Source organism: Rhea pennata, chromosome 5 (genome assembly GCF_028389875.1).
Source record: "Rhea pennata isolate bPtePen1 chromosome 5, bPtePen1.pri, whole genome shotgun sequence".
In the NCBI taxonomy this organism is placed as follows: domain Eukaryota; kingdom Metazoa; phylum Chordata; class Aves; order Rheiformes; family Rheidae; genus Rhea; species Rhea pennata.
In genome coordinates, this window is record NC_084667.1 from 12,804,168 (window position 1) to 12,922,576 (window position 118,409).

General features: G+C 44.5%; 4 protein-coding genes across 7 annotated transcripts; 2 read left to right on the forward strand and 2 right to left on the reverse strand.

Annotated features, from left to right (window-relative positions):
• Nucleotides 1-6,818: 6,818 nt before the first annotated feature.
• ERH (ERH mRNA splicing and mitosis factor) lies at nucleotides 6,819-15,400 on the reverse strand. Of its 2 annotated transcripts, XM_062576925.1 has the most exons (5): nucleotides 15,272-15,400; nucleotides 11,062-11,149; nucleotides 9,772-9,892; nucleotides 8,617-8,704; nucleotides 7,191-7,279 (listed from the first exon to the last, which is right to left on the reverse strand). In XM_062576925.1, the coding sequence occupies exons 1-5, from the start codon at nucleotides 15,272-15,274 to the stop codon at nucleotides 7,268-7,270; spliced, it is 312 nt and encodes a 103-aa protein (XP_062432909.1). In that variant the 5' UTR covers nucleotides 15,275-15,400; the 3' UTR covers nucleotides 7,191-7,267. The 2 variants fall into 2 exon arrangements, with proteins under 2 accessions (XP_062432908.1, XP_062432909.1); XM_062576924.1 differs by lacking the exon at nucleotides 8,617-8,704 and having other exon boundaries at nucleotides 6,819-7,279; nucleotides 15,272-15,379.
• Nucleotides 15,401-15,638: 238 nt separating this feature from the next.
• On the forward strand, nucleotides 15,639-44,116 carry SLC39A9 (solute carrier family 39 member 9). Of its 3 annotated transcripts, XR_009958586.1 has the most exons (8): nucleotides 15,639-16,234; nucleotides 21,630-21,738; nucleotides 27,820-28,008; nucleotides 30,528-30,596; nucleotides 31,902-31,987; nucleotides 33,819-33,953; nucleotides 35,750-40,572; nucleotides 44,033-44,116. XR_009958586.1 is itself a non-coding variant. In XM_062577431.1 (7 exons), the coding sequence occupies exons 1-7, from the start codon at nucleotides 16,139-16,141 to the stop codon at nucleotides 35,978-35,980; spliced, it is 915 nt and encodes a 304-aa protein (XP_062433415.1). In that variant the 5' UTR covers nucleotides 15,639-16,138; the 3' UTR covers nucleotides 35,981-41,077. The 3 variants fall into 3 exon arrangements, 2 of the variants coding, with proteins under 2 accessions (XP_062433415.1, XP_062433416.1); XM_062577431.1 differs by lacking the exon at nucleotides 44,033-44,116 and having other exon boundaries at nucleotides 35,750-41,077; XM_062577432.1 differs by lacking the exon at nucleotides 44,033-44,116 and having other exon boundaries at nucleotides 35,755-35,830.
• Nucleotides 44,117-50,660: 6,544 nt separating this feature from the next.
• On the forward strand, nucleotides 50,661-77,539 carry PLEKHD1 (pleckstrin homology and coiled-coil domain containing D1). The gene is made up of 13 exons (XM_062577345.1): nucleotides 50,661-50,809; nucleotides 59,621-59,714; nucleotides 60,427-60,516; nucleotides 61,030-61,106; nucleotides 64,460-64,551; nucleotides 67,975-68,027; nucleotides 70,029-70,123; nucleotides 70,910-71,003; nucleotides 71,944-72,122; nucleotides 72,883-73,015; nucleotides 74,329-74,473; nucleotides 76,406-76,555; nucleotides 77,166-77,539. Exons 1-13 carry the CDS (start codon nucleotides 50,661-50,663, stop codon nucleotides 77,324-77,326), a joined length of 1,512 nt encoding a protein of 503 aa, XP_062433329.1. The 3' UTR covers nucleotides 77,327-77,539.
• Nucleotides 77,540-103,901: 26,362 nt separating this feature from the next.
• CCDC177 (coiled-coil domain containing 177) lies at nucleotides 103,902-105,842 on the reverse strand. The gene has a single exon (XM_062577848.1). It carries the CDS (start codon nucleotides 105,825-105,827, stop codon nucleotides 103,920-103,922), a length of 1,908 nt encoding a protein of 635 aa, XP_062433832.1. The 5' UTR covers nucleotides 105,828-105,842; the 3' UTR covers nucleotides 103,902-103,919.
• Nucleotides 105,843-118,409: the final 12,567 nt, after the last annotated feature.

Genomic DNA, 118,409 nt, shown 5'->3' on the forward strand with positions numbered 1-118,409 from the left:
CCTTTCTCACAAGAACCAGAGCCACATGGGAGGTTTGTGGCTAATGCAGTCTGTGTTCTGCTCATTTCAGACAGGCCCTGAGCTCTCTGACGTGTCCCAGGTGAGTGTCCTAATTAGGACTAACTGCTTGGTTATTCTCATATGGCTCTTTCTCAGTCTTTCTGGCAGAAGTTGCATCTTTGTGGATGAACAACAGCAGCTTTTAATTGGCAATAATGGAGGAAAAGGATACAGGTTGTACTGAGTTATCATTGAATGTTGTGTGTTGCAAGTTGTGTGTTGCAAATGTGAAAATAACATATACAATTCTATGAGGTATTAAATTATTTATTATTGGTAGACATAAGAGATATCATTACCACAGTGTGGAAGATTGGTAAGCTCCATTCAGAGCTGTAGATGCTGAGAATGATAACTACATTCAGTCAAACACAAATTTAAACAGGAGATGATGCAGAGAACTACTAGGAAGAATGGGAGGAAAAGCAACCTATTGTTTGAGAAGAAACTACCAGTCATGATATGCTAATCTAGTGAAGAGAAAGAGGCTAGAAGATGTGACTGGCACAAAGGAAATCAGTAAAAAATGGTCATAAACTCAGGCTAGAAACTAGAAGGATGCTAACGAGCTGAGAAGTGTGATCTGGAATAGCCTTACAAAGCAAGTGGCAGGGAAGGCAAGCTGCATTGGTTGTTTGGCACTGGCTAAACTTCTGGAGAGGATGTGGGATGCAACAGAAACAACATTGGATTTGAGAAGTGCATTTCTTGTTCTAAGAGACAGTGACAGCTCTGCTTACTTCCCTCTAGTTGCATCTCTCTGCCTCTGCTGGGTTCCAGTGTCACCATGGAACAGATACAGGAACTAAGAAATCCCTCAAAAAGTATGTTAATATATTGAGAGAAGACTCTAACATACCTGTCGTCTTTTATTTCCTTCCTTCTCTGTGCGTGAGAGTGGCCATAGCTAAAAATGGTATGTGGAGCAAGGTTTCTATCTAGCCTCTAACGATGTTGACTTTCTTCTCCCCTAGCTTGTACAGCGTTAGTGGATACTGAGTTAGGATGCCTTTGCCGCCCAATGAGACAAGCATTTGTTGGCAGGGAGGATGATATGGCTACTTCTCTCTACCGTTACGTGTGTTACGTGTTTCTTACCTTCTCCTGGCATTTTGCAATGTTCTTGAGTTTCCCCTCTGGGTATGCTACAGTTCTTTGAGGCCTTTTCTCTCTTACACAGAAATTTTTAAATTTGCTGAGTGCTGGAAAGGCTTGGGTTGTGTGTGTGTAGGGCAGAGGTCTGGGTGGAAGTTCTGATGACCTCTCCAGGCCAAACTTTTGTGACAAGGCTCTATTGCCAGCGTTCTGGGTCAAATCCTGTTCACTCCAAGAACATCAAAGCAGAACCAAATCTGATTGTTCTGTATCATATCTTTGTCATTCAGTTCTAGTTGTATTTTCTCTAGTCCAGTGAATACTGTCATTTGTTTGTGTTAGTCAAACCCACCTGAGTACTCAACAGCCTGCCATTTGCAGCACCTTCCTAAGGAGATAGGCATTTGAGCTCAGCATTTCCCTGCTTGAAAATGGTCAGAGGGCACATTCAAAGCTTAATTTCCTGTACTCCAGGATATGGGATGCTCCGGTAATGAGCCTAACAGACTCAGGAGAATTTAGGTTAGAAGGAAACTCCAGAACTAATCATCTAGTCCAACCCTGCTCAGAGTAGGCCTAATCAAATCAGGTTGCTTAGGGACATGTCCGGTCAAGTCTTGAGCATCTCCAAGGATGTAGATTTCCCAGCTTCTCTGGGTCACAGATATATGTTGTGGGTGTGGAAATAATATCGTAGTCTACGTAGCTAACAAGCTCATACTTCAAATTTAGGAGCCTGTTTCCCGCATAGCCAATGGAGCAATGCAGAAGTTGTCAGAATAGGAAATACACTAGATGGAAGCACTGATATGTCGTTAAGTGACCTGGGTCATCCACATATCTTTCTTAGCTAGTGGGCTGAATCCAGAAACACAGCCCCTAAGCACACAGACTACTAGTTCTTTAGGTTTTACTGACGTACGTGGCGCGAGCACAAGGCGTACAGCAGCTGCGCGGTTACAAAAGCTGTGCGTGTTCGTCACTGCCTGTTGAAGTGAAGACGGTGGTACATAATAGCAGGTTTAGTCGGAAAGCCTATGGAGATACGGCAGGGGCTGCACCACAAGATTGACTAGCGCGTGCACAAACCTAAAATTATTAGCAAAGCACCTGCTAATACGCCGCAAGTGATAGCACTGAGCTGGTGTACGCAGCATGGTTTGTTTTACTTGCATGTGCCATGTACAAGCTAAGCACGAATAGGAGGAAGAAAACCTATAAATCGGAGTTGTGCCCAGACTCAGCCAGAACCTGTCCGTACAGGCGTAGTTCACGTTACAGTAATGAGACGACTAGTTGCTAGCATCCCATGTTTTCCTGTAACAAGTCTGGACAGGCCTTTCTTTAACTTCAGAGCTTTTCAGACATAGTGAAGATGAAGTGTTTATTAATGGGTCGGAATAAAGAACTATCTTGTAATAATAAAAAACCCCAAACAAACAGTATATTTAAGTGGCAAATACATTCCTCTGGTATTTCAGTGAATAGAACATTATATTCAGTCAACTTTAAATAGCATGATAGCATATAAGACACTATGGAAAAAAAGTTGGAGAATTATTTTAAAGCTCTGCCGAAACAGTCAATTTTCTATTTCAACTGATTTGCTCTTATAGTGTGTATACATACATACATATTTATATTATATAGCTAGTACAAATATCGTAACATTTTATTTTGAGACAACACTTGCAAACTTGTGTTTTGCCTAACACCGAAGTCAGTGGTTCAAATACTCAGCAAAGCTGAGATCCTCAGCTCAGTGACCAGCCTCAGTCGTCACCTGGCTCTTGCTGAAGAATTGCTATTACGGTTCCCTTTCCTCCCCCTCCCCAGCAGACTTATGAAAATAGGAAGACTGAGAATTTATAACTTCCTTTTATTTTCATGCTTGCCAGACACAGTGAACAGATGCCACAAAGTTCCAGCAGATGCACAATTTCACAGTGGCTGAAAAACAAGAGCCTGAGATTACTTTACACTTGCAGTCCAGCAACTGTTGATTTTTCACTGTTTATTAGTGTTCTTGATGGTTGTTTGATTGCATGTTTTGCAACGTAGCTCGGTTTCAGTACAATCAGGTTATGACTCAGTGTAAATTGTGAATGTACTTTACTCTTTATATATTCTAAAGTAAAGTAGCCGACCATTTCCCTCCTTCCTTAGAGTAAGTCATCTCAAGAAGCTTCCATGTTTTCAGTGCATCACAAACTATCATATTTGTTTACCACATGGTAGTGAGATCGTAACAGCAACTCTGAAAACTTCCTTACCTCTTCTTAATGCAAAAGTAGAACATCTGATTCTTCTTCCAATCTAAAAAAAATGTCATATTTTTAAGAGGAGTTTTAAGAGGAGGCTTAGCAGTTTGGGGGTTATTCTGTTCTGGTTTTTTTGTTTGGTTGTTTTTTTTTTAAGCATGGGTATTACAAATATAACAAGGTCATCTTCACTACTGTTCTTTTTTTCTCAATGTACATGTCAGCAGTGTTAAGCATGAGAACAGACCAGCATAATGATGGAAATGCTGCTTTCCTGCTCTGCTTAGGATGTACTGTGGTGGATGTCATGATTTCAGTCTATTTTAAAAGAATGTGATATCCGAAGAGACTGTAATACACCCAGAAATATTTTAACTATTTAGCCTACAGAAATACAAACTCAATTTTGCTTTTTTACAAGCCCCTCTTAACTGGCTCCAGCACACTGAAGGAGGCTGGAGAGTGGCAATCCTTCATAAGGAAGTGATCCTGTTATTGCTGTGATGTCAAATATAACTCACAGTCTAATCCTAGTTCAGGTATGGCCTCTTTCCTTGAATTCTCTGCAAGATTTTGGTCTTTACCAGAGGTTTTATTAAAGCAAGCACAAGAAGCGTCAGGAAGTGCTGCAACTTGAGAAAGTTCTAAATACACTATCATCCTTCACTGAAAAGGAGCTAGTAAAAAAAAAAGGGGGGGGGGCACTTCCAGTATCTCCGGATCTCGGAAGTCCATTGCTCAAGGCCAAGAAAAGAAACCCCTGAAGTTCAAGCTTTGACCATAAGAGTTATTCTAGTACTTATAGGTTGGCTGAAAGACCTCTCCAACACAGTAGTACTGGCAGTTATGGGACAAGTCCTGCGTAGTGCAGCTGTTGGGGACAGTGCTGTACCGCCTGGCGGTGTTTTAGCTGTTTGAGATCCATGCTGTAAGGTCCAGGCAGCATTAGAATGCAAAAGAGAGGTTTAAGAAAGGAGGTAAAGCTTTAACAAAATACTCGCCTCTCAGATTTTTCTGTCATGAAGCAAACCTAGGACTAACTTTTCACTTGGCCTCTTAAAGCAGACTACATTTCTCAAGTACCAGTAGAATTTATACTAAGATGTTTTATGTTTCCAAACGCTCACAACTGTCTTTGCTGTAGTTTTGAAGGCAGTGATTAGCTGGAGACAGCTAATTCTTTCTTGCCTGTTACATATCAGGATATACTACAGCATATATATACTTTTTTCTTTCAAGTGTATTCACAGTCAGCTGCTCAGTTAAGCAACAGATCTGTTGCTTCATGAATAGTTAATCGAGTAAAAGGCAACACAGCAACTCAAGAACTGAACTTCGGAGTTTAAAATAGCATTTCATTTTCAGGGGAAAAAAAAGACTATTGTACCTGGAGGGAGGGAACAGAGAAGACCCAAGTCCTTTCTCTTAAAACCCTATCAGCAGTTCACTGACGTTGGCTCCAGGATGGAAGTTTTTACTTGTATCTTCCATTAAGACTTTAATTGCTGAGATAACCACAGAAGCCTAGGGTTTAAAAAAAAGGTTCATGTGAACTAGCCTTGGTAAGTCAGAGCTTGTTTACCTTACAATTTCAAAAAATCATCACACCATCATGATGTGACTTTTACAAAGAACTACTTATTACTTACTACCTTGTTTAAAGCATCTTCTGCTCTGGCATGAGAAATTCATGTTCTGTACCAGTTTGCCAGTCTTAAAGGTTGTAGTTATACCAGAGCCAAGGCCAAGGAGAAATTTTTTAATCAGAATAAATTTTGTGTTACTTTTGAAGAAAGCGATGTGCTATGATCTGAGGATCACTATTGGTCCAGCATGCCCCTTGCATTTTTTCATAATCAATGAACTCTGCGACCATTTTCTTAAATTTAGAACAAGCTCACATGAAGGAAATGCTAAAATACTATTTTTAACGCATTGGGAAATGAGAAGGGATGTTTATTTAGCTTCATTTTTAAGACTGCAAAACTGCATCATAGCATCTTAAATGATTCACCGTGAGAATACTGGAATTTCAACAAAATTACTAGTAGTAAAAAAATATTTTTGAAAAGAACGTGTGCTATTTTACTACTTGCTATCCAAGAGGATAAATTTGAATGCCATCACATAGGACAATGGTTATTGAATTTTAGTAAGTTATGCTCTTTGTGCCAAGATGCATTCAGATGTAAGAAATAAAACTTCCATACAGAATTATTTACAATTTTAAGTAACCTTAAGTACAGCAAGACACTTCTGATCTAGTACATTTTGAAAATCATAATTTACTCAAAACCAAGTTAACATGTTTTGAAGTTAATGAATCAAACTGATTCCTGGACACAGTAACTGCAGAACTGCTACCTCTAATCTCCAATTTATATTCATGTTGAAGAAAAGCTTAATCCCTATCCCTATGACTCCTAGTTACTTAAAACTGCTAGATTGAAACTGCTAGAAGTTGAGAACAGGACATTGTATGTAGATGGGTTACATTCTAACGTTGTTTTGATTTTAGATGTCTAATAATTTCCATCTCTTCAATGATTTGATTCCAAGTCTTTAGCAGAAATTACTTACCACTTAAGTGAAGCTATTTTCATTAAAGCTTTAATATGCACTGCCAATTTGAAATTGGATTCTGCTAAGCCAATGTATTTGCTGTGAGGCTCATCAAAAACAATTAATGGCTTTCAGAGAGCTACTTTCCTCCTTTATTCCTAGAATTGCTTCTGGTCAAGCATATCTGCGAAGTCCAAGACTCGGACCTGTATCTACAGAAGACAAACTTCAGACTAAGGCAAAGGCACAAACCACTTTGCTCCTCTATTCACCAGCTTTGTTGGTCTAGTATTTTCCCTCAAGCTTTTTTTTTTTTTTCCTCCCTCCAGTAAAGACAACTTGCAAGGAGCACTGTTTAATATATCCAGATGCAGGTGTCATTCTACAGCGCAGGCAAGCAGGTACGTCCTCATCCCTTCTAAAGAGAAGGCACAGTTTGGGGCAGGTTCCTATCAAAATAATTCACATTGCTTACCATTCTCAGCAGAAGCTTGAAAGTTGTGATCTAGAGGCAGCAATGATCTGATGCATTCAGCCTGCTCATAGACAGCATCTTCCCAGAGAATAGACACTTACCTGAACAGAAATGCCTTGCAAGAAGATCAAGTTTACAGTGCAAGGGCAGGAGGGTTGCTATGTTTCCCAGGAATCCCCAGTAAAGACAGTAGCCAAAACCAGGCCAAAGAAGTTAACCTGGTAGGACAGAATTTGAGCTGTCCTGTAATACAGCAAAGGACTGCCATTCAATCCACACAACCCCACCAAGCCCCATTCTTCAGCAAACCGGCAAGAAAGATTTAATTTATTCTTTGGCAAAAAAGACAAAATTCATCAAACAAGTTTAACTAAAGGATATTTTTTTATTCCCCATTAAGACAATCTGAAGGACATAACTAAATATTGGAAACTCCACAGAAGGGCACATACAGTGAATGTGAAGTAATAATGTGAACAGCCCCAGGGGTTTGAATAAGGTAGGATCATCAGCTAACCAAGATGTTGCACCTTCTTCTCCATTTACACTGAAAAGTTTCAAATCCAACAAAATCCTTGCATCTCTAACAATACATTCAGTCCTGGCTAAAGAATTTAACAAGATGGCAACAGGACGACTATAATACAAAACTTTCACTACTACGCTCTGTACACGCCTGTTGTCCAAGCCCTCCCCCAAACCCATGTAATGATGGTGCAGCCATTATTTGCTTGCTTGCTGGGCCTGCCTGCGGAGGAGGACGTAGATCTTCTCCTTTATCCAGTCTTTATTGTACGGCTGGTATGTCTGAGTGTCAGCACGGTAACTAGGGAAAAGAAAAGAGTTAATGTAATATTAGTCTTGTAGTGTAAGAACCCAAAACAGAACTTGATGCTGTAAGGACTATTAAGCGACTGTAAAACAGTGTATTTGCATTTAAATTCATGAATAATTATTTACAGAGAAAGCAAACAGAGCCCTTTAATATTCTAGAGCTCAGAATTAAGAAGGGTGCCATTAGGAAACATCATCTAATTTGTCTTAATGAGACAAACGCTCAGTTTAACTGACTCAAGCAAGTGTTCAGCATTTGAAGTGCTACACCTATGTCTGGAATCTTTATAGGACCCTACAGCCTAATTCTCATCGCTAACCAGGGATAGGTGATCAAATTAGTCCACTAGCAAGATTTCATGTCAGGCTCAGAAAACTCAGCTATTCAAGACACTGAGGTAGATTTAAATGGAAAATTGAAAGCCAAGTGCATCAAGTTATCTGTTAAAACTCATTCCCTTTCTTCCCCTTTTTGTCCTTAAAGCTGGATGAACTTTTTGATGAAGGTAGTACTTTAGGTGAGTGCTTCAAAAGCTACTGAAGGCCTATCCAGGTTCTAAATCTTGGAACACACTTTTCTAACCAGATGAAGAGAGTGGTAGTTATTGGTAAGAAGCTAAGTATAAATCTGAAGTTGTTTAACTCAATCCAGAATAATTCACAGTGTTATTACATAAAACCCCCCTACTAAACATAGTGCACTACTAAGGTAGCAAAAATACCTGCTTAAGTATTGATAATAGTGAAATGCTTTCTATGGCCCTGAACTAGAACAGAGGCCTTATTATTTAAGATCCAGTATGTTGTTTCAAGGCTACAGAAAAGGTTTCATTACTATCAATACTTCAGTAGTTTCACTGCAGTATAAGAAATATTTTTTTCCAGAATGGTTAATCATTTGTTAATCCAGTTATAATGTTACACTGCAAGACCAGAGAACAAGTATTTTAGGATCTTCATGACCCTAGTATACCATGTACTATGTATGCCATCTGGTGGAAAACTATAAGCTGAGGTAGAATTTGGCACAACACTAAGTTTATAAGCCTAATTACGAAAGCCACAAGAGCGTAGTAGAAAACGGTTGCTACTTCAAAAAGCAAGTACTTAGCTACAGTCTGTTAGATAAGAAACTAAAACAAGAAAAGTCATCTTAACTGTATCAGGCCAGCGCTATGACATTTGACAATCAAACAGGGCAGAATGTCTAGCAAAAGGTAAGCCTACAGAAACTGTGATAACGGTTTATTTACTCTATTGACAACTTTGGTTAACAGACTTTGTAGCAAGTTGTAAATAAGTTCTATATGTAAATTAGCATTTACATACAGGCAACGGTGGTTCACTGTGCAGCTGCACAAATACTGGCACTGGGATTTTAGACACAGCAGTACAACAGCAGGAATATCCACACAGACTTAAAAAAAAAAAAAAAAAGAAAGAAAGAAAGAAAATCCTGGAATTTATGAGCTCAGCAGGCCAAATAATGTTTCTTCTGATATTTGAGTATCAGATTTGCATCCTTATTCCTACATAACTTCTGTGAAGTTTCATACTAATGTCATCTCAAATCATATTTGTGGTATGAAAATTAGCATGATCTGGACTAAGTGATTTAATTACAATGTTAGTTATAAATTAAGTACCAGAATTTAATATTCGATTTTGCAGTGCAGTCAGAACAAAGTATACAAGACCATCTTTGCCAACAGTTTTATTACACAGATGAGAACCAGAAACGATTCACAAGAGCATCCAAATAATTAGCTAGCGCTCTCTGAAAGATTGCTATGTTCCTCAATCACTTAATTAGGACTTATAAAATCTTGCTGTGTCTTGATAGAAGTAAACAGTTGGCTGTGCTGTACTTCTACAGATCTCTACCATATTGCTAGTACAGTCATGAAGCTGCATAAAATTTGTTAGTCTTTTTGCCTCCTTAAAAAATTGGACTAATTTCACAGATGCAGCTCTAACACTGATTTTAAAATAGATTCTAGCCAGTCTTAATTAAAATATGGAATTGCATTAAACTGTTGGACTTCCATATTTGAAATGTTAGGAGCCTCAACATGATTAAAATTCAAATGGAATTGCTAGTTTCTAAGCTTAAGAGACACTTCATTCTGATGCAGTCTATATTGGTGGATTATATGGCATGCCAGCTGCAGTACTGCTGCCTTACTAAAACAGTTACTGAAAAAACAGAATTTTACCAGATTCCACATAAAACATTTAAGAGTTTATATGCAAGACTTCTGATGGGCAGAAGTAGGGAGACTAGTGATCTTCTCTATTCTGAAGTTTTAAAAAGTCTGAGGCACATCATGTAGGAATTCTGTACAAGCCTGAAGCTAGAAAATAATACAGTGAAATTATACTCACTACACACTATGCACCCTAACACCTCCCCCCCCCCCAAAAAAAAAAATCTCCATCTAGAAAAGAGAGAATTTGTCTTTCTCCTCCCACAGCTGAACTTACACCAGACAGCTGAGGTCTGCCAAGTCATCAATAAAGTCAAACAACTGGCTGATATCGTATGTAATGGATGGACTGTTGGGATTCATTCTCTTCAGATGCTCTTCATACATTTTACAAACTCCTACAGAAAGAGAAAAGATTGAAGTAATTTGCAGCAAATAAAGTTTCAATATTACATTATCAGACCAGAGGTGACAGGAAAGTTTAGAGATTACTGCCATTAAAATACAGATATGAATTACTTATTCAGATTTTTCAGAATTGAAACACTTTTTGAACTAGTTATCTGAACTGAAACAAAACACTACAAAACTCGTTAAGATGCATATAAAGAAGCATTGTTATGATCTAGTAGAAAAAGCTTTAGTTTTCACTTCAAAGGTATAACTTTCCAAGCAGACAGTGATAATAGAAATCTAAAATTCTTTCTAACTGTTTTAAAGACAGAAGATGCAACATATATTCCTACTGTATAAGCATCTGAGAAAAATTAGCACCAAAGCTATTGCTCACCTCTCATGACAGGGGTCATTCTTTATTAAAGGGTCAAACAGGGCAACCGATTATCTAAAAGCTAATACTGCCAGCACAAGTCTGTATATGAAATCAGATTAGTTTTGTTTAACACTTATTTGATACACTTGAGAAGAATAAAATATTAATGTGAGTGCTGAATTTTTATGTAGTCTTTATTCCAACTTTGTTTGCCTCACAAAACATCTTGGAAGTAGAATTTTTAATGTTAGGTGAACTTCCACATTTAAATCATATAGCTGTAGTACGTTTATCATCTTTCCAAGCTCATTATCTGTGTCTTAAGGTCACATAGAATTTTTGTCTGGATCACCTGTTTTTAGTTTGTAAAATAAGTGTAAATTATGTATATTTATATGTTATTTCCAATAGCAATCTTTCCTTTACAAGACTAGCCAAAAAATAAGGAAAAAAGAGAGAAAGTTAAGATCCAATCCTGCAATGAAATGCATTTGAACAGATCTACTGCAGGGCCACCAAGAGGGTGGTATCACCTAATCTCATGAAGTGACATGCTTTCTATACTAAAAATCTCATTTTGACTTAGACTGAACCAAGTTCAAGAAACTAAGGATAACTATTTTTAGAGTACAAAAACATTACTGAACTGAAAGAATGAGACATTTTTGTAATTTTTGTGACTTCTCTTGGAAAAAGCAACTTGTTTACTTACCAAGCAAGCTTTGGGAATATGTCAGAAACAAGGTTTTAACAACAATTGCCCATTATCTTGAGTACAGAAGCAATGATACCCACCTTCCATGCACTCATTCACTGATTCATAATCAGCGTATGTTCTGCCTTCTGGCCTCTTGGTGGGCTGAACAAGTAGAATTGTGTGAGACTGAAAAGAAAGAGGAAAAAAAAAGCACTGAGTTGCTTCCAAAATTATAAATATTTGAATAAAGTGTGAAAAGATTAAGCTACAGATTTTTTTTGCCACCAGATCATTAGACAAACTGGGTCGCACTAAATGTATCTGTCCTCAGTGTTACTTCACGACACCTATCACAGAACTTTGGCACACAGGATAAATACGAGGACCAAGATGGCAAAGTATTGCACAGCTATTACTTAACTCTAAAAACAATCATTGTATTGTAACACTGATCTAGTGATTGATGAGACAGTTTTTTCTCCAAATGGCACTTACTTTTCCTATATGCTGTGTTAACAATTTTTGTTTCCAATCAGTTCTATCGATCCTTAGAGTGTTTTTTAAAATGCGTAAAAACACTAGTAAAGCACCTATTGTGTTGAAGAAACACCATGAAAATAGTATTTTCTACTGAAACACAAAACTAAATCAATAAAAGTCAATGTATAATAGCTATCCAATTAGCATATTCACTTATTTCATTTTAAATGCAAACTGTTAGTACGATTTAAATACTCTCAGCAGGGATCAAAGAGAGAGTCCAGCTTAACCATCAGTCTCACCTCAAAGATCTTAATGCAACAAGTGGAGTTATTCATTCAATTTCAAAGGAACACAAATTACACACGAAAACTGCATTTAGTGTTCAAGGCTATTTTTGGAAAACAGATGCACTGAATCTTAATACTTCAGCGACTCTACTGAACAGTAATTATGACACAGATAACTGTTCCAAGTGTCACAGCCTACAAATTTGTTCTTCTGCAGAAAAGGCTTAGGATGTTGCACGCTATATGGCGTACGTTACTTCTATAGAATTTTTCACTGGGTTAGAGAAAATAATTTGAACAAGTAACACGTGAAATTTTTGAAGTATACACAGCTGTGACCTAATGAAGAGGTTACAGATCATGTAAAGTTTGTAAGCACATTAGAAAAAAAACCATTTCCATCAGTGTTAATTGAATCGAACATTTTCAATGCTAATAAATGAAGTGAGCTGATAGCATGTAATATTCATGTAGGCAACTATGAAGTAAGTACACTGAAAATATAAATACTAAAGTATATTATTGGGTTTAAATTGATTAAGTGCTGAGAGAAAACTCCTGATCCATGCTTTGGACAGATCAGTTAAGATAAAGGTTCTGTACTCAAATGCAGAAAAAAAAAAGCAAATAAGTTATTACAATCTAAAAAGAACATACAAGAAAGCAGTAAAGATTTCTCTACGATTATTAACAGTATTCCCATTCCTGGAATTAGTTTTCAGTTCTTGAAGTGCTGTCTCAAATATCATGGTAGAAAGAGACTGAGAGGAGCACAGAAAAAAGTGATGCAAAGAAACAGAAGAGCTCAAAGCTTCTCTCCAATTAGAAACAGAACAAAAGTGGAATTCAGAGCTATACACAAAAAGTCCGACTAGGGACTAGACCATCTAAGTTTACTTTCATGTAGGCCACAGGACACTTAATTTGAATGGAATTCCTCACGGGGGGAGGGGGGGAGTAATCTGGCTGCTTCGAAGCCCACCATACTTAACAGGCTTGTGGCACCAGGGTGTCTGAACGACTCTGCCCAACTTTGAACGAGTACTTTTACCAGCAAAATCATATTTGTTTGCTGGTCACTGATGACAAGGCTTAGTTCTAAGACTTGCAACTCTAACATCCTGGGAGCATCTGAGCACTAAGGATTCCCTATTAGCAGTAATAAATGAGGTGCATCAGCCAGTTTAGGCAATGTGCTCTAAAAAAAGCTATTTTAGCATCAGAATGTCTTGTGAAATGTTTGATTGAGATAGAGTTGGAGTATCTGTCTTTTCTGACCAGACTCAAAATTAAAAAATATGTTGGGTTTATTTGACAAAACCTAAGAGTGCAGATAAAACACAACTGGCTAACAGTTAAAGAACGATATCATAATTGACTGAGTTATGTATCCTGTCTCTTCGTGGGGAATAACTTTATGCTGTCTGGCATATAAATACGCAGGCTATTCTTCCTTTTCCTTAAGTATTAAATCAATGTGTATGACCTGACATTATTCTAATAATGAGATTGCAAAAACAAGTATCAGTGAGCCAAACATCTGAGCCTATTCTTTTAAAACTGCAAAATAGAAATTATTTGGGCCTCTTACTTTAAATCATTCATCATTTAAGAAACTCTTCAATATCCGTATCAGATACTAACCTAAAAATTATTATTCATGCTCTAAAAAAAGCACATCTTTCAGCTTTTCTAAGTGTAAAATAGCAATACATATTGAAGACTAATTTCTGCAAGCCACTAACAATAATTCTATTACACCTATCAAGAAACAAACCTAAATTATTGCTGGTATTTTTTGATTCTGTTACTGCTGACTTAACTCTTGTGCTGTCACTGGGCACCACTGAAAAGAGTCCAGCCCCACCCTCCCTTAAGGTATTTATACACATTGATAAGATCCCCCCTCAGGCTTCTCTTCCCCAGGCTGAAGAGGCCCAGCTCTCGCAGCCGTTCCTCATAGGGCAGATGCTCCAGCCCTCTGATCTTCATAGCCCTACACTGGACTCTCTCCAGCAGCTCCATGTCTTTCTTGTACTGCGGAGCCCAGAACTGGACACAGATGAGATGAGGCCTCAGCAGGGCTGGGTAGAGGGGCAGGATCGTCTCCCTCGACCTGCTGGCAACACTCTTCCTAATGCACCCCAGGAGACCATTGGCCTTCTTGGCCACAACAGCACATTGGTGGTTTGTGGTCATCTTGCTGTCCACCAAAGCTCCCAAGTGAACTAAAATTAATTTCACTGGAATCAACTGTATTGTAGAATTAATGCATTATACCTCAAACATTTAAGAACTTCTCACTATTTTACCTTAAAAAAAAAAGCTTTTTAATGATTTAATAAAATTGCTCCTCCTCTCCCTCCACAGAAGGGCCAAAGAACAACCAACTCAGAAGTTCAAGAGATGTTTACTAAAACTGCCCGAGTAAAGCTGCCCTCCTGAACACCCACTTAAGTGACAGAGGCCAAAACCAAATGTGCTTAAGAACTATTATGCTTTCCTGTAGGTATAAATCCTGTTAGGAAAAAAACAAAATACAAAATAATGGATGACACAGAAATTCTTGTGCAATAGGACTAGGATATCAAGAACAGCCCAATAACGACTCTTATTGTTCTGCTGCATACTGCAGGTTTTCTTGCACTTTCCTTTAAAGTGTAATCATGCTGCCTGCTGTTCAGGGAGACAGTAGACTAGATATCACAGTGGTTTATACTACGAATTTTAAACTTCTTGAGAGCTCTTTAGAAAGTGCTTTACGTACATTAATGAAGACATAATCCTAAAAAAAAACACTTAAGGCAGCGCTGACAGCCAAACAACAGGGCTAAGAGCTACTCAACATCTGTCCAAAGGGGTTTCTAGTAAGTGTAGGGGCTACTCAACAACAAAGCAAAAACTGGAAAAGCAAGAAAAGGCAACATTGTGAGAACAAACAAAGATGTAAAGGAAATACAGGCCGTATGCCACGAACACCCGAAGGACTTCCAGGTATTGCTGCTGACCAGAAGTAGCAGTTTAAGCAGCTTCCATCTTTTCACTTCGGACAACAGGGCAGGGCTTGCGGCCGACAGTCCCAGCGGGAACCAGCTGGGCGAGCGCTGCCCAGGCGGGCGCGGGCTTCTCCTGCCACCCCGAAGGCACTCTGCACCACGGCCTGCGCGGCCTCTCGCTCCACCGCGCGCGGCTGCACCAGGCGACGGCGACGAGCTCCCGCCACCGGCGGGCCTGGCTCTTCCGCACGGCCGCCCCCGCTCCTGTCGGCCGCGGGGCAGCGGCCGGCGGGGGAGACCCGAGCGGGGCGAGCGGCGCCTCCCGCAGCGCGGCGCGGCGCAGGGCCCCGCCAAGGGCCGCGCCCGCCCTTTGTGCGCGCCGCCCGCCAGCACGTGCTGCCGCCCGCCCGCCCGCCCAGCGCCGCCGCCGCCCGCCCGCCCAGCGCCGCCCCTCCGCGGCTCGGCTCGGCTCGGCGCGGCGCTGCCCTCCGGCGCGGCGCGGCCCGGCCCGGCCCGGCGCGGCCTCCCCGCGGCGCGCTCACCATGGCGGCTCCCGCTCCGCAGCTCCGCCGCGACCAAGAGGCGCCCAACGATTCCCCCACAAGCCCCCGCGCCGGCCGGAAACGCCTTGCTAACGGCCGACCATAGGCGACGAGAGGCTACGCCGCCGCGCAGGCGCACGGCGCGCGCGAGCGCGCTGCCACACGGCACGGCGCGGGGGCTGCCGGGAGCGCGCGCCCGCCCGCCCGCGCGCGCCATGCTGGGCTGGGCGGGGCGGGGCTCCGCGGGAGCGGGGCGCCATCTTTGGTGGGGGAGAGCTGCCCGCCTTCCCGCCTCGGCTCGCGCGGGCCGCCGGGTCCGCGGCCTCGCCCACCATCTTGAGGTCGGGAAGCGCGCGGGATGACGTGTGGGCGCGCCCCGGAAGGGGAAGTGCTGTGCCGCGGAGGTGGCATTTGGCCTCCGAGGTAGCGGCGGGGGCTGGCGGCCGCAGGGAGCCCGCGGACCGGCGCGGCCTCCCGTCCCGTCCCGTCCCGTCCCAGCGTGGCGCGGCTCCTCGCCTCTGCCCTCCCCGCGGTCCCGGCCCGCTGTGCGGAGCGGCCGCGGTGCCCAGCGCTTCTCCCCCCCGTACCGCGGGCAGGGTCCAGCCGCCTCAGGTGAGGGCTGAGCCCGCCCTGGGCTGGGCCACCGCCGCCTTCCCCCGGCCGCGCCGGGCAGAGCCGCGGCTTCTGCACACCCGACCCAGAGCGGGCCGCCGCTGGGGGCTGAGCCGGCCGGAGCTGCCGGGCAGGACAGACATGGCTGAAGGCCTCTCCTGGGACCTCGGTGTCTGCACGGGTTAAGGCGTGCGGGGCGAGGTGGAAAAGTTGCTGTTGAATTTCACTTTAAAGGACTGGACAGAAAGCAGCGAAATGGATGATTTCCGCTCCATCTGCCTGCTATCTCTGGCTATGCTGGTTGCCTGTTATGTGGCAGGGATTATCCCTCTGGCAGTTAATTTTTCAGAGGTAAGACAGCTTCACCAAACTGCTCGTTGGTTGCTAAGGAAGAAAAGCAGGAAGTAGATGCAAAATCTACCAAGGCATATCAGTGCTGTCCCCTTTCAGCTGTGACTATGCTGTTGTAGGCGCTCTTGTAATTTAAAAAGCTTTCTAAGGAAAACATAAGTGGATGATAACCTTCACTGAAAATCACTACCTGAAATAATGTTTGCTCAAAAAAAAAAAAAAAAAAGTATCTAAAATCACTAAAGTATATCAAAATCTGTCCAGGTCTCTCAGCTGAAGGTATAACAAAGCCTCAGCCTGTGGTTGAAGAACAAGAGGGTGGCTGTTATTTATGTAGGAAGTTTGTGTCAGAAGCTTCTGAAGTTAGAAGATAACTTTTATTATGTGTCCATAGACTCTTTGAGTCTGGGGTTCTAAACCAATTCTTAAAATCTTCTTAGAAAAATGGTTTTGGTTAACTATTTTGCTCACACTTTATACTACCCACAAGATAACAATTAGCTCTTTGATGATTGCAAGAAAACTTCAAGTCGTGTTAATATTCTGGACAAATGAAAGTGGTCTTTTTGAAAAACATCTATGATAAAAAAGATACTGTTAAAAGAAAGGGAAACTTATGAATCAAATGTGGGCCCAAGCAGTGTGGGAATTGAGAAGCAAATATATTTGGGCTTTTCTAAGAGATGGCATTATAATTGTCACAGTCTCTGGAAGTCTCATGATGTCCTCTGAGGCCTGTGTGCTTTTATTTTATTTTTTTGAAATACTGATTGTTGCAGTAGATGTGTAGTAGTGTTGTGAAAGTTTAGTTCTTATAAAGTAGTAAGAGCCTCGTTTCTCATTTGTGCTGGATACAACACTGTTCTTGGAAGGGGAGGTGATGGAAAACAAATGTGACCTGTATCCCCATCACGTCATACCTTGAATCTGTCCTTTAGTCTCGTAACAGGTGTACTGGAGGCTTTGGGAGCAGTACATTATGAACAGCACAGAAAGAAATGCAATTCCCTTTTGTTACAGTACAGTTCAACTGAATGAATCAAAACATGAGATTACATCGTGAGATCTTTATGTAAAAATTAGTTCAGTTCTGTATTACCAGTGCTTCATCTGATGCTTTGATAGGTCTTTCCTTAAATATGTTCAAGGCTATGTTTGTTTTCTCTCTCTTTAAAACTTGCTTTTGCCCTGATGCCTCAAAAGGTCTTTTTTTTGCAAATTTGCTGAGACCGCTACCTAGCATATTAATTAATATTATCTCAAAGTGGTTGTGTTTTTTTTTTCAAAAATAATCATGAGGAAAAGTTTTTTAAAATTCACCTTTATATTTGGTTGTAAGTTGTTTGGAGGTGGTGTTGAAGTGTTTATGTGGTTTATATAAATCTGTACAGTTGGGTCAGGGGATGCATGCGTAACTAGGAGCTCCGGACTGCTTCAGGAATACAAATCCATTATAAAAAATCTTGTGGAAGCAAAAATATAGTGCTCTGCATAAACAGTAATCAAATTTTATTAACCTGCTCTTACTTCTGCAATGTTTGTAAATGTGTATAGAGTTTGTAAAGTAACTTTATTGGAGTATCTTAAACTCTCAGAATTTCTTGATTCAGTTTTGCACTTAAATTAGATTTTCTAAGGACCCATATGCTGTGCTGATTTAAAAGAGGGGCTGAATCTCTCCACATATGGTTGTTGTGCAAATATTATCTAATTCTGGAAATACCTAATTAGCAGTTAGAATTATTTTGTTTAAAATAATTGACTAAGCATTTGCAATGTGGATCATTTTAAACTGAAATGATAGTTTGGTCTACATATTCTCTTGTTGGCAAAACATCTTATAGCCTCAATGAGGGGGAAAAAAAAAGCCTTGTAAAGGCATTGCTTTTAAGGGTCCAAGTAGGAAATAAAAATGAATGATTCATGTGATGCACCCCAAATGCTGGAGAACAATAAAATTATTTACTAATGTTAAGGCATTTCTTCAGAAGACCTTTTTGCAGTGAAACCTGTTGTTTTTGTTCTGATTTTGGTCTTACTTTCTGTCCTTTCAATTAGATTTGAATATTCTTGAAAGTATGAAACTCCAGTACAACCAAGTATCTATTCTAAGAAGGTACAGACTGGGCAGAGCTTCACTTTATGTACGCAGATATGAATCCAGTCATCTTGGTCCTAATTTGCAGTACTCTTTCAGGGGCTAGCATTTAGTACTGTTTTGGGCCAGAAATCAGACCATGCCAGTTCTTGAGGCTGCCTCTTAAGTTGTAACTGAAAAGTTGAAAATTAATTAAAAAAAGATAGTAGTTTGGATCCTTTGAGTGCCTAATAAACACACACACAGTGTTGACTGAAGTGGGACTATTTGCTGCTGAAAGTAGGTGAAAGTTTCTCCTGATGGATTTCAGAGTTTAAAGCTGTGCAGATTTAAAGCAAGGAACTGACATAATTCCTGGCACCACTGAACATCTTGCTAATTTGAGAGTCTGGGTTTTCTTTTGGAATAGAAATTTAAGTTGCTTTCCTGTGATGTTTTTAACACTATTTACTCTGCTTTTTTCTTTTTCCTTTTTGAGACACATAAGTGTTTGGGAACTAAATGATTTATTTTGAAAAGATTCGATTTCTTGGACCAAACTAGATGACTTTTGCCCATCTGGGTAGAGTGCAATTATTAGATTGCTGTATTCATTATCTCTAAGCATACTGACTTTTCTTGAAATAGTAATTTGTTAGTGTGTGTTATTTTTGTGCTTTTTAAAAAAATCACAGATGTCCAAATTAAAGCAAGCAATATTTTCAGTCATAATAAAACAGTACTACTTGTGACGCTTTTGGCAGTCTGCGTGTGTATAATATATGTATATAGTATAGAATTATAGTGCTGCAGCATAAATACCATCTTATTGTTCCTTTGAAATGTCATATTTTGGCAAAACTGCTTTAAAAAATGTTGATGTGGAAGATCAGCTCTTTATGTAGATTCCCACTGTATAACAATTTATGAAGTGTAGTTGTCCTACATGTGACTATGCAGAGCCTGTTGGTAGACAATTTACAAATGTTTTCATTTCCTGCATATTACTACTTGAATTTTCCCCAGTCAAGTTCTAACCGTTCCCTTATGTCATGTTTGGCATACATTTAGAAAGCTAGTTACAAGTCCCTCCAGAGCATGTATTTCTTCTATGCAATTCTTACCTATTTAGGTGAGATTTATTCAACTTGCATCATTACAGTGCATTGGAGGAGAAGGGGGGTCAGGATAAGGATATGCTACGAGTGCTTTCCTGTTACTCAGACTCTGGTCTCCAGGTCCTCGGTAGTTAAAGCTGGCGTTTGGGTAGCACACAGACATCTCATTGTGCATTCAAGATGATGTTTCTGCCCCAAAGGAGGTGATGCACAGTTGATATCAAAGTCTGAACTTCAGTAGTTAGGAGGTGTGGTGTGATAAGGGCTATTGCAGGGTTGGGTCTCTGGAAGGGAGAGAAACTTGCCATAGAAAGCAAGTCATTGTACTTTAGGTGCCATTAGATGTTTATGTAATAGAATTTTCAGCGCATGGCTTTGGCTTTAGCCTATCAATATTGTAGTCATAAGCAAACAAAAGTTAATAGTAGATTGTCCTTACGTAGGAAAAATAGAATTCAGTCAAGAGGTACTACAGTTGAGGGAGTAGTGATGTCTCTGTAGGCTTTTTGTCCAAAATTAGAATCTTTCTAGAAAATAATCCTAATTATTAGTAGCAATTGCTTAGAAAATCTTTACCTGCTTTTGTTGTTGCTTGTTTAAGCTTGTGGCAGAAACCTGATTTTCCAGGAATATGAATTAGTCTATTTTTCTTTATTATACTATAAAAATATTAGATTTATATGAAGTTGTTTAATTACAAATTTGCAACAATTTGCTAAAACTGATTATCGTTTACAAAATCTATTTTTGCAGGGGGGAAAAGGGAGTGCCATGATCTGTAACTACTTAGAGAGTAAAATATCTTCTTGTATTGCCCTAAAATGTGATACTTTTGCATAGTCTTTAACTCCTTTAAAAATGCTTCTGGGAGGCTTAAAAGTGTTAGTAAAGACAATAAGCACTATACTGCATTCATGCCTCTCTTTAAATTAAGAAGACTGCCATAAAGTTATGCATTAACTGCATAAATAAACTACATTAGTCAAAATGATAATGCTGCCAATACATTCTCTCATTCAAACTCTCATTTAAAGAAGCCCTTTAAATGATTTGTATAATTCTGGTTTGGAACCTATCTTTGGGATTAAGTCTGTCTGTCGTATCTTGTAGCTTTCTGACACTTTGAAATTATTATAGTGCGTATTGTAGTTCTGCATATTCAGTGGACAACTTAAGCATTTGGTTGTTTTTGAATACATGGAAAACATTGAATACATTATCAGAACTTTCAAGTAAAGTTGCTCTGAAGTTTATTTGATTTGCAATTTTATATTTTGAAATAAAATCTGTTCTTCCATTCTACACTATTAAATAAAATTCCATGTGATTGGAGGGCAAGCTTCTGCACACAGGTTCTACATTCAATGGAAACTGAGAGGTACTTCATCTGTCATGTGACAGTAACAGTCTTAATAGTTTAACATCATTTCTCAAGGCTCTCCAAGTCTTTAGGTGAAGGCAGCATTCGTCTTGCATTTTTTCTTATGGAATCTTTTCTTTGTTCCTGTAGTCCTACAGCTTCTTTCTTAGCCTTTCCCTATATTAAATAAGTATAGCTGACTTAGCAGTTTAAGCTTGTGCTCAACCAATGTATTATAGGTGCATTTTTATTATTGGTTCTCTTATCTTTCTGTATTTCCTTTGATTTATCTTTCTTGTATATTCCTTGGATATATAGACTGGAATTTTGGGGGAGCAGGCGATTTCTCTTGTGCTCTGTCATGCCTAGCAGAAGTTTTAGGAAACTGGCATGTTTATGTATAATTTCTAGTAGGAAGGATATATTTGATCACAAACCTGGAAGGAAAACCAAATATAGAATTAAAAACATGCTACAAAATTCAGATGCTCTCAATCTTTCTTCATTTCTGTAGGCATTGCAGTTGGAGTGCTACCCAAAACTCAGTAATCGCAAGTATTATAATCCTTGTTGTTTTCACATATGCCATGTATCGTTTCTTATCTGATGATAACAATCAACAAGTCATTTTCATTTTCAACTTTGATTGCATCAGATACTGTGGACATGTTCACATTAGAAATTTAATCATTAGAATTAAAGGACTATGAAAATGGAGCTCCTGAATAAAAACTATGCAGAGATATTGCCCCCCCCTTTTATTTAAGGTCTAGTAATGAGGGAGAGTAGAGGAGGATTTTTCATTCCTAAATATTATGCTTATTTTATGCTTGCTTGCAGGAGAGGTTAAAGTTGGTGACTGTTTTGGGCGCTGGGCTGCTGTGTGGAACTGCCTTGGCTGTCATTGTGCCAGAAGGAGTACATGCACTTTATGAAGACATTTTGGAGGGTAAGAACCAAAACCATATCCATAGATGCTCTTGTTCAAGATAACTTAGATTGTGGTGTGATGATATGCTAGACCATGTTTCTGGGTCATTTAGCATGAGATGGGGAAGTGGAGGATCACAGCAGCATGATGGAAAGCCAACATAAAATCACAAAATTTTTGTAAGCACAATACTGTGTGTTAATGGTGATATGACAAAGAAATGTGGTCAGGCTGTCGATCATCTTGCTCTTCCTCAGTGATCCAGTCATTTGCAGGTCCTGTGTACTGTTCTTTTCATGGCCTTTTATGCCCTGTGGTGTAGTGCTCCATATTCTGAGGAGAGTTAAAGGTTAACTCACTGGAACCTCAAACAAGAGGCATAAAGATGCCTTTGGGAGAGAATGATCTTGTGGATTATTTGCTGTTGCTTTCTGTGGTTTAGGTCACTTCTGATCAAAGCAACAACTGAGTAATCATGGAAGTGTTCTGTAGATCTATGTGTACTTGTAAGAGAGCCTTCCTTTGAAACTGAAGCACTTGTTGAAGCATGGTTAGTTTCTTAGAGCCCTAGAGAATGAACACTGAATGACTGATGCCCTTGCTGCCGACTGCAATCTGTTGGCTTTTCTGATGGACCTTGCTGGCCCAAGGCAGAAATGTTTGATGTCTTCCTGAATCACTTGAAACACCAGTTCTCAGCTATTCAAGCGGTTCCGTAGCAGTCCAAGTTCTTACTTCTCGGCTTTAGTTTTTCTACTAGTTAATATATTGAAATAGCTCAATGACAAGACTGATGAGTGTTGATACAAAAAAAGGGGTAGGAACGTATGACTGATGTTAAGTCGGAAAGGTGAAACTGCAGCAACTAGTAGTCCGGTGACATTAGGCAGCCGTTGAATCTCAGTTTAAAATGGACTGACGTTATAATTAAGTTCCGTTAATACACTTGGCTGAAAACTGTGGTTACGTAGGGCTAATTCACCAAGTAGGAGGCGTTCCTGTTTTGAGTGGCAGCTTCCATCTTAAGTAGATGCCAGCAGTATGTGTGAGGTGCCAGTTTCATCTATCCAGTTCTAGTCTGCTGCTCCAGTCTTTCAGGTAACTTCACCTCTACCAAATAGCTTAAAGCTAATGGAGATGATAAGATGTTCTGTAGGGGCATCAGCATGAAACACATCTTATACCTAGAAATCTTGAAAAAACCTCAGTTTGAGATTACACCCTTACTTTTAATAGCCTAGGGCTCATTACCTCTCTTTGCTGGAGTGCACTTTAATTTTTGCTTGAGCTTGGAGTGTTTGTGCTGTTACGTTACCATTACATGTGTAAGATTTTTCAGCATGCTGAAAATTTATTCAGAAATTTATCTGCAAGTAAACTGCAACAACTTAGTCTCAGGGGAAAGACCTATAAAGTTGAGGCTGTAGAGAACTTGCAAATGTGTCTGATGTACCGTTTTTCTAATCTTTAATTAAAAAGTCATAATCCTCTAAGTTATTTGGCTGTTTTTTTTTCTTTCTACATCTTTTTATATAATTTTTTTTTTTATTTCCAGAAAGAAATACAGTTTCTTTTTAGTAGTAGCCTTTTGGTAAAGTCTCCTGTCTTTCCAATCTCCTGTCTCCAATGGTAGCAGTCTTTTAGCCTGCTGTACTTTCTACTAATTTTATATTGTTCTAGTTTCATTTAAAGTAAACAGAAGATAATATATTAAGTCATCCATGATTAAGAAGTGAAAGAATCTATGATTATGCTTTTATACTGTATTGTAATTTGTGCACTGTAATGTAGGATCTCTCTAATGAGCTGTAGTTGTGGGTTTGCTCTTTATTCCATTTTAATTCTAAGTAGACTAAATTTTCTTCTAATGATATGGCTAGCAGTAAATACAATTACTGAAAACTGTATTTTCTTACTAAATGTGGTATATTGTTCATGTGTTGTGTCTACATCCAGATTAAGAACTATTAAACGATAATTTATATAGCATTTATATTTGGAGAAAAAAGGTATTTCCCATTAGTGCAGTAGTAAAGTCAGATATAAATACCTAGGAAAACCTCATTTGTCCTGAGAGCAGCTTCAGACTCATTTCATAAGTCTCTTGACTAAAGCTGGTCTGTCTATAAACAAAGGTTTAAGTAATATTGAAACGATCTCTTTCAGGTAATTGCTTTCTGATGCCTTACCTGATGTCCTACCTGAAGTTTAATTTCCTGTAGTACATTGCATTTGCAAATCAAATCCTGAGTTGTTGTCTTCCTCTGAAGACAAGAGAGAACTAGACTTCTTGCATTGCAGAGAGATGAAATTCAGTTATTGAATACTTTCTTTCTGCAAGAAAGACATTTAAGTAATTTTTGTAGTTAAATCTCCAAAGTTAAGCTTAGGGCTCCGAACTTCACAGCTTTTGGTATGTTTGCAACTTCACACATTCATGTAAATTAAATCTAGAAAGTTCTCTAAGGAGACATTGAGGTTTAAGCTTGAATACAATTATTCTTTTGTACACACACACACAGAGGTCCTGTTTTTTTTCCAGTTCTAAGCATGATTTTGTTCTGAGGTTGGTTGCTTGTAATAAAAACAGGTTTGTCACTGATTTAAAAAAATGTCATTTACTATTACTTCTATATCTTACCTTTGCTATCCTATGGTAGTTTGCTAAAATGACCGATTATAAGGGGATGTTGCTACAGTACTGCATACTTTGGAATGACTTCATCTTGTCTTTGTAAAGTCTGCGTTAACAAGGTTTTGATTTATTTTAAGATATAGGTAAAACATTAAAACACAATCACTGCTTGCTTTCCAAAAGTCTTATTTACCAAAGCAGAGCAGAAAAAAATTTATTGGAAGTTCTGCACCTTCAGTTTTTGGAAAAGCAAGAGCACTGTGGCAGGAGAGTCCTTGATTTTCGTCTAAGTGATTAGAAGATGACCTTTGAGGCAATGATTATTTTTTGACCATAAACCAAAGTAGACTTCCTTGGTGACTTCACTACTTTGCTTTAATGGATGAACTAGGTATTTACTAACAAAAAGATTGCCTCAAGAATTTTCAATGGTAATCAATGCTGTTCCATATAGTACTGTAATTGAAGTATTGCTGTTTGTAAAATAGTAAGAAATACAAAGATAAATGAAGCAAGGATTTGTGTGAGTTATTGTTTCAAGTCCTTTTGAAGAAGTGTTTTCTAAAAAAGATTTTAAAAAACGATCAGTTCAGTTGGTAGATATGATCAAGCAAGGATACTGCTTCAAACTTAAGAGTATAAAAGGGATAGATAGGAACAAATGATTAATACGTAAGAAGTGCTAAGATTATGTGGTCTGATTAAAGGTAGCAGAGAGGAAAGTGTTGGATGAGATGAAAAATGCCAGTAAACTGAGTGGCTTTCTCTTAAAACAAACAAACAAATTCTGCATGAGGCATGACTGAACGCATATGCATAGTGTGGTCTCTCTCTCCTTCCACGAGTGACTTGTTGAAAGATCTGTTCAAGTAAGAGAAATGTTGAGGCATCTGTGTCTTGCTAGGGATGTCCAGATGACTTTTGTGGAGATCACTGATCTCAAGGGGCTGTTCATATTTAGTCCAGTCAGATTTTAAGAACAGAGAAAGTAGTTTTTGAGCATTTGAACAACAGTCTTCTGTGTTTACAGATCATATTACGCTGCTAAATGGTATTTTGTGAGGGAGGTAGAAACTAATGTGGCAGCTGCTTTCTTATAATGGACTGAGATGTCAGTATTCTGCAGGGCATTGGAGCTTTGCAAAATGCCATCCCCATTTTTGATTTCTTATTTTAAACCATTTTTTTAAGAGTTTCCATGGAGATGCAAAAGGGTTGCTTCTGTGACCTACCATATTCTCTAAGTGTAGAGGAAAGACAGGAGACTTTACCAAAATAATTATAATTAAAGACTGTGATTTGGTCTAGCAGAAAAAAAAAAAAAAAAAAAAAAAAAAAAAAAAAAACAGAACCTTTTTTTCTTAGGGCTTTAAAGAGATTTATGTATAGAACCTACCGAACATATATTGTAAGCGTCGTCCCTGTTCTGGAATGGAGGCAACTTGCACTGAATGGTAGTTCATAGAATCAGTAAGGTTGGAAGGGACCTCTGGGGATCATCTAGTCCAATCTCCCCGCTCAGCAGGGTCACCTACAGCATGGTAGACAGGGTTGCATCCAGGCAGGCCTTGAAGATCTCCAGAGAAGGAGACTCCACAACCTCTCTGGGCAACCTGGTCCAGTGCTCTGTCACTCTCACGGGGAAGAAATTCCCCCTCACTTTCAGGTGGAACTTCCTGCCCGTTGCCTCTTGTCCTGTCACATGGGACAACTGAAAAGAGTTTGTCCCTGTCCCCTTGACACCCTCCCTTCAGGTACTTGTACACACTGATCAGATCCCCCCTCAGTCTTCTCTTCCCCAGGCTGAAGAGGCCCAGCTCTCGCAGCTGTTCCTCACAGGGCAGGTGCTCCAGCCCTCTGAGCATCCTCACAGCCCTGTGCTGGATTCTCTGCAGTAGCTCCATGTCTGTCTTGTACTGGGGAGCCCAGAACTGGACACAGTACTCGAGATGAGGCCTCCCCAGGGCTGAGTAGAGGAGCAGGATCACCTCCCTCGACCTGCTGGCAACACTCTTCCTAATGCAGCCGAGGATACCATTGGCTTCTCTGCAGAGCTGCTCTCCAGCAGGTTAGCCCCCAGCTTGTCCTGATGCCTAGGGTTATTTTTCCCTAGAGTGCAGGACTCGGCACTTGCCCTTGTTGAACCTCAGGAGGTTCCTCTCCGCCCAACTCTCCAGCCTGTCCAGATGTCTCTGAAGGTCAGCACAGCCCTCAGGTGTGTCAGCCGCTCCTCCCAGCGTGATATCATCAGCAAACTTGGTGAGGAGGCACTCTGTCCCCTCAGCCAGGTCATAATTCAGGGCCTCAGTGCAGTATGCATCTCAGTATACATCTGATTTAGCTTGGAGTATCACATAAAGAAATAAATGGACTGTGTGTGTTTTCCCGTTGATAACACTTAAATAATACTTATCCTGTATAAAGGGCCTTAGCTGCCACGGAAGTACAACTGTTACTTCTTATTATAGCAGTTATATTTGTATAGTATGCTGAGGAGCATAAAAATATCTCCTCTGAATCAGCCAAAGGACTGTCTAGCCTAAGTTCTTGTCTCTGTCAGGGCTCTAACAGAATAGGAAGAGCATAAGATTCAGGTGAGCACAGTGTGTGAAACTATGATGCAGAATGTGCACTGTGTGCTAAGTGGTGGTTACAGACTTAATTCAAAGCTCCTTATGCCTGATCTGTGCTAGTGCCTCACACAAGTCCTTCTCAAAGTGTGTTTCTCTATCTTGCTGGCAGAATAAAAGCTTAGATAAGATTCTTGTATCAGCTGGAAACTACCCCAACTTTGCTATTTTTTTTCAAATCTTTCACACGAATATACTAAGGCAGCTCTGCCCAGTCTTTGACCAGTACTGAAAAAGCTGTGTTCTTGTAGACGTTGTTTGCCCTGTGTGTCAGACTGGATTGCAGAAGCAGTAGTTTCCCATGATCATGAGCAAGTCTGGAGGATTTTGAAGATGCTGCTTCGGAGCCATTAGGTGGAAGACGACCAGGAATGTTAAATACACCATTCCTCTTCCTCTTTAAACTCATAAACACTCATGAATGAGCATTGAAATTGGAAATTTTACACAGTGAGCATTTTCCTTCTGATGGTTCATGACTAAAGGTATAAAGATCACACTAGGGCAACTGATAACCTGTAAAAGTTAGTAAAATTACATTACATCTCTACTTTCTGAAAGTCATTTAGGTAGAGACATTTGTCAGTATTACTAACCTATGAAATACTTGAAAAGAAATTTTGTTTGCTGAAGATGTGTGGGAAGGGAGGACAAAAGGAGGTCAACCAAGCAAATGCATGCTGCCCTAAGAAACTGAGCTAAGAAAGACTGTACATGATGACTTCTGCATGTTGACCAGGAGTGAATGAGGGACACTTCTGGCAAAGGACAAAGAAAAGCAAGCATGCTGTATATAGGCCCCTACTTCCTAATTTGTGTGTTTGCTTGCCACAGGGAAACATCACCCAGCGAGTGAGGTGCAGCATGTGATGGAGTCTGAGAAGGCAGAAATCCCGGTTGTGCATGAGTATGGCCATGACCATTCCAGGTTGCATGCCTACATTGGTGTTTCCCTTGTCCTTGGCTTTGTCTTCATGCTGCTGGTGGACCAGATAGGCAGCTCTCATGTGCACTCTACAGATGGTAAGTAAAGATTCACTTTAATTATACGTGCTGATTATTTACTTTGTCTTTATTAACAAGGTGCAATTTTTCTGAATGCTACTGGGATTTAATTTGACCAGTCACGTTGAGAGTTTCTGTTAAGAGAGGAGCTGAGTTTCAGTAGGTGCTGCACAAGCATGAAGCAGGGTCCACATGAAATGCTTGTGCTGGAATATCTGTCCTGGAATCCAGCAGAATTTGAGAGTTTGCTTTGCTAATATGAAATATTAGAGCATACACAGTGTGGGGATGGAGGGTGACTTGATGCTTGTTGTTGTCTGTTTTACAGCATCACCCATAGGGGATTTCTTTGGCTTTCCAAAAAAAACTTCAGGTTAAAAGCTCCTTATCTTCTTTTATTTTTTTTCCTACTTTATTGTTACAACATTGAGGTAAAATTAGCAAAGAACAAAAAGTTGTCTTAAGAAAGATACAAAAATTGAATCAATAGCTAAGCGTAAACTCTGATCTTTTGCTGTAACTGCACAGCTAGGCCCCACACTGGGCTACAGACTCACTGCTTCATGTAGAGTGCACAGGTTACTCAACTCCATTGCATGTTTCTTGAAATGCCCCAGTTGCCTTTTGTTTCCTGCCTTTGCTTGTAGCTTCACTTTCAGACTAGTTTGACATGCATTTAAGAGGCACTGTCACCAAAAGAGGTAGTTATTGCCTCTGACTACTTGTAGTCTCTCATGCAGTCTTCTCTGATGGAATTTGGCCCCCCAAAACTGTGGAACTGATGTAGATGGAGAAGTAAAATGGAAGAAGAGGGGAGATAAGTGTGTGTTAGATCCTTGGCAGTTCACTGTGCAGCTGTGCAAATGCTTGTATGGGGTCAGTGTGGTGGGAAGGGTGAGAGGCCAGTGCAAGGGCTGTTCATGCTCATGCTGCTGGAGAAGAGTAGGTAGAGCCATGGCCTTGGCTAATTCATTTTCCTAGCTTTTTCAAAGAAAACCTTGGCAGGCAGGGTGCAGGGCTCTCAGATGACCAACTTTTATGAGAATCTGTACACAGATTCTCGACCATTTCCAATGTCTCTGATCAGAGCAAATAGCAGAAAATTGACTTTTGGTTGAACTGTTAGAGGTACACACTATAAAATAGGATATTAAGTACAACTTTGTCTGGTCTGTAATTCTGACACAGGAAATGCACTGACGTTTTTCTAATTTTTATTAGGTAGATTTAAGAAATGTTGTTTCCTTGTGTGAACCAATGTCTGGTAGTTTTATTATCTTCAAGTGGTTAGATTTAACTTTCTCTAAATTAGAAAAATTATGTAGACTAGAAAGGAGATATGAAGTTGGATGAGACTGTCTTTTTGAGTTTGTCTAGTTCTGGGCAATCTAACTTAAAGGAAATGCAGGAGAAGAACTTGAAAAAACATTCCTTGTGAATGATCTCCTGTTCGACATGGTTACACAGTCACAATCATCCAACAGGAGCCTTTGCAGTTACTTAAATAGGCTTCCTCTGGTTGAGAGGACCTCTCTGACTGAAAAGAAAACATCAGTGTTTAGCTAGGTCGCTTTCCGGATCTGATGAACTGTGTGATTATGTGGGTGCCTGAGCAGGGAAGCCAGTAGCTGAAAGAGCTACTAGCTGCAACTGGAGGAGGACAAGGGGAAAGGAACAGGACTTTCTGGCAGCAGTGAAGATTTGTTTGATTAAAGAAGCTTTGTCAGTGTGCTTACAGTCAGCTTTCTAAACACTAGTATAATTAAATAATAGATGGTAAACTGTTTGGAGTTAATCAGTTGAAGAATTGGATGTTTCTGTTCTTGTGCAAGTCTTATCTGTCTCATTGTGGTGATTCTCTGCAGCTATTTCGCTGTTGATTGCATAGCAGTGGATGATATCCTGTTGTATTGTGTAATGAGTTAATTTGCAAATGTGGTCAGAAGAGTTATCAACCAGTTGTGGACAAGATACTGGATCTAAAGGAGCACTGGCTGCATTTCTTTTTTCTGTGGTGTATAATGTTGGAGGGAAATCTCTGAACTGTCCTCAAGGCAACAAGTAAAGTTTGTAGCTTACTATGAATTGCCAGAGAACCAGTGTAACAGAGGCTGCCCAAGATTGTCTTGTGAAGGAAGAGACCAATGTCAGGTTGTGTGGGCAAGATAATCCTGGCCCTTGGAAACAGCTCTGTGTTCTGGTGATGCTCCCCTTGGTAGCACAGAACTTCAAAATTTGCTTTTAGGAAGTTAAGAACTGTAGCTGCCTATGTCAATGACCAAGTAAATTGCAAAGAATGATACTGCGGCTTTTTGCTGAAGGAACGTAAGGTGAGTTGGTATTGTTAAGTGCTGAGCGATTTTATAGTAAACCTAATGCAGAAATGCAAAAGATGAGTTATTTTGGAATTCTTACATAACTGAGTAAGCTGCTTATCACACCTAGAGAACACATACAGTTTGACGTCTTACACAAATTATACTGGAACAAAATTTGTATTTGCTCTTTAATCCTTAATTTCCTAATGATCATTTCAGATCCAGAAGCTGCAAGATCGGGCAATTCCAAAATCACCACAACGTTGGGATTAGTGGTTCATGCTGCAGGTAACGTGGGAACTATTGCTAAAACTTGGGAAGGACTTCTGTTGCTATGTGACTTGTCTTTAGCCTATAGAAGCACATGCATTTTAAATTGTGTTATCATTAACACATGAAAAGAGCCTTGAGGAGTGTTTAATGTTAAAATATACTACATTGCACATCTCTACTAACCTTGAATTACTTCTTTAATAGTATAGCTGTAGGTTTGAACAGCTTTGGGAGCATAGAGAGTGACTTTATCGTTTAACTGATAAATTAAGAGTTATGCAGAGGTGGTTTTGAAAGTTGTTGGCTTTTGTTCTATAACAAAGCAAAAGAGAAAGGAGGGAGGAAAAAAAGATTCACCCTCGAGCCTTATTAGGAAAACATATTCCAGTGCTCAGAATTTTCCATGGAAGTCTTATTTGGGTGCAATGTTTTCCCTCCTGTATTTTTCCTCTCTGAAAAGTTGATGTGTGATGCTTGCTATCTCCCTCTCCTGTTCTTTTGCTGGTTCCTTTAGCTACTGCATTTCAAGATGTGAAAATGCGTGTTTGATAGTAGTGTGAAACCCCTTTGGCTCATGATTTGCTCAGTTGAGGTGGAGTTTTTCCTTTTTTAAGGAACATCCTACTCCAAAGGAGATTTGTGGGGTGCAGTGCAAACATCTGACTGAAGCTTTGCAACTGTGTCAGTTCTTCCATGTATTGCATTCAACACAAATTCATTTTGCAATTCTTCATTATGTATTTATAATACAAGCATGATGCTTTTAATCTCCCCTGCTGGAAGTTATTGTATAGGATGTAAGGTTTTGGTCAAAAGACATTGTTTCAATAATACAGTGTTTATATGTAAAGGACTAATAGAACCCATTTTCTATTTCATAGATATGAAGTAGATACTTTTTTGTTAAATGATACAAGAATATTGTTTTAGGTGTTTATTCTAAAAAGGTTATAATTTTAACTCTGATGTTGAGAATCTGAAACAGCTTTTTTGAATTTAGGTAGGAAGCGACTTCTATAAAGAAGACCAAAATTACTAATAATTCTCTTGTCAAGATGTGTCAATACTGAATAGATTCTCAGTTCTGCCTTTCCATTCTTATGGAAAATGAGATGGCTTCTGCTGAGGGTTATCTGAAATTCTGAGGTTATTGTGGCTTCAGAAGCAAAGGGGAGTGAGCAGTGTATTGGGCTCACAGTATTAATGGCTTTTTGAGTAACAAGACTTTTCAAATCAGCATGCTTGGTACTGTCAGCCATTGAAAAAAAAACCTGAAAGTTATGTGGATAAATAATCAGTGAACTTGCACTCCTTTTTCAGCTGATGGCGTTGCATTGGGTGCAGCAGCTTCTACTTCGCAGACAAGTGTCCAATTAATAGTGTTTGTTGCGATTATGTTGCACAAGGTAAGTCATGATCCAAAAGTCTGTTCTTTAAAGGCCTCTTAAAGCACATAGAAATTCTTAAGAATTAAGTTTCCTTAGTGATGTAATATGGAAGTGTGTTATGTCATTGAAATGAACAGTAGTACCATTTGAAGGACCAAAGGTCACTGGTAGGATGTGTGACTGGATATCAAGTGGAAGATGCGAAGTCTGAATGAGATGAGAATGAGAAGATCTTCTTACAGCATACCTTGGAAGAACAGTTTAATAAGAAATGTGGCAGTTTCATGTTGGCTTTTTGTGAAACTAATCAAATAAAAGACCGATTGATTCTCACTGTTCCAGGAGCTATATTTGAAGAAGTTTGTGTGGAGTTCTGCAGGGCAAACCATGGGAGCTTACCCTGATGTATTTATTCAAGCAGAAGAAGCAGCTTTATGCTGGTGATGACAGTTCTTGCCTCTGTGTGATATTCCCAAGAGAATGGGGAAGATGCGTTCTATTGTTTAAAGGGTTAATCTTTTGAATCCTCATTATATCAGATTACTAAAAAAAAAATCAGTAGTAGCTTCATATCAATTATATGCCACTTCAGCAGAAAAGCTTTTAAATGTTTTTCTGATGATAACAAGCAAACACTGACTCTTGAAGTTGAAAAGTGTTGGATTTTTTTCCTTAAAATGTTTGTGCATGTATGTGTGTTAGCTATAGTTCCTAAATACTTTGTGAGTGGCTATATATTTGACTTACGGCAGCACACGCACCTATTAAAGTAGTCATACATTCATCTAAAATCTTGCTAATGTAATTGCATGTCCAGAATGTTAGGACTTACTAGATCTGGATTTCCTATTTTTTAACTGCTCATACAATAAAGAATGCTTAATGCAACCTTCTTCGAAGACTGCAATGTCAACCGCACATTTCGCTATGAAGATTAACTTATGGCTATTGTCAAGTGAAGAAACTGGCTTTTATTATTCTTAATATTCCTCTAGCTGCCTTCTGAAATTGTACAATTTTTAAAAGCAATAATTTTTTTTCTGTGAAGAATTATCAAGAAATTCATTTTTTCGTATCCTGTTGCTTTTTAGATACTTTTCACATTTTGATCCTCGTTAATTTTGTCTTCATCTTTTTTTTTTCCACACACTCATGCTTTCCTTCCTCTAGGAATAAAACATTCTGTGTGTGAAAACAGTTCTAATATATTTTGATTTACATTTTATCTCAAAAAAAAAAAATGTCAGGGCTAGACTGCTACTGTCTCAGTGCAAGCAAAAATATAGTAAGTTCCATGACTAGAAGACAGCAATGCCTTGTGGATAAGGAGTTGGATGCTAGCATAGGGATAAGAAGGAAGTGTTTGGTTATTCCCAGGAGAAACACAAATAGATCTGAAAGAGGAAAAAAATTAATCATAAGAGATTCTAAGTTTTTTGTTCACTTGGAGATTGACAACTGTCCTTTTTCATGTTAGAATATTTTTCCCCCCATGTTAATTGTGGAATTTTTCTGCCTTGGATGAAGTGATTAGCTGTCTAATGATGCATAATGTCAGCATGAAAAAAGAAAAAGATAAATTAGTTAATGAACACTTAGGAACTATAGGAACAATTCAAGCCGGAATGAACAATTGAATGTTTATAGCGACTATACAGATACCTGTACTCTGACAACCGGAACAGGGTTTCTTTTATGTAGTTTTAAGGCAGGGCATTCTGCAGATTTCTGTTGATTTACATTAAATGCAGCATTGCAGCTTATTGGTGCTTTACTTTAATCTCTTCCAATTTAGTGCTGGGAATTTTAGAAGGGTTTGTTTTGTTAGTGAATATTTTTTTTTCCACAGGCACCAGCTGCCTTTGGCCTCGTTTCCTTCCTGATGCATGCTGGGCTGGAACGTAATCGAATCAGAAAACACTTGCTGGTCTTTGCATTGGCAGCACCTGTTATGTCCATGGTGACATACTTGGGGCTAAGCAAGGTAGGTCTGTGATTTAGTTATGCTCAAAATGTAGCTTAGCAGTGGGATTTGGGGAAACAAATATCTTACGAGATTTACTAAACACTATTTGAAACTGTTTTAAAAATATAGCAGAAAGGAGCTGGTTTTTTTTCCTTAAAAAAAAAAGTAGATTTAAAAAATGGTAGCAATATGTATGTATGAAACATGAAAAATGGCCCTTGCCTTCCGTCAGAACCAATAATATAGCCCTTCTGTAGGGTTATGTATAACTTTAGAAGACTGATTTCTCTCTTCTCCTTTTTACTTCTTCCCCTGAGAACTTTACATCAGATATAATGTGGTATATGTAGGACAAGTGTGTTACAGATCACATCAAATGTCATGTGGTACATACGGTATAAATATGACCAGATACTTGAGTCACTTTCACTGTTGCTGCATACACTGTTTAACATGGAGATGAAAAATCATCTTTGCCAGCTTTCTCCACCATCTCAGATTTGATTGTCTTATCTTCAGAGGCTCTTTCACCCTGTGTCAGAGGTTGAATCCTCTATGCTAGAGGTTAGAGCAGCCTTTTTCCCTCCCATATTCCGTTTCCATTGTAGTTTTGGCTTGACCTTGCACAATCAGTGGCCTGTGAAATGAGCGACTGGACATGTGTTATCTCTCCAAATTAAATGTTTCTGCCTTTTGTTGCGTTTTCTGTGACACTTCTGTAGTTATAACTGCTATAGGTTTTGCTGGTGACCACACTATGAAGCTGTGTGTAAGGAATTGAAAGTTTGTCATGAAACTTAATGCAGGAAGAGACAAATAAAGTAAATAATTTAGAATAATTACTTGATCGAAAGGATTTTACGCCTAATACTGTAGCATAGGAGATGGCAGAAAGAGTCGGGTTTCTAAATAGAAATCAGAATGGTGTTTGAGCATTTGCTTGATATAGGCTGGCTGAGTTCTTCTTGCGTTTTGTGCTTCAGAAAGAACAGAATTGGTAACACATAAAGGCTGCCATAGTGGTTATATAGTTCTAGGGTAGAGGATATGTCTCTGGAAATATAAGTGAAGAGTATACCAAGGAAGTAAAATCACACTTGGGTAGGAGATTTAAGAAGGTTTTTGTAACTGATATATGAACAGTTTTGCATTTCATTACACTGTAGTCTTGAGTAGTATGATCTTAATCCTAGTATGAAAGTGAAGAGGTGCTCAAATTTTTGATTTGGAAAATGCCTATCTTTTCAAAAATAAGTTTGCATGGAAATCTGGGAACTTATGGAATGTTTGCCTATATATCCAAATGAAATACAAAGTATGATATTTGGGGCTTAAATTTAGAAAAATTTGCATTGACCTCCAGGGGACTACATCTTTAAAGGCTAATAGCTTATTTTAACTTCTATTTAAAAAGTGAAAACCCATCAGTCCTGAGAGTCCTTTCTAAATTTTGTGGTTTTGAAATCTAACCTTTTTGTTTTTAAAAACACATCTTGGTTTATCTGTTGCTATGAGATAGTCAAAACGAACATTTCTACATAAACTCTAATATAAGGGTTCCTAGAAGTGTAAAATAAAGACACCTTTCCATAATTAGTTCATTTACCCACCTCCCCCAAATCAACTTTATAATGTCAATTGCTGCTTGCAAGGTGCAAGACATTAAACAACATTTTAAATTGTTACTGTGAGAGAATGAGAGTTAATGGAAATTCTACTGTGTGGGGGTTTTTACAGAACTTTTATTATTGGTTGAAGAAGCTCTGCATAGCCTCATTTTTACTCTTTTTTTTTTTTTTTTTTTCATTTCTCAGAGCAGTAAAGAAGCCCTTTCGGAAGTCAATGCCACCGGAGTTGCTATGCTTTTTTCTGCTGGGACTTTTCTTTATGTTGCAACAGTTCATGTCCTCCCAGAAGTGGGAGGAATTGCTCACAGCCACAAACCTGAATCAACTGGAGGAAAAGGACTCAGCCGTCTGGAGGTGGCAGCCCTAGTCTTAGGATGCCTTATTCCTCTAGTTTTGTCCATTGGACACCATCACTAAATGCTCAAAGTTCACCGTTCTCCTCGATCTGACCTGAGCAGTAACTGTTGACTGCTCCCTTTATTATTGTCTGTCTTACCATCATCCATCCCATCTACTTTTATGGAGTTCAGAGGGAAGCTTGATTGCAAAATGAGGAATACTGGGAAAGTTTTTAGTGTAGCAAAATGTGCTTTGGCAGCCGGACATTAATTCTGTGTAACTTTCTTTTTTGAAGAATTTGTTACTGTTCTATTTTAATTGTTACTTCTGGCCCTATTCTCAGGGAAGATGGAATTCGGAGTTTAAGAAAGGTGAGTGGGGAAGAACTTAGTGACTCATCATGAAATTGCATTCACCAAAGTATCCTGCAATTCAGCTTTCACAGCTGAGAACAAAAACAAAGGATGGCTGCCTTTTAGGAGGTTAAAATCTTATTACTAGTGAAGTAGGGGGCTCTCCCCCATTGGTTTTATGTTGTCCTGACAATGTGATTGAATTTTGTTATGTTTGTCACAAACAGTATTGTAGAAGTGACCTACACCCTGAACGATGCTGCTGTTGTGACAGAAGCATCGTTGTTAGGATAAAATTCTCTGAACAATTTATATGGTTAATATAGGAAATAAGAATTCAGCTGGTTAAGGAAGTGCAAATGTGTTTTGCAGTGTATTCCATTATTTAAGACAAAGGATAGAAGTGAGGAGAATATTATTTTGATTGTTTATACAATTGTTAATAACTTAAAAAAAAAAAAAGCAGAATGTCTTGGAAGATTATCTTCCACAAACTAAGTCGATAGAGTGTAGGCACCAAAAACGTTAGCAGGAATTAGATATTTGATACTGTGATTATACTGCTGCTACGCTTGAGAAAGAAATCCACAATGTCTTTTGAAATCAAGCTGTTCTGTGCTCTGAGGAGTAGAAATCTGATGGAAACAGCTGTTGAGGGATCAGAGAACTTTACTAGCTCATCTTTGAAAGTTTGAACCACAGAAATCCGTGGGGTATGTGGGTTTTTTCATTAAATAAAAAGTATCAAGGCCAACAAAACAAGATCTTTGGTTAAATAATTATACTGCAGATAAAGTACAAAGTGCATCTAAAGCAGTTCTAAACAGGACAAATTCTCTTGGGTTTCCAGGGGACCTGATAGGCATTTCAATTTTCCTTTGGGAATCCTGCATTCACCTCTAACTGGTGATCATTAGTTTTGATGAATCTACTTGAGGACTTACTGCCAGCTGCTGATGCCTCTCACTGTAGATGGGTGATAAAACATCTTTTCCTTTCCAAGGCACAGCCTTTGCTTGTCAGGCATTTTTTTCTCTCATTCAAAATATATTATGCTCTAGTAATTGTAGTGCATTTAAAAAGCCAAATGCTTGATGTGCGCAGACTCAACACATCCTTGCTTTGTGGGGGGGGAAACAAAGCTTTTTAATTCTTTGCCCATTTTAAGCTATACTTTGCACTTCTTAATGTTGCCAAATATTCTTCTGTTCTTAATTTTTGTTGTTTGAAATGGAGCTTCAAAGCTTGAATAGCTTGTTTCCTGAAGCGCTTATTGTTTCCACTTGAATGTGTCTTTTTTTTAATACCATTTATTGCTTATATTACATAGGCCATTGTGCCTCTTAACTTTACATTTCTGTCACTGTTCTGTTTGTCTGCTAGTTCAACAATAGGTCTTGGCCTGGCTTCTGGAGTAGTGAGTACTCTGTTTGCTTTGTAACAACACAGATGTACCCCAAGATTGAACTTGGTGGTAATCCTTAGGATTGCTTGTTCACTTGTGCATTTTACCACGAAATGGTATCCTCCCACAAGATGCTATTTTTGATTAGAATTAGTGTTTGAGATCTAAACAAGCATTTTTGACACTAGCCTTCAAACACTAATCCTGGTCTGAAAAGCCGCTGCATAAATAGCAACACAGATAAGGTCCTCTCCTGCACATTATATTTGCTTTTACAGCGTACACATACAACTCTTAAGCTCCCTGTTGAAAAGCTGAGTGATACGGATTGCAGAGCTCCCAGTGTTCTTCCTGATTCCCCCTAATGATGTTCTCCCTTCATAATCTCACTGTATTGCTCATAGGAATTGCAAGGTCCGCTGCAGAAGCATCTCAGTGCAGCAGCAGATGCTTACATCTTGTGGAGCAGTTAGTTTTTAAAGAAAAGTAGGTTATCTGCTCAACTATACAAGTCAAGTCATTTTCCTTTTTCTCCCACTACACCTGAAACAATTTACATTGCAAGGTGAGGGGTTTTTTTCCTTGAAAACCAAGGCAAAGATGAAGATACCTGAGTGTTGCCGAGCACCATTTGATCATGATGGATGATGCTGACTTGCACCAGCCTGTAGAGAATCTGCTTTAATTTTTGTTTTTCTAGAGGAACCTTAGGCTTCTCTCATAACTACTAGTCCAGTAGTCTATAAGTAGAGCACACTTGATCTGGAGCCTCAGCTAGATGATGAAAATGCCAGTAAGGAAAGATTGTTCAGTTCCTTTTTCTTTCTTTTTTAAACCATCATCCATCCTTTGCACGTGCACCACTCCCCCCCAACACTCCTCTAGTTAAGCTAGCATCAGGGCTTCATGCTCATTTTATGTTTAACAATTGTAATACTTAGGGAGGCATGTAGATAAGGTTCCATTTAGTAAGTGTGGCTCCTGTGTATCTGAATGGTACCTTTTTCTAGGGGTGTGTGTGTGTTGTTTGAAGATGCGAAGGCCAACCTATTTGCTGCTGACTTAACCTCTGGCATGTTAATCACAACAGGTTCCTTTGCTGAGAGGTTTTGCCATCTTCCGTTCCTCCTATCCCTCAGATCATATTTCCAGTTTCTGGGACAACTACCAGAAGTGCTAATACTTGATTTAATTATTTATGAGCTTGAGAGGCCAAGTTACAACAGCAGGCAAAGGGTTTTAAATGAAAACAGTGATGGCTTAAAGTTGGCACAGAAAAAGTCCAGTAACCTGTAGCTTTCATTCTGGCACCCAGTTAAGTGATAGGCTTCTGTGGATTTTTTTTCCCCCTGTCCATTTAGAAGCAGCAACAATATTTTCTATTATTTAGCTACAATGACACTGATTAAGGAAGATCTTGATAACGTGATAAGGGAATAAAAAATTTCCAATGACTAAACCTTTCCAAATTATTAGTTCCGCATGGAGGATTTTCTTCAAGGATGGAGTTTTAAGGAGTTAAAATATTTCATTTTATCATATTCCCTTTTTATCTATTCCCCATCTGTCACAGTAAATCCAAGCACTGCATGTAGTCAGGGCCATCTGGTGTCGTTTTCTACTCCTCAGGGGACCTTGGTGCAAAAAAATTCTTTCTCTCTGTAATAGCCATTTCTGCCTGTCTTTTTTACTGTGAGGTAGGTGGCAGTAGGTCTAGCAGGTAGCACATTAACTAAGTGCCAGGCTTTTTTTTTTTTCCCTCTCTCCTCTAAATCCCTGTAGTAGGAAATCTGTAATTGCCTCAGCTGGATTTTCATTTCCTGATTTCTTAATTGGCAGTAGGAATTGGGCTAAGGCTGTGTTTCTCTTGATTCCAGTGTGTTCAGCTACTTTACTTACTATTCTAATTTCCTTATTGTTTTTTTTTAATAAAAAAGGGAAATATTTCTTTTTCAGCACCTGATGACAGGTACAGGAGCTGAACTGACATTAACTTGTGTGAGGAAGGCAGAACTGCCACACCAGCGTAGGAATTTTTGATAATTGTTCCTTGTAATGTCAGATGGCCAGGTGGTAAACACAGAAACCCACTGCTGACTTCTGAATTTCAAAGAACTGTTCCTATGTGGATTGTGTAAAAGAGTGATGTTAGAGACACAAGAAGTTTATTCAGAGTTCAGAGCCTGGTGTTTGTCTTCAGAGAGCTTTTGGCAGCAGCTGATGTGTCTGCGGTATCAGCTTTGTTCAGAGTAACAGGGAGGCGCTGTGGAATCAGTGTTGCTGCTGCTCCCTTATTCTGTGCTGCTTTGCTGCATGGGACCTGGGAAGAAGTGTATTCTTCTGGGGGCAGGTGGAGTGGTTGTGGTAGGTTGGAAAAGGTTATGATGAATTTCAGATTCCTGTTCACCTCAAACTCCTTAAAAAATTTTTAACTGTTAATTTAAAGTTTTTTATTTTCTTTTCATTACATGTCAGCAGCCTTGGCTTTCCAGGGAAAACATTACATGTTATATGGTCATTGCTGTTTACTTAACTCCATGTATGGAACTGTAATTTTAATATCTTCTTTTTCCAAACCATTTGTACACAAAATCATTCCATGAATGGCTGCCTTATAATTTTTCCACTTTAATTGTGAATGGTTAAAATAATGTTGCAGGTTTTGATTTGTTTTATTATATTAAATTTTTACTAGGTGCAGTGCTTCAGAGTTGGCTTCTCATTTACTGCATGGGGTTTTGACAGCTCCTATAAAAAGAAGTGGCAATTTTAAATGAGATGCAGGCAGTACATGTTATTTTTCTACAGGTGTTTGTACTGCTTCTCTTCATAGTGTTTGAGCATCCCTTGGAAACCTGAAGAATGAAACTGTTGGGAAAGTCGGTTTGGACATAAATACGAATGATTTGGAGGTATAAAAAGGGACTTGACAGCTCTGCTTGAGAAGTATTTGGCAATTCTGTCCTACACTATTTAATAGTTGGCATTGCCTTGGGGCAGTTTCTCCTGGCAGATGGAAAGGTAACCTTTGCTTACAAGGCAGAGACCTCTTTAGAGAGCCATTAGGAGCTCTTTGGTTCAAGATTGCGCTGTTAAAAGGCTGGAGAATGTGTTAGGGCAAAAGGAAATAGAGAGACTGGGAAGGAGTGAAAACTGCCCCAAGGTAAATCCTTACTCTTTGCAAGGTGCAAATACTAAGTCACTTCGTTATTTTGGAGCCTTTGTAACAAAACCTTTTGTGTGCCTGTGTGCACATATTAAAAGTTAACTCTAACCATAACAGTGTGAGCTTCTCTGCTTTGGAGCAAGCTTGTCACAACTCAGTTTTCCTTGTGATAGCCAGGTGATCTGACTGCTTACATGTTCACAGTTCTCCAATATTGCTCTTAATCTTTGCTACTGACACATTTTTTTTTCCTTGAAAGCAGCCTGCTCTTCTTCCTGCAGTGTTCAATGAAGTTAAGGCCTTTGTTAAGCCATGGCTATGTAAGCTTCCTCTTTAATGCTAGTAGTGGTGGCTGTCATAGCTGAGAGCAGGTTTTCTTGCTGTGAAGAAAGAAGTTGTCTCCTTGATCTCCCGAATAGTTTTTGGGAGGGTTTTACTTGCTTCTGGCATCATTTTGAGCTGCAAAGAACAGTTACATATATATTTAACAATTATGTTTAACTTCAGAAGTGGTCTTTATCAGAGAGGCCCTCAGGCAGGGAATATAGGCAAAACTTTGAAAATGGGTTCTGTTGTCTTTAAGCAAAAACTTACAGGACAGTAACTTTTCCTACAGGACACTTCAGAGCACATTTTTTAGGGTTTTCAGATTTTATGCAAAGATTGTTAGAAATTTCAGTCACACAGTGTGCTGTGATTTTTTTTTTTTTTTTTTTGAAGAAGGCAATATCTGTATTTCTGATACTTTTATGCTTTATTTGGAAAAAAAAATGTAACTTTAACCACTGCTGAAATCTTAATTTAGCAAACTTAAAGTTAACATTTCAAAACATATATGAAGGGCACACATTACTGAATAATTTTAATGAGTAAATACTACGTAAAAGCCAGTGTTGGCCTTTCACTGAAGTGGATGCTAGTCCTAGCTTGTGTCCTGATGTGTGTATACTTCTGTGGGCTGTAAGAAAAGATTTAATTTTTACAACTCTGCAGTATCCCATGACTGCTGCCAGGATTTAGTGCAAGGATGCAAATCTGAGTCAGGATCCTTGCATTAACTACAAAACAGGATGGTCACATGATGGTCCCTAAAGTGACAACTGCATATGCTTTTCAGAATAGAGCCCCTGGTGAAGTAGGTTTCACAAGAAAGTGTATCACTCTGATAAAATTCCAGAAACTGTCAGCTAGACCACTCCAGGAAACATTAATGGTTTAAAGCAAGCTAGAGTGAGGCAATGCCTTAAGTAGCTTGCAGAGATTAAGGACTCATCTGCACCTCCCAAATAATATGAACAGCACCTGATTTGCCCCAAATTCTTCAGCCCAGTTTGGGAAGGCACTAATTAAATAGCTGTCACTGATTGTAGCCAGTCTTTAAGAACTGGTAAGTAAGGTGTTGGCTGATCTTGGGTTTTGTACCTCCTTTTGCTCCCCATACCCTCCAGCTGCCCTATAAACAGGATTGGGTTCTAGCTGTAGAATATCATAAAAACAAAGTGGAATGATGCTGTGGAGCAGGGGCAGAGTAGGGCTCTCTGTATGCATTCCCCAAGCAGAGTATCTTCAGTGCCCCCTGTTAAATCACCTCCATCAAGGGTATCTCTTCTGAGAAACCCAGTAACAAAAGGATTTTTCTGCTCCAGCTGCTAAATCAAGACTTACTTAAGATCATGTAATTTCAACAGTTACCATATTTTAACTGTTTCCCTCAAGCAATAAGCAGTCTTCTCAGCTAATTTGTTTATGGTTGCTGACACCCCCTCCCCCGCCCCCCATACCTCATGTGGTTAACCATATGTGGTTAGGAAGAAGTGCCATCACTTTATGCTGGCTTAATTACAGGAGACTGATTAATTTATACAAGTCTGTGGGAGAACCAAAATGAATGGCAAAATGTTGCTAATGTAGCTGGTGGAAACAAATATAAGGCAATAGAAATAAGAAGCTAGTGCTTTGCCGGATAGGCTCTTCTTTTTGGCAACTACAGTTCAACTTTAAAGATTATGAAACATCATGGAGTTTTTAATGTACTCTTAATGTGTTTAATAAAATTGTTGTCTGGGTAATTGGAGACAACCACTGCAGTCTGGTGTAAACCCTTGCAGAGACGTGAGGAAGGAAGAGGTGCCTTTGGGTGCATTTCTGTTACAAGAGTTACTTTTGAAAGCTTAAACACTAAGCAGCTGTGCTGTTGCAGGTGTCTCGATGATGGTGAGTGTGCCTGTATTCAGAAAGAAAAGGGAAAAAAAAAAAAAAAAAGAAAAAGAAAAAAGGTTTCTCATCAGCATTTTTATCAGAGACTCCCTGCTGGGGATGAGGACAGCAGCAAGACTAGGAGGAGCTGTCATCTATTGTTCCAGCTTACAAATTAAACCATTCTTCTACTGATATGTGCAAGGCTTATCCCAGCATCGCTCCAGGCAGAATTGCAGAACATTTCAACCCTTTTTATCATAGCATTTTTTCCTCTGTTATCTAAAACGTCTAGAGGTTAACTAGCCATTACAGTGGATGGTGGGATAGGAAAAAAGCCTCATTCAGAAAATAGAGCTAATGAAAAGTAAGCTGTGTTATGATTAATGACACCAAGCCCCTGCAGTATTTAGGAAATCTGAAAGCCAAGATGAAACTATTAAAAGGGAGAAGATGCTCATTCTGTACTTGCTCTGTATGTATGGCCAGTCAGTGTCTCGAGTGGCGATTACTTTAGAGTATACAATTATAGCTTGTGTTGGAATCTGTGGGAATTAATATGCTTCTGCTGCCTGAAGAAATACCTTAAAGGAGGTGCTCTCTTGTTATACTGGGTGCTAGCTGAGTGTCTGCACTCAGGACTGAAGAGTGCTGCTAAAAACCTCTTTGCTAATTAGAATGCTAATTTGAATAAAATGCTAACTTGAATGACCTTTCGCGTAGCACCTCTTAGGTGAACTTTGCCTCCAGATGGTTAGGCTATGAGCAGAGTCCCATTTTAGGACTAGAGTGGATTTCCCGTGCTTCACTTTTGCTTTTTGACGGAAAAACTGAGGAACAGCTGATTTTGAGCAAAACTGTGCTTTCTGGCATCTACTCTGTGTAGATGTTTCATGTGCGCATGGAATGCTAAACCTGGGAAATTTGCCTTGCTTATCCCTGCAGTCGTGTGCGCTGCAACAAATTCCTGCTCCTCAGTCAGACTTTTCTTTTTTCCCCTTCTGCGAAAGCTGTATGCGGGACTGCGGTAACAGCGAGGCCTTATCTCCAAACACTGTTTGTCAGTATGTCTCACTGCAGAGGGTCCTTCCTGCCAGGTGATTTAGACTTTCAGCTGGCTGAGGGTTCTCCTTAGCACATAGTTTGCAACAGTCTTGTCGTGTCTCGTGCTGGTAGCCCTCCTTCCTCTGTGGTCGGATCCCCACTTGAGAACGTAGAAAGGGTGGCAAGAAGTGTGATCTTGTTTCTGTGCTATGTGCACGTGCAGCACAAGCACTGAGCTTGCACTGACTAGCTGTGAAGAAAGCCAGCAAGCAGAGAGCGTTTACACATTTACGAAAGAAGCGGAGGCTGCAGCGCGTTGGGCCTGGAGCACGTAGTAGGATGTGTTAGTGGAGGATATGAAGAACGTAAGCATTTTGGTCCTTGCCATTTCCAGTTCTGGATGAAGTCCTAACTCAGAGCATCCCTAGCTTTCTAAGGCCTTGGCTTCAATGGCAATACCAATGGTGCAGGTAAGTGAATGTTGAATGTGTATGTAAGAGCAATTATGGATTTTTTTTTGTGTGTGTGTGTAGGACATTTCTATGGTATTTAGATTAAATAAAAACATGGTTTAGTCAATCTTGTTTTCTAGATATCTATTTATTTTATATAAAAGTTAACCCTATGACTTCTTTCCCTCTGTGGAATACTAGACTGGATGGAACAACATAGGTGGAAAATTAGTGAATTGCAGTCAATGTCTAAATTTTTCCAGTGGAGAAATGCCTTGTATAAAGTAGCCCTGAAGCTAACCCTGTTTTAGAAACTTGGAGGGAGGGTTCTGATCTCTTGACTTGTGTTGGAACAGCTGAAGAAAGTACTCGCTCAGAGTGGGCAGCCGTCGGCTCTGAATCTCAATGCGTCCAGCTGGCTGTTGGGCTGTTTTGTCAGATCTTAAAAATGTTGATGCTGCTTTGGTTGTCTCCCTGCAATAATATATAGTGATTAAACATTCACTTGCCAAACAAATTCTAACAAAACCCTCACTTGCAGGATTTTTTGGCTGTCATATCCGAGCTAGCGTACTGGATGTGGTATGTGTGTTCTTGTGCTGTTCTGGATGTTAGCACCATTTCCATAGGGGAGGAACTACGGCAGAGAGAAATCAAGTTACATGGCTCGAATCAGATAGGGAGATTCTGGCATGGATGGAAACACTGTCCAGATGTGCCAAACCCTGCTTTGGTGCCCTCATCATGAAGGCAAGGGGTTTTTTTTGTTTGTTTTTTTGTTTTTGTTTTTCTGGGGTTTTTTTGGTGCTGAAAATTAACTGGTTAAATAAGTGGTTATGCCTTCAAAACTGTGCTGTCCCTGAGAATAACTGCTCTGAATATCTAGCTTGTTTCTGTTCAGAGAGCACAATGGTCATGAAAACCTCTAAAAATTGCTGGGCTTTATGTACCCCATGCTACTTATGTAGCATATACATACACATGTAAATGTCATTGGTGTGACTTGTATATTTTCTCTGCAGAAAACTTCCAGCAGAGCTTGCTAAACGATCACTATTGAGCTGTGTAACGTCTTCAAAGCATTTCCTCTTTAATTTTTTACCGTTGCTACTGTAATACCGGGATTGAATTGGATGGTATTAGTCACAAGTGGCTAAAACACGGGTAAGATGGAATGGCCCAGGAAAGAGAAACTAGAAATGCAGGTGGTATGAACACCAGGCAGAACAGCTTTGAACCCTGCTTTGGACCTGCTGGGGAAGGCTTGTTCGTGCTTCGTAGCGCACCTCTCGGCCTCGCGCGTGGAGAGCGTGGGCAGAGCTGCCTGAGAAGTGGAACAGTTTCTGCAGAAGCCGCCTCGCACACCATGCGGCACTGTCCTTCCCCAGGGAAGAGGGCAAGGGAGTGTGTGCTGCTCGGATGATGATTTAAGAAAAACAAAGCGAGCAAACAAAAATAAAACAAGCCAACCAGGCTATGTTTGTTTATTGCTGTTGGACAAGGTGCTGGTTGGAACCACCATAAATTAGCTGTTTTAGTAGCGTTTTCTCTTTATAATGGCCATGTGATAAACTTACGGTGTTCAGGCTTAATGGAGAAAATCTGGTGTATTGCAGGAGTGCTATGGCCCTTAAAAAAATTGTTTACTGGAAATGCTTTTTTTTCTATTTTTTTTAATTTTGTTCAGTTTTTAGTATTTACTGGAGTGAATAAGTCATCTCTGGAAGAAGCCTTTTACTAGGATCCAAAAAAAGAAGCGATCTCTGTAGAGGCTGTGAAACATGACCATTGACCTTGGGGCTAATCCCTGAGCAAGTCACCTCCAAAAAGCCAGGCTGGGAGTCCTGTCTGCCCAGGAAGCAGTTGGCTGGCTACTTTCTATCAAATCCCTTTACTTAAGTAAGCAATAAATTGACATCTTATTTTCTGACTTCCTGTAAGTCTCTTGAAATGATGCTCTGTCCACGGGAAAGAAATATCTGATAGTTGAATTAAGGTAAATTATGGGCTGGTGAGGATGGATCTGTATTGGTTTGGGTGGGAGGGATTTGTGGAGGGCTTTGTCTGGACCATGCTGCTGAGACTCTGATTTTTTGACTAAGGGATGGTGTCAAAGGAGGTTATAAATCTACGGAAGTCTCTTTACTCTAATGGCCACTTGCTGGATAACTCTTTTCTTTGAGCTCTGCAGGACAGCTCTGAGATTCTGCCTATCTGACATAATTTTAGTTGTACAGAAGAATCAGAGTCAATCAATGCGTCACATTAGATGTGAATAGGCGGTAGTCGCTTTTGCTCTGTTTAGAATAGCCTTTGCACACAACTATATGTGGAAAGATGAAGCGTCATTTTGATACATGTGACATTTTAATCTTTGCTAGAATGATATGTCATAAATGAAAGTTTACCTAGGCTATTTTTTACTACTACTCAGCGTTGCTCCAAGTACCTGCAAATAAGTCCCATGATTGCTAAAGGTTCTCTGGTTGAAAACAGCAGTGAAGCCTATTGGCATCTTTATTGGTTCCAGTTCTCCAGTGTGCTTATCCTTAAGCTGAAAAGCATCTCCAGCAGAAGGGTGGCCTATGACAGTGCTTCTGTGTCAGCTTGCACTGGTGTTTGCATCAGAGCTGTTTGAGCAAGGCTGCATCATGTGTAGCAAAAAAAAGGGACAACATACTAGCAAAGTAATTCTCATAGCAGTATGACCTGTCTCAACAGGGAGGTTTTTGGAGTAGAGCTCCAGTGATTTTTTTTTTTTTTTTTTTTCCACTGGGACCTGCTGCTCTGCCCTCCCATAAGGAGCCATCAGGACTGAAACATCCACCTAGAAATGTGAAATGATTCTAGAACAAAAGTGCTCTGGGGAAAGAGGGTTAAGCTTAACTGGTAGGCCTGGAAGGTGCAGCCCCCTCAAGCTGCTGTGTGGTGTAACAGATCTGACCACATATCAGAAGAAATGACTTTTTGCCTCTGCTTCTCCCACTGTGATGGTTATGCTGTTCTCCTCTATTCATGGTCAGGTTAGGACCATGTGGGTTGTTGCAAGAATTACGCTTCACCAATTCGGGGGGGGGGAAACTCTTGTGGGGGGGGAAGTTTTTCTCTCAGCTTTCACTTTATCAGGCTTAAACCACCTCCTTCTAGCCTAGTCATACTGTAGGTTAACTATGCCTATGATCATCCTTCGTATTCTCCTTTGTACCTCTTCAAGGCTAAGTTTTTCTTGGACATATGCAGCCAGAGCTGTATAGATGGGATCTCCTGTGGGCCTGGTGCAGTGGTTTACATCTTCCCCTGCCTCCAGTGCAGACCATGACTATGTTTGCCTTTTTTTTTTTCACTTGCATCAGATAGTTATCTTGCTAAATGCTATACACTCAGATCTCCCATCTTCCCTCCTATTAAATGATGAATTCCCTCTTTGAATCCAGATTAATCTCTAAATACAGGTCTCTGTGCCTGTAGGCTGACAGGTTTTGCCAAGATCTTACAGTGCCAAAAAAAAAAAAAAAAAAAAAAAAAAAAAAAAAAAAAAGTAGTCTACTGGTTTGTCTGTGCTTCCTTAGGAATTTCTGTCTCCAGGAACTGGAGAAAAGGCACTTCTGCAGGACCCTTCTCTCACCTTATGGCTGACCCTTTTCTCTTGAAAGTGTTTTATAATGTTACTCTTTCAATCTTGAAGCTCCTGGCCAGTAGAAATAGGCTTTATATCTGACAGAAACAACACTGAGGAACCTCTAAGCTGGTACTTATTTGGTGTTCTTCTGTGAGTGAGAGAGAAAAATTTCGTAGATCTAGTGTTTTCCTGCTTTTTTCTTCAAGCAGCCCCTCAGTATAATCATATATGTGCATAATGGAAATGCCAATATCCCACTGTTATTACTATGCCCCAGACACCAGCACTTACAGAATTTGCCCCAGAATTGTTAGCTCGTGCCCACTTTAACTCTTTCAAACACTCGACAAAAGCAAGTTGCTTTTTTTCCCTCTCCCTGTACACTGCTTATTGTAAAGAATTTACTGTTCCTCTTCCTTTCCCTCCGTGTCCTGAAGATCTCCAGAAGAGACCATACCTGTGTTCCAGTGCTCTAAGCCAGAGATGTCTTTTTCTCTTAGTCATCTTAAGATAAAAATAATAGTCTAAAATAAAGAAGAAAAGGATGAAAACCTGCTTTTCCTCGCTGTGGGTCACGGCTATCAACTCTTGCCGTCAGCAGTGCAGTACAATGGGGATAATCCTTACGCGGGAGTTTTACGCCTTTTCACTGTGCATTTATAAATTAACATGATACTTCGGGGTCCAGAATCTTCTTTTTATCCTTTGAGCAATATGATACCAGGGAAATTTTTTGCTCTCCTGTAACCCTGGTTGAGCGCTACTTTTTTTTTTTTTTTTTTTTTTTTCTTTTCCCCTTCCAGTGCAAAGTCTGTGGCAGTCACTACAACATTTATACTTCTCTACTGCAAGACAGTGGTGCATTCAAGAGCTGGGGTCCAGGCGAGATGGAGGCAGTACCTCCTGCTCTCCCCTCTTCTCCACTTTATCCCTTAATGTCATTCTGAGATGGTCCTCAGTGCTACTCAAGGCATGTCCTCTCTGGGACCAAAACGCCAGTCAAACCCAGGGTGAGATGAAGTAACAAAACATTGAGTTTGCTGACACTTACCTAGCAATCAACAGTGACTTTTTTTTTTATCATGAACCCATATCTGTGTCTCTAACATCAAATACAGCCTGTGAGATTGAGGCAGACAGACTGCTCTTCCTCTGTTAAGATGCTTCCGTTGCCTGCGACTATGCAAAGCTAACTGGGCCTGTGTCCAGTGTTAGGATTTATCCTATGGCACGTCCCGGGTTTTAACCTCTGGGAATGAGAAAGGACTGCTGATCTGCAAGGTGTCGTTCCTGAATATCTGGATGAACTGCCTTGGGAAAGGCTGCCGTATTTAGCAATTACAGTATCAACGTGAATACGAAGAGGATGGCACAGGCCAGAACAGGAGCAGATGCCTCACAGCATGCATGTACTTGCGTTTATATATGATACCCCAAATCCCCAATGCCATACCAGATACGATGCAGGCAGTTCTTCCACAAGTTCTAATATTAGAGGCAGCTACAGGAAAGGCAGGATGCAGGAAGGAACAATATGATGATAATCTGCTTTCCTGGGAGTGTTACAAAAGACAGGAGTTTTTCTGGAGGACTGTGTGTATCTGAAGGGAGGGAGGGTTTCAGGAGAGGGGCAGAGAGTTTGGGAACCAGAACAAAAAGCTTGTTGCATGAACAGGAGATGACTGGAGGCTCACCTGAGCCGTGTGGCATTTGCATGCCCCTCTTTTGTGGCCAAGAAAAAGCTGATACCTAAGAGGCAGTGCAGGGGCTGCCCTTGCCACAGCTCCAAGATGCAGAAAGGCACAGAGGCAGAATTTTTATTAGCTGACTCTGTGATCAGCAATAGCCCTTTAAGGATGAGCAAGACATGTGGTGTGGACACTGCCCAGTGCAGACCCAGCAGCCACGTGAACTCTGCCTGAGCTGGGCAGTGCCAGATTGGCATAGAAAAATCCTCCTGATGGCAGAGGCAATCTGATCGAATTCACTGGCTCCCACTCGCTCTACTCCCCCTTCCCTTGGGATCTATGAGAAGAACCTGTCTCCAAGCAGAAGATTTTGGGTTTTGTGTTGCAGTTAGAGATGCTTGACAGCAAAAAGACCATCGCACACTGACTTCTATCTGGGGTGCTGCAATGTCGAGTGAAGTAACCTTCCAAGCTCACTCTGGTGCAGAGGTATTTTGGCTTACTTTGTTATTGCTGAGAGCTCTCTCCAGTGAGCTCTCTCTGTCTTTCTGTATTCCTGATCTCTGGCTCTCATCAGTCCTCTCTCTCCTGGGCTGGGATGTGTTCTGTCTTTAATGCATCAGGAAGTAATACGCAATGAGGAAACTCTCGTCTGTGCATCAGGGAGAGAATTATTGACCGAGTGCTGAGCAGCCAAGTTATTGATTCAAATCATAGCCCAGTCTCTCTGTCTGCCGTTCGGAGTGGCTGGTTACAACCTCCTGGTTCATTGCGTTTAATCGGATTCCCTGAGCCGCCAAGCAGAGGGGGAGAATTAGGACCAAATCCGGCTATAATGTTTGCTTCAAAATCCAACTCTGTATCCCCTTCTCCATCCATGGAACAGGCAGATTCAGATGCTCTGGACATCAGCACCAAAGTGCAGCTCTACGGAGTGCTCTGGAAGAGACCCTTTGGGAGGCAGTCAGCCAAATGGTCCAAGAGGTAAGTTGCAGTTGATAAGGGATGCTGGGGTGCGTTATGAGCATTCAGACTCTTTCTGAGTGCAACTAGCCAGGCAGAGATGTGGCGTGAAGCTTTGGGCATAGCTTCCCTGCTGGTCTGCATCTGCTTTATACACATTGCTGCCCAGTTTACTTTCTTCTGTATCCACCTGGTCCCTGCGCTTTGCCCACTTCAGGGTGGGAACAGAGACTAGCTGCCTCCCCTGGATAATCACCCTGCAACTGTTGCGCGGAAGAAGGAGCATCAGCTCTATAATTTTGCTCCTAAATTGCTTGACTCTGTTTGTTAAAGCATGTTAAAGTTCTTTGAGTTTTTTTGACTGTGAGATGGTTAGGTTGAACCGACTGCGCGCGTGGGAGAGCGTGTGTGCGCGTGTGTACAGTCTGCAGCAGTTTGCGGAGCAGCTTCGGTTCGCCCTCGCTGCGTGGCATCGGGGTGAACTGTGCACAGCCAAGGCAGAGTCCCTTCCCTGGGGTGAAGGCTGCTCTGAATTTGCTCCCATCTTGTGCCAGGAAGTTGTAAACTGCCAACACGTTGCATAACTGCAGCAGGGAAGCTTGAGGGTTAAAACCATTTGCTACCATAACATCAAGGGCAGAAGTATGTTCTGTAAGACTAAAGTAACAGGCTGCTTTGAGATTTCAAGTTAGTGTAATTTCTGTATGAGGTTCACTGAATGTCTCAGAAAAGTTTTTCCATGATTGCCAAACGATGGGACACGGGTGCTTTCACGGAAGCGTGTTACGGCTCTTTCTCATCGCTCGGTTGGGGTTTGTGATGGGGTTAAGCCTTCCGGCCTCCTTGGGAGGCAGAGAAGTGTCACTGCTGACAGATGTCACTGACAAATGATTCAGCCTCAGGACTTGTATTTTCACTCTGCCACTGTCAGAGAGAGATTTTGTGAGCCAACATTTACTATGGAAGTGGTGCTAACCTGCCTTTGCTGGTATTGATATCTGCAGATGAAAAAACACACCAAAAAAAGCAAAGCAATGTTGTTTCTTTTTTTCCAACATTTCCACTGGGAAAAGGCACAGATGAGTAATTAAAATAACTCAGTATAGGAAGCCTGAGCTAGCTCTGGAGCTGGGAAGTAGTATAGCCATTGTAAGAAAGCCTATCTCAAGGCTTTTCAGAAGACTAAAGCAACCTGCACGTGAACAATGTGCTGTTGCCTCTTTCGTGGGTACCTTTAAGCTGCTGTCTGCAGTGTAGCCATGAGGAATCAAACCCAGCTGTGAATCCAGCTTTCCCAAGCCAGCTCTGCGTAGCAACCACAGTGCTTTCCATCTAAATCGATGGAGTTAGTGTAGCCTGGAAAACAGTTAGATGCTGCTTGGGAAGTGGTTTTGTTGCCATCTTTGACCTGTTTGCAGGTTGTATTCTGTACTGTTCCTTTTTTTTTTTTTTTTTTTTTTTTCCTGTTAATGGTGGCCTTCCCCCACCTCCCCCCAAGAAGAGAATTTGTGCTGATGTTCCCTACTCAGCTCAGAAGCACTCATGTTTAAATAAATTATGTCTGGAAACTAGTATGACTATGTTACTGAAAAAAAGTGGACAGAATAACAGAGGGGAAGGTGTCCTCCGTGGAAATTGCATTCTTAAAAGGCTCTCTTCTTCCTCATCAAAATGTCTTACAGGCAAATGGCCCAGCTCTGCTCTTTCTATGTTATTATTTATTTAGTGCTGTTCTATTCCTAGAAGTCACCCCTGTCTTCAGCAAGTTGTAAATATTTTAGTGGAAAGAGGTGGGGGAGGTGACCGTGGGGCAGAGATGAACATAGCTGCAACCAAAGCAAAGGAGAGCCCAGGGGAATGGGGAAAGTGGGAGATAGGTATGGGGAAAATGTAGGGCTGGGAAGGAAGGGGTTTCAGGATTAAGACGACTGGGGAAGAGGAGAAACAAAGAGGAGAGGGACAGCTGGTGCCAAGGCAAAAATGGGTTGATTCTGTCAGTAAAGTGAGTGGAGGCATGAACATGGGACTGGCAGTGTGCACGAGCGACAGCACCCTCTGGACTTACTGTTGTGAGAGGCTGGAGAAGGCCTTAAGCTACATCGGGGTGTCACTGCACATATCTATATGTGTGTGTGCATGTGTGTATACATACATATATGTATATATACATGCACAAATACACACGCGTGTGTCTGTATATAAATTATGTATTTATAGGCTGTTCTGCAACTTCAGCTTTTAGCCCTGAACCCTCTGGGCTCTTGAAAGCCAACAGACTGGTAGACACGGTGGCCTCTAGGTCTTGCCAGACTGCATCTGTGTCTGTGCACATTGGTGCTGACTGCAGGGTGCTGCTTTTCTGACACGTTACGTCTTAGGACACGTAGTGGGTGTTTGGCTCTTGTGCTTCTGACTGCTGCTGAAGGAGGAAGCTCTCGAGTATTTGCTGAAACTCATCAGTTCCCTCTGAAACCAGTGATTTGTTGGGGGGAGTGGAGGGAAGGGATGAGGCAGAAAGGATTTGCTGTAATATCAAAAATTTTGCATATTATTATAGATCAGTCATTATGGGGTGGATAAGGAGCAATCCATCCTTTCGCCACCCCCCACTCCCATGCCAAGCATGACACAGCTGGTCAAATGCATTATTTTATGGAAAGTAGAAGAGATATTTCCCACTCCAGGTAAATTAAGCAAAAAATGACTATTCTTAGGTACAAGTAAGGATCTGATCTCCCAAGCAATGTAGGTTTTGTCCTAATCTTGGATTACTACTTTTTGCATCTTTAGTATTTAGGAGTAGCATCTTAAACGAGGAAGAACTTAGAAAATAGAAGCACTCCCTGCCCTAAGAAAAGTCTGCCCAAGCTAAGGGAGAGACGAGAGCACATAACAGGAGGATCGATCACATCAGTCACGTGGACGAGTCTGCGTGGCTGTTAGAGACGCATCATCCTTACTGGCCTGGTCCTATTTAACCGGCTTGGTTTTAGACAGGCTGGGGTGTGATGGCATCTATGAGGACCACAACACTTGAGGTGAAGCAGTTGTGTTTGGAGCACTTTCAGTCCTTTCCCTTGCTCACAAAATGATCTGTTCTGCCAACTAAGCTTTTGTGGGCTGCCTCAGGCACTGACCAAGAGTGTGGTGGGTGTTTCTGGCACTGGACGGAGATGGCTGCGTTTCTCTCAAGACTGATATCTGAACATGCTGCATTTTGGAGCGTTATTTAGAAATGCCATTAGCAGGACCCTGTCTTTCCAAGAGAAGTTCTCTTCCTTCATTTAATAAATTCTTCTTTCTATATGAAGTAATATCCTTTGAAGAGAGAGACAACCATCTTTCAAAAAATGGTGCAAGACCAGTGCAGTCTAAGCTTGGGTTACTGCTGGAGCAGCTTTGGAAAGCTGCATTCTCTGTCCTTGAATATGGTCCTGCCCTCACCCCAAAGCTATGCCCCACTCTCAGGCAAACAGACTGTGTTGCTTCCCTCCCTCCCTTGTAGGCTCCCCATTTGGCTTGTTGTGGCCAGGCAGCATCCACTGCTTTCTGGTTCCAGCTCATGCTGTGAGCTTCTCCAGCTGCAAGGTGCCAGGACAGAAGATGGTCAGGAAAGCTTGAAACTGGCATCAGAGGGTGACAGATACTGCAGTCTCTGAGCAGATCTGCTGATAAAGCTCATTTTTCTCATAGTTTTCCTGAGCTGTCCCTAGGGTGAGAGAACTGGGCTGATCTAGCGGCTGGGATTTGCTGTGCGTGCTCCTGGAGTGGTGCCCAGAAAATCACCGTTAGACTGAAGGACCAGTGGGAATGCTGCAGTTGTACAATGTAAACACTCAACATGGGCCATTGTCGCTTCAAAAAGTTTTACAAAGATTAGCTAATTAATCTCGTTAGCTATCTGTGACAGAAATAAAGCACTTTATCCCCAAAGAACAGGTATCTCCACTTGTCCAATATGAAGCTGCTGTGTCTAATCCTGGCAGATCACATCTCTGGCTTAGTATCATGTCACTGTTACTGTTCCTCTATTCTGTTTAATTCCAATGTGGTTTTAGTGGTTTCTTAAGAACAGCTGCAGCATGAAGGACCAACCTACCTGATGCTATGAAGTGCCACGATTGTCATGTAGTAGAGACATAAATCAAGATGGATGAGCTCTCTAGGGAGCTGAGATGGGGAAGGAGAAGCTCTGGGAAGCCCCCAGGGAGCAGAGAGTGGTTCCTTGAGTGGCCAGACACAGGGTAGAGTGGCTGTGTGGCTGGGTCAGCCGCAGCAGCTCCAGGCTGGAGTCCTCCCTCAGCTGGATCTGGGGTTATGCAGCAGCTCTGGTGTCAGCGTAAGCCCAGCGCTGGTTGTGTGCCGTAACAGGCATTTGCTTCTGAGTTCATTTCAGGCTTGTTGTTCTTCAACAGTAAAGCTGGCCTGTTTGTGGTGACTTCAATGACAGGGCTGTAAAATGAGGAAAATAGGCAATAAAAATGTGGGTAGCGTGGGTATAAGCATCACCCCCCCCCCAACCTTGAGCTGTGGTGTGGATTTAAGAAACAGGTTTGTTGGATACGTGCAGCATGGGGTCTAATGATGGGATGGATAGCCCAGCGGGGTGGGCCATGCACAAATAGCTCTTGTATCCGTTGTGCTGCTTGCTCAAAGTGTGCTGAGCTCTGCCAGTATCTTCCCTCCTTTCTCACCATACTAGTGCTCTCCTGGCTTTTTAAGTGCTGCTCTGTTTTTCTCTCTCTCCCCCCCCCCCCTTTTTTTTTCTTCCTGAATTGCTTGCTTTGCTATTCAAATTTTTCCCCTCTCTTGTTTCCAGCATTACCTCTTCTTTTCCTGGCATGCCTATGCCTAATTCTCACACGTGCTCCTTGTTTCCAGCATTTCAGTCCCAAATCTTCCTTGGGTCTCTCTCCTTGTTCCTCCTCTTAGCCTTTCCTGCTCCTGCTGACCTGGGCATTACTCCAGGTTCCTCACCAGCTTGCTCTCGAGTCTTGTGGTTTCTTCTGCTCTCCTCCCTTCATCTCTCTACATGTTGTGCTGCTTTGATTGTTCTTGAATCGTTATAGGGAGATTTCATCCCAAAAGTTGAAGTTATAAAGTGGTAATCTTATTGCTTAAGTGTAGCCCCTTAGGTAAGGACAGACGAGGGAATATGGTATGAGTGTAAATACAAGGACACACCCAACAACTAACCAGATTTTCAGTGTTATTCCTTCATTATTTGATTGCAGAAGTTTTTTTTCTTATTATTTATTATTTTCACTCTATTTTGTATATTTCCATTCCAAATGCCTACAGATTCTCTCCATGTCTGTGAGGTCAGAGATACAAAATTTCATTAATCTACCAGAAGCACAACAATTCTCAGAGATCAGTACTATCTTTTCTTCTTGTTTCTCTCTTGCTTTTTCACTGGAACATAATCTAAAGCGTGGGGATTTTCAGGAGCACTGACCAGCCAGAAAGTAAATAAACTGCAGAGCCTGGATTTAAAGTTGTTCATTTAGATTAACAATCATATCTATTCAAAGATCAGAATGTTTACTTGTCTTGCAAATGTTTCTGAGGTTGTTCTGGCTGAAAGGACTGTTGAAATCAATAACAGACTTTCTGCAGTTTGTGTGTCATTTTTTGTATTCCTCAGTTTCTTATTTCTGCTGAGTGTCTGGTTCACTGGCTGACCTACTGGTCCCCGCACAGTCTATGGGAAAAGGAGGATCTGTTGATTAAAGATGTTGTTTTTATGCTTATCAGGCAGATGAGCTATGAGTTTCCAGTAAGAAGTCAAGTCCTCATCTGTGTTGAACTAGGTGCTAGAAACATAGTGAAGGCACAACTGCTCATGTGAAGACTTTACTGTTGAATTAATGACAAGAGATGGGAGAAGAAATGAAACAAGAAGGCACCATTCACAGAAACAGAGTGGACAGGAGGGGTTGGGAACAAGCCCTGTCTGCTCTTTGGGGATCTCTCTGATGCCTTGAACAGATGTTAAGTGACACCAGTTTATGGAGACTGAGTGACTCCCGTGGGACCAGCTCTGAGGCTGCCACAGGAGATGTGGCTGCATTTTCTATTAATGCAGATATACTGGAAAATACCAACTCTTGTCTTACACGGGGTAGAACCTACATGGATCCGCCCTGTGTGCACCACAGGGTTGTCCGATGTGCTAAGTGGGCTTTGTCTGACGGTGTCTTAAAGCTGTGGGAACAGTTCAGCCCTGCACCTTCTCTGGGATGCTCCTTGGCTTCCCTGCCCACTGTCATGAGGCAGCTGTTCTGGTCTCAGCCTGTGACCCTAGTAAGAGGTTTGAGATGGTGGTTGCCACCGCAGGGAGAGCATATTGTGCCACAGGGACGGTCCAACTGCCTGTTTGTGCTACTTTTCACAGTAGCATGGAAAGAGTAGTCATCCTGTGCTTGGGGTCGCAGGCCATGCCAGCATGTTGGGGCCAGTTAAGACTTTTAACTTCAGTTCTAATTGAGTGTAATATCAATGGAAGGATATAAAAATAGATCTAGAAATAGTACACTGAAAGAGGGGACTTCTACCTTGCTGCATCTCAGTGATATTTCTGGACCAAATGGATGACATCTGGAATGAATTAGCCAGCTTCTTTGCTTGCCCCACAGCCTCCACTGCATGAAGCTGTGTTTTTGCCTTCCAGTACGTCATCACCACTGCAAGTTTTGTGCAGCTCTCCTGTCTCCCCAAATGTGTAGTGAGCATATCTACTGGGCACGGCTCTGCTGTGGGTGCCAGGCAATTCTGGTTCACTCTCCTTTGGCTGGTCAGGACACAACATTGAACGCTGTGTCCTGAAGCCACCAGACATGCTGAGATCAGCACACCATCGCACTGGTGAAGGCACGAAGGAGCATGGGCAGCAGCTGCTGGAGAGGCCAGCTGAGGGAGCGGTTGCTGTGGTCCCTCTGGGAAGCGCACTGGGACACTAACCACGGCTGAAGGGAACATGGGTCCCGTAGGTGAAAGGTGAGTAGCAAGTGTTCCTGCTCAGATAACTTACTGAGCAGGCTTCACTTCAGACCCTCTATTAACTAAATAAGCTCAGCACTAAACGTTGATTTTTTTTTTTGCACTGAGCCATGCTGTTCTGTCCGGAGAGATTTTGCAAGACCGCTCAGGAACAAGCAGTGAGGTGGGCAGCCAACCACGATGTTCTCGGAGTATGAAGCAAGAGGAAAATGTCCTGCTGAGACAGCAAACTGGTTTCTACTCCCCATCTCAGTCAGCAGGGACAGGTATAGATGAATGGGCACAGAAGTGGAAAACTTTAGCCAGATGAATTGCTGCTGTGTTTTTTTCACATTCTGAAGATTTCCAGATGTGAAAATGCAAATGTTCAATGGCTGCCACTTAAAGATTTTGTATGGGAGTTGCCCCACCTGGATCAGGCCTTTAGGCCCATATCCCATCTCTGACAGCAGCAACATCAGAGACTTCAGAGGAGGGTGCAGGAAATCCCAGACTGTGCAGCTGGAAAGTGCTGCTTGGAGAAGTTTTGTCTGAAGGCTCTCGGTGGATACTCTGCCCTGAAGCAGGAGGGCTGCCTGGGGAAGCTCTCATCATTCACTGAAATGCCGTATCCTCTCCAGGATCTGTCCTGGGTAAAAGGGACCACGTGACAGTGACTCACCCAGCAGTGTAGAGAGGCACGCTTTCTAAACTTTCCCCATATTGCCTTTCAGTTTTTTCCCCAAATCTCTCTTACGTCAGAGAAGATGTACAGAACGGTGCAAACTATTTTCTGTCGTTCACTCTTCTGAAACCTCCCCACTGGACTAGTCCTCATCTTTAAGCTACTCTTTGGTATTTTTTAGTACTACTGATATTTAGACCTAATTTCAGCTGAGTCAGATATTTTTCCCCTGTTCCAGTGCCTACAGGGTAAATACAACCTTAATTTTCTAAGCAAAAAAAAATTCACCTGGGGGTCTTCTGAGCATCCAAAGCATGCTCCTTTACTCACAATTTTGAGGACATGCTCCAGTAAATTAGAGGTTTGGTTTACAGCAGTTATGGTATTTTGTGGCTACTGTACAGTGTTCATCAGAGCATAGCTAAGGTTAACTGAGCAGAACAAGGCACACTGTTAATGTGATGCATATCGCAAAAAATTCAATTTCCTTTGTATTTCCAGAGGTCAATGAGAGGAAACTTTGCCAGGAGCTCGCTTAAAAATATCTCTGAAATTTATTTTTGCTCCTGAGTGCTACCATGCCAAATCTTTTGCCTCGAGAGCCACTCGGAGATGCTATCCTGTGACCCTCCCTGTCGTATGATTCAGCGTGCAGAGGGAACGCTTGTCTTTTGGCTGTGTGCTGGCAAAGGGTGAGAAGAAAGAGTGGCAGCGAATGGATTGGAAAAACATTTTAGTTGTTTTTAACCCATATGAAAAAGACCCTTAAGAACGGGAGCAGCTCTCTTTCCCATAGGTCGAATCCAGTGCAGTCCAGGCTGAGCACCAACAGGTCAAGGTGCCAAAACCCTGGGGCTGTGATGCTGTCTTGGACACAGATCACTGTGCAGTTCCCCTGTGAGTAAATGCTACTATGGCTCGTCTTCAACAGTGGTGCAGGCGTGCTGCGGTAAACTGGAAGCACAAAGTGCTTGAGCTTAGTAGTCAGCGTTAAGTACTTGGCTCTTCACTTTGAACATGAGCGAGGCACCTCTCCTTAGAGGTAGAGGGGAATAATAAACCCTCCTGCTCAGCCAGCAGCTGTGGTTAGGTGGAGATTTTCTTGTGCTGTGATGAACCAAGAGCTCTGTTCTGGCAGGATTTTATTTCTTGTCTCCCTCTTAAAGGTTCTTCATCATTAAGGAAAGTTTCCTGCTCTACTATGCTGAGAGTGAGAAAAAGAATTTTGAAAGCAATAAATACTTCAATATCCACCCCAAGGTGAGCAGTGTCTGGAGGGGAGGGTTGTTCTCTTTCTGGCTGATGTTGTGGCTATGAGACTAGCTGGTGCCAAAGCCGGTGGCAGTGCTTCCTGCTTTGACGACCGCTGGTTGTTCCTAACTATCTGTGTTCATAGGCAAGTGCAGCCGCTGCCTGCTAATCCGCGCGCGCTCGGCACCGAGAAGCAGCCTCCGTAGCCTTTGAGCTCCTGCAGGATAACTTTGCTCCGAGTCTGCTTTTACCCTCCGTAGCCTGCAGTCCCTAGAGGCTGATGAAGCATATGTGCTTCCAAAGGTTTTAATTTCATCCAGCCTGGTTAGGGGCAGCCGGCTGCCCCTCTATCAACACTGGGCATGTGGGGCATTGACTTGCTCATTAACATGCGTAAATCTGCCTGGCTGATGCCATGTCAGCACCCATAGGGAGATCACCTCCTTCTTGATAAAAGAGCTCCCATTTCCATGTCCCAGCTAGCAGCCTTCTCTCCAAGCCGAATGGAGGAGAGCTACCTTTATCCCCTCTCAGATACTGCAGCAAGGTCTCCTGATGGCAGAGTGCCTCTGCTTTTCAGGAGCTGTGTAAAATTCCCAGCCTTCCTGGGATTTCCATAGGGACCTAGAACTGTCTAAGGGTGAAGGTTCAGTTCCTGATCTGGTACTACTGGTGACACTTGGTAAGTTTTGCTGACTGATATGCCCTGGTTTGTCCCCAGGGTGTCATACCTCTGGGAGGCTGCATCGTGGAACCCAAAGAAGAACCCAGTATGCCTTATGCCATGAAGATCTCCCATGAAGACTTTCATGTAGGTAGACTCTTTTCTTCTTCTCAATTAAAAAAAAAAAAGACATTTATCACTGTTGATAATCCTGTTACCAAACCTCTCTGAGCAGACCATCCTGAGGAATGGCAGTTTGGTATCCCCAGTCCTCTCAGGGCTTTGTTACTGGTCCTGCTTTGACCAACAAGGAAACTAGCTCTTTCTGACAGCAGGACTTACGATATTTGCAGACTAGCAGAGAGATGTTTGAGAACCCTCCTCAACTCTTTCCAGGCCCTGACTGATTCCCTTTCTATCATTTTATTCCTGCCATGGCCATTTTCTGTGTGAATCTCCCTCCAAGCAGTCATGTGTGGTAGGGCTCAGTCGTATTTTCTCCCACATGATGCCTCTGTGGGAGGTGGAAATCTGTGGCAGGCTTTCCTCCTGCCCCAGCTCCGATGGCTGTGTCCAGTTTGCATCCTGTATACAAATAAACATGTATAGACACCAGCCTCTCTCACCTGTTTTTTGTTTTGTTTTGTTCCCCCTCCCCAGGGTAACATTGTTCTAGCAGCTGAATCGGAGTTTGAGCAGGCTCAGTGGCTGGAGATGCTGCAGGAGTCTGGAAAAGTGTAAGCACCTTCCTCCCCTGCTGCCGACCCCACGTCCTTTTATTTGCTCTGTAGATGTATGAGGAATAAAGAAGACGAAGTGTGACGAGGAGGTCTATGGGGAAGCAGAGAGGCTTCCTGAGACTAGTGAGACCCTTCCTTGCCCTTGGATCTGTCCTTCCATTAAACCTGAACACTGTAAAACTGGCATGAAGTGTCCTCTATTGGACTGGCTTTTCATCACATGGCTAATGACTCTTGGCTGTGGTCTGCAAGTGCTGGGGTGGCCATGTGCCCATGGGGTGTGACTGCTTTTCCCCAGATCCCCGGGCACTTGGGCCACGTGTGAGCAGCAGAATTTGCCTGCTGAGACAGTTTGATCCTGAAATCACAGAATGATTGAGGCTGGAAGGGACCTCTGGAGATCATCTAGTCCAACCCCATGCTCAAGCAGGGTCACCTAGAGCATGTTAGACAGGGTTGCATCCAGGGGGGTTTGGATATCTCCAGAGAAGGAGACTCCACAATCTCTCTGGGCAGCCTGTTCCAGTGCTAAATGAGGAGGCAGGCTAAATCTCAGGCAAAGGAGTGGTAGCACAGCATTTCGAGCTTATTGAAGAGGGGTGAGAGAATTGCAGTTCATAGGTCATCAGCCCTACAGTGTCTCAGCCTTCAAGAGCCTGACAGTCAATGCAAAACTAGAGCAGGCTTTTCCTGAGTCTCTGCAGATGTAGGGAGAGGTAAGATAGAAATGGGATTTGACTTTCCCTAGCTAGGCAGAAACTTCCAGAGTTGGTAGGGCCTTGTATTCAGCTATAAGACTTAAAAGCATTAACCTCTTTGGCCTCCCCTTCTCAGCTACATTGCAGTATATCTTATCTCCTGTGACTGTAGAGAAGAAACTCGCTCTTTCAGGCAATCTTAGCTTGTAATACCAGCACGGGTACCCATGTATGCATGGTAAAAGAGTTATCTCAGATAATTCCAGCTGAAGCTGGAAATGTTCATTTATAATTAATGAGGAACAGGGTGTTATGGGGGGTCCTTTGTCATGTAGGTCCATGTCAGGGGCTTCTCTCCCTCCCTACCTTGCCTCTCGCATCCTGAACTTGGCCAAGAGGGAAGGAGATGCCTCCAGTCCTGCTCTTTTGCTTGGACAGGCAGATTGAATATATTGTCCCTGTGGTCAGCTCAACTTGTGCCAGCTGCAGCAAGAGTGCGAAGATAAATTGTGGCTTGTAACTACGCTGTTTTGTAACAGCTAAGTGCAGGGCTGGCCAATGGAGAATGAAGGGCTAGCAGTAGAGACTGAGGATCGTGGGCATGGGAAACCAGCCCAGGCCAATCTCTGCGCTGCTTGCAGTGAGCCTGGTTCTGGCACTGGAGCAAACTCCGTTATCTCCATCGTGCGATACGGGCTGCAGCCCAGAGCTGACAAATGAAGCTTCATGGGAAGGCGAGCAGGGGGTTAGACCCCCCCCACACACACCCCCGTGCTGTGGTGAGGGGCTGCACAGGTTTTGCAGGATGAAGTGCAAGAAAACACAGCCCGAGGCAGGGCTCTGTCACCCATCAGTCTTGGCCTCTGCAGAAGCGAAGGGCCCAAGAGTAATTCCGAGGTTTTCCTTGGACAGCACAGGGCTGCACTTGCTTACATCAGTGTCAAGTTTGGTCCCTCAAATTCTTGCCCTGGGTGTTGATCTATCTCTCGAGGGTGGCTGCACAGCCTGGGAAGGTTCTCAGAAGCAAGCCCTGGGTGGCTGCCTGTTTCACAGAGCCAGCCCTTTTCCAGTCCTTCCTCCAATTTTCCAGCCCTGGTGTTCAAGACACCCACTTGTGCTGTTTGCTTTTGGCTTCTCTGGGATTAAATTAATCCTGTAGCAGAGCACATTGCAAGAAAAACACACACTCACACCCACACATTCTCACTCAGGTTGAAGATGTCTACCTGCAGGCAAAACACCACCTTTTTAATTAGTTCTAATTTTCTCTGCATTTTAGAAATATCCTAGACTCTCATTAGTTGAAAAGAAACCCATCTGCTTGCAAAGAACATAAGGCTGTGCTTTGGCTGCTGGAATTGTGAGCTGTCTGGTCCTTGGGGTAATTTGTGTTAATGTATTTGGCTGGTTTTTAAGAGAGAAAGTACGGGCTGCCTTGAATTTGTTTTGTAGGAGGTTGTCAGCTTACAGTTTAAACTGTTCTTTATGAAAAACTACAATATGGGGGCTCACAAAAAGGCCTGATACAGGAAGGTTTACATGTATTTAATATTCATAAGCTCCCTAAAGATCTGTATGATTAAACAAAGGTGGCAAAATTCTGGGCAGCAATTGCTGTTCCCCTATATGCATCTGTATAAATAGACTGGGATGCACTTCCTGTATGCATTTTCTGTATTTTATGGGCATAGAGACTGTTTTCTAATGGATCGAGAATAGAGGTGAGCAGCAAGCTTTGTTTCTGGTTCTGTTTTTGTTTTGGATGTCCTTGTCCTTGGTTATTTAATCTCATATTAAAGCTTGTCCTGCCCATCAACTTGACCAGTATTAGACATTTACCCCACAGAACACTTTTGCAGCTTAATTTCATAATGTTTGGAAGGGACTTTGAGATCTTCTGGCTGATGGTGCTACAATCATGCAAGGTACTCTTTTTAGCACGCTCCTTGCCAGCAACTCATTTGGCTTTTATCTATGATTTGTCATTGTTTAGGCAGGGAAATGCACTTACCAGACAGTGAAGGGCAAGACACCAAATCCTAGTGCCTTATTAGTTCTGCCGGGACGTGATTCCTAGCTGGTTCCAGGGTAGATGGATAATGGATATCAGAAAGCTGAAGATGCAAGATTCTGGAAAGAAGTCAGCAAAGGGTTAATGTTTAAAGGGTAAGGGTGGCTGTAATGGAGCAAAATATTGGAAAGGCTGGAGAAGGGAGATGCTGCTGGCAGATGGCAAGCATCATGGGAAGCTGGCCAAGTTAAAACCTAAAATCTGGTTTTTAATTGTCTGTCAGGACCCATTTAACAGGTTCCAGGTACATCCTGTTGCAGCCGGTGACTGCGCGAGTGCTGAGCTGGCCTGGAGAACCTGTAAGACTCAATACAGCAGTCTCTAAAACACTGGAGAAATATTTGAATAGCTGTCCTGTGTTGACGTGCCACTCCTGGAAAATCTCCTTCCTGAGCGTCAGGGAAATTTCTTTGTTGTGTGTGTGTTTTGGGGGGGGGGGGGAGAGATTTAGAGACTCATTGGACCCACAGAGAGTCTTTGTGCTTGTATTATTTGGTAGATTTTTAGGCCGAGTCCCCCTGTCTCTTTCTACAGGAGTTTTAGCTTTCTTTTATTGCCTGCTTTGTGTCCACTCTGCCTAGGACCTGGAAGAATGCTCAACTGGGAGAAGCAATGATAGAGAGCCTGGAAGCCCAAGGACTTCAGCTGGCCAAGGAGAAACAGGAGTATTTAGGTAAGAAACCATCTTATTTCCAAAAGCCATAAAACTCAGAATGACCATTTACTTTTCTGGAATTGCTGGTGTGGTCAAGCCAAGCAAATACAAGTTTTTGCTGATGATTTTTACTGGGTGAAGGCTTTGAATAGCCAACAGTTGAAAATCAGGTTTTAAAGAGAGTCAAAACATGAGTGAATGTTACGGGGTAGGATTTGGATGGACATCAGTGTGGAGTATGAAAGAAAGTATGTCTCTCAGCCAGTGTGTTGTAATCCTGTAGCTCCTGATGGAGGCACAAAGGTTGCATTTGGGAAATTTGAATGTGCATATTTCAGCTTTTAGTTCCCAGGCAGCTGCCTGCCAAGCAAACAGCTGGTACCTGTATGACTCTGAATCGCCCAGGACTGGTATTTCTTAGGCTCATCACAGCTATTTGTATGTGGATTTTCCTTCCCTGGGTTTTTCATCTTACTCTGCCTGGTCTTTGTCTGCATTTGCCCACGCTGCCTGTGTTGAAAGTAGGAGCATTTATACTGGCTCATTTGAGGTGTCTGGCAGAAATGGCTGATTTCCCACTACTCTTTCTATGGGAAATGGAGAGAGGACAGTTGCTCCAGACAGTTGCAGAATAATTTAGGTTGGAAGTAAACTCAGGTGGCCATCTAGTCCAGCTGCCTACTCGACAGCCAGCCTCTGGATAGCAGTACCTTGGGTGGCCTTGGGAGCTCCTGCTGTCTCTCCCCACACTGCCTATTGCAAGAGCCAAGGGAGAGCAGCCTCTTTAATCCCGATGTCCCCTAAATTATGCCCAACTTGGGGATTACTCTGCCTAACAATCCTTCTTGCCCACGGGTGGATGGGTGCATGGATGAGCACAGTGATTTTGCATGGACTGTCGTCTACTTTAAACCAACTAGCAGTACCTTTGGGTGTTTCCAATTGATGACACCTTAAGCAGTGGCTCCTGGTACCTACTCTTAATCATCAGGCCATGGGAGGAATCTTGAAGAGCCTTTTGCATTTCTGCATCTATGCTGATCAAGGGTGACCTCAATATACAGTATCGCTTTTAACAGTGATCATAATTAAGTATCGAGGCATGCTCAGACCAATGATCTCAGTGCCATTCACACATGTGAGCTGATACATCAGCTTGCATTTGAGGTGGGGAGGAATGGTCCATAGTTTACAAGGAGACAAGAAGTGCTAAGTGGAGGGCCGGGAGAGGTGGGTGAAAAGATTACAAATAGGAAAGTTTTGCCAAAACATTTCTTATGCAACTGACGGAGCAAACTGCAGAGCTCAGGGACACAGTCTGATAAATTCATACTGATGGAGGAATAGAGGAGTGCACCTTCCATGGCAAATAGGAGCTATATATATATTATATATTTCACTGTGTTCTTGGTCCGTGACAAGAATATTCATAGCTGGTGAATTGTCACAGTTGGTTACTTTCCTGTGACAGCTATTGTCTATTCCCTTGTAACTTCTGAGGCTTCTCCCTTATTATTAGCCTCATATTCAGTGATCTGTGTCCCTCTTGTAGTTAAGTTTTGAGGTCAGCATCCTCCCGATCTAGCATGGGCAAGGCAACTTCATAAGGCGCTATGGTGACCTGTCTGTCTGTGCTTGCTTGGTGGCCAGGTGGCAGAACTGAGAGTTAAACCCTAGGCTGAACTGTGAGGAACTTGTCCCAGTCTATTTCCCTACCCTGGTGCTCCTCAGGGGCCGCCCGTAACTCTGGGAAACCTCTTAGGAAGAGATAATAGCATAAAATTTGATTACTTACATGGTTTCCTTTGAAGCTTCCAACACAGAAACATTGCTAAAGGGAGCAAGCCGTGGGGGCAGGCACCAGGACTGCAGAGCGTTGCAGTTTAGGGTTAGCGTGCAGCGCAGAGGAGGTGTGTCGGGTCACAGAGTAAGCACTAGAACGGAGGCGCCGGTGGGCAGGTGTCTTCCATGGAAGTGAGCAACTGCCTGTGACAGGTCCTGGCTGCAGCTACAAGGTAGGCAGCAAGTTTAGGGGGTGGATTTCTTCAGGCTCTGTAGCTATACCTAATGTATTTGTAGTCAGTTTTGTTTAAATATATCAGGTTCATCCTCCTCTATAGTCATGCACAAAGCTATTATAGGAGCTTGTGTTTGCATGGTAAAAAATACAAATATAAGCTATCCATCTTTATGACTAAAATCAAAGTCAATTTTAACAAGCAAGCTCTGCTCATAACACCAGTGTAATGGAAACAAGAAGAGCAACAGCATTCAAGACATCACTGTGGGGAAGAGCTCCCAAGAATTATTATTTAACACCTTTTTTTAATCTCCAAACCATAAGCTGTTTGTCCATTCATGGGATCTGTGGCCCCATAATAAACTGACAGTACCATCTTCTATTGCCTTAGCATAACTTCCCTTATATTTATAGCCCAATAACAATGTAATTATAACTTTGTCTTTACTTAACACTACACTGCATATGGTCAGGACACCTTAGTTCTGTTAAAACTACTCTTTTTCTGTTGCTTCAAAGCGTATTTCCTCTAACAGATTACAATGCTTTTTACCATATAACTTCATAAAAATCCCAGATACCTCCCTTATCAAAAGTAAATCACTCATATGTCAGTCTACTGCATATGTTTCTTCAAGGACCATAGCAGCTTTTGCCTTTCCAGACAAAGCTCTTCTCTTACTGATTTTATTAAAGCAAGATTTAGTAAAGATCTAACAAATCTAGTGAGTTTTAGTAAAGTGAGATCTCTGTTCCTATGGGCAACAGCTCCCCACGCATTCAGCAGAGTTTCAGCATGCTTTGGAGATGCTTTGGAGGCTTCCATGGACTCTGGAGGGAAATTGGCAGCCCTAGTGCCCTAGCAGTGAGAGATCCCTGCTCACGAGGGAGCACTGAGGGGCAGCGAGGGCTGGATGTGTCTGGGATGTCTTAATGTAGCGCCAGAGAGCTGGCAGTGATGTCCCAAGGGGCTGGAGGAGAGCGTGTGACGCCTGACGTGCAGGGAGGGAAGGACGGGGCACCAAACTGCATGAGGTGCCGCTAAGCAGCGTGCCACCTTGTGCACCCACTTAACCTTTCTGCGCCTTCGCTTCCTCACGTGTGAAGCGGGGATAAGGATGTTTTCCTAGCTCAGCTGGAAGAAGGCGAAAGTTAGTTTGTTAACACACTTTAAAAGCCTTGCGGGGAAACCTTAGACAGAGTACACAGTAATGCAATTGTTTTCTTTATTTGATTATTTTGCAGGAGAGAGATTACAGACTATCCCATTAGTGTGGTTTCAGCCTTTGTAGCCTCCCAGACAGATACACACAGAGCAGTAGGGAATGCTGTGTGTTCAAACAGTCAGTGCTTCGTGCTCATAAACATTCCCAGGATATAAATTGCTTTTCTTCGCATTTTGCGTGTGTGTGTGTTTGCAGACAAGCTGATGGAAGAAACAGAAGAGCTGTGTCTGCAAAGAGAGCAAAAGGAGGTGAGTGTTATAAACCAATTCCCTTCAACTTCCAAGTGTTGGGGCTGGGAGTCAGGAGCTGTTGGTTTGAGGGTACGCTGGGATTTGGGAGGGGGAGCTTGGGGAGCAGAGGGAGAGTCTTCAGCCGCTCTCTGGGTTCCCCATGGATGAACAGAGAAATAAAAGCCATGCCATGGGGTGGGCCCTGGAGGTGTGTCCCTGCTCACCTATCCAGGCACTTTCGTTGGAGCATGCTATTCGCACCCTTTAACTGATTATGTCTCCAGGAGGCCGGGGAAAGCAGATCAGATTAAGCTCACATTCACTGGGATGAATGTAAAGCTTTTGATCTGGTAGATGCAAAAAGACTGTGGCAACAAAGTTGTCTGCATAAACAGTAAAACGAAACAAAACAAAAAGAACAGACCAACCAACGAACAAACCAACCCAGAACCAACCACGATCTAGTGTAGAAATCCCATCGTGACAAACAAGAAGCAACAAACCAGCGTGGCTGGTTCTTAAAACAAACATTGAGCTAGGGAAATCCCCAAGGAAGTGCCCCCTTAGATGTGACTGTCATACCTGTTTTATCAAGCTTATTGCTGTTTTCCAAGCTGTATTATATTTGCTTAATATTGTAAATCTAGCTCATTCTCACATATATTGGAGCCAAATCTTTACTAGTTTTTTTATCAGCCTTATAATATTATTGCAACATAACTTTGCAGACAGGATATCCTATTATACAGTGGGAAAAACTGCGCAGATGTAGAACACCCCGTTACAGTCTTGCGGACTGCCACATACTCTCTTCTTCAGTTAATCCACAGTGACTGTCACCCCTGGTCGGCAAAAGACGGCAGTGCTTATCGAGGCCTCTCAGGCTTACGTTTTTCCTGTTTACTTTTCTGCAGAGCTGAAGTCCAAAGATGGCCAGGCCACTTCTTTAGGGCTAACCTACTTCTCTCCTTATGGTGAGACATCCCATGCTGGTGATGTAGGCTGCTTCACAACTTGCTCCCACAAACACAGGGAGCAAGTATTCTTGTCCAAAGACCCTGGGACAAATCTCTGCTCTTACAAAGCTTGGTCACAGTGTCGTCTTTGCCCACAAAGAACAGATTGGGCCAGGCCAGCTTGCAGGGTTTGTTACCAGTGAAGGAATGAGCATATACTTCACTGAAATGTGATGGTCTGACCTGCCACGGGTCTGAAGGACTTCAGAGCAGTGTGCTGGGAAAGCACTTTGTTTAAACTGCGAGTCTGCACCATGGAATAGCACTCTTATTATGAATTCACCTGGTGTCAGTGCTGTTCAGGGACCTGCTTGGGCCTGCAGCAGGAGTTCTGCATGGTGGCTAAGGCTGCATGGCTGCAGGGGATCTGGCTGGGAGTGGGACTCTTGCTGTGCTTTGTCCCCAGGGACTTGACAGGCTAGCAAAATGCCCCTGTTTGATCTGGGTACAACTGCTGCTCCTACACTAGGAGAAAAGACCCTTTTACTGCATCAAGCTGGCTGGTAGCTGTGTTAGCACAAAGACAGTGATAGGGCATGTTGGCTGGTGTAACTGTGCAAATCTAATTGTGCAGTTTGCGTTTCCTCATCCAGGTGGGATGAGAAGTGAGGTTGACTAGTAAAGCTGCTGCCCTTCAGGAGCAGCAGTGTTGGGGCTGTCACACATCTGTCCAGGCTTTCTGTGTCTGCACGAGTGGATGCCTGAGATGGTATGTGCACTTTGAGTCCAACTTTCCCAGGAGACTTCGGGCATTTTGTACATGTGCTGCACAGCTGATCTGTGGAGGGATCATGTCTGGGATTCCCAGATGCCTGATAGATTGACTGGGAATACTCAACGTCTATAAATCCTTAGCCAACCTTCTATCCCTTCTAACTGCCCAGAGAAATCAGACATGGTGGTCTGCCTAGTGCAGATTCAAAGTCACGGGCATTATCATAAGGGAAGCCACTCCAACTTTAAACGCATTGGCAGGGTACATTCCTCTCCTCCTTGTCTCCAGGAACTTGAGCGTCTAAACCAGGTACTGGAAGCTGAGAAGCACCGGTTTGAAGAGGTGGTACGGGAGCTGCGGGTGGAACAGGAACAAATCAGACGGTAAGGAAGGACACCGGGCAGGGCAAGAAAAGGACAGGAGCTGCCACACTGAATGGTGGTGTGGCTGTGAACCAAAAAAGTGGGTAAACACGCATGTTTTGTATATGCAGGAAGGGGATAAATGCAATACTGGCCAAAACAGAAGTGGCTGAGATCTGTTTACATACATTTGCTATCAGTTGTGTGGCCAATAGAATAAAACTTAGCTTCATTCTGTATTTAAGCGATCTCCAGCAATCTTCTTTTCAAGGGGACTGGGACATGAGCAGGCCCCAGTTTAGGTAGCATGACAACAGACAAGTGCTAAAAAGAGTATTTCAGAGGGGCAGCTTCCTTACTCTTCTGACCAGCCATGTGGGCTCCAGACACCTGAATGTGGTTTTCCTCAATTGCTTGGGAATCAGCTGAGTGACACTGGGTGGATGTGAAAGTTGCCTCCCTGAGAATCATTTTGTCTTTTTAAGAGTTTTACTATCCAAACTGCAAACAACAAATGTATTCAGAAAGGGAAAGAGCCGAATGTTTTGCCCTAAATGTTAAAAGGCCATGTTTTGCCATTGTCCTTTTTTTTTTTTTTTTTTTTTTCCTTTTTTCCCTAAATGACATCTCAGAAAACTTGGTAGGGTTTGCAAACTGCTGCTGTTCTGGTAGAAATACACCTACTTACAGAAGTCTGCCCTGTTGCCTATTGCTAGCAGGTCCTGCGTTCAAAATCCACAGCCTGTGCAGGCTGAGTGCAGTTTGTGGGGGCCCCTCCAACAGCTATCACTGTTTTTGCTTCTTTAGGGAGCTAGAGCTCACAGCCCACTCCCTTAAAGGAGTGGAGGAAGAAAAGAAAGAGCTGCGAAGCCTAACACAGTCTTTACAGAAAACCCTGGAGGTGAGTGACCTCTTCTCTCCTCTGGGTGACAGCACTTTGGGAAGAATCCCTGAGAAGTGAGCAGGGCTGAAAGCAACGCTGTCATATGGAATGAATCTCAAATCTACTATCATCAGAGTTAAAGTCTGTGCAGATTAACTGGTTCATTCAGTAGCAGATATGAAGGGCAAAATTCCCTTCAGAAAAGGCCTAGAGGTGTCGAGGAGTTCAGCAGAGCTAAACTCTTCTCAGTGGTGCCAGAGGATATAATGTGGGATAATAACTATAAGTTGCAGCTTGGGAAGCTCAGGCTGAATGTCAGGGAAAAAATTTTCACCAGACAGGGCAAGTCAAATGGGCACTGGGAGAAACTGCAGAATCTTCATCCTTAAACATATGCAAGATTCAATTATACAAAGCCACACCTGAACTCATCTTTGTTGATGATGATGATGATGATGATGATGATGAACCTACTATGGACAGAAGGCTGGGCTAGAGGCTTCCAGATACTCTTTCCAGCCGGCGTGGCTGTGATGCTGTGTTAGCTTTCTGATATTTTTGAGCTGCAGCTCCCTAAGCTATTGCCATGGTGGAAGTTAGAGCAGCAGGGAGGCATTCTTTGTTCACAGAACCGAATATATTTCCCAGAAAATCAGGTACATTGCTGGAATTCAGGAAGCAGAGTGCTGGCATGTTAAACCTTTTCTTTCCCTGGCATCACTCTAAAGACAGAGCCTCAAAATGCCCACTCACTTGCATAAGCAAAGGCTGTGGTGGAAGTTTACTCTCAGAGAGGCAGGTGGGGAGGAAAAGCTAGATTTAGCTACTATTGTTTTTAACTTGAGTGAGGAATATGGATTTAAGGATGGAGGGACACAGTAGGGAAGAATTAGACAGGAACAGGAGCAGAAATTTTAGACCTGGCTGGTACTCACAGTCTTTGTTTGCTTTTCTTAAGGAGCTCTCAGTGGAAAAGCAGCGAACATTGGAGATGTTGGAAGAGAATGAGAGCCAGCTCCCACCTCCAACCAGCCCCAGCAAAGAGCAAAGCCCCAACTGGGGGCTGCATTGCAGCCTTCAACAGATTGAAGAGAAGATGCAGCAACTTCTGGAGGAGAAACTCCTGGCAGAAAAGAGGTGAAGTGAGGCAGGAGCTCTTAAACTAGTGCCAGGGTCAGGGGCACAAAACAGGATGCCATACAGTGGGAAAGGGGTTATAGGAAAAGAAATCATCCCTCCCTCCCTTGCAGATGAAAAACAATCGTAAGGGGCATGGATAGATGTTTCCAGTCTTAGAACTAGAATTACTTCCAAGCTTTCACCCGTTTATCTGAGACCAGCACCCATGAGATCCTTCATAGTTTTCATTAATGGGTGTGATAAAAGGAAGAGGCTTATGTTATCCTGGTCTGGCCCTGTTGTGACAAATGACGTGGCCATCTTGTTCTTTTGGCTGCCAACACAGAACAAATCTGGAGGCCTATCTGGTTCCTCTGGCAGGAGTTCAAGTTACAAACACTTCAGAGAAGATGGGCAGAGGGAGGCAGGGCAGCTGAACCTGGGGGCACTTGGGCCTGCTCCTGCACATCCAGACTGAGACACAAGAATCTATCTGGCAGTCATGGACTTGTCCACAGGAAGTGTTTGGTGCTCGTGGACCTGTTCTGGGGGGTTGAGAATATCCCTTTCAAGAATTGTCCACCTGGCTCTTTCTCCAGCAATGCCTGTGTTACTGCTGTGAAACACAGATGGTACTGAGGAAACTGTCCCCTTAGTGACTCTTTGCTGAGACCAACCAGGTAGTTAAGCACAGTCCATGAAGATATCGAGCCCTTTCCTTCCTGTGAGTTGCGCTAGGATGGGAATGATGATCTTCCTTTGCTGTGCTGTGCTCTAGGATGAAGGAGAACGAGGAGCGGTCCCGAGCCCTGGAGCAGGAGCGGGAGTTTTATTCTTCCCAGTCACAAGCACTGCAGAACTCGCTCTCAGAGCTGACTGCAGAAAAGCAGCAGACAGAGAGAGACCTCAAGGTATCACCCACATATGTCAGAAATCACTGTCTATAGGCCCTGACTTACCTCCCTTTCCCTTCCAGTTCATCTGCTGTCAAGGCGGAGAGACTTGGTCTTTTGGGGTTTGGTTTGGTTTTGTTTTGTTTTATCCTGTGGTCACCAGTCTTCTACTGTATTTCATATCATGGTAAAACATGAGGTTATCATGTCATACCTATGTTGCACTATTCACTATTATTTATTTTCTTATTCTAATGGCTGATTAACTTTTTCCGTAAGATTCTTTCCATTTGTTACTGTGAAAGCATCAGCTCAAGATGGGGGGGTAGGGGGGAAGTAAAAAGAAGAGGTAGGGGCAATCAAGAATATAGATTATTTCAACGAAAAATTAATATGGAAATTACAAACTGGGGCAGAAATTTTCCCTATCTCACTTATGTTCAATGAGTCAATCTGAACATCTCAGTTTGGGTATCTGTAGATGAAAACTTCTGCGTAACCTTGGGTTCAAAAGCAGAAGAACATAGGTAGAGTGCCAATCATTTCTTTCATTATTCCAATAATGGAAAATACCAGTGTGTGTGGGTCACAGGATGTATGTATGTACATTGTACATACATAATGTATGTATACAACAAAAATGCAAAAGTAATTGGACTTAGTCATGCTATTTTATTTTAATCCAAACAAAGTAAAATTATGCTTATTATTCGTTGTTTGATGCTCAATTTTTTTTGGTCCAAACAACAGCAATTCTTTTTTCTTTCTGCACCTCCCAAGATTTTCTTATCCTGTAACCTTCCAACTGACAATAGATAACCTAAGCTGTACTAGTTAATCATATAGGCTAAGCTACCACTCATACTACTGTTTTCTATTTAACTGCTATTGTATACTGTTTCCTAAACTATCTGATTCTAAGTACTGTGCAACCCTATATGGGAATTCACTGCCTTTTATTTCAAGTCTGCCTCAGCCAGAATGATGTCCTGCTTTTCTTGCTCAGCTACAAATACTTGTGTAAGCACAAATTCATGTGTTGAAATACCATCTCTGATTCCGCATGGGTCATACAATGAAGGGCAGCATTGAAACTGGAAGTCAGAGTCAAAGCGAATTACTAAAACAAGTCAGTCAAGTTTAGATTCTGTCTGAAAACATAAGGAACAACTTTTGTGTTTTCGTATGTTTTCTTTCCTGTTGTTTTCCTTTATTATTGTCTTTCCACATTATCTGTTTTGTTAGGTCCCTTGCAGACTTTGTATAACATAAGCGTCCTGCTGATTCACAAGTTGTTTTTCAGGAATACTTATTATTTTTCTCTTCCTCAGGCTGAGGTGAAAGTGCGCATGGATCTGGAGAAGAGGCTGAGGGAAGCTGAGGAAGCACTGCAGAGCCTGGAGCAAGGCTTAAATTCTCTGGATCGCAACCAGGAGAAGGAGGAGAAAATGAAAGCAGATGTCAGCAACTTGAGAAGTAAGTCAGTCATCCATCTTCTCTATTGATGAACAAGTCCTGTGAGAAGAATCAGTTCTACTAATCTTCCCAGACACAAAAGGGAGTTTCTAAACCATCAAGGCTGCACCTAGTGTGCTCTCCCACACTTTACCTCTACCACACCTTCCTTTTGAGGGGTCCAGATGTGCTACACAGGCACGTGGTGTTTTGCACTCCTTTGAGAAAGATCATTATTATTCCAGCCTTGCCCGCTTGAAGAAAAACAGAACTAGAGGCACATATGAGTAAATGCTCTCCAAAAATTCAGAGGAAAGCTGTGGCAGAGCAGCGAAGACTGAATAGGTCTGAGTTGTGAGAATCCTTTGATTCTCCTCAAGACTATCTTTTTTCTCAGCCTTCATCACTGAAACATCGGTGGTTGAAGGAATACTGTGGTTGCTGTAGCAACATGTTGGTAGGTGATGGAGCAGGTGAAACTTGGACTCTGACTCAGAGCTGAAGCACTGCATCGGTCTAGCATTGCCATGGTAAGACAACTGCAGTCTGCAGGTGAGATGTGAACCCGAGGTTTCACATGGAGTATTCCTGAGATTCTGCTCTTTTTAAAGGTGAGGCATTACTCCAGAATCTGGCTTAAGTCAGGTTTTGGAACTCATATTTGCAGCTTTAGATGAAATTTTGCTCTTTTGCTGTCTTCAAGTACAGTGTAGGTGGAAGCTGTTAGATGCTGTATCTACACAGTTAGGGCTTCATTTCAGTGAAAGGTGGCTATCTTTAGCCATTATAGAAAAACTAGTGTCCTGTGGGATTCTGAAGCACTCACACACACGCACAGATATACATTCACACTCAAAATAATCATTATTCAGTGGTTTCTACATCAGATTCCTAAACTGTGGCCAAGGGCATGATACTGAACTTCCTCACACTGGCTCAGAGCCAGGCTAAAGAAATAGAGTTAAAATGGGCTCATTGAGCTCAGTGCTCTGCCAGGGCTGAGTGACCCACACAGAAGTAGAGCAGGTAACTTCCGGCACAGAGTATCTCCTGACACTCATTTCCAGTCATAGATTTTTTGGGGATGTTTTATTGCAAAGATTGAAGATGTGCTGATGAGCAAAACACTGGAGAAAGTGAAAGATGTTTAACATCAGCCCCAGCACAGTATCTTCCACACAGCCCAGCCCTTCCAAGTGATTGCTGAAGCTCTACGCTGTGCTTTCACTCCAGAGCCGAGGCACAGTCATGTGTCAGCCCTCTAAACGGCAAAAGACCAGGTACAGGCAGGGATCTGGAAGGAAAGCAAGACAGGAAAGGCAGAAGATACGTTGGGTAGACTATAGGAGGGAAGTGGGCCAGGGCCAGAGAAAGGAGCTTGTGTGGCAGATTGGGATAGAATATTGTTATCAGAGTTTGGACATGGGGCTTTGAATAGAGCATGTTATTGTGTATGTGCTATGGGTATGAAGAAACCTAGATGTTCTTGTGCATGCCAGTGTTGCTAATCCCTCCCTTTCCATAGGTCTAGGCTTGATTGACTTCAGTGTTCCTTGAAAGAAAGCACACCAAAGAAGGCTTCAGAGTATTCTTTTTTTTTTTTTTTTTTTTTTTTTTAAGAGAGCTGAAGAGAAGACTTATTCTAATATCAAGAGGAGCGTAACTTGGCTTTGTCTATTGAATCAATTGTGGCTGAGGGGGATGGATGACTGCTGTTCTTTCCATAATTTGAGTATGCAGCTGTGCGTTTGGAACTGGAGGTTTCTGTGATTCTGAACTCGATCATTTTGCTAATATTCTGGAGCTTTGTGGGTTGCTATTTGTGAAGAAGTTGTAGGAAAGTGTCAGATGGCATTTACTGGCTCAGCCCATCAGCAAGCGCAGCCCCTGGTGTCTGGTTCCTTGTTCGAAGCATCTCTCCTGTTATCACTCACAGTGTTGTCCTCTCCTCAGAGTTCTTTGAAGAGTGCATCCGCAATGCTGAGTTGGAGGCCAAGATGCCCGTGATCATGAAGAACTCTGTGTACCTCCACAAAGCCGCCACTCGACGCATAAAGAGCTGCCGCCTCCACCGCCGGAGAGCTAGTGCTTCATGGAATGACTGTAGGTGTTGGGCAGCTTCTTCCTTTATATCCAGCAGGAGCAGAGATGTGCAGATGGGGCTGAAAGAGCAGTAAGGTCTGCAAATGGTTTACATTTTTATTCCTTAGCAGTACCACAGAGCTATAGAAAGAAAAAACTTGTTGCTTCTCTGTCCAGAGAGCAGGCACTGAGTGCATAGTTGTTCTCTCTTCACGTATGCGGAAAGGTATGCATTAACTCCTGCGATGTCGTTGCGCCCTAGCCTAAATGTATGCTAAAAGTTGATTTCATCTTAATGCTTAATCATAGACTGATTTTGGTTGGAAGGAACATCTGGACATTATGTCGTCCAATGTAATTCTCAAAGCAGGCAGGTTTCAAGGTAAAATCAGGTTTTACAAGAAGCCTTACCTCAGAACTATAAAGAAGAAAGATGTATTTCCATGCTGTCAGCCTTTTCCTCCTCCAAAAACAGTCATGTGAAGCTGTTTGAGAGCAACGGTTAACCTGTCCCTTGCCAAGCCCTCAGACATGATGATTGCATGGTTCAGATGCTCTGAAATTTTATCTTGAGTTTGAGTATGTCTCTCTGCTTCAGAACATTGACCTTTCTGTGCTGCTCTCGTTTCAGTGAAGCAGTCCCAGTCCTTCATCTTTTCCCAGGCAGAAGCTGATAGCATTCAGGAGCTGAAGGAAGCAGCCAAAAGACTGAGCCAGGACCAGCACTTTCGGGAAACTCTCTATCAAATCATGAGGTCGCAAAAAGATTCTGCCTCAGGGGATGAAATGTGACAACTGTTGGGAGGGAGCTTCTGGTCTCAGCTTGCCATTCAGCTCTGCAAAAGTTAAGTCATTTGGCACTAGGGTCAGAAAGAAGATTTGCCATTTGGTGAGGAAAGCAGGAGAAAGTTGTGTGTAGGCAACTCCCTCAGTAGACAGTGGCTTTGCTTTAGGTCGAACTCTCCCTGTAGCCTGGCAGCTCTGCTTTGCCATTCACTTTGGATCACACCCATTTGCTTCAGCTGCTTAAGTTAGGCTATGTTTTGCCAAGATACCGCAGTCAGTATTAAAGTGAACTACAGTCCTTAGCGTAGAAAGTGCCTCTTCCTTTCTTTCCTGTCTAGTTTGTCTGCCAAACACAAGTGCTGTTGAGAAACTTTATTAGCCTGTGGTCCAGGTAGTGTAACCATCCCCATCAGACACAGCTTACCTGTTCTGCCTGATCCCCTCCAAGGAATGGCATGCTGCACAGCTCCAGTTATCAGCACTTTGAAGGAGCATATTTCCTGAAGACTGCAGCAATCCCAGCCTCCCAAGCACGGGCAATGATGTCAAACACAGGACAGCCTCCTGATGCAACAGCATGGCTTCTTCATCTCCTCTGGAAAGCCAGCTTTAGGACAAGTGGGTGAGGAGTGCCCAGCAGTGAAACCCACTGCTACCTGGAGAGTTAAACATTGTCCGCAGCAAGCTGTGAGGCAGTACAGCTGTGCAGGCGTGGGAAGCCACCTCTGCGTGCTGCAGGAAATAGCCCCTGTCCAAGGCTTTGTGCTGCTCTCTACCAGTCCTAGGCTACCTCGACCAGACTTGGACCAGTGGCGAGTCAGGCGCTAGTCAGGCTGGAGCAGGAGGGGCGCTGGGCACAGCTGGTTCAGAGGGGCAGCCCTGGGGATTACATATCCCCTCTGTGCCAAGTGACACTGGGGTGGCTGCTTAGCTGCCCGTGCAGCCTGTGACCCTGCCCAGCCTCTGGCTTTGGCTTCTTGCCATCTATGTCGCTTCCTACCGCTCCAGTGCTGTTTCTGGGGAGGAATTGCGGGCGAGGCTGGGAAGGGAGCCTTGAGTTACCAGGCAGGGGAGAGGTGGAAGAGCATTTGGGGACGGCATGCTGCCCTGAAGAGCGAGCCGAGGGCCCCAGGCGGGCGCATGGGACCAGAGGAGGAGCACTGAAGGCATGGCCTGTGTGTTGCTGTTCACTTCCATCTACTCACTGGCCGGCATCCTTCTGCCGGGCCGCGGTGTGTTTTAAGCAACCAAAAGGTCCAGCGCTGAAGGCTGACATTTTGTAATGACAAAGGATGCAGCAGAAAAGGAAAAGGAAAATTTGCATCTCTCCTTAGCACTCCTGATCCTTTTGTGTTTTTTCACTCGTGCTTGCCTGCTAGAATGCCACAAGCAAATTCCTGCTCCTACAGGGCTAAATAGCTATTAAAAACCCACCCAGAGCCTGGTTTTCCCTCTCTATTAACATCTCTGGTTATTTTCCAGTTACAAGATCTTTATTATGAAATGCTGGAAGGGACAGAAAGTAAGTACAGCCTGGGAACACATCTGTAATTCAGGCAGTTAAGAAAATCACCATCTGACCTGTGTATGCAGCACTTTTGATCTGTTACCATCAAAAGCCACAATATCAGATTTATAGAGGTATTGTACTCAGGAGACAGCCATATCAGCTCTTCCTTTACTGTGCATATAGATAGCAATAAATAAATAAAAGTTACACTAACACTAGAATGAATTCCTGTGTTTTTGATACACTGTTCCTGAACTGGTATTGAATTGCCCCTGCAGTAGTTAAGAGAAATTGTGACAAGCTCATTTGCTGCCTGTGCGCTTGTTCAGCTTCGCTCGGTGGTTGTTGTGTTACATGCTGAACGTCACCTCTGAAAGGACTGTATGTAAAATGCTATCACTCTTGCCACCCGCTTCCACTCACTTTATTTACTACAGCAAGCCTATTTCCTCTTTTAAAATGCTTATAAAGGTAAAGCCAGGATGTATTAAATGTAAAGAAATCATCCGTCCCTTGCTTACCAGGAGCCAGTGAGCTATCTCCAAGCCATACCCTAAGCTGTATGCGGCAGTGCAAGGGCCCCCAGTCCTTTCTTACTGCAGATATGGGTCCTGTAAAGGGTTCTGCTGGCCCAGACAGCTCCCCGGCAGAGTCAGCACAGAGCTGGACCTATGCACTGTAGCATCTTCATGCTGTGGCGCTCTCCTTATTCTGCCCCAAAAGACAGGGAAGTGTTGATTTCAGTGTTACGTTGACCCGTGTGTTTTGAATGCCGTACTGTAACGGGAAGACGGCTGAGCGAGCAGCCCACGTCTGCTCAGATGCGCTCTGTTTGTAATCCTGGGTCAGATCATTTTCTTCTACTGAGCATACTTGCAAGGGAATGAGAGCTCTGTGCCTTGAGGAGAATTGCCTGAATTGTTCCCTTATGTCCAAGGAGAGCAGATGATCTAGGATGGTTTGCACCTATGAGAGATTTCTCCTTAGAAACTGCACAAGAGCTAGACTGGCTCTGAAAAGCCTGTGGCCCTGCTTCCACTATCTGAACCTGCTGGCTGTTAGCTAGGAGCCTTTTGGCTCTCTGGAGACTTTCCCGGTTGTCCTCCTCAGAGATGCCTTAAAACGTTGTTTCATCTACAAATGCTGCCAAATGTGCAGCCTGCTGATTCTCTTCTATTTTCTTGCCAGCTTTCCCACAGTGTGAACAGTGGCTCCGCCTAAGGTTTATTTCAAGGGTTAATTCTGGTCTCAGCATAAGACGTGTGAAGCCTCTGGGCTGTTTCCCTCCCTGGTGTAGAAGAGCGGTTCCTGCTCCGTGGCTGGGGTTTGGCAGCCCTGGTGCTGGCTCCCCCAAGGCTTTGCTGTTGCACGGAAGTAAATGACAGAGAAAAGCAGGCAGCACCACCCCAGCTGCTGCTTCTAAAGCAGAGGAAGTGAAGAAATGGAAACTGCCCTCAGGGGCAGAAGTCAATGATAAAGGGTAAATCACTGGTGTGCGTTGTTACGTGTTGCTGTGCATGACACAACACAGGCTGGTAGCAATTTTCAGCTCCAGAGCACAGCTGTTTCTAGCTCAAGGTGGTAGGCCATCCGGCTTTCAGCTTAGGACGTTAGCGTGTCAGTCTTCAATGTTAGATAAGATGATAGTTTTTCACAGAAACAGTCTGTTTTAAATGTTTTCTCGTGCAGTTGCTTGCTGTGGTTCCCGGCGGGACAGATGATGGCTCATGTTGTTTCCAGCAGGGAGAAGTTTGTTCCTAGGAAGGTGACTGAGCTCTGCCTCAGGCAGGTACTACAGCTTTCGTGGAAAATCCATACCCTGTTCTGCCAATGTAACAGCTAAGGATGCTATTATTTTTAGCAATTTTTAGCTGATATACTTGACACAAGGATAATTCTGTAGTGTTGCACCTACTCCGCACAAGACTTGTTATCTACGAGCGTGGCCTAGGAACGGGAGAAAGGACTGAGCTAGAGGAATCGGCTGTAGTCAGTCACCCAAGAGCAGCAATGCTGGGTTGAGCCTGGAGGTGTGATAGGACCACGAGCTGGGCCAGGCAAGGCTGAAAGCTCAGCAACCACATGGGATATTTCCATGCAGTATTCTGCCAAATACCAACCTCTTGCAGTTCAAGGCTCTCCTGGCTAGATGTTTGCTGAACAACCTGCAGTGGTTTTCTGCCCACTGAGGTAACAGCTCCTCTTCTGTATTAAGCAACTCATTTAATTCTAACTTTAAGTTTAATTCCAAAGACAAAACAAGGAAAGGCCCAGCTGAGGGTTCAGTCAGGTCTGTGAATCCCATCTGCTCTTTTTGCCTTCGGTAGGAAATACGAGACTTAGTGGTGGTGTTAGAACTGACATTTCTATTTCAGTAATAGCAGTTATGGCACTTTGGAGGGAGAAAAAATATGAAGTGGAACATCACAAAACACTTTGTGGGAGTAGCAAAGGCACCTTTTGCTAAGTCAGAAGTGTTGCAATAAATAGCACATCAGGATCAAGTGTTTTCTGCTGTATTGTAAGAAGTGCGAAGTTCAAAATGCCTAAAATGATAAAGTAAACTCTGCTTGCCTTGAGTTCTTCCTGACTGTATCCCTGCCTCAAATCTCTCCACATAAAACACCCAAGGAGCAGGCCCTTTCCTAGATCTATTGCTGCTGGTGGTTTCTATGCTATTAATCCTGTAGATCAGGAGAAAGCTCTTCTTTTCTCCGTGCATCTGCTGCTGCCTCCAGGAGATGCCAGCCCCTGCTCTTCTGGCATGAGGAAATCAGGTTCTCTTCTTTGTTTTGTTTTAAGCTCTGCAAAACAGGAATAAACGGTTTTAACATTTCCACTTTAACATGAGGGCTTGGAAACAAACTGATTCTGGTGGATTTGAGAAAACTGGCTTATTGCAAAGAGATTAGGCCCAGTGCAAAAAAAACCCCAGTATTTGGCTCTGTAAGCTTTCATGGAAGTACAGGTGGGAGGCTTGTGCTGAAGTTGCCGCTGAGCCATGAGCAGGCCAAAGACAGCATTAACGTGGCAGCAGAGCCATCGGGTTGTGCTGGACCCCGTAGAGCAAAGCTCCGTCTTCGGCGAGGTTCGCGAGTACGCGAGGGCGCTGCGTGACCGAGGCAGGTTGCACTGTTAGCTAGATGCGCTCATCTCTCAGCAGCACGTGAGGCAGCGTGGGGGGTCCAAACCACACAGCAAGCAGGTGGGGATGCTGTGGCTCTTGCAGCAAGATACAGGAGCAGGCTTATTGCAAAGGTCGCCTGAGAGAAGAGACTGTACCTCCCTTGGGAAAAGCTGCTGCTTTCGTTTCTCCTTTCCGTTCTTGATTCCACTAGAGGCACAACCCTCCTTCTTACTGCAAGTGGGAGGAGGCAAGGAGGAGGCTTCACCAGGAGCAGGATTGAAACGTAGGAGTGCAGCAGAAGTGCCTACAAGCTCAAGCACCCTGATGCTTGATGTGGATTAGCGTATGTGTAAAAAGACACCTGGGCTATGGCATGTGTACCTCAACAACCAAAAGACAGCTGTCCTATTTCTCAGGTAGTGTGCTTTCAGCAAACAGTAAGATGAAGCCTGGCAGGTACCAGAGTGTTTCCTGCTCCCCCATCTACTGCTCCAGGGCAGTACCTCATGGAGAAAACACAACTGAGCTTGCACTGGTAGGGCCTGGCTGGGTCATGTGGGAATGTGGCTTTCTGATGTTCCTCCTTAGAGGTGGCTGTGCTTCTGCAGTGACTGCTCAGGAAGGTGGGAGTGAGCTTTTTGGTGCTGGAAAGACTGATGTGTACCTACACCATGACTTTTAGAAGCTGGAAACTCCTGCAGTTCTCAATGGATTTGAATCTCCAGAAAGTCCTCTGGCCTGGGGCAGCAGCACTCCAGATCCCTCCCTGATCAAGTGTGCAGTAGTTAGACTTGCTTTGACCCAGGAGGAGGTGAGGGGAATAGCAATGAAGCCAAGGACTCGATTTCCCTCCTGCCTCTTCTCTCCTCTCCTACTGCTGACTTTGGAGCGCTCTCAGACACCGGCACACTTGCATAACGCTCTTGCTTCCAGCACAGGCTCTTCAAATCTGGCCCTCCCCGCACCACTGAGACAAGCCAGCTTCTCTGGCCCATCTGAGGCCTCAGTGCTTGCAGGCAAAAAAGCAGTGACACTTATCCTCAGGTTCCTGCTCTCCCCTCTGCTTCTGCTCCCAAAATTCTCTCTTGTCATCGTTCCCCCCCACACACACATATACAGAGCAGGTGTAGTTTAACATGGAATTTATTTGAGATTGAGAGGAACACCATAGGCTCCCTGTGCAAGCAGAGCTGGCTTTGTTCCCTGTGTAGGGGTGACGTGGGCTCCAAACAGAGAACAGAAAATTCCCAGCCCTTCAAAGGTACCATAGACGGGTAAAATAAGTATAGTCATCGCATGTGCCAAGCTTGGATGAGGAGGAGTAGCAGGATACACCGCATTCACATTTTGAAGCCAGGCTGCAGTAAACGAAAACAATTCTGTCTAGAGAAGGAGCCATTTCAGTCCATCGCTTTGAAGCTGAAGGAGGTAGAAACAAACATGCCCACCAAGTCCATGTTCTCATTTTAACTTGCGGCTAGCTCCTGATGGCACCAAGGGGTTAGGTTTGGGGGCTGCCCGCTACAGCCTCAGCAGCTGTGATTTCTGCTGCTAAGTAGCAGCCTTGTTCCAAGCGGCAGCAGTGGTCGTGGTCCAGGGAACAGCCTCAGATGGGTGTGCAGCCAGCAAAGGACATGCACAACACTCTTCCCAGTCTTTCTGCCGGCAGTAATCCCCTGGGGCCCAGGGAACGCCGCAGCCTTCGGCTTTCCCTTGCAGCCGGGCACGAGACCGGCTCATGCCTCCGTGCTGGCACGCGGGAGCGGAGAGCCCCAGGCAAGCCGTTCGGCTCCTAGGGGCAAAGCAGGGAGGAAGCAGAGGCTGGTTGTAAAAGGAGCCTTGGGGGAGTTTCACGTGGGCTCTGCTTCACACCCAGGCTCGGACAGGAGAGAAAAGGAAGGGAGAACAGTTGGTGAACTGGAATGAAAAAACCAACCCAACCGAGAAGTAAATAACTTTTGTGGATTAAAGTGTTCTACAAAGGAGTAAAGCGTCCTGATGATCTTTTTCTTGCCCAGGTGGGAGACAAGAGCTCTGAAAGATGTTTCTGGGCTGTGGTTCTGGTGTATTCCCTGTACTGGATGTTTTGGTCCCATCTACACCAGAAGAGGGGTCCAAAGCTAGCAAAAAAAAATACACGGAGAACTAGTAAGTACAAGCATCTGTAAGATGAGGAATATTTTCTCTGTGTCTGCTTACTTAATGAAAACAAGTGAGAGAGAGGAGGGGCTGTTTTTAAGAAACTTCTTCCACCAAAGAGACATAGAGGAACATGCTTCATGTATTTGTAAGCCCCCTAGATGAGCTGTCCTTCACGTCTTTGGCAGCTGAGTCTCTCCCAGGGAGCAGGGGAGAGCAACCGGCTGGGGAGAGCAGCCGGCCCCAGCAGCTCTTGAGCCTTCAGGACCTCTGTATGAGCATCAGGAAGGAGCAAAAGTTTTAATTCCAGTTTTAAAGATCAGAAAGCGCTAAGGTGGGAGGTCTTTTGCAGCTATTCATGTTCAGCGCCAGTATATATATTCAGTGATACTTGCACCAGCTTTCAGGCCTGGTTCCTCAAAGGCTGCGGCAGCGTGTGTGAAGGAGGAGCTACAGTGGATTTATTCTCTGAGGCAACACACCAAATATTTGCAAAGGGAAGAGCTGCTGAGGAGCTGAGAGGAGAAGATACTGCATGTTTGTTCTTATGGCTGCATGTGAATCCTAGCAGCCCATGTCCCTCACACATACTGCTATGGGGAGTCTTTCTTGCAAGCAGATGAGGACTGTGAAAAGTGTTGTTTTCTTGGGAATGTCAGGTGCTGCAGATGCTTTTTGAATAGCAACTTGAGAGCCTGTGTTTATTTTCTTACCCACTTAAGCACACACTCATCTCTGCATAGAAAGGAGAGGGCACTTTTCAGCTGGAGGGGGTGGATGATGGAAGAGCTGCCAATGCCGTCTAATAAGCACGGGGTGGGTTCCCTCTCCCGCTCCGTGAGTGGTAACGCTGATGATTCAGGGAATGGCTGCTCCGGCTGGACTGAGGTACAAGAGCCCTCCCTTTCCCTCCCCAGGCCCTGCACACTCCAGCTCCAATACATCTCGTCATTCATACGCTCCCCTTCCTCCTCCTCCGTCATCTTCGCTCCCTCCCACACAGCCCCGTTTAGATCTGTTATTTCCCTTCGGGTCAAGGCTGGCGGTGTCTCTCCCCACTGCCCTGCCTGTGAACATGCACGTTTCCAGCTCAGCGCTGTTTCAGCCGTGTTTGCTCCGCGCCTCCGCTGGCGCGAGGCAGCCGGGCTGCCCTGCCATGGGAACGGGGACACCGGTCCCTGGTGGGGCTGATGGTTTCAGACTCTTCAGGTTTTTTGGCCGCATTGCCAGCATACTTGGCTTTTTAGCATTCTCCCTGCTCCTGGGGAAAGGGCAGAGCAAGTTCCCCAGATCTGAAATGGGGAACAAATAACGGGAGCGGGTACACCATCCACAGCAGGATACAGGATTGTCCAGCTGTCAGCATCCAGAACTCTTTCCGGTCACTATTACCGAAACAAAGATGGTTTTTTTCTTGCCTATTTTTGGAGCCATTCGAATTAATCGCTGCTCCCCTTCAGCCAAGGCTGTTTTGCAGACAGTCCAGTGACACATGGCAATCCCAGAGGAGTATGTTCGCACGGCGACTGCATCATGATTTCCTTCTTTCAGCGTGTCGCTTCTGCCGTGCCATGCTCTCTCAGCCTGTCTCTTTAGGCTCTGGAGGACATTGCACTGATTTCTGTCTGCGATTAACTTAATTACTATTCCCACGCTGCAAGCAAAATCCTAACAGCTGCAATCACTTTGTGAACAGTCACTGCTGTGCTGGGACTCGCAGGTATGAAGGTCTTGCCCATCAGAGGAAGCACCTGCGGCAGGTTGAACATCCCACAAAACCTGTTTGTGGAGCAGAGGATTTGTCCCTGCCTGGGCTGAGGAGAGGGGCTGGAGAGTGAGGCTGTGCCTTGGTGGTGATTTGGGGTAAATTCTTCCTGGTTTCCCTTCTCCTGGTGACAATGGCAGATGTTGAGCTTGCTTTTTTTGCCTGCTGTGTTGTTAGATCAGCCCAGATCAGTTGTCTGCGCAGCCCTGGGTGGGTCCCTGTGCCCAAAGCTAGCCCAGCTGCCCTGTGTCCTGGGAGAAGTCAGCTCAGCCTCTCTCTTCACCCTTTCCCACCCTCCCTGGTGCAGAGAGAGGTTGCAAAGCACAAGTCAACTGCTCTCTGCCTTTCCCCCAGCCCTCTCCCTCAACTTTGTATTGGTTCTTCCTTTGCTACTTGTGAATATCTCCCTGAGGTTGAAATTAATGTCACCTTGGCATGTTTTGCTGCATATAGGAAATTGTAATGGGCATGAGAGCACAGAGCTACTTCTAGGCAGGAGGGGGAAGCCCATCCATCTTCTGCAGAGTTTAAGAACTGCTCAGCTTGTGAGGTGCAAAGGAGGTAAAGCACAGCCTATAGAAAATTGTGTATAGCTGCTCATGCATTTTTTCATGACAGTGGATTTCTGCCTGGAAAATATTCTTCACTCAACTCACAAAGTCTTCCCGCTTTGAGTGTTTCATGCAGAAAATGCACAGAAATGCCTAGGGAATGTTCTGGGGTGTTAACCAGGCACCTTTGTTAATTACTTTGTAGCTCATCTCATGCATGGCCTTGGTCGAGCCTTGCTGGTGATAAGGGGCTGGGAGCTGCTGTGCTGCCGCACCGCTCAGCTTGGGCCCTCGGTGGGGTCTGCATGATGGGTCCGGTCTGAGCATGTCTCATAGGTCACCGGTCTAAAGAACCAGAATTAAACCAGTCTAAGTCTTTGATCAGAAACTCAAAATGAACTGTACTTAGTGAGTCAGCAGGCTTCATCGTGCACTTTCAGACTGCTAACTAGCACTGAATCTGACTCATCTCTCCCTCCCCCTGCACCATATATATGTGTGTGTGTGTATATATACATATATAGAGAGAGAGATAGAGAGAGAAAGGAAGATATGAATATGTAAAGGGATGATGTGTATTTAATGTGTTTGATATACATAGCAAATATATATCATCTATCAGGGGAAATAGCTCATCATGAATTTATATACTCTTCACTATTTTGTCTTGCTTTTATTTTTCCACCCTAAGAATGGCTTAAAAATTTCTGTTTTTTTTGTGTTTTTTTTTTCCCCCAAATGCCTTCCTCTCAGGCAGAGCCCAGACTGGAGAGCATCAGCCCCAGGTGAAGCGCGGTGTGATTTGTCACTGAAGGTCATGCTGGGGGCAGTAGCTGTTTTGCAGCTCTTGCTCCTGTTGTGACAAATAAAAGGTCTGGCCCTGTAAGCGAGCAGAGCCCAGGCAAGCAGCCCTGGCAATGGCAACAGCCAATTAATTCTGCTTATAAGATCCTCTCTACTCCTCTTCTTTGAAGCAGTTTCTGGCTGGCCAGCTCAGCGGTGCCCTCATTTTTTTTTCTAGTCTTTCAGTGACCTGCTTAAAATACACAGCTGAGTGTCTTTCCCATCGTGGAGGGACAGTGGTGGCCACAACCCCGCGGTGCTGGTGAAGGCAGGGCTAACTGCTGAGTTCCTGCAGCAGCAATGCAGAGAGGAAGAGGCAGTGTTGTAAAGAGAGACTTCCTGATCTAAGACACTGAGTAGATTTGAACTGTTTTGAAATATAAGTAGCTCGTGCCCGTTACTGCCATAATGGGATAGTGAGTGGAGCAGAAGCTGTGGCTGCTTCTGCAGCAGGAGGCATCAATTATGGAGGCAGAAGGACGTGCTGCGTGGGGTCAGGAGGCGACAGGACTGCCTGTCCAGGTGATGTTCGCCTCAGTAGACTGAGAGTTCCCAAGGTAATATCAAATGAATCCTGCCTCCTTTCTAAGAAGTAGATCGGTATTTGCCAACCCTACAGTCATAGTAAAACAGCCTGCCACATTATAGATGCTAATTACAGTGGTAATTAGCACTTTCTCTCATCTGATTCACCTGAAACATGAGTTATGCAGAAGCAGGGTGTAGGCGAAAAGGCCATTTATCTCTTTAGAGACAGCAGATCTAAAAAAAAAAAAAAAAAAAAGAAAAAAAAAAAAAAAAAAAAAAAACAGACATGATTTTATGGAATTACTTCTCTTATTAATCTTCAGAGACTTAGGAAAAAGCTTAAGGTTAGGAAAGACCACAGTGGCCTCCAATCTGATCTGCCTGCCTGCCACAGACCAGCACAGTTCACCTACTTACCCCTCTGTGAATTTTAGTGTTGTTCTCATTTATGACATGGACCCCTCAGGAGGTGTGCAGGAACAGCAATGGGCTGGGGAACATGTGGGCTGGGCAGCCATGGAGGGCTGGTTGTGTATGGACAGGCTGTGAGGCATAGTCCCTGCTGGGAAACCTTGCAAACTGAGTCATCAGAGCAATGGGAAGGAAAGAAATTGTGGTGCTGGATGCAGGAGCCCATTTGATATAGCAGGAAAGATCTTTGGGCCATAGCAGTTTTTGTGGAGTTGGCGACAGCAGTGGAGCAAAAGGCAGACTGGTCCAGGCTCTTCACACTCACTGCTGGAAGAGTTGTATGTTATTACACACATTTGCCAAGGGCTATTTATATCTGAATATATATGCACCGTTTTCTTTAGGGAAGATCTGTTGTTATCCAGATCAGTTGCTGTAACTTTCTGAGGCCAAGTGGATGATGAAGCCACTGAAAGAGACAATCGTAAGGAAGCGGTTCATAGTGGCTCTGCTGTCATTTGGAGCAGGGCAGAGGCATTGAGAAGCCATGAGTAAAATCTGCCTGCAGAAAAGAGGTGGTCGTCAATGAAATGAGAAAACTAGTTAATGTGGAAGAACCAGGCTGGAGCTTTGTGAGGGAAGAAGGAGCTCACACCATCACCCACCCGGCCTGGTGGCTTCTGTCCCTCCTGAGAAAGGGCTCTTTTCTCACTCAGCTAGAGCTAGCTCCAGGGTATATAACCACCAGCAGCTTGCCAGCTGCATCCCTGCACAGGAAGTATACGAAGGAAAGGTAAAGCAGCGCTTGGTTTCCACGTGGTGAAAGTGGTCCTTTGCACATATGTTTAAACTTGTGCTTTAGAGCCAACACACAGTTTTGCAAAGGGTTTTTCCAGCTTTCTAGTATGGCCAAAGTAACGCTGAGGCTTGGGTTGTGGTGGCTAAAGATCCTGGGCTGCAGAGGCAGCAGCCAGCAGGGTGGCGATGAGTCAAGGACTCCAACAAGCTACAAGGCAGGCAGCTCTTGAATGCAAGATCCCCCCCCCCCATCTCTGCTCTTGAGATTCACCAAACGGAGAGAGGGATCTTTTTTCTTAATTAAGAACAATATAGAAATATATGTTATGTCAGATTTCCCCAAAGGCACAGAGAAATGCAGGTGGGACAGGGAGGGGAGCTGAGAAGGAGCAGCCAAGTGGAAAATCTGAAGATTTATTAGTGCTCTATTTTCCACATAGAGCACTGTAGGGTTTTGTCGTCTTTGCTTGAGATAAGAGAGTGGAGAAAGGACTTTTATTTGTGGCTTGCTCATCCATGCCACTTGAAGGGTAGGCAGCTTACTTGTTCTGTCCATCAGTGCTGCCTGTAATTTGTTTAAATACCTTCATCTCCTTGCTGTACCTTAGTTGTTGGACCATAGTTGTTGGGATGTGTGGAAAGGATCCTGACTTTTTTTGCCCACTCAGATAACCTCACTGAGCCCCTGTTTGAGGGATGATGTGCTCTTTGGACACAATATTGCCAGCCCCCAAAGTTGCAGTTTACCAACCTGTCTTTCCTCCAACTCAGATATTCCCCTGGGCAAGGGGCTTTTATTCTTGCATGTATGTTGTCTTTGCTCCACAGCTTTCCACAAGACCAATACCTTTTCCCTTCCTCCCTGAGTATGCCATGGAGCCTACCTGTTGTCTATCTGTGATGGCTGATGAAGGCTGTGCTGGTGCACCCACAGAAAAGGAGTGTGCAGTTGTTACAGCCAGAAGGTATCTGCTGGAGCATTTTGGGAAGCAGTGGTAGCCTGAAGACAGGATAAACACCCTGCTGTGTTCAGAGACATCTCCACAAGTCCCATCAACTGAAGCAGGGAGGTCTGAGAATGAAACAAAACACCAAAAGGCAGATGTGTACTTAATGATATCTATAGTTAAACCTTATCTCAGGGAAACATCAAAAGAAAGTTTCATTTAAGGGATCACATTTCCCTCTCTCTTCTCCCACTAATGTGCTCTCATAGGACCACAGAAGGAGTTTGGGATGGAGGCCTCTGGTAAAAATCCCTTAAGGTATAGCTAAATGTCCGTGTCCTTAAAAGAGGACGCAAACCTTTCCCCAAATAAGGCTATCTCAAGTTGATGGATCTGACTCTTGGAGCCTGAAGTGAAATTGCCAAGGATTTATAAGTAAAACTGTTAACCACCACATGAGTATAAACTGATTTTGAAAGGACCCCGTTAGATTTTTCTGGGTGCAGGGAGCGAGAGAGGAGTGGTGTGCACGTAGGAGACGGGGGCAGGAAGGCTTTGCTCCCTGGCCTGGATGCAGGGCAGGAGGCGAGGGGGGTCCGTGCCTCCAGGTGAGGGGACCTCCACTCGGTGCCCACCTGGCTTCGCGTACTACCCTGACAGTGAGGAAAGGGGCTTGTTCCAGCCCATGTAGAAGATTGCTGTAGCCACAGAGGCCAGTTCTGCTGCTTCCCTGGGGATTTTTGGTTTTCTAAGGAAACCTACCTTGGTTTCCCAAATCTAACTTGGCAGAGATCTTAAAGATAATCTGATCCTTTGTGTTTCTGAGTTGGAAGTAACAAAAACACTTTTATTTTCATTTAAAGCTAAAAGAAGGCAGAATTTGCCAAGTGAGTTCTGTGTAAAGCTTGTACCTTGACACGGGAGCTGCTTCTCTTGCATCCAGCGCCAGTGCTGAGAGGTGGAAGCATCACCCTGATGTGGAGACTGGCGCCTCTGGCTGCAGAGTCACCCTCACCACTCACAGGTAGGGCACCTGGATGTTGCACGGTGTGGGAATTTCACAGACAAATGATACTAGCAATACACTTTGGGGAGCAGCTGGACTGAAAAGTCTCAACATTGTGCCTCTGCTTTGACAGATATAATGAGGATTAACAACGTGTATAATTTCAACCAAGGAGTCTTAGGAGCCTGGGCTCTTGGCTGATGTGGAGAGATGGGGGATTCCTTATCTGCCGTTACATATGTGACCTTGAAAAAGTCACTTGGGGAACAGGGAGCTATTTGTATCACCCAACTTAGGCTGCAGAACATATCTTCTCGGGCTTTTTCTGTAATGCAAGCTTACATTTCCCTCATTTACAAAATGGGGCTGATTTCAGACAGCTATTGTGGAGAGGAATATGATATAACCTGCCTGTGAGTGTGTGTAAGGCCCTGAGACTCTCAGAGCAAAGCTGCAGATGATGCCCCACGTTATTTCTTAGTAAGACCTTGGTTTCTTTGCTACTCTGAGTTACAACTGCTCCTCACTCTTTTCTGGTGGCAGCTGCAGATCTGACCTCTTTACACCAAAATCTCTAAGGAAGGGTTTCATCTCCGATCTCCCTCTAGGAGCCCAGCACGTCTTCCCTGGTGCACTCTGACCTCTGAGGCTGGCAGCCCTGGAGCTCTGTCCCGGCAGGTTAGTGGGAACATGAATTCACACCTTCTGCTGAGGTTAATGCACAGCACCTTTGCTGTGCTGTGCTGTGCTAGAAACCATGTTTCTAGAAGTACGTGTTTCCCCTTAGGTCATTGGGTATCATTTCTTCTCTGGCCCAGATTTAGTGCTTGGCTAGGTTTTTGCAGTCTGTTAACAACTCTTCCTACATTATGTCCTCTCTTCAGTACGCAGAGCCAAACACATACAGCTATCAAAGCCTCTTACTCTTAGAGGGACAGATTTGGCACGAGAGAGGCTTTGTGGGAGGGGGCATGTCTATAGAAGTCTGTTTTTTTTATTTTTTTTTCCTTCTGTGTTTATCTTCCCTTGCCATCAAGAGGCATCTGAGGGCAGATGGGGAAAGTCACAGCGTGCTTCCAGGGCACCTTAGCGGCATTATGCTCCCGGCAATAAACCCGTCGCCCGTGGGCTGGCAATGACAGTCCGGCCTTTCCTTTGCATGCCAAGCACTGGCTGCATTATCTGGCGGGTAGATAATTCCTCGACCTTGCGGTCAGGGGATGAGCGCTTTGCTTAGAGATTAAGTCGCTGCACTGGATAACACACCCTTTGGTAGCTGCTTCCTCTGGGAGGGTCACAAAAATACAGCGGTCTGCAATAGGTCTGGAGGCCTCAGAAGCTGTGGTAACGGTGCAGAAACTGAGGTTGCGTGTGCCCATCCTCCCCAGTTAATTTGGTGGCAGACTAGAAAACAACCAGCATATCTAGGGCAGTATTTTATCAAGTGATGTAGCCATATGGTGGAAAAAATAGGGTCATCTGAGGGCTTAGACATGTCAGAAATCAGGCAGTCCCTTTGTGCGTTGCCCGTGTCTGCTAGCGGGCATATATAAAAAGAAAGTTTACGATTATTTTCCTTCTCCCCTGCTGATGGGGGAAGGGACTCCTGAATAATTAATCTTGCTGACTCGAGCTGAATGGCTGCGGGGTGAAAGAAGGCTGCTCCTCCCGAGCCCGAATCCGGAGGTGCTGTTCATACCAGAAGCTCTCGGGCGGTGCTCCTTCCCCACCAAACATCGCGCAGGGCTCTCCGACTCAACGTCCCCGCGCCGAGGCCGCGCTGCGTGCACGGGGCGGCCCCGTCGCTGCGCGGATCCCACCCCGTGCCTGAGCCTGTCGCCTGACTTGGGGTCTGGCCTCCTGTCACAGAAGCCCAGCACAATTCCCCACTTCCACAGGCCCTTTGCAGACTGCGTATTATCATGCATATGAGAACCTCCAGCCCATAAAAAGCTCCTTTCTTTACTCTTCCCCCCCTCCTTTTGTCCTGCACTTTCTCTATTGCAGTCCCCATCTCTTTACTTCTTTGCCTGCCAACAGCTTGCAAGCCTGGAAAAGCAGCCTTTTCTGCTCTTTCAAGGCTGTGGCTGGGACGTGGCTCTGAAGCATCCAGCTGGGATGTTTAAAAGCCACAGAAGCCTGAGTTAATGTCCAAGTAAGTGCAGCAAATGCATTAGGGTTGGATGCACAACCAGGTCTCAGTTCACACAAGGCATCTAGGGACCAAACCCTATACCCCAGTAATATTTAGGGTCCTGCTTGCGAGTGAAATCAATGCGAGAGCTTTGACTGGCAAGCTCTGCTTTAGGATGTTTCAGCCCCCCCAGCCAGCTGTCCGTTTCTGCTGTCTGTTGAGAGAGTTTCCTTTCCCCACCAGAGAAGGAGGCGATGGGAGCCTGAGCCCACATCCAGCTAGCCAGGGGTGATACCGTATCTTTCCTGAAGAGAGCTCTATTTTCTGAGCAGCATCCTCTTCCCATGCTGTCACTGCACATTTGAGGATTATGAGACCCCTTGGATTTGTCTTTTCCCTCTTAGAAGAGCCCTGCTCTCCTTGGAGATAGCCCCAGCTTCAGGATCGCTCTGGCTGCGGTGTCCCCTCTGCTCCATCACGGAAATGTGTCAGTTGTCACCATGTGCTCACTTTTGGGTGACTGACCTTGCCGGGAGTAACCCCAGCTCTGAGGTCTGGTGCCTGAATCCAAACAACTGCTTGCAAATCAAGTTGTGTGAGGAACTCCCAAGCATCACCCAGCTTTTCTAACAACATCTGTGCTGAGGGCATGTCATGGATTTCTGACACCCCGTGGTAGTTTGATGTTAAGTTTGGTCCATAAGAAAAAAATCTGAAAAAGTGTAATTCAAACAAGCCTCTGCAGAAACATGCTTCCTCACCCTGTCCTCTTGAGCTAGGTACCCTCCCCACAGCTCATCCTGCTGAGTCTAGCTCTGACACACAGGCTAATCCTTGTAGTACCAGCTCATAAAAACTAATAAGAGAACCACCCCTCATCAGCCTCTGCTTCGCAGGAGCCCCCTGGGCACCCCTGCTGCTGTCCTAGAGCCTGAGGGGCCGTGGTTAGTTCAGACCCCTCCTGCCTGGATGCCTTCTGCTGGCTGCAGACCCCGCTGGAGCAGGCCTGATGCACAGCAAGTCCCAGGCACCAGGCTGGGGAGCTACAGTGGACATATTGCTCTGCTACTGCAAGAGCAGACCTACAAACTGCATCCCCTATGATCTGAAGGCTGTTTAAATCTCTTACTCTTCAGTTTCTTTCATCTCCCCAGTGCTCAGCAGTTCTCTTCCTTCCTCCTGGGAAACATTTTGTCCCTTTACATTTGCACCTCCAATTCCTCCCATAGAAGTGGCTTATACAAAAATTAATTATACGCTGTACACTTGACGTTGACTCCCTGGAGAGCCTGCCCTGCTTACAGGATGCTTTTCTGTACCTGAGGACATTGCAGTGTGTTGTCATAGAGAGGATTCAAAAAGTATTTCTACATCAGCAGATATTGTACTACGTGCAAGTTTACAGAACGCTAGTACTAGGGTGAACGGAAGCAGGCCCTGTGGATTTCAGGAGATTCTGCAGAAAATCCCCTGGCAGCTGCATTACAGTAAAATATCTGTGCAGCTGAGCCCTTGCAGATTGTGTTTGGATCATGTGGCATCTGCATCATAGCACCGTGTCTTTGTGGGGAAGGAGCTGCAGGTTCCCAGAGACTGCAAGAACCACAAGAAATCTGTAGAGCACCCAGAGTAGAGGCAGCTCTGTGTGCAAAAATTGTTGCCTTCAGGAATCTCTGCTTCCACAATTTTTTTTACTGGAACCATAGAGAAAATGCATTGGAATATCTGCCCTGAGCAAAGAGGGATGTGCAGGTTGTCTGAGATGTTGCAGGAATCACAGAAAACTTCTGTTACAAGACAGTCCCTTCTGCCTAGAAATTAATAGGACTTGCAGCAGGCAAGAGATGTGAGCTGAAGTGGCAGCTACCATGCATATAGAGATGTGGAGTGTATCCACAGCAAACCTGAGATCTCAGTCCTCTAGCTAGTGTTGCACAAAGTGCTGAAAGTTCTTCCTCTGACCGTCTGCCTAGCATTTTCTGAAAGCAGACAGGTCAGCTCTGATTTTTGTGAAACAATTCTTCCTGGCTTCACTTCCTCCTATGCAGCAGCAGGAACCTGTGCTTGAAACACTGCAGTGTACCAGCAGAAAAGGCAATGTCAGTGCTCAGAGCTCTTAAGAGATGTCTAAAACTCCAGTCTGTCATGGCAGGTCACATAGACCTATATGAGCTAAGTATAGAGCCCAGGATGGGTTGCAAAGCCTGTAAAGAGAAGCTGGTGAATATTGGAGAAAGTCAATCCTAGGCTCTGCACTGCTGCAGTTAAACTGCTAGTGATGACTGAGCTACTGTGTTTATGACTGAGCTGGATGTATTCACATCTTACTGGTAGTCACTGCAGTGATGACAGGGTGGATGTATATTAGGCACCCCTCACCCTCTGCCCCCGCACAGGCAACACTGATGACTGCAGGAAGGTAACCTTCTCTCTTGTGCAAGAAGGGGCACTACCTCCCGTGTCAGGCACTGGTCTAAGCACAGAGGGAAAAACCTAGTGACTTCATGACCAGAGCCATTTGCATCCTGCAGGACCTCTTTTTTTTTTTTTTTTTTTTTTTTTTTTTTTCATATCAGTCCTTCTGCTGTAGTTCCCCTTCTAAAGGTGCACACAACAAAGCAAAGAGAGCAAAGTCCCCCATCTCATGTCATCTCTGGCTTGCCTAGTGCCAGTAGTTCAGCTATGTTCCCAGCTCCTGTGGTCTGGGGCACAAGGGCAGGGACCTACAGCTTCCCAAAAGGATAAAACAAGTGCATACGCATATCCCAGCCATCATATCCTGAGGGCTATTTCTGAGCTCGCTGACTGTCACAAGGGAAAAACTCCTATTGACTTGAATGGGCTTTTTGGTGGTCCCCCCCCCCCCCCCGGCCCAAGACCAGCACACTCTGAGAGGCTGTTCCACTTGCAAGACTCACCCTCCTACTGGTTTTAGCACCACAGATTCCCGGTTTTGCGTTTTAGGGAATGGTTTCTGGTGCTGCTAGTTTTCTCCCCATTTATGATATGCTGTCTGGGAAAGCAGTTAACGCAAGGGAATAAAATTAGCGGTGGTGCTGCTACTTAAAAACTGAACAGTAACATCGTTTTGCTGCTCTGCACCATCCTAATTCTTTTGTCAGTTCTCGCTCTATTTCAGGCAAAGGGCCAAAGCTCTGCTTCAGGCGCTTCTTGGAATTGCTCCTTCACAGGCATGTTTCAGTTTAAGGAAGAGCAGAGCAAATTGGTCGGGTGGAAGCCCTTGCAGAAAAGTGGCTGCCCTGTGTCTGGTTCAGGGCCCCCCCCCAGGTACCGAGCTGCGGGGTGAAGATGACGGTGGGGGGGGGGGAGCCTTGGCACTGAAGGGGCTAGGAAACAAGGGCAGCTTGAATGTGCTGGGAGCTGAAAACGGTGCAGAGACTCCTGGATAGCATCTGGTGAGGGCCATGGAAATCTCCTGGAGAGAGCACAGAGCTGCTGGTCTGCTGGACTGGCCAGCCCTTGTGGCAGATACGGGGTGAGTTAGCCTGGCACAGTTGTTTTCCCTCTACAGTGAGAATTTTGCCTTGATATATCCATGGTTCTCATCTTGTGTTTCTTTAGTCTGACTTTTTCCATGAAGTCTGCAGAGATGGCTGGTTCTGGGTGGTAAAGGTGAAGCATTCAGAGTGCACAGGTAGCAAAGCCTGTGACCAGAGTGGACCTCCCTTCTAGGGTCTGACAAAGTGCATGCAACCTGGCAGGTAACAAAACTCTCAACTGCTGGCATGACGTTCAGAATTTCTTTAGCAGGAAAAGGGTAACGTCTTTCTGCTTTACTTGCACATCTGTGTTCTGAACTACCTTCCTCGTATTTTCCCACCTCTCACAAGTCATTAAATAAAAGCAAAAAATAGCAGAGCTTATTTGGGAGGTGATTAAAAATGAGGAGAAATTATCCCATTACCTTCTTACAAACGAAAACATATCCTGTAACATCTGACAGACATAAAGCCAAACCTTTTATCCCCCACTGTTTAGCTTGCTGTCTGACAAGGTGCCTCCGTGCCAGCCATCTTCCCCTCAGCTGTGCCAAGCTGTTCAGGCAGACACTGTTTGCTTTCTGCAAACACCCAGGAGCACAGTGTGCAGCACAGGGTATTGACAAACTCATCACTGTGCCTAAAAATACCAATGGATATGTGACTCTGTCATCCCTTTGCCCGGGCACAGACCAAGCAGGGGGAAATTTCCACCAGGCTCTTGGAAATACATCCTGTCCTAAGCTACTGTGATTTACAGCAGTAATAATAAGGCCAATGTACCTAGGCTGTATTCATTCCTGGAGCAACTCTGCTGGCTCCAGTGTGGCATCTAAAGGGGTGAACCATGCACTGTAACTTTGCTGTGCTGAACAAAAGAATGGTGTTACTGCATGCTGTTATATATACAGATATAACTGCTGTTAGCCCACCAGGGTGGTTTAAAGAGTCTTGGTTCACACCTGCTCTATTCTTCATCATTTCCACCTGTGGCCACTGCCCAGTTCTGCTAATGCACCTTCCTCCTGCCCTGTCCTGCCCCTAGATTCCCCATGCTGCCTTATCAGTGGTCCGCACTACTTGGAAGCCTAAAAAGAAATTTTAGAAGTCCTTCAAATGCTTCAAGGTTTGGGGTCAATATAGAGAAGTGGAAGCGGGCAGCTTCATTCTCCAGGAAAAACCAGCAGGAGAGCAGGAGTCAGAGGAGCTACCACAGCAGGGGTGCAGAGATGTTCTTTCTCTATAGTCAGGAGAGATTAATTAGAGCAGTGCTCTGGGAACAGGGAGGACGTGAGTGAGCTCCAGCTATACCGCCGAGTCTAGCATGGCCCAGGGCAAGTCACATTAGTTCTTTCTGCTTCAGTTTTCTTGTACTAAAGCTAGGGGCGATAACTAGTTCACCTCACAGTCAGGTCCTGAGATTGGATGTAGGGAGCTGTGCAAAGCACAGAGGAACCAAACAGCACTGCTGGTGTGATTTCGTAACACAGGATACTTCTTACTTAGAATGGCAGAGAGGCGGGAGATGAGTGCAAAATTACATTAAGATTTGGGTCCTTTTGGACTGGAGTCTTACAATAACATAGCCAATTTTCACAGCAAAAAGCTATGCTCAAAGGAAGGGGCTCAGGACTAAGAAATCAGATCTAGAACTGCGTTTTTTTATGCCCTAGCCTTAAGAGGCATTTGCAATGTGGGGCTTATCCCGTTACAAAGGCTCCAAACAGGTTGCTGTGTGTAAATGCAAAATCCATTTCTAAGCATCTTGCAGAAAAGCTTCACATTTTTCCCTCTTCCCAGTGTGCCTTCCCTTCAGAGCACCATCTACTAACACTGCCCTACCCAAGAGCGGCAGAGCTGTTTCTTGCCTCAGTAGTAGCAGAAGCACTTTGATTTTCTCACCGTGCTCCAGCTTTGGCTCTTTATAGTGCGTGGTACTTGCTTGCAAAGGGTTTGTGGGGCTGCACTCCCACACGGCGTCGTATTAGGGCTCTATCAGCTCACATTAAAATGTACCTGAACTATATGACAAAGTAAATGTCATGGGGCTCATTGCCAGAGGGATCGAGATAAGCCAGTGTCTTCCCATCCTTTGCCTATGACCATCTTCTCTTACAATACTGCCACAGCTAAGTCCATTTCTACAAACTTAATTCCCTAAGATCTTGACTCAGCAAAGCATTATATGAGCTTAAACTTGTGTGCTTTGAAGGGAGGCTGTATGATTGGAGAGCAGGCAGATCCATCCCAGGACACCTCTGCTCTCCTAGACATGGCAGCTGCTCTGCTGGAGAACAGCACCAGCCCCGAGACTGCAAAGCAGGACTGTGTGCAAGGAGAGTTGCAGTCGTCCGCCAGCGTGCTGCATCTAACAGTTTTTTTGTGTTGTCCTTGCACCTCCTTACATCTGTCTTAAGGAAAAAAAAAAAAAAAAAAAAAAAAAAAGAAAACAAGACTACAGCAAAATGGCATTCTACCAATTATGTTTTGTCTTAACCAACAGGAGCAAGAACACTCAAGGCTGAAAGCAAAGCTCTTATGTTGGTGTAACAACTGGCGGTGATGAGAAGAGCCCTCCTCAGGTAGGGATGTGATCAGCCTAGCTCTGCCTGAGGTCAGCAGGGGAGGAAAAAATGTCACTTCTCTGAAGTTGTCACTTCCCTGATGACAGCTAGTGGGGCATCTCTGGGAACTTGGGAGGACTGGGAGGATACTTTTTCAGTGTATATGTCTTTACTTAAAGTTAGCCTGGATAGGGAGGCTTGGGGAATACAAACTTTACAATACACAGTCTGTCGGCCACTAGTTTTCCAGAGGGTCTTCTGAAAAAGTATCCTCCCAGTCCTCCCATGCACACTGAAAAAATCTGCTCCTGGTGAATAAGATTCCCCTGGCTTCAGGAGAAATTTTCTCACAGCATGAGTAGAAAGCTCCATAAACACCACACAAGAACCACTGTAGGCAACTATGGAGAGAAATGTAATCCTTGCATCTCTCTCATCCATGCAATGCAAGTATTTATGATAAACTGGGTTAAAAATACCTTGTAAAATATTAACTAGTGGTAGTACAGCTGTTCTTCCTAATAGTTTTTGAACATGTCAGTCAAATTCAACCTTGACAGAGAGATCATGGCTCAGCGATGAATTTTGTGTGAAGAGGCAGGGTGCAGAAGAGGCAAATTATTGGCACTGTAACTGGTGCCGAAAGGCTCCATCTTGAGCTTAGCCATTCTAAAAAAAACAGAGAACCCTCATAAATGAGATAATCTATGAATGCCTAAAATGTGCAAAAGCTTCATCCAAAGTTCATGCCAAAGAAACTGCTCTTTAGTCAGTGGTTCTCCCTGACATGTGAATTCTCTGATTGATGTCTAATACAAGATGCAGTCGTCTTGCAGTCTTAGCTTCACTGCAGTAAGAGTCACAGGGCATCAGCCCAAGGAAATCAGGCTTCATAGGTCTGGGGGCTCTGAAATTACTTGGTTTGTTACAGCCAACAGTACAAGTGTTTCTTCTTTCTTGTTATTATGTGCTTGATCCTGTTGTCTCAAGGCAGGAGCAGTTCTAGTCAACTGGCAGTAGTAATTAGTAAAGTGCTTTTCAAGTGGGAGTTCACGGTGTGTCCCCACATCAGGGTGTTTGGCTTTGAATTTTGATTAAGATTTTGGGTTGTCCCATTAGCTCTATAGATCCAGTGTGAAATTTGGAGCTAGGCTTTCCAAGTGTTTAGGAAGTAAAAACTGGGAATTTGATTCCAGCAATATCTAAGACGTGCCATTGGGCACAGAAGCTTCCTGGTAATTATTCTTTGGTGGTTGTTGCCTTTAAAATGCACTTATTTCAGCTTCAGGTAATCATTCTGCAGCATCAAAGTGACCTAGAAGCAGAGTCTTTATTATAACCCTAAGATTATAACTGGACAATAGCCTAAAATGTTTTCTAATCTTGGGAGAGGACCAACAGAAGTCTGCAGGACCTGACCAAAGTGTCAGCAGCTGTTCCTGTGCTCTATAGAAGATGTGTTCTAGTTCTGAGCAGTTAGATAGCAGGTTGCTAACTCTGACTCTTAGCTCTCTCTGCCCTGCACCTTGGCAGCCAAAATACGAAATAAGCCTCATCTAAAAAGACAATACTTTTTACATGTGTCCTATGGTTTAAGTTCTGCTTCCACCAAAATCCAGCAGTAAAACTTCTCCAGTAAACAGAAGCATAAGCAGATGCAAGAAATCTCTCTCATGCTTCTACCCAACTTGCTGACTTGGTTTTTCTGTGCCACAAGTTTAAATAAGTTATAAAGCTCTACTGACCCTCCCAAGCTTTGGATTGAAATAACTACAGAATGAAAAAAAAAATCCACACACAGTTATGCATTTTGAAAAAAAAAATATTTTTTTCTTAGATCACACATTCAAAACTTGAGAGCTGCACACTGCACAGTACAGGAACAGCACTTAGCCAATCCAATTATCACCACATAGGTGCCTTTTGATTAGTTTGGCTGTAGTCCCAAGGTGTCAAACTTGGTCAGTGGCAAGAGATGGACTCCAGGTTTAACTAGTCAGTGGCCACATTATTTCTGGGCTGAGTGTAGTCCTCAGTCTACACTGCAAATGCCCTGTAAAGGCAGATTTTGACAAAGCCTTCAAGTAAAACTCAGTGGACCCTTAGGGAAGAGCTACTGTTTCAGTTAGTGACCATGTATGTTCAATTGCCCATCACATTTTGCATTCCTTACGCTGCTTCTCAGCTCTTTTCCATTTGCTCTCTGCTGAATCGATCACACTGTGAACTTCAGCCACAACGCAACGGAGCAGGGAAGCAAGAGCTTTCACAAGTGACCCACTGATACCCTCGCATCAATGCTGCCAAGCTTGCTCTGCAGCCTCGAAGGCTAGAGGTTAGATGAAATCTTGGCTATGCGGATGTCAGCGCAAGGTTTACCCCAACTCCAGTGTTGCCAGGGAGCAAGGGAAGCTTTGTGCAGGCTGGATTTGGGCCACCGGGCATCTCTTTTCTAGGTCTTTGCAGCTACAAGGGCACACAGTCTAACACGGACAGCAGGACTGAAACTAACCTTGGTATCGCTGTTCAAACTGATTGACAAGGGTGAGGGGACAGACTCCTAGCTGGGAGCAGTAACTCAACTGTCCTTCCCAGTTATGAATGTTTTTAGATTCTGATGTTAACTGGTGCTTTTCTCCAACAGATACATTTTATTTTAATAACCACTCACTCAAATAAATAAATACAAAATAGTACCTCACACTCTGCTAGCCTCTTTTGTCCAAAGTCATTGAAGCATTTTACCAAATTGGGTGTTTTTATTTCCTGGGAGTCACAGCAATCCCAGGAGCCTGACTCTGCTTCCTTTTATATCAATGGGAGCAGGCCCAGCCCTCAAGGACTTACCTGGCGTCACACAGCGAGCCAATGAGAGACAGTGAAAATGTAACTCAAGTGCCCTAATTCCTACTTTCTTGCTGGTTGTTCTCTATAGCGTTAATTGTTCTCTAATTCAAAGGGATTATGCTCCATCAAAACAAAAAACCCATTTCTTCATTTCCAACACTGATTTTTATAACGTTTTCAGGCTTCCATGGTACCAGAACGTACTTTGGTCTACAATTAGCATCACTGTTAATGTAAGGAACCTTCTTTAAAACCTTCTAAGAAGTTTTAAACCTGCTGTTACCTCCTGTGAAACTTTGGTAAGCAGTCTACACAGAAAATCCTGTGTGCCCATGTTCTGTGCCAGTCTTCTATTTTTCTCTTCCATGTTGTACATTAGAGACATCTGCAAGAAAACAGGATCTTGGCTGCTGCTTCTCTCCCGTGCGCCAGGTCGACACCATCACCACAGCAACCCCACATGGTGTCACGCATGGTCAAACGCACAGCTGGTACAGCCCCCGGTTGGAGAAAAACAGCAGAAAGTGCCTGCTTTCAGATGTGTGTTCATTACTGTAACCCAGCAGACAGCAAATGTGGAAAACTGGAGCAGAACACTGTCTTATTTAAATGCTTTCCACAAGGTGTAGGCAGGCATTTTCACATTTCCAGTGTATTATCGGCAGAAGGACTCATTTCCCTCTATACAGTATTGAATTAGAGTTATAAAAATGCTGTGATCCTCATTAGAGGATCTATAACATAGCTTATTTTGTGCATCTACTCTTTCTTGTGCCCTAAAGTGAGAATACAACTGTTAGCACCAGTGGACAGATAAATGCTGTCCTGCTCGGTAGATACTGATAAGAGCTGGGTGAACTTGTTATTGCAAGCAATTCATAGAATCACAGAATAATTTAGGTTGGGAGGGGAGTCTCCTGCTCAGAGCAGAACTGGGCTGTTCAGGGCCTCGTCCAGTCAAATTCTGAGTACTTCCAAGTGTGGAGGCTCCACAGACCCTCTAAGGGGGCAAATAAGCTGCAAGTCTGTGACAAAGGCCAGCTTCCACAAATTCATTTTCATAACTTACTGAACAAATGGATCACGTAGGTGCCTTTCATTTTGTGGACTGCTCACAAGCTTCTGCTTTCCCTTCTCCAAAAGGAAAGAATTTTGCGGACTTTTGTAACAAACATGAAAAGGAGGAAGAGTAGAGAGGGTATCAGGGAGGGGAAACGGTTACAAATAGTGTAAGTGAAGTTGCAGTTTTTGTGAACAATTTTAACAGCTTCTGCCCAGCTCTGATCATAATATCTACTCACACGGTGTTACGCAATCTCGCTCTGTGCTTTTTCTCCTCCCACATCTGATACCAGCAGTGGGAAGGCACACCCAAGGGCCAGGCATACAGAATTCCCTAATACAGCCATCCTCACCTCTATCATGGAAGAGACAATAGCTTTGAGAATGCAACCCTGTCATTTAAACCAAGCTGAACTGCACTCAAACCAGAATGAGATGAGTCGGTGTCAGTTCTTTTTTAGGCCTGTCTTCTCTACTGCCTGCATTTCCACACTAAAGAAGAGTGCGGCTGCAGTCAGCTCCGCTTCAGGCAAACAACTGGTAACTCATAGGTTTTGAGCAAACTTCTTCTGCAGCCCTCTCTGAGAAAATGTGTGTGCTTGTGGGGTGGAGGACAAAAAAAAGCTCACTTCTCTGTAAAGATGACTGAGGTCAGTCCTTAAAACATGCCCCAAAACAAAAGCATATTTTAAAAAGTACATGAAATAGCTGCCACGCTTTTTGTGCGGTACACTGCTCCCCCTGCCAAAATAATAAATAAGGGTGGGTGTTGTTTGTTGTTAAATGTCCTAATGTAGAGGAGCTTTCTGATGCATCATGATGAACAACCTTAAGTGACGTATCCCCACTCATCCATGAAAAGCCCTTTCATTTCTTATCCAGGTTGGCATGCAGTTCTGCTTCCAAGGCCATCTTGTCAAAGGTGCGCATGTTCGTCTCCTCCCGTACCTTTTCCCGGACGTGGAAGGATGCCCGAGCAACAGATCTGGCGTTTTCTAAGACAGTCTTCTTTTCCTTGAAGATCTGCTCACTTCTCTCCAACTTCCTCTCTATAGAGAGGAGGATCTCCCTGCGCCGTAAGTCCTCGTACTGCTCTACCTTTTGCTTGTTGAGTTTTTGCACCTTCTCCTTCTCCAGTCGGCTCATGACCACCTTGCGGGCTTTCTCCTGGACCACCTCTTCAGCCACTTGGGCAGCGTGCTGGAGCTTTCTCTCTGTCTCTTTAGCCAGGGCCTCCAAGTGCTCCTTTTGCTCTCTTTCCTTCCTTTCTGCTGCCAGTTTGGCTCTCTGAATCTGCATCTCCTCCCGCCTGGCCTTTTCCCTCAGCTCCTGGTTCCTCTTCTCCATTAGCTGCTCGTAGTTCTCCTGAGCCTTTGTTAAACTCATCTCCAGAGAGGCCTTCAGCATCTGCTTCTCTTCTGCCTCTTGCTTGGCCAGTTCCTTGAGCAAGGCCTCGTGCTTCAGCTTCTCTGCTTGGTTGAGCAGTTTCTTCTCCTTCTGCAGCTGCACCTCCTTTCTCAGCCTCTTCTGTGCAGCTGTGGACAGCTTCTCTTGCAGAAGCTGCTCCTCTCGTTCTCGATGCTCCTTCTTGACATCTTCCTTTGCCTTCAAGTTGTGCTCTTGATGGAGTTTCTTCTGCTTGTCCTCCTGGATAGCCCTCTCCAGCTTCTCCCTCCGCAGCCGCTCTTGCTTCTCCGCTTGCTCCCGCCACCTCTCCTCGCTCATCAGGCGCTGCTTCTGCTTCAGCAGGGCGGCCTCCTGCTGCTCCTGGCTCAGCCTCCCTCGCCGCCTCTCCACTTGGCACTCCCACATCCGCTGGCCCTGCACGAGAGCCCTCTGCTTCTCCTTCTCCTCCTGCTCCTTCCGCTGCTCCGCCAGGCGCCGCTGGCTGTCCCACTGCAGGTGGGCCGCCTGCCGCTGCTCCCGGAGGAGGCTGGCCTCCTGGTGCTTGGCGATCATCAGGGCCGCGATCTTCTTGTCCCTCTCGGGCACCTCCTTGAGGCCCTTCTTCCTCTTCACCTCCCTGACGATCCTCTCCACCCGCTGGGCGGTCTGCGGCGAGTGGCTGAGGTCGCCCAGGCTGAAGCTGCGCCCCAGCAGGGAGCCGGCAGCGGCCCCCGCCCGCTCCCGGGGGCGCCCCTTGCCCCCGCGCTCCCGCAGGCTCTCCCCGCTGTAGGAGGACGAGGCCCCCGACTCCGAGGAGGTCTTGCCCCAGGCGGCCTCCCGCCGCTTCTGCAGCGAGTCCAGGGAGTGGCTCTTGGTCTTGGCGCCCGCCGAGGCCCTGGCCTCCCCGCCGGGCCGGGGCCCCGCGGCAGCGGGGGCGGCCCTGGGGGCCAGGCGGGCGGCGGGCGAGGGCGGCAGGCTGCCCAGGGGCGCCAGGATCCTCCTCTTCTCCTCCCGGATGATCCTGTCCCGCTCCTCCCGGCACTGCTGCAGCTTGCGCCGCCGCTCCCGCTCGTAGGCCTCGTAGAGGCCGGCGGCCACGCGCATGGAGCGCCCGGGGGCCTCCCGCAGCAGCTCCGCCAGGGCCCGCGGCAGCAGCTCCACGGGCCGCACGGCGCAGCGGGCGCAGGCCTCCAGCGACCGCGGGCTGGTCAGCACGTACCGGCTGCCCTCCGCCTCCGCGCAGTCGAAGTTGTACAGGTCCAGGTGCAGCAGCGGCGACTGCTCGCCGGGCCGCGCCGGCTCCCCCGCTGCCGCCGCCGCCGCCGCGGCCCCCACCCCACCGGGCGCCGGGCAGGGCGGCGGCGGCGGCTCCGATGCCGGCTCCACCATGGCTCGGCCTGCAAGGGAGAGAGCGGCGGCGGGGTGAGCGGGGCGCCCGACGCGTCCGCCCGGGAAGCTGCCGAGCCGTGGGGGTCTGCGTGGGGCAGGCCCCGGGGCGGGGGGCGACCTGGGCGCAGGGGAGGTGCGTAGGGCGGCAGGCACTCGGGTTGCACGGGATGGGGGGGGCATTTGGGCCCGTTGGGGGCTCTCGGGGGGGCGTTTGGGCAATCGATGGGGGTGCCTGGGGCACACAAGGTGCGTTGGGGCTGCGGGGAGGGGAGGCTTTGGGGTGTGCTTGTGGGGCGGCGGAGCCTTTGGGGTGTGCAGGTGCCTGCAGTGCCTTCGGGCTGCCGTGGGGGTGGCTCAGTTACGGAGGGGAGCATTTGCGGTGCCCCCCACGTCTGCGGGGGGGGGGCGGAGGTGATGGGAGAGGGGTGATGTTTGTGTTGGAGGGGAGGGGTGTCTGGGTGACAGAGGGGGCTCTTTGGGGGCCAAAGGGTGGGCTTGGGGGGTGCAGGGGCTCCATTTGGGGAGGGAGGTGTGCAGGAGCTGTGTTTGGGGTGAGGGGCACAGGGACTGTGTTTGGGGGGATGCAGGGTGCAGGGACTGTTTGGGGCAGGGTGTGCAGGGGCTCTGTCTGAAGTTGGGGGGTGCAGGGGCTCTGTTTGGGCCGGGGGTGCAGGGGCTCTGTTTGGGGCTGGGGGGTGCAGTGTGCAGGGGCTTTGTTTGGGGGTGGGAGGGTGCAGGGGCTCTGTTTGGGGCTGGGGGGTGCAGTGTGCAGGGGCTTTGTTTGGGGGTGGGGGCTGCGGGGTTCACGGGCTCTGTTTGGGCCGGGCGTGCAGGGTGCAGGGGCTCTGTTTGGGGCTGGGAGGATGCAGGGTGCAGGGGCTCTGTTTGGGCCGGGCGTGCAGGGTGCAGGGGCTCTGTTTGGGGTGGGTGCAGGGTGCAGGGGCTCTGTTTGGGCCGGGGGTGCCGGGGCTCTGTTTGGGGTGGGGGGATGCAGGGTGCAAGGGCGCTGTCTGCAGTTGAGGGGTTGCAGAGTGCAGGGGTTCTGTTTGGGGCCGGAGGTGCAGGGGCTTTGTTTAGGGCTGGGGGGTGCAGCATGCAGAGGCTTTGTTTGGGGGTGGGGGCTGCGGGGTGCAGGGGCTGTGTTTGGGGGTGGGGGCTGCAGGGGCTGTGCCGGGGCGGGGGTGCAGGGGCGGGTCCGGGGCCGGCCGCGCAGACCCGCGGCGGCGGCGGGCGGACACTCACCGGGCCGGGGGCCGGGCGCGGCGGACGGGGCCGCGCTTCGTCTCCGGTGGCGGCAGCCGCGGGATCAGGCGGGCGGCGGCGGCTCCTCCATGGCTGCCCGGGCCCCCGCGGCGGCGGCGGCGGCGGCGGCAGCACCGCGGCCGCCGGGAGGCTGCGGCGCCCCGCGCTGCCCGCTGCGGGCGGGGCGGGGCGGGGCGGGGGCGGGGCCCGAGCGGCCGCCCCGGCGGGGCGGGGCGGGACACGCGTGCCTCCCCCACGCGTGCCTCCCCCACGCGTGCCTCCCCCCACGCGTGCCTCCCTCCACGCGTGCCTCCCTCCACGCGTGCCTCCTTCCATACCTGCGCCCCTCCACGCACGTCTATTTCTGCGCACGGGTCCCTTCACACAAACCTCCTTCCACGCGCGCTTCTCCCCATGCACGCGACCTTCTGTGCGTTCGTTCCTCTGTGCGTGCCCTTCAGAGCACACATCCCCACGTCTCTCCGGGCACGCCCTTCCGGGCGTGTGTCCCTCCACGGATGCACCTTCCATGACCATGTCCTTCCATGCACGTCTCCTTCCAGGCATACTTTCCATGCACATGTGCCTCTGCGTACACATCTCTCCATGCACTTTGCCTTTCCTGTAGTATTTTTTAGCAATTTGTCATGTAACCACTACAGACACAGTCTAATCTGCTTTAATGAGGATGTAGCACTTGCCAAAGGACTTCCAGGCTGCCCCAGGACAAGGACAGAGAGCTACAGAGGAACACCGGCCTGGGGAGGGCGAGGGGAAAGCCGAGGGCTGCAGGCCGGTGGTGGTTGCACGTCGCGCAGTCAAAGCCTCTGAACTGAGCTCGCCCCTGCGCTGATGGAGGCGCGCAGCATCCGCAGCGAGTGGGCAAACGCCACCGCTATAACCACATTGACTTACCCAGTCTCGTTTGTTCATCAGAGTCTGTAGGGGACCGTTATAAAGCTCGGTAATCAGGTACGTGACAAACCCTCGGGCCAGGCAACAGCTTTCTGCTGTCGGAAGAGCCCGGCTCGCTGGCTGAGCGCTAACCCCCGTGGGTGCCGGATGCAGCACTGGCTCACCGTGGTCATATTCCTGCCTCGTGGAAAATGTTAAGGCAGCGACTATGTGCGCCAGGTAAGGTGTGGGCTGCTGCGGCCACTTGGCAAGCTGGGGTTTCAGCCTGCAATGGGGCTGTGTGTGGACCTGGATCTTCCAGAGTTCCTTGTGGATCTTTAGGACTCCAATAAGGTCTCCCAGCTGCAGATGAAAGGGGATTTACCAGGAGATTTCCAGAGCAGCTGGATATGTTTTTAGCGGTCATTAAAATACAAGGAGTCATATCCCTATCTTTTTGAAAAACTAAAGGAGATTTGGGGTGGGGGTAGGAGAGAAGGTCTCTGGAGGAGCTGAAGAGGATCGTTTCCATCATGGAGTCACTTTCCCTCACATGATTGTAAAACCTAGTTCTCTGTTAGTACATACCTTGTCTGGAAACGTACACACTCGCGCAGAGCAGTGCTCCAAGGTTACACTCCTGCTTTAACAAACAATTTCCAATACAAAACTTTGCATTGCTGTCAGTGATAGCAAGAGATGCAGGCCGGGGGAGAATCGGAGTTACACGTTACGGTGGTGGAAGTATTTGCATCATGTCAACAAATTCATCTGCCTGCTCTTAATTGTACGTGTGTTAATTAATCTTTTCCAATCTGGCTTTGAAACGGCCCATTTCTGGGTTTTCCTCCACTCTTCTTGTAAGAGCTATTTCACAACCTACTAGACCTCATTGGTAAAACATTATTAGTTATATTCAGCTTCAGTTTTATCTTCTCTAAGAAGTTATCCTCCCTCTTTTTTGCTAAATACCTCCCTCCTGCTTGGGTTTGTGCCTTACAAATGTTTATGAACTTTTCCTGTACCCTCTCAGAGCCAAGTTAAAACATGTCATCGTTATAAATCAGTTCCCTGTAGCTGCACAACCTGGTACTGGCTCTCCCCCAAATGCCTTCGAGCGTGCCGGTCTCCCCCGGTAGCTACAGGCTGCATGAGCAGCGGGCTCCATGCACGCTGCTGCTGAGCCGCTGCCGAGCTGCCGCGTGGCACGAGAGCCGCCTACGCTGTCCTGCTGCCGGTAGGATGCCATCCTCTCTCCTGTCTCCTCCCAGCTTCTCTACTTTGCTACCAGGACTGTTGCCCTTCCACCCTAGGAGTATTAGCTAATGGATTATTTCCTCCTTGGTAAATGGCTTTTGTTCTCCTTAGTTTGTAATTTCCACTCTCTTTCTCATGCGGTATTTACACTGCTGCAGGGAGGACCTCAGGCTCTTATGCACCTACTCTAGCTCTCATCCTATGTTCTTCTTTTCTAGCTTTGCCCCAGTGTATTCCTGCTCCTAGAGGTTAGGGGGACAGTGATAGCCCTGGTGAGAAAGACTGCAAGCAGCTCTCTGCCATACTTTCCTGACTGCAAGACTGCTGGCATCTCCCAGGCATAGAGTCCTTCTCCTTCTGCCTGCCCATTGGGCCCAGGCACCCAGTGGCCTCCCCAGGGCAGGGGTGGGCATATCCTTTGCAGGCAGAGGCAGCCTGCACCACACCAGGACTCACCAGAACCTCCAGCACTGCCCTCCTCTCTCAGCGGCAAGGTCTAAGTATTAGTTTAAAACTAATGAGGCGCTGAGTGTAAGGTCATATGGATCCCCAGGACACCTGTGGTCCCTTCCCTCTGGACAGGCTCTTGCCGCATGCCATAATCCTTTGTCTGCAGCCTGTCCACCTGAGCGGTGGTATAGCCAAGCTGCACTGAGCTAATGCTGATCACAAATCCCATGAGGCTCTACAGGCAGGGCTTGTCCAGCAGCCAAGGGCTGAAACCCAACACGCCGCCAGGTCGGTGTAACCGCTTGACAAAAGCCAAGGTCCTGCTCCGGGAGGTTTCCGTGGTGGCAGATGCAGAGGGCAGGGAAGTGGAGGAGTTAGCCGGGGACAGCGACATATGGCGAGAGACAATGTAGAGAGCTACTGCCAGAAGCAAGACACGAGGCAGCCGCTGGGGACAGACTCGCACTACAAATGCTACATCCTGATCTCTAATGTAGAACAGGAGTTTAAGGCCAGATAGGGCAGCGACTTCAGTTCACATGAGCTGTGCTGACAGTGAGCTGTCGTTACTGTTCACCTTATTAGGTCACCCCGTGGTGCGTGCAAGCACGTGGTGCGTGCAAGCATTTGGTCCGCAGTAAAGATAAGGGTTTTTCTGGTCCCTGACTGAAAGGCTCACTAGACCATTGGCTCTGGCTGCATTGAGGACTACCACTACTGATGCTGCACTGATGCTTTCTTTGGGTCACATTGCAGAGCTGTCCGCTCTGCTTTGTGCAAGTCTAGCACGTCCGCAGTAATCTTTGTGTTTGGGTAAAAGCTAATATGCAGTTACCAGGTTTGGCTGAAAAATGCGATGAGATGGCAGAGAAAATTTTGAAAACAAAGGAAAAAAACCCTTGGTATTGCATGTTTCCGTGGAAACAAATGTAGGTGTGAGCGTAAGGTTTATTTGCTTTGGAAGATACTCTGTTGCTAGTGGTTATTTCTTGGAGAAATTAGAATACTAACAAATTTTGGCCCAAACCAAATCAGAAATGTTGCTGCTGAACCTCTTGCATTCAGCGCATCAGTTCTACTGGTCACGCTTGGCTAATTACAGAGAGCTCATGGGCCCGTGAGGGCATTATGGAGCCCTGGATGTGGTGAACCACAGAGGACAAGTATGGCCCCTGGGTTATAAGGCAAACTTAGAGTTAAGATATGAGATAAGCAAATACATGAGCCAGCCAGAAATTAGTATGAGGAAATCTTTACAACAAAGAGAGGTCAGACTGCACCATTGGAGTGGTCTTTCCAGACTTTGTAATTTTGGATTACAAACTACAGTTTGCATGAACAGCATATCCATACAGAAATACTTTTGTTTGTTTTCTTCATCAAAAAAAAAAAAATTCTGTTGCGTAAAGACACTTTTTATTATTTGCAATGCTCACCAAAACGCAGTTTGGACAGACCTCGTTGTGCAGAAATGTCCTTAATGTGGACAGGGCCATAGTCTGATGGTTTTAGGCAGGGAATGCCTTCATGGCAGCTGTGTTCAGCACCTAGCACAGTAGGTTTCTGATTCCTGATCAGGGCCTCAGCCACTATCTCCCCCTGATTATTATTAAGATTAGCAATAACAGTAAAATGTTGACCCCAAATCTTCCATATAAACAAGGACTATTGAGTGGAAACTTGATAAGAAGGTTACATTTTCAAGCTGAAGCCGAAATGTATTTAAGTTCAATTCATTTAATTGAAACTGTTGGTTTTGAGCAAACGATCGGTCTTCCGTGCCACTTCCAGTTTGCAAGCTGTGCTCTTTATTCCAGGGCAGCCAGGAAATCACAACAGGGCTGTTGAAGAACAGTGGGGAAAAAATGACATTGCTGGTAACACTCTTCAGGGTGAGTAAAATGCAAAATGTAATCAAACAGAATAAACCGTCACATTAAGACTAGAGATTTTAAACTATTTTAGTTTTAGGCAGAACAGTTTATTAACAGAATAGGAACGAATTCGTTCTCTTCCTATATGATTCCTAACGTGACCATGGCATGGATATTATCAGCTAGCTATACCGCACTAGTATTTGTAGAGGAATTGCAAAAATCTCCCAATCTTCCTTTTCCCTATCAGAAGCTGCACCAAAATGTAGTTTTCCAGGGTAGAATATCTGATGTTCCAGTCTAACTATGAGCTGCTTTTGTAGTCCCGGATTGCAATCGTTCTTGCCCAGTGGCACTGAGCAGGGAGGCACGGGCAGAAGGAAGCGATTAGCTGTTCACTGCTGCTCTCCTCTGGGAGCACAGCGCAGCTGAGGGTGCTCTGCAGGGTCGGCAGGAGGGAGCTGGGCTCTTCCTCGCGTTGTTAGCGTATAGCCACGCGTGGGGAGCGTGGAAGAGGTACACGGGAGTTTTGCACTCAGTCTGCATGGAGGTGTTTATGGCAGCTGTGTTCAGGCAGAGAGAGCAGCATTGCTCCCGTGACGCCTGCCGCCTGAATTCGGGAGAATGGGAAGGAAAACACCACGTGCACGTGGGCAGAGCGACCGCACGCCGGCAGAGTCGCATCACGCACCCACATTATGCCTGGCTGCGTGGTCGCCCAGGGTGCTTAACACTGTCTAACAGTGTCCTGAGCTACCAGCTCTGCCTTGATACAGTCAGAACAACATTCAGGAACAAATGCCATTATGAATAATTCTGCTTAATTACAGACTAATGTTTGGAAGTGGAGCCTACTACCCATAAGGATAGGATTACATTTAAATTCCCAAAGACTGCTGCTGGAATTGGCATATCATAATGCTGGTCCCTGGAGGATCATGAAGCAGATGAGTTTTCAATTGTAGGTGTTGGGAAGATTGGAGTATGAGTAGCAGAGCAAAGGTTGGGGGGAAGGAAAACGGATGACATTCGTTTTAAAAGCCTTGTTATATTATCCATTTTAAATGAGTTTAAACTCCATTTAAGGATGCATTTATTTCCTGAAAATTAAATTTATACCTGTGTATGTAGACTTTGGAGGGGATGAACTCTGCTTTTCATCTGCAGCAAGAACTGGCTCCCTAGTTCTTTGGACATCACAGCCCATCCATCCTGAGCTCTGGAGGCAGTACCAGCCCCAGCGCCATTCGGGTTCTGCCACCCCTCGTGTCACCCAGACCTCTCAGGAAAGGGAAACTGTTCTGCCTCAGTGGTGAAAGTGCACAGCTGGAAACAGTGCCAAATAGATATTTCTATTCTTTTGCACTGATACCTGGGAATAAAGCCAGAGAGAAGACGGTTGGCAGGAAATCTTCCTAATTCTGATCATACTTGGAATCAGTGTTTATGCCAGATATGAAAGTTGGTGGACAATTGTTTTAATAGGCAGCTTGCAAAGTGTTGAGTTTTTATTGAAAGGAAAGAAAAACAAGATTTACGGCTTCCTTGCGGTGTACAGAATCACTACATGTAGCCAAGTAATCCAGCATCATCTGGAAAGAATAGAAGGAAATCCAAGAAATTAGTGAATGTCCCATAACAAAAACCCACTGTGTCATAGAAAGATTTTTATGGCTGTCCTTCATTTTGAAGATGAGTAGGTCAGATGCCTGACTTTTTTAATTTAATTTTCAAAATTGATAATCAAAGGAGAAACCGAGAGTAAATCGGACTGTTCATTACAGAAGAACCAGGAACATGAAATTCTCGTTGGAAGGAAAGAATGGGTTAAGACAGTGGGTGTTAGACAGAAACAGGTTCAGTTCTCTGCTTTGTCACTTTGTTTACCTAAATAAATGCTATGACTGAGTATCTATGGGCAGCTGGCCCATCTCCACCTGTAAATAGGACTAATAGCTCTTCCCTAAGAGGTGCTTAGCCAACGTGATAATGAGGCCATGTATCAAGTATAATAGATAAATTTGGCAGCAGGAGGACCTCAAGAAGGTTGGAAGGTAATTTAAATTAATCACAGGAGTTTACAATGAAGGACATTTTGTCCTTCAACTACTTTCAAAGAGTCCCTCAGACAAGCAAAAGTGGGGTTATCTCTACGTCTTTATTCTAGCACATAGATAGTGACAAAGCTAGAAATCCTCTTGCTGGAAACACAAGCGTTGTAGAATAGATGGTAGAACAGGCATGGCTATTTTCCAATTACAGTTCTGTAGAACTGGTATTGCATAGAGTTGTGTACATGAGACTGATTCCGTAGTTTCTCCACCTACACTGAATTTCACTGGACTCAGTAATTTGGGGTTTGTTGTACCTTTTTTCCTTCAACTTCTATATTTTTTAGCACCGTGTTTTAGCACAGATTCATGAGGAGGTGCTGAACAAGCTGATACAAGTCCATGGCTCTGCAGAATACCAGGCCAAGATACCAGTGCAGAGTGGCTGCTTTTCAGTGGGGTTATGCCAGCGAAACTTTCTGCTTAGATCTGGGAGCACCTCCCTTGGAAATGGGTGAGGTGGAAGAAGGCCTGAGCACAGCAATGTATGGCATGGTGACTCTGAGCTATCCATGTGATGCAAATGCTAAGAAGGACAATGTCATCTTGTGGTTTATTGAGCAAAGTACTTCTGGCAGAGAGGAGGCAGAGAGGAGGCAGTACAAACACCATTTTGCTAGGTAGTGATGAGACTCTATCCAGAATGCTGTGCGTGGTTAAATCTAGTGTTAGGAAAGATTAAATCAAGTTTGAGACAGCAGAGCTAGTTAGGATGATCAGAGAACCAGAAAGGTGATTTTAGGACAGGACACTAAAAGAGCTTGGATTTTTGAGCCTGTAAAAATGGAAGCTGAGGCAGGATGTGGTAGATTTCTAAAAATATATAAGGGAACAGACAATTTACTCAGCCAACGCCTTTAATGTGTCCTGCATCTTGCTGTGCTAACCCAGAAGCATGTCACCAACAACCTCAGAAACGCAGGCACTGAAGAAGCTGCTCCTGTGAAAACTGGCAGTGGCTTGGTTGCTGACTTCAACATGAGTAAGATCTACACGAATCCCCCACCCCCTTTGCTTGCTCTGAACATTTAGCACTGAAGTGAGGTTGAATTAATACCACTATGCTGTGTGGCTTGAATCTAGCACAACTGGAGCAGAAGTCAATTTGCTGTATTTGAGAGAAAATTAATTAAGGCCTCGTTTGTTTCCCGCAGAGAGAGAAGCTCTGGGTAGTTTCCAGGAGATGGTGAATTTTTCTTTGAGCTCCTTTGGTGCAGGCCTATCTGTACAGAACGAATGTTGTACAGCTTCAAGGCCCAAATTCCTGTCAGCTCCCAGGCTGTGAGCTGGGCCCTTTGGCGGCTGCAGCAGTGTGACAGTCCCTGTGGCTGCTCCACAACTCTGTGCTGCATTTTGAACCACAGAAGGGGAAATTATTTAAGTGCAATGAATACTCATGTAGTCTGAGAGCAAAATGTCATGGCAGGAACTGTGCAGAGAGACAGCTAGAAGGAAGAGGAGAAGAGGGGCTGACTATTGCCTCCTCTGCTTCTGGAGTGCCCAGTAAGGTAAGAAGAGGGCAAGTGTGCCAAGTTTTTGTTTTGCTGTTGTTTTTCCACATTGCTTCATCAGTCCTTTAGGAGATGAGTTCTTCTATATCGACTTGCCCTGAATATTAATTAGTGAGTAATAGCTTGCTAAAAATGAAAAACATCTATTGATTCCAAATAATAATCCTGGGAGTGTAACAGAGGGCTGAGAGGACCAGAGATGTGTGCAGAAAATAATGAGAGAAAATAAAGCAAAACAGGAGAGGGAAATTGTACATATGGCTTATGGGAACAGAAGACTCTGCATAGTCATGGAAGGCAAAGTAAAGAAGGTGGCCTCCTTGGCTTGTAGGAGATGGTTAGGGTGTAGGAATACTATCAAAAACATTAGAGCCAAGGGACTCTGACAGGCATCTGCCTGAAGACAGAAGGGCACTGCTACACCTAACTTCCAGTAAGTTCCCTGGGCTTTTAGGAGGCTGGCATACAAGATTGAGTTTTGTTGTGCTGTTGGAGCGTATAAGTTTGGCTGTTGGACATAGTGACTATGCCTCAACTCTAGCGACTCCCAGGGGGCAGGTACAACAGTGTTAACAGGGAACAGCATTGAATGCACAAATGAAATGGTCAATTTGCTGCCAGGGAATCAAGCCAAGTTAGAAACACTGATATGCTCAGTGAAGGCTATGGTAAAAATCTTTCTTACTGCAGAAAGGTCTCACTGAAGGTTGCAATAAAGCCCCTGATACGTGGGAGCTGATACGCTGCCCAGGCTCCGGGTGGGCTGGGTTCCTCTGGGCTGGGCACTGAGAGTCTATGCAGGGAGATGAATGATCCAGATTTGACTGAAGGCCAGCTACTTGTCTGGCTTTGCACGACTACTAGAGCACTCTTGGTTCTGCTGGCTGTGGGTCATTGCTACCCTACATAAAGCTCTCCAAAAAACTGAGACAGAGTGCTATGGAGGTGGGCAGTGTTGCGAGGGTCCTAGTGTCACGTAGCAGTGTCAAGTCCTTGTCTCTTGCTTACAAAAAAATCAAGTGGTGACTTTTAGGTTTTTGGGAGCACTTAAGAAGCTGACTTACAGTAGCATATTTGGGGCTTGAATCACAACTGCTGCATGAATACATTTCAAACAAGTTGCCAGGGAATACATCACATAGGTGTTATCCACAAGGAGGCAATGCAGCAAGAGTGTGCATGGCTTTCGTGTATACCTGAGTGGGAGATGCTGTTTGCTAGTCATCCTTGGCATGCTGTTGGCTCTGAGGAACTCCTGTAACACAGGACAGTAACATTATCAGGGACTCAAGGGCAAAGATGGGTTTGTATCACAGTGTGAGGTAACATTATCTCTTAGGGTTTTTCTTTTCTTTCTTTTCTGATTGTGCTTAAACTGTCATGACACCTTTTCCAACTGAGCACTACCTTCAGGACTCATATTTGATCAATTACTTCTTTCTCAGGAGGGAGATTAACTTGAAATTGGGGTCATGTTAGACGTACGGAGCCTGGGCAGACATTGATAACCTGTGCAGTCCATCTTGGGATGGAAGGGCTGGGCAGCCGGGTGTGTGAGGGTGAAACATGTCACTCACAAGGATGTGAAAGGCTTTGAGCAGTTTTAAGGAGAGTATAAGAATTCTATGACTTCCATAAAGAAGATTTTTTTCTTTGAATGGTCCAACAGCAGATCTGGGTCTGGAAGGCAGCAGCTCTCCCCGTGGGGCTTATTGCTGCGTGTGGAACGGAGGGTGCTGCATTGAATTTGCTGTGTTGGGAAAGGCAGTTTGCACTGCTGAAACGGGGCTTCCCCCAGCGGCAGCAGTCCTCTTGCTCTGGGCTCTAGACAAGCCCCAAGCCTTCACACAAGGAAAATGCCTGCCTTTCCCACTGCCACAGAACCTTCTGTGCAGTCTGATGTCGAGAGAGACTTGGCTGTGACAGTCACACTTCAATGTGACTTATCTCTGCTGGAGCTTTTCAGGCACCCCTGAAGCTTCCTCCCCACCAAAAAAAAAGGTGTTGCAGCATCTGCAGGACAGCCTGGAGGTGGTGGTGGGGGATGCCAGGTGTTGCTAGGTTCTCATTGCTCCCAGGACTTCTCCCAGCTAGTGTAATTGATGCTGCAGGGAGAGTGCACGTGAGGCATTGGAGGTGCCTGGTGGGAGCCTGGTAAAGCCGGGCAGCTCCAGGCCACCTTTCCCGCTGCAGGGCAGCAGAGCCAGGCTCCCTGGGAAAAGGGGCTGCCTTTGGCTCATCGGCAGCTCAAAGTGCCCGGCGATGCGCCCGGCTTGGTAACAGCCCATGGCCCGGCAGCTGTGCTTGTGCAGGCTGCACTCTCCCCTCCGCCTCTGCCAGCGGATCAGAGCTTGAGATAATCCTGCAGAAATCTCTGCCAGGAAGCAGAATATTGACAGACTAGGGCTGGAGAAATATTAATACTTCTGTGGAATAAAAGCAAAATCCATAACCACTGGATTAGAAATTAATAGTTTAATTAGGTGGGATTGCACAAAATAAATGTGCTTTGACCTTCCAGTGATGTTTGGCTGCTTTTGATTTGAAGTTTCAGCTACTCAAAATGACACATTTCAATGATCTGTTCTCTTTTGAATTTGAGCAACCTACAAGGTTTTGAACATCGTCACATACTGCAAAAAGGAAAATTGTGCCAAATTATCTGTGTTGAAACAAAAAACCTTTTGGTTTTGGGAGAGAGATTCTGATGCTCTACTAAGCAGAGCATGTCCTTGTCTTTGTCCTATGTCCTGAGAGGTGGAAACAGAGAGTTTTTCTCGTTCCCTACTTTCCTTCCTGCTCCTCATAAATTCACTGTCTTTACAAAACAGCCTTGTGAAAGAATATGCTTCAGCAAAGAACAGCCACAATTATTCAGGGCAGCTCCAGACCTTACATTATTGCCACACTTTGTTATAGAGGGAACATATTTTACCTCCCTGTTCAGAACCTGGAGCCTGCGGAAGAAGAGGGGACCAGCAGGTCACAGGCACTGGGCTGCAAAGGAGGGAAGTATTGGTTTTGGCATCTTCTGCACGTTGTGTTTCAGAGACTGCCGGGTGACAGACTGGGACTCTGGGGGTACCTGATAGTAACTTGGCTATGTGGGACAGAAGATGATGATACTCAGATACCAAACTGTGGATGTAAACAAACTGCCAGGTAGGTACCCAATCCTCCTCAAAGGTCAGGAACAAGGGGCTGAGACTGCTGTGGGAATGGTTGGTTGTATTTACTTCCTCT

Bases quoted from the DNA above. Each gene is read 5' to 3' on its own strand.
- ERH (XM_062576924.1), bottom strand. The intron at 9,893-11,061 runs GTGGGTATCATT...CTCTTTCTGTAG, and splicing joins AGTGAATGAGTGCATGGAAG to GAGTTTGTAAAATGTATGAA. The intron at 7,280-9,771 runs GTAAGTTCAGCT...TCTTTTCCCTAG, and splicing joins GCAGACCTCAGCTGTCTGGT to TTACCGTGCTGACACTCAGA.
- SLC39A9 (XM_062577431.1), top strand. From the start codon at position 16,139: ATGGATGATTTCCGCTCCATCTGCCTGCTATCTCTGGCTATGCTGGTT. The intron at 30,597-31,901 runs GTAACGTGGGAA...CTCCTTTTTCAG, and splicing joins ATTAGTGGTTCATGCTGCAG to CTGATGGCGTTGCATTGGGT. The intron at 31,988-33,818 runs GTAAGTCATGAT...TTTTTTCCACAG, and splicing joins TTGCGATTATGTTGCACAAG to GCACCAGCTGCCTTTGGCCT.
- PLEKHD1 (XM_062577345.1), top strand. From the start codon at position 50,661: ATGTTTGCTTCAAAATCCAACTCTGTATCCCCTTCTCCATCCATGGAA. The intron at 71,004-71,943 runs GTGAGTGACCTC...GCTTTTCTTAAG, and splicing joins CTTTACAGAAAACCCTGGAG to GAGCTCTCAGTGGAAAAGCA. The intron at 72,123-72,882 runs GTGAAGTGAGGC...GCTGTGCTCTAG, and splicing joins AAACTCCTGGCAGAAAAGAG to GATGAAGGAGAACGAGGAGC.
- CCDC177 (XM_062577848.1), bottom strand. From the start codon at position 105,827: ATGGTGGAGCCGGCATCGGAGCCGCCGCCGCCGCCCTGCCCGGCGCCC.